Raw genomic sequence first — 144179 nt, forward strand, 5'->3', positions numbered from 1 at the left:
CCTCCCCTCCCAGTCTCTAATTTGTTAATTCAGCTGCTACAGCCAGTCTTCACGCTGTGGTGCATTCTGCATCTCGGTTTCCAGACCTGTTCGCATCTCCAGCTCTTAATCTTCAGGAGTAGGGCTGGAAAATTGCCTCTTTGCTTCACTCAGGTAAACCTCTAGAAAAACGTTGCCTCTGCAATCAGGCTCATTCTCTTATGCATCTCATTTTCTGGGTCTCCGTCTCCAAATCTCTCTCTCACATACACATTTATGATGTATGCATTCCATGTTTTCTCTGTCTTTGCTCTCTCCTTATTCTTACAGGCTTCCTCCTATCTTTCACATATGAGGTTCCTATTAACCGTAATTATTTCCCTTGTATTAATAATAACTTTTATTATAAGTCCAGTTCCCATGATTTTCTTTTTTCCTTGCCTCATTCCTTTTTCAATATAAATTTTCAAATTATAATTAATTTCATTATACATAATATATATATGAAATTATGTACATATTCATATAATATATATAATGAAATTAAAAGAGAAAGCACCTTCTCTTCTGAATCAGATGTCTGTGGGAAACTTTACCTTTTTCAGCTCTTTGGTATAGAGTGATATCCCACAGTCCTGTGCAAACAGCAGTTGACATAGTATCTGTAGGCTGAAAATTGGATTTAGCTGATTGGTATACTTTGTGCTTATCCCGCTAGCTCTTGAATGTTATATAAACTTTATTTAAAAAAATTGAAGTCTTGTAAGGAATATTTACAGAGATTCATTTCCTGTTGGAGCATTTTCTTTTGACAATCAACTCGAAAATCTCCTTGAGAGACGATGAGGTAGGCTGGCTCCAGAGGAGGGAGTGGCCATGGGCATCATGGTTTCTGCCTCCCACAACTCTGGTCATCAGGTTGGCTTTCCAGGCACAGAGATAGGCACGTGAGTTTCCCACAGAGCCTGAATAAATCAAATAAGGAAATGGATGAAGGTATCGGTTTCCAGCACTTAATTTCTCCTGTGAGCTAATAGGCAAAGCCAGGGAGTATTTCAAACTTGAGCTCCTGCAGCACAGCAGGGTTGCATGAATAAAAGTAACAGTTAAAAGTTGGCAACTTCAGGCAGGGGCAATCAATCTCACATCTCAAGGGAATGGTTTGGTGAAGCGGATCCAAAAGTAGGAATGAAGTTTTTGGGCTATGATTTTGGTCTTCTTCCAGGCTTGCTGTTAGTATGCTATGTGATTGGGCCTGTGCCTCAGTCCCACTCTCTTAACAGTATGAAAGACACCATCCCATCAGCTAGCTGGTATAAGAATTTGCTAACATAGGTGAGGCGATTTATAACCCTCAAATTGATAAGTAGTAGCATGTGATCATCTCACATTGTTGTACACTAGCCATGCTTGATATAATGTATTCTACTCTATCAGCTCTTAATAGTTAACAAAATATGATTGTATTTATTCTGTGTTTGACTCTAGTTGACAATATCTGCATTGCCTTGTGCTATTTTAACCTATATATTTTCTTTGAAGTACTTCTCCAAGTTAATTATTTGCATGTGGTACTCCTCTTAGATTATTTCTGTTTTTTTTCCCTCTACTCCTTTCCAAGTCTTCTCTTAAATGTCCTTTCTCTGTCTTTATCATCCTAGAATTTTGCTTTAGTCCTGGGATTTATTGGACCTCTTCTCCAATGTTTCATTAGCCTTTCATCTATGGCTTCTCCCATTTTTATACTTCTTAAAACTTTTAAGCCTTTAATTAAATAAATACATGTACAAAAACACATAAAAATTCTTTGGGTTAAAAAAATGTCTCAGAAATGAATACAATTCTTATAAACATGTTTATGTACCATAGTAAGTTCAAAATAGTGTGTTTAACATTGCACTTGGTACAAATTCTAAGTTTAATTTCTAAAAGATTCAGTAAATATACATTCAGAAATGCCTACACTTCTTGTAAACAGTTCCTACCTACCTGTCAATTGTCAATGTTAACATTTAAAGTTAACAGATGACATGCTTTGACACAGTCACTAAAACCTTGTGTGTTTGTTTCTGGAGGGACCAAATGAAAGCCACATCCATTGGAAAAATATACAAATTCTACGTAGAAAGAACACATAGAAAATAGAGGTTTTTCAACAGCATATCTGTCTAGTAGTCTTAGAGACTTTATCCAAATGGTTCAACTAGACCAATTTCACCTCTTATGGCCACTCCTATGCTTTAGAGACAGTGGTATCTGATAAAGGATTTGGTTGCCAAAATATTTTTCTAAACACTGGCCATTATCAACTGAGACCTTGTTTACACACACACACACACACGCAATACATAAATAAAAGATATAAAAGAGAAAGCAAATATCACTCCAAATCTCACCACATGGAGATAGCCATCTAAGTTAACATTTTGCCGAATATGTTTAAAGTTATTTCTCTGCATGCATGTGTGTGTATATATATATATATATATATATATACACACACATATACATTATATATATATAACCACATACACAACATTTCTACATAAATTGAATCATATATATTTCTCTGCAATATTCCTTTTCAATCAATAATGTGTCATAGACATTTATTCATATCATGGACACTAATTATTCAATATTAGTCTGTTTCATCAATTTTAATGATTGTGTAGTATTCCATTATGCAGACCTATTGAAATTTATTTAGGCATTCATTTATTGATATAGCCTTAAGTTTTTTTAAAAATTTGCAAATAATGCTGCCATGAACATCCTTTGTGTTTAGATCTTTCCAATTATTTCCTTAGGATAAATTCTTAGAAATAGTTTGGGTGGGTAAATATATTTACATCTTTTATGTATAATGCTAAATTGGCTCCAGAGAGGCTATGTTTCTTACATGAGTTATAGTATAACTTTGAAAACACTAGTCCTGAAGGAGACAGGACTTTTGTTGTAGACAGCAAGTTGAAGAGAGAAAAAGCTGTGGTCTTGGGGAAAAGAAAAATAGTGGAGGCATTGTGAATACAGCTACCATGCATGTTGATTTTCTTAGAGTAACCTGAGTGAGGGTAGGATTGGGAAGAATGTAGGATTGGAGTCATTGCTATGGAGGATGAAATGTGAGTCGGGAAGATGTGGTAACAACAGTAACAACAAGAATAGCAACAAAAAGCCCAACCTGAACAATTAACAACTACTAGGCATTTTCCTCTGTAGATGTACAGTCCTATAAGCTTATAGCATAGCTTGGATTCTGAAAGTTTTGAAGCCTTTATTTTTTGGGGGTGGGCAATGAGTAGAGGACAGCTTTATTTGGGAGGATGTGTTGAAGATATTTTTATTTGGGAAGATGATGAGTAGAAAGTACCTTTATTTAAGAGGCGTGATGATAGACGGGCACCCAGTTCTACGGATTGTGGGGGGGGTGGGGGTGGGGAAAGTGAGCTAAAGATGACGGCTCTTAGGTGGCAGGGAAGTCTCTTTTGAAGAACTGACCATGTGTTCCAGGTCCTGAAGGAAGCCAGAGAAGGCTGCCTGAAATTAGGAGATTGCCTAAATGAAACGTGGCTGGTGGAGTCAATCTTACAAAGGACCAAGGACATATGGGGTCAGAAATTGTGGCCAGACAGGAAATACGTGCCTTGCGTGGTTATTTGTTCTCCTCTATTCTTGATGTTCCTTCTATACTCTGTTAAAGAAATAGTTTAATCCACTATTCTGTCATTATATATCTTCTTCCCATCAGACTGCAAAGTAAAAAGAAGAAAATGAGAGGACACTCTTTCATAGATACAAAAATTAAAAGCAAAATATTATCAAAGTGAACTCCACAATGAGAATTTAGGGCAAACTATTTCCTTGTCTTTTCTAGTTTCTAGAAGTTGCCTGCATTCCTTGCTTGTGAGCTCTTCCTCACATCACATCATCTTTCTTATCTTTCTTCCCCTGCTTCCATCATTACATTGCTTTTTTCCCCTTTAATTTCTGTAGTCAAATCTCCCTCTACCACCTTGTACCTTAATTACTTCTATAAAGTCCCTTTTTGCCATAAAGATAACATTCACAGGTTCTAGGGATTAGAATCAAGATAACTTTCGGGGCCCTTATTCAGGTATAGAAGGTTACGATTAAGAGTGTAAATTGGTTGGCTAGTTTGTAGAGGCCAGTTTTTTAGTATCTTATAACATCAAAAGTGTATGTATTCTGTCAGCTGGGTTTTTGCTTCTGGCACATGTGCAAAGGAGACACAGCTGAAGATGCTCATTGTAGCATTGTTTACATTAAAATAAAAACCCCATAAAGTTATTATAATAGAGGGGCAGTAAAGTGCAGTGCTGTAGTTAGAATACAGACTTTGTAGCCAGCCAGATGTAGATTGGAGTCCTGCTGCTATCACTTACTAGCTAAATGATTTCAGGCAGATTAGTTAACCTCTTGGGTTTACTTTCCTCCTCTGTAAAATGGGGATGGTAACAATAGCCACACTATTGGGTTATTGTGGGAATTAAATAAGTAAATCCATGTAAACTACTTAATTACGCAGTGCTTAATACATGATACACTCTAAAAATGTGTATAGCAATAATACGACTAAACGATAACGTTACAGTTGAAGGATTGACTTAGTTGATTGTGGAACAATTAAACGCTTGGAGGACCAAAATAAAAATCCTCTTTATACTATGTTGCTCCAGAAGACAGACCCAGGATCTGAGTGGATATCAGAGGCTGACATATTTTAAATAAATGTAAGAAAGAGCCTTCCAACAATTACAGGGCTCCAATGATAAAGTAGCCAGCAGAGCAGAAATAAGAGAACTCCCTGTCTCTGGATGTTTTCTAACAGTATAAAAGACTATCTGGCAGAGATACTGCCAAGGAGGTTCCTGTTTGGGTAGGAACTGGAAGAGGTACATTGTCAGGTCTCTTCCAGGTCTAATAATGTAATTACATTTTATTTATTTAAAATCTTTAATTGGGTTTTTCTTTGAAAATAGCATTCCTGTAACAAGCCAAACCACAAAGCAACACAACAACGGGGTTGAGAAAGCCAGTCTCTACACCTAATGCCATCCTTCTGGGGTAACTGATCTCGACAGCTTGGTTTGTGCTCCACTTCTGGACTGTTCTTTATGTTTATACAAACTTCAGCAAACACACACATGTACGCCACTCCTCCACCCTCTTTTCCCTGCCCCCGAGGTTTTCTATTTTTTAAGCCATAAGATCATACTATATATGGTGTTCAGCAGCTTGACCTTTTACACTTTAGAATGGATGTAACTGATTTTAAAGTTCACATAGAAGAATGTGTGCTTGAAACACTAAGACAGTTTTGACAATTGTCTTACCAGATATTAAAATTTGTGATAAAGCTACTTAAAATTGTGTGGTATTAGCACCAAACTAGATAGGTAAATCATGATAGGGAGTCCAGGAATAATTCTAAATTCATATGGAAACTCGGCCTTTTAAATTAGTAAGAAAGTGATTCCCACTCCTCCTATCTATGTAGTTGCTTGCTGTGCACCATATATAAAGACAATTATATAAAAATAAAAGTGAATTTAAGGAATTAAATGTAAAATATTAAAAATATTAGAAGGCAACTTAGGACATGCTTTGTATAACCTTGGGGGGCTGTGTGTGTATACTGAGGCAGACATCTAAACAACATAAGAAATCTAGAAGCCAAGGAGATTGAAAAATTTAACTGTATAAAAAATAAAGATGTTTTCTTGGAAAAAGAAAATAGACAAAGTTGAAAACAAATCATGTAGGGAGAAAATATTCGTAATACATGTAACAGTCAAGGGGTTAATGTCCTAATGTCCTTAATATATTTTAAAAACCCCTACAAATTGATAAGGAAAAATTAAGTTTTCAGCTGGACAGACTATCAACAGGTAATAGATGGAAGAGAAAATCAGATGTGCAATACACAAATTAAAAGATGCAAACTTCACATGTTGTGAGGGAAATGGAAATCAAAGTAGCAGCAAGCTGTCATTTTCATGCATTATATTAGCCAAAATGTAACAGACTCATAACACATAGAAGTAAAAAGAATGTGGAGAAATAGCTTTCATAAATTGCTCTTGGGAATGTGAAATATTCTCTTGGAAAGTGATGTGGCAGATTAAAGTAAAAACCAATCATCTTCTTTGACCTATCAGTTCTGCCTTTAAGAATCTCTCCTACAGAAGTGAAGTCATCAGAGTGTAAGACTGTATATTCAAATTCTTACTATAGCATTGTTTGAAGTCGCAGAAAGCTGGAAAAATCATCAATGTGTATAATTAGGGCGTTGGATGAATAAATAATTGTACATTTATGCATATCATTTTAAAGAAGAGATATTGACTTGGTGGGACGATCATAGTTTAATTAATTAACAAGAAAATTTTAAATTATAAAACTAGCACATAGTCAATATAGAAAATTCAAAAAAGTACTAAAAATATAAACTTTCAAGTTATGTTTTTTGGAGTTATGTTTTGGCTAGTTTTCCAGTTTCTGCATGCATGCACATGTTTGCGTGTGTGTGTGTATGTGCACATGTACACATATATATACAACATGCATTTATATAGTTATATTTATTCCTACTTATATTTGAATTTTTAAACGGTATTTTCTTCCCATAAAGATGTAGTAAACACTATTTTAAATGCCCTAACATTACTTCATCCTGAAGCTATAACATTACTTGTTTTTGCCACTAAAAATTGAGGTGTTTTACTGCTTTCAATGTTTAAAATAATACAATGGATTACTCATGCATTGGTGGTAGGAATGTAAAATAGTACAGACACTTTGAAAACATTTTGGCAGCTCCTTAAAAAAATAAATATGCAACTACCATACAACCCAGCAATTGAACTCTTAGGTATTCCTCCCAGAGAAATAAAGTTATGTTCACAAAACGCCTGTACACAAATGTTCACACAGCTTTATTCCTCAGAGTCTCAAACTGGAAACAAGCCATGTAGCCTTCAGTGGGTGCATGGTACATCTACACCAGGGACTACTACTCAGCAATGGAAAGGAATGCACACATGCAACTTGGATGAATCTCCAGGGAATTATATTGAGTATAAAAGCCAGCCTCACAGATTTCATACTGTATGATTCCACTGATGCACCATTCTTGAAATGACAACATTATAGAAATGGAGAACATATTACTCATTGCCAGGGGTTAAGGAGGAGGTGGGAGAGAATTGGAAGGAGGTGGGTGCCCTGTGGGAGAGCCTTGTGGAAATGTTCAGTATCTTGACTTTTTCAATGTCATTAGCCTAGTTTTGATATTGTATCATAGTTAAAATTAGGAATAGGGTACACAGGATCTCTCTCTATTGTTTCATAGAACTGCATGTGAGTCTACAATTTTGAAAATTAAAAGTTCAGATTTAAAAACATCAATGCAATGAGCATTCCTATGCATGTGGAGTCTCCATTTTGTTTCTGCAGGCTGTATTCCTGGAGGTGAAATTTCGCATGCAAATTGTACTAACACTTTTAAGGCTTTTGAAGCACATTGTCAAATTGCTTTTCTGGAAGCTTTGTACAGTTTGCATGAGCTTGTATTTTCAGATAAGGTAGACTGTGGCTACAGTTTTTCTATAAAAATAGCCAGCCTTATAGAAATCTTGCCATTTGTGGGGCACCATATGAAGCACTGTGTCTTTTATTTGACTCCCCAAAAGGCCTGAGGGGCAGGCGTGATGTTGCCCTTACTAAGTGGATGAGGAAACAAACTCAGAGAGTTGAGGAGCCCGTCCAAGGTTCCCTCCTGGCAAGTGGCACAGTGGAGACTCATACTAGGTTCACTTAATGCCAAAGCCACTGTGCTGATCACTGTACTACCGTATGCTCTTAATTATTACACTCCCTGCTAGTTTCCAGGCATGCAATCTAGGGATGAAGAGAATATTGTGCTGAGATAGGGAAAATAATTTCTGTCTGAATAATGCTGGGACTTTAGAAGACCTAGCATTGTGGGACACAGATGACACTTCTAGAATCAGTATTCACTGAAGTCAGGCTTTTCTGTGGCCTCTGGCTCTTTGGAGTTCTGCAGAACTATGTTGTGAGCCTAAGGCTTCATAATGTTTTTTTTCCCCAGAAAGTATTCTGCTTGCTTTTAAAGCATAGAGGTAAGGATGGTTGCCTGTTGCTGGAGCATTTCTATTAAAGAAGTCCTAGGTTTTTAATCATCGCGTCTATAACGTGTAGTTTTGTTCTCAACTCGTTTATAGGCCACGTGGAATGTTAAAATAGGGAAAGGTACATTATACACGGTGCCATGTGTACTCCATATACGTGAGGCCGCTCATCCTAACGCTCATAAATGTGCCAAAGCTTTCATCCTTCAGTTGTTCTAAGTAGGGAGGTAATCGTCTTTATTAAGTGTTTCCCAGAAAGTGTAAAGCTTCTTTTTTGTTGTATGATTTTCAAGTTTCATTTTATGTGCTGGGTTGAGTCCTCCAGGAAAATGACATTTTCATGGCAGTCCTTTGTTTGTGTAGGCCTGTATTTCACTTGAAACTACTTAATTTGATCTATTTGTATAATTTATTAAAGTATAGCTGATAATATTTAAATTAGAGGTTGATAGTTTTTCTAGTACAGAAAAAGTCAGAAGCAAATTTGTTTTGCTAGTCTTTTAAGAGCTGGAGTTTTATATGATTTTATATAAAGAAATCATTGCCTTTAACTCAATTGAAATAAATGCTCTAAATCAGTTAATAAAAATTGGGTTACAGTGTTTGAATTGTTGTTATAATCGTGTCTGTAGGTGTTGATGAAAGTGAATTGGTTAATTTGCATAGCACGCCATTCGTTCGTCCATTCATTCATTCGTTTCACCCATTTTGTTCCCCCTTATCATTATTTCACATTTCTCTAATAACTCTGAATTATTGTCCTCTTTTTCCGAAAACAAAGTTCCAGTCTTTTCAACTCCTTTGTATGAGAAAATCCTCACCCTGCCTTACTTCTTTTTTTTATTGCTCTTTTGTGGAATTTTTGTCCCTTTTGGGAGAAGATGGCCCTAAATGATAAAGATGAGTTACGGATGATTTATGAAATAGAATAATAATATATCCCATATTTTTTATAAATCCTTTTACTTCTACTGCCTTTTTTTTTTTTTTTTTTTTTTTGGATTACCACTGTGTATTGAGCATACATCTTCATTGAGCTGTCCAGAAAGACGACTAAGTCTTTTTACAGGTCTGGAAGCTCTCCATGTCTTCCTCAGGGCCAGTGTTAAGAAGGATTGTAAATTGCCAAGAAAGCAAAAATAAAAATTCAGATGTAATGAACATCTTATGACAGAGGTGATTGAGTTCTTGGAAGTGAAAAGTAATTGGATCTAATTGTGAAGCCCGATTGTTTATAGCAGGAACATGTGTAGAATTTACGAGTTTGGATGGTCTGCTCCACACTGAATGTAAGTAGTGTTAGCCCCAAGTAACTATATAAATAAAGTGTGTTACTTCAAGTCATGCTCCTTATTGGGCAAACCAGATGACAGCAGTGCTGTTCCAGCGACGTTTCAGGCTCTTCCACTAAAAGGAGGTCTGGAGCAAGAGTGCCCCATGGTGGTTCTCAGCACTTTTTTTTATGACTTCATGCCATTTGTGTGTGTAATCTGCACCTCTCACTAGTTGATCTCGCTAGTTGTTCACTTCAGTGGTTCTCAACAATGGCAGGGCAAAGAGTGGGTGGGAGTATGGTGCACTGGACACACTGGGCACAATGTTTGGGCATGTGCTCTAAAGATGACCCCAGGAGATTACAATCCACTACTCTTCCTCTTGCTACCTGCCCTATTCCTGTTGAGAGTAACAGCAAGGAATATAAGGAAATACTACTTTAAGCACTATGCCAATAAAGTGGAAATTTCCAATATACTGCTTTCTTAGGAAATTATAAATTATCAAGATTGACTCTACAAAGGAAAAAATATTATAAAGACATATATGAAAAAATTTTAATGTCAAAGATTTATATCCAAAAAGGTTTTAGAACCATAGGGTTCTGTGGGTAAGTTCTTTCAAACTTTCAAGGAACAAATAATTCTGATGATATAAATAAGCTGTTCCTATATAGCCATATATGATTCCAATATTTTTTTAAATAAAATACATATTATGCTATTATTTGTAGGCAACAAAATTGGAAACAAAGACTTCTAAACATTAAAGGCATTTATATCTGTTTGGTGGAATTTGGGGTTTTATATTATTCTTCACACTTTATTTTCCAAATTCTCCCATTGAACATGGAATATTATAATTTTGTCTTTATAATTTTATAATTCAAAAATCAGTGCATTAACTTTTCTTGAAGAAAGAAAGTAGATATGACTACAGTGAGTGACAGGTCACCTGAACAAGGTGTGCAAAGCCTGTGACAGATATGCACCTTGCATTGAAGAGGTCTCCATGGAGCAACTTTTGTCACTGCTGTTAATAGGTCTTTAATGATTCCCCTAGCATGGTGGCTCTTCACCCTGGCTATAGGTTAGAATCATCTGGGAAGCTTTGAAAATTATCTCCCAGGCACTGGTATATATTTTTAATGCTCCCCAGATGATTCTACCACACAGCCAGGTTGAGACCATTGTCAGAGGTTCACTGTGTATGTGTTAGAGAGTTCTGACATTTTGGTTCATTTTAGCAACCAAGGAAGTGGAAGCCAGGCAACCCTCTGGCAGGACAAGCTGTGACAAGTGAAAGCCCATCCCTACCCCCAGTCTGTTTTTTGACCCTTTGAATGTAGGGGCAGAGTCTGCACTTCACCACTGTGTTTGCCAGGTATTCAGTCTGAATATCTGTCCTTCACTGAGACACAATTTGGGATAATAGCTCTCTAGTGAAAATTACTCACTATGAGGCTATTGTTTATATGAACTCTTCAGTTCAACCCTTCTTAGGGAATCAGAGGTTTAGTTTAGTTCCTAGTGATGTGCAGTTCCAAGAATTTCCATTACACCTGGCATAGATGTCAATTCTATTTCTTATCACTCAATAAAACAATTTATTAGGAAAATAAGGTTTAAAAGTGCCAGACTACATACAATTCAGCCCTTGGAAATCGTAAATGTCCTAAATCTTGTTGGACATCAGGAGAGGCAACTTAAGATAAGTCTTTCCTTACGGCTCCTGGCTGGGAGCTGGGTCCTGAGGTCTGTGCTAGGCTGGAGAATGAGACTGTGCAGATGGTTGGAGGCCAAGTGAGAAGGGCCTGGAGAAAGCCTGTTGGCTCTGGTCTGAAGTCTGGCTATGTGCTTTGGTCTTGTCTGCTCTAGGTACACTTGGTTATTATCACAAATAGGAAGCCCAGTTTCTTGGCAGTAGCCAAAGATGAGGAGCCAGGTGGGCTTAAGGAATGTGACACGAAACAGGGCTCTATTATACAGCTCTTGATTTTTCCATTGAATTTTAAAGGAGGGGGCAGTAAGGATAACTGATCAAGGAAAGAATGGAGAGCAGAAATTTTTCTGTCTTTCCCAAATATCCTCTAAGTCCTGTTACGTCCCTGTCCATTTTAGGTGATTTATCTTTAAAATGTACAGCCTCTGGAGCAATAGGAAAATCATTACTGTACCTATCTAGCTGCAGGAACATTTAGGCTTTCATAAAACCCAATCTCTCTTCCTTCTTGCCTTCATCATCCAGTGAATCACGAAGATTTTGTAGATGCAAGTATTTTCCATCAAGCTTATGAATAACACCACTTGGCAGAAGACCCTGAACAAAGAACCAGACTGCAATGTTTTGTAGTGACTTTACATACAATGTGCCTTAATTACTGGCAAGCCTGTCAAGAGCTTATTCCCACATGTGTCAACACTTTCTTAATACACTGTAATTCATCATGTTAGCATGGCAGAAACAAGGTACTCTACGTCCTTGAACTCATCTTTCTCCAAGTGCTAGTCTTGAACTCTGTATCCCACTGCAGTGTCTTCGTCTGGTGAACAAAGAACAGACTATAGCATTGAAACAGTAAGATCCCTGGAGTCCATCAAAGTTGTATATCACCAAGCACTTTTGCCTGCACTCTGCAGCACACTACATCCAAGAAGCACTGCTTTATCATCAAAAGAACGTTTGCTTAATAACGGCATTAAATCCTGAAAGGCAGTCCAATTTTAGACAGACAGCTTGGCTAAGGAGGAATACTATCATTTACCCCTTTTGACAATTTTATTCATTGAGTTAATTTTCATGCTAGTTGTGTGATTAAATTAAGATAAAATTTATTTCTCTTTATTAAAAAAAAAGAATGCCTTTTGAATTGGGGGAAGGAGGGCAGAATGGGGGAAAAAGAATTCTAAAAAATAAGCGCTGCATTTCAGTTGGAGAGTAATTTGAAAAGCTACATTATACTTTCTAAATTATCTCTTAACACTTTGGCTTTTTCAGGTGAATTTAGAAGTGGGTTCTGAGCCTAATTTTAGATGGTTTGGGGAAGAAGTGATGAATCTGAGTCTTGTCTCAGGGGAAAATTGGCATTGAATTCCAAAGCAACTTTGCTTCTAATAGTTATTCAGGTTGCTTATTTAACTTTTGCATTTCACTTTTATAACTTAGGAGAGAGAAGATAAATTTATATACCCAAAGTTTTAGATTGCTTGATGTATACTTCATGTGATCTCCTGGGAAAGACAAAGCATTTTAAAGAGTTCAGGAGGAAGGGCCCAAGGATCTGAGTATGGGAAGCAGAAACTTTCTTTCTGGTACTGCTGAGGCTTCAAGGAGAGCTCTCTCACTGTGACCATCTTGTCATTTCTTAAACCTATTCTTTGATGACCATTATTTATCTTCAACTGTTGAAATACATGAGTGGGGTCAATGGTGGCATCTTGGTGAACAACAGAGAGACCACCTGTTTTGCATCAATCTTTTATATTAGTTAATATGGCATTTTTCAATAATTGGAGCAAATTATATGTGGTAGAGCTTTATTAACCGTCCTTAAATTTTAATATTTGTTAAATAGGGTGCATAAGAATGCCATAGTATAAAACTTAAGAATAATAGGCAACTCTTCCGCCCATCAGAGCCACAATTTCATCTCTCTCTCTCGGCACATAATCATGACACAGTTTTGATGAAGTTAAGGCATAAAAAGAAGCATACATTTTTCTGTCTTCTAGGGACTTGGATTCCAGGTGTGTGGTTTGTGTATGGTGAAGTGCCAGTAGGAGGAATCCTGATGTTATATGTAAAGGCTATGGAGGGAAGGAATATGAGGCAGTTAGCTTGGGTTCTAGGGAGGAGTTGTTGCTGGAGTTAGACCCTGACTGATAAGAGGGTTTATCAGTGCTGAAGAGAGAGTGAATTCCAGGAAAAGAGAAAAACAGCATACAGTAACTTTTCTGAGGATGCAATGCAGACACCTCGGAAGGAAGTTTTCTAACTTTCTAGTGAGATGTAGCGTGTTAAAATATACATTGAATGACTTGATAGGATGATAAAGCTTAATATATAGGTTTTTCCTTCTAACATTGTTTCTTTTCTTGTGTTCCTTTGTATATTTATGGGACCAACATCCCATCTGTTTTCTAGGTTCTAAATCTCAAAAGGATCTTTGCTCCTTCTCTTTCACTTTTTCCTGCATCTGAATGTGTCGCAAAATCCTGCTGATTTTCTGTAATATCTCTGCAAGCCCTTCCTCTGCTCACTGCTCCCTTATTCCTGATCTCAGACTAGCAATAACTTCTCCGCTGGGCTGTCAGTCTCCAGTCTCCCTGCCTAATTTATTATGTTTTAGCTGTCAGGTTAGGTTTTTTGGAAGCACAGTCTCACACTCTCCTATTCAGAAACTTTCAGTAGTGTTCACTGCTTATAGAAAAGTTTCCAAATTCCCCTTCTTACGTGCAATAATTGCTCTCTTTTGGCTCTATAGAACTTTTTCTCCTCTATGATGAAATCAAGCAAATGCTCCTCCACACTTTTCTCCTTTCTTGATGTTCTTTCTACTTTGAAACTCAGTGCCTGTGGTCAGTACTTAAAACTTGTTTTGTTGAATAAGGATATTGGAGTTTTGAACATTAAAAGTTAATTTTATGAATTGGTAAATGAAATAGCATTAATAGGGATTAGGTATTTATAGAAGTATTTCTATCCATTCATAAGACTAACATTTTAAATGTTTTCTTCCATTTGCATTAAATCAATGGTCCCATTGGTTACTGATAGAATGAGAAATTCTTTGAATCTCTTCCCTCCCAATAAAATTTGATTCTGATAATCAAAAGTCCAGATATAAGATTATAGCCAGCAGAGAAAGAGAAAGAAGAGGAAGATTAATGTACTGGAGTAATATTATGTTACTATGTTATATTGTATTAATTAGATAAATTCTACATCCCCCTGATTTAATAGAAGAAAGGCTCGTTTCTCACCGCATAATGTCCGGTGCAGTTCAGGTAACCCTTGAGAGCATTTCTCCTCCAGGCAGAGGCTCTGGGGTCCCTCCACCTCAGCCCATAGATGCATAAAAACAATGGTGCTTGTATTCACACATTGTTTTCTCTCATATTCCATCGATTATAACTAGGCAACTAGACCTGCCTAATTTGCAAGGCACCTGGGAAGTATAGAGGAGTATATTTAACGTTTGATGAGTACTACCATCTCTGCCACAGAAGAGAAAGAGTTAGTGAGAAGTATGCTGGAGGAGCCCTAAGTATTAGTATAGAAGATAGTCATTTGTCTATTACTAGCTGTGTAACTTTTGGCAGTTTGTTGTACGCTCTGTGCCTCACTTTTCATATATATCTAAAATGTATATGATAATAATATTTAATAATAATGCCTATCATATACGGTTGTAGAGTTTATAATACCTGTAAAGCAGTTGGAAGAGTGCCTGGAACATTTTAAGTTTGAGTTGATGTTAGCTATTATTATTATTAATATGGAAAACTTGGGATAGGAAATAAAAAGAACCATGAAGTGGAATAAAGTTCTTAAAAATAAAATAAAATTACTTTTAGGCCTTGATGAGCTTTGGGGAAATAATTACAGTAGTAAGTTGTTCTATGAGGATTTGGGATAGAGGAGAAATATGTTATTTTGCTGTTATCATTCTTTTAAGGGAGTCTTTCTGAAAATTATGATCAGAAGACCAGATTTTAAACTTATGCATAGATAAAGATGCTTTGGTTGATAATACCAGCCTTTTAATCATCAGGCAGTAGAATAAACTAGAGGATGATCTTTTTTTTGTTTTGTTTTGTTTTATTGAAGTATAGTTGATTTACAATGTTGTGTTAATTTGTTTTTACAGTGAAGTGACATATATATGTCATTATCTATGCACTTCACTTACTATGATTAACTCTAGGTTCATCTATGTTGCTGCAAAAGGCATTATTTCATTCTTTTTGATGGCTGAGTAGTATTCCATTGTATATGTATACCACATCTTCTTTTTCCATTCATCTGTCAATGGACATTTAGGTTGTTTCCATGTTTTGCCTATTGTAAATAGTGCTGCTCTGAGCATAGGGTTGCATGGATCTTTTTGAATTATAGTTTTGTCTGGGTATATGCCCAGGAGTGGGATTGCCGGATCATATGGAAAATCTATTTTTAGTTTTTTGAGGAACCTCCACTCTGTTTTCCATGTGGCTGCACTAATTTACATTCCCACCAACAGTGTAAGAGGGTTGTTATTTGTAGACTTTTTTTTTTTAAACTCTTTATTGGAATATATTTGCTTTACAATCTTGTACCCATCTCTGAGGTACACCAAAGTGAATCAGCTGCATCTACACACATATCCCCACATCCCCTCCCTCCTGCGACTCCCCCCCACCCTCCCCATCCTGGCCCTCCAAGGCATCTCCCATGAAGTTGATCTCCTTTTGTTATAACAGCAACTTCCCACTAGCTTTTAATGATGGCCATTCTGACTGGTGGTGAGGTGGTACCTCATTGTAGTTTTGATTTGCATTTCTCTAATAATTATAGATGTTGAACATCTTTTCATGTGCCTATTGGCCATTTGTATGTCTTCTTTGGAGAAATGTCTGTTTAGGTATTCTACCCATTTTTAGATTGGGTTGTTTGTTTTTTTGTTGTTGAGTTGTATGAACTGCTTGTATAGTTTGGAAATTAAGCTCTTGTCAGTTGCATCGTTTGCAAATATTTTCTCCCATTTTGTAGGCTGTCTTTTTGTTTCATTTATGGTTTCCTTTGCTGTACAGAAGCTTTTAAGTTTGATTAGGTCCCATTTGTTTATTTTTGTTTTTATTTCTATCACCTTGGGAGACTGACCTAAGAAAACATTGGTACAATTTATGTTGGAGAATGTTTAGCCTATGCTCTTCTCTAGGAGTTTCATGGTGTCATATCTTATGTTTAAGTCTTTAAGCCATTTTGAGTTTATTTCTGTGCATGGTGTATTCTAATTTCATTGATTTAGATGCAGCTGTCCAACCTTCTGAGCACTACTTGCTAAAGAGATTGTCTTTTTCCCTTCTTATATTCTTGCTCCTTTGTTGAAGATTAATTAATTGTATATGTGTGGGTTTCTTTCTGGGCTATTTTGTTCCATTGATCCATATGTCTGTTTTTGTGCCAGTACCACAATGTTTTGATTACTGTAGCTTTGTAGTATTGTCTGAAGTCTCAGAGGGTTATGCCTCCTACTGTGTGTTTTTTTCCCCCCTCAGGATTGCTTTGGCAATTCTGGGTCCTTTAGGGTTCCATATAAATTTTAGGATTATTTATTCTGGTTCTGTGAAAAATGTCATGGGTAATTTGATAGGGATCACATTAAATCTGTAGGTTGCTTTGGGAAGTTTTGCCATTTTAATAATATTAATTCTTCCGATCCAAGAGCATGAGACAGCTTTCCATTTCTTTGAATCATCTTTAGTTTCTTTGATTATTATTTTGTAGTTCTCAGCGTATAAGTCTTTCACTTGATGAGGTTTATTCCTAAGTAATTTTTTTTGATGCAATTTTAGGGTTTTTTTTTTTTCTGAGGTTTTGTGATATTATATTTAGTCATCTTGTCTGGTCTTGGCTCTGTATGACTGTCTCTAGATCCATCCATGTCTCTACAAATGACCCAATTTCTTTCCTTTTTATGGCTGAGTGAAAGGAAAGAAAAGGAAAAGGAAAAGGAAAGTATTTAGTTATCTTGGCTGGTTTAATCACGTTGTTATTGTTTTTATTTTTGCCTGTGCCATGCAGCATGTGGGATCTTAATTACTCAAACAGAGATCAGACCCTCACCCCTGCCTTGGAAGTGTGGAGTCTTAACCACTGGACCACCAGGGAAGTCCCTGATGCAATGTTAAGAGGGATTGTTTTTCCTTTTCTGATATTTCATTGTTAGTGTAGAGAAATGCAACTGATTTCTGTATGTTAATCTTGTATCCTGCTACTTTGCTGAATTCGCTTATCAGTTCTAATAGTTTTGTGCATAGTCTTTAAGGTTTTCTATACAAAGTGTCATGTCATCTGCATATAGTGACAGTTTTACCACTTCTCTACCAATTTGAGTACCTTTTATTTCTTTTTTCTTATCTGATTACTGTGGTTAGGACTTCCAATACTATGTTGAAGAGAAGTGGTGAGAGTGAACATCCTTTTCTTGTTCCAGATTTTAGCAGGAAGGATTTCAGCTTTTCACCGTTGATTATTATATTGGCTGTGGGTTTGTCATAAATAGCTTTTATTATGTTGAGGTATGCTCCCTCTATATCCAGTTTGGTAAGAGTTTTTATCATGAATGGATGTTGAATTTTATTGAATGCTTTTTCTGCATCTTTTGAGATGAGCACGTGGTGTTTGTCTTTTCTTTTGTTGATATGGTATATTTATTTGTGTATGTTGAACCATCCTTACGACCCTGAGATGAATCCAACTTCATTGTGGTATATGACCTGAAGGATGGTTTTTATACTCCCAGCAACAGAAGATGGTAAAGGCATTCATTCATGAGGAAAAGCTACACCTGTGATTTTCAGATGAGCCTGTTGATGTAATTCAGGGACATGGTTGGTTACAACATGCTCTCTGGAGCTGGACGGTAGGGCTCCAAGTCCTGATTCTACCTCTTACTAACTGTGCTGCCTTAATCCTTGTATGCCTCAACTTTACTGTCTGCAAAATGGGATTAGTAATTGCACCCAACCAACCAATATTGTCACTGTGAGAATTCAAGACATTAGTATATTTAAAGTACTTTGCAAATGCTAGCTCCATAGTAAATGTTCATTAATTATTAGCTGTGGTTATTATCTACCTGAGGACAGTGAGGAAATATAAATCATAGTAAAGATGCCTCGGAGAGTAGGACTAAAAATCATGATGAAAAATGGAGAAAAATGTCAACAGTGCTCAGCAAATACCGACAGTAAATTATATGAAGTTGTAGAACAGAGTCCCAAAGGATGAGGAGGAATTTCTGTAGTTTAAGTCATGAAAGGTCAGGCAAAACATGGGGAAAGTATGCCACAGGAAGTGTTCTTCTGCTTGCAAAGTTATGGACAAGATGACCTAATAAAGTACTTTTACCTTGAATTTCTTTGATAACTTGATTAGGAAGCTGGAGAGACTGACTATTCTTTTCAGGGACGGAACTACTTTATGCATTTGTGCCAGGTAAGTCTCTGCTGATTTAGTCAGAAATGCTAATTTCTGAGCTTGGTGTTGACATGCATCATCACATTAAAAGGTAAGGGCTCTTCAGCTTCCAAAGTCCAAGGCAGAATGGAGTCATCCACTTGGCTAATTTGGGCCAAAATGCCACTGCAAAATGAGGGGAAGGAAGCTTTTGAATTTAAATTAGCTGGAAAATTACTTTAATTCCCACTGCCATTTTGCATGTTACAAACATTCCTGACTTCTAGACGTTTTGGAAAACAAGTTTGTGGATTAACGGGTTTTTGACGTGCCTTCGTAAAGAATGTTTGATGTATTTTGATATTTCTTGACATTAGTTTTAAAGTGTCAGACTAAGCACAGATGCCATGTACATCTTCAGATAAGGAGTCTCTACTTTCAATTTTATTTTTTCTTAGTCAGGAGGAGGACACTTAGGTTCATTGGTAGAAGTAATGGAGAGGAAGTTTAGCATTCCCCACAAAGTCATAACAGTATGTGGGGGTTGGGGGCATAGTGTGTCTTTAAAAAAGCCTTTTTAAAATAATTAAATATAATAAAATATTTTCAATATTATTTACATTTGAAAGTAAATAAAAACTTTCATTTTCTTAATATAAGCTACTCAAAGCTTATAAAAATTTGGGCGGTAGAGAAGATGCAATGATTTTTAGTGGTTTTCAGGACAGGATATTATAATACAATAAAGGGAGGCCTGTGTGTGTGTATGTATACATATACACACACGTATACACGCACACACTCTCACTCATTTTTTAAGGAACCAGGTTCAGCATCTCAACAGAAGGAAGACCAACCTTTTTGACTAGGACAAGCTCAGTTTACACACACACTAGGAAAAGTAAGATGGCGCAGTAGAAAAGTTCTGGGTTAGAAGTTCAAGAGCTGGGTTCCTTTTGAGTTAGGGTTGAGTGAGTCCCTTAATCTCGTCAAGCCTGTCTCCTCATCTGTAAAATGGGAGTAATAATAATATTCTTTTATGATCTGTAGAGTTGAAATGTACACATAATAAATGTCAAAATACTTTTCCAATTGTAAAGTGCTAACAAATGAAAATATTGTTATTATTGTGGTACCATCATTGCTGTACCTGAACTTAACTTAAAATAGACAACAAAGACCTACTTACTGTCAATACATGCAAACACACACAAGTATTGTTGAATATGCCATAATTTTTCCATTTCTGGTTAAAATATTCAATTAAAAAATATTCTTTCTATTCTCAGTTTAGAAGAAAGGAGGACAAGACGTACTTTAAAAATAGATGAAGGAAAGGACAGTAACCATCTCCTTTATCCTAAGTTTATCCAGCCACCCATGCTTGATAGTGAGTGATCTGTACATGAATATACTTTTGAGTCCATAAAGAATTATTTTTTTAGCCTCTTCGCTAGGGGGATGGGAATATTTAATATTCAGGTCTAAAATAATTTTATTTCTTTGAAAACAACATTCTTCTCATTATTTAAACTTCATTCTCTTACTTCTGATGTCCTTTCGGCATGAAACAGACAGCTGGAAACTCCAAACCTTCTGGGATTTTGTCTTCTCCCTTGAGAACTCATGATTGGACTCTTGACCTTTGACCTTCTCCATCCTGCTCTCCTGGAGAGCCCTCATCTGACAGTCCTGGTACATGAAGGCAGAGATAATTATAGAACATCAAGTTATTGTACAGGCTTGTGTCTCTGTGGTTAAATACTGGGTTTCTGCCTCCAAATTAGTACTTTACTATGTTTTCTTAAGTGCTGGAAATTTATGGAGTTATCGTAGTCGAATTCTTGTTCCTAAAACAAAAACAAGAGAAAATACCACTTGCTGATTTCTATTTTTGTGTCTTTGGATGGCTTATATTGCCTTGCCGTAGCAATCAAGAGTGTTACAGAGTTGTTTTTCTCAGAACCGAATCATTTTTTGGGGGTATTTCATATATTTTTTTTATGAATGATGCTGTCCTCAGACCCAGGAAATTACCGATAGAGAGAGTAATGTTTACATTATGTTAAACTATCAGCTATTTCTTTGACACTCTCATATTTTGTCTGACCATAGAGATAATTGGTGAAATGTGAAATCTGTATGTATACTGACAAGTACCTAGAAGACTTAGAAAATATTTCAGATCATTTAAAACTAGGAACAGAATCTGTGGAGAGGATGGGATTCCTAAAGCTAATTTACAGTACCATAAAAACTCAAGTTAAAAGGCGCTTTGACCCCAAGTAACGTAGGTAAATATTCCTTCTGCCTTAGGGAAGGGGAGCATAGCTCCCATTTCTTCTGTATGATCTGCACATAGTGACTCCCTTCCAAAGTGTACGGTACAGAAATGGGGTGGGGGAGGGACTGGAAGGCGAGGAAGAGAAACGTCACTGTAAAGAAGTGTGCCATATACTACCACAGCTGGGTGATCAAGGCCAACATTGAGAGTCACACATCATATTGACAATATGTGTCTTTGATGTGATGTGATGCAGATGGTGCCTTACTTCTGTGGTCTTCCTCCCCAGAACCCAGAACCCCAGTCTTATCTTGAGAAAAACAACACACAAATTCCGATACTGGGGCATCCTACAAAATACCTAACCAGTACTCCTCAAAACTGTCAAGGTCATCAAAAGCAAGGAATTCTGAGAAACTGCCATAGCAAAAGGAGCCTAAAGAGGCAAGACAGCTGAATGTACTATCCTATCCTGGATGGGATCCTGGGACAGAAAAAGGGCAGTAGGTTAAAACTAAGGAAATCTAAAGAGACTACCAACTTTATTAATAATGTATCAATATTGGTTCCTTACTTGTAACAAATGTATCACACTAATGTAAGATGTTGATAATGGGGGAACCAGATGTGAGGTATATGGGAACTCTCTATATTATCTTCCAGTTATTCTATAAATCTGAAATTACTCTAAAAAATGAAGTCTATTTTTTTTAAAGGCATTTTGTCAACTGTTCAGCTGATATCCTTCTAGTGATCAAAATTCTGCCAAGACTCAGTGTTTTCTTGCATTCTTTGAATAACAAGCAACTCACCATTTCGAAGGTGGTACTTTGATTAATGCACAACTCTTTGTAGTTTGTCTTGTTTATTTACTTGTTTTTCTGTAAGTAAGAGTAGCTGCCAAAGAAATTTGAGGTGGCTAAGACGGCTACTCCCCCATGAACTTCCTACATGGCTGTGATAAAAATATCTCAGAAGAGATTCTTCCCCTGTACACTTATTGCACTATCATTCATAAGCAAGCAAGCACAAAGCACTTGCAAGGGATCTGTTATGTAAGTCTGATGACGTCTAAGCTCTCTCTTTCCTTTTCGGCGCTTACCACATCTTGTTTAAAAGATTTACTCCAAGCAGGCATGATAGTCCAGAGTCGGGATTTTGTGCCTTACCTTCAGTAGATAACATGAAATCAGAAGTCCTTTTAAACCAGTGACCGGAATCAGGCATCATTCCTAATTATTCAGGTTGTAGGATTCATTGAATTTTCGAACTCTGTTGATGCAAGAGTATTTCTAAACTGTTTTGGCTAATTCATACATACCTTGGTATTTCCTATTTCACCAACGAGAGCCCATTTCTAATATTCATCATGCTCAATCGCCAGTCACTAGTTTAACCAATAAAACCCATTTTTAATGTTCAGGATGCTAATTAGTAATGTAGTTTGTTCTTTGAGATGCTGGGAGCTGAAGGACTTGTACCGCATACTCTGGAGCATGGCCTTTTCTGATGTAATGAAGGTGACTATGGATACCCATAAACTATGCATTCTGGGTCTCATAGTAGCCAGTCATCCTTAGAATTAAAGCTTTAGCTGGTCAAACATTATATTACATTGATTGTATGGAATGTTTTGAAGTTAATTACAGACAGAGGTACACGTAAATTCCATTTTTTTTTTCAATTCAACCCAGAAATCTGCTTCTATCCCATCTATCCATTCTTTCATTTGAGGCAGAGAAGTATGCTTAAGTTTGCCTTTGAGGTGAATACGATGCTTGGGTACAGTATTCCTGAGAGTAAACTCCAGGTGTTAATAAATACTTCTTGGGCATGGTAGGAAGGAGGAGAATGGAAGAGAGTGGGGTGAACACGACACAGAAGTGCTTTGGATTCACTGTCAGAGAAGTACAGTGAGCGAGGCAGTCTTATTTTCCCTTAATCTAGAATGTTCTATGTTTTTGATAATGGAACTAGTTTTGAACACAATGTTTCTTAATATTCCAGAGAAATAATATTCCTTTTTTTTTTTTTGGTTTTTATTTATTTATTTATTTATTTTTGGGGGGGTACACCAAGTTTAATCATCTGTTTTTATACACATATCCCCGTATTCCCTCCCTTCCTTGACTCCCCCCCTCTCGAGTCCCCCCCACCCTCCCCGCCCCAGTCCTCTAAGGCATCTTCCATCCTCGAGTTGGACTCCCTTTGTTATACAACAACTTCCCACTGACTATCTATTTTACAGTTGGTAGTATATATATGTCTAGAAGAAATAATATTCTATGTGATACATAGTTCACTCCCTTATCAACACTATAATAGAAGATCAAGTGGGGAAGTGCTGGAACATGTATTCCCTTGATAAAAACAATACAAATAAGAAACATGATCATAATAATAGTGGCTAACATTTATGTAGTATTTACCATGTGCCAGGTATAACTTCTGTTAATGGCTCTAAGTACATTATATATATTAACTCATTTAATCCTTCAACAAATCTAGGAAATCTGTTTATGGGAAACTGTTAACCAATAACTGAATAGACTATCTCACATTGTATACTGGAAAAAGTATATTCTATGACAAAATGGCAAGGTGGAAGAGTCAGAGAAAATCTAAGGCCATTAAAAAGAATGATCACATAGAGAACAAAAAATTTAATACCATTAGCATTCATTGAATCCCCACAGATTGCATGTCTCTATACCTAGAATATTGAAAAATACCTAGAAAATTAACTCACAGTCCTTATAGGTACTGGTGCAAAGCATATTTTATTTAAATTTTTATTATCTTTTAAGCTTTTATTATCCCTTAGATGTCCCATAGATGTAGAAATGAGATATGATCTGTGTAGAAGAAAGAACAGTGACTTTATTTTCAAGCTCTGTTCTGTAAGAAATCATGGAAACAAGAATTCTGGGAAGATGGCAGCAGTAACACTAAGTGTAGGATTCTTCCTGAATCTCCTAATCAACACAAACCCTAATAAATGTGCATTTGGGGACAAAACCCTGACAGCAAAAAGACTCGTATGGTATCACCAAAACTGTGCAAGAAACTGAGGGAAGGAATTGAGACTTATAATGGTCCTGAGTGCAGGACACCCACATCACCAGCGCTACTCACTGAAAGCTCAGTGGTCTACTCTGAGAAGAACTGCTGATTCCTGGAGGGGCCTTCACAGGATCTGTTTCATGGATGAGTGCAAGTAGGCCATGGTAAGGTCTGATGATGCTGTGGCTCTCTGACTGTGAACTCTTGAAACTAAACAACTAAGCTCACTTTCAGAACAAAGCCCTGCATTGAAAAGAGACTACTGGGAGTAGAACTTAAATTGAGCAGGATGGGGACATTAGGAGCAAGGAAAGAGAAGGTTCCAACAAGAATGAGGTAGAGGAGCAGAAGAGGAAAATCTCGGAGGGTATGAGGCCATATTTTGAAATCCTTCATGGAAAAAAAAAAAATAGAAGAGGTTGCTCTAGAGTGTAATTTAAGGCCCTCATTACTGCTCTAAAAGTATAAGAATACTCATTTCACTTCAGCATGAGGAACAGAAGAAGATTACAGAGAATCCCATCTGCAGTTATTATAAGGAAAAAGAGAGATGGGGTACAATAATGTCTCTAGAGACAATGAAGGCATTCCAGAAAGGCCTAAAAAGCAGATAAACACTGTCACCTAATATTTCAAAATGAGCCAAAAGAAGTTGAGAAAACACTAATAGATATGAAAGAAGAGCACAAATCTGAATTAGAAAAACTCAGAGATGGGGTGACTGGAAAAAAAATAAGACTTGGAAAGAGGGATGACAGAACTCAGGAAAGAATTGATAGTAAAATTAAAAATCAAATTCAGTAGAAGAAACCCAAGAACAAATAAACACCTTAAGAAAACTAGATAAAGGTAAGAGGAAAGACTTAAAAATATAAAAATGAAAAGATTAAAAGGACTGAAGAGAAGATAACAGCTATAACAATAGGCAAAGGAAACCCAAAACATATATGAGTCCCCAAGGAAAGAATCAGAGCAAGGGAAAAGAACAAGTACTCAAAATTATGATTCAAGAAAAATTTCCTGACCCGAAAATACTTTTTGAAAGGTATTACTGCAAACCTGGGAAAACTGACTATATTCCACTAAAACTATGAACTTTAAAGAAAAATAAATAATCCTTAGGTCATCCAAGTAAAATGATGAAGTCTCTGATAACAGAAAGGAAGTCAGATTGTGTAAGACTTTCCAATAGCAAAACTCTATTACAAGACATTTAAGAAAATCAAGAATTGAAATATGAACCAAAGATATTATAACTTGTCAAACTGACATTTAATTATAAAGGTCTTAGACAAACTTATTACTATGCAAAAAACTCTTGAATTATTGTTTCATTGAGACTTCATGAAGACTTCTATGAGACTTCATATAAGTAAAATAAGTTCACTTGTTGCCTTATAGGTAAAATTGAGATTAAACAGACATTATTTCAAGTTAGATACTAGAGAAGTGGAAAGAATGGGAGAAGTATTTACTGGCTAATTTCAGTCATGCATTTAATAGGGAATCAACAGACCATAGCAAATAAAACAAAACAAAACCCAAACAAACACATAGTTGAGGGAAAACTAAAGAGGGAAAATTTTCAAATTTATTTTTAAAATGAGATAATATAGACCACCAAACCTGGTCAAAAGCTGCACCAAAAAGAGAAGATTACAGAATAATCTCAATATGAACAGTGATAAAAATTTTAAATAAAATATTAGCAGCACATTAAAAATAATACATTATTACCATGTGGGATTAACTTCAGAAATAGAAAGTTCATTCACTATTGGAAATCCAAAGAAGTAAGGAAAAGATTATAATGATCTTTGTAGGTGCAGAAAAAGCATTTGACAAAATGCAATGTTCTTTCATGTTATGAAATAGCCAGTAAAAGAGGACTCATGGATATTTTTAAAACATGATAATATACCTCAGTGTTAAAGCCTCTTACTTAGTGGAGAAATATTAGTGTGTTTCCTTCTGAAGTCAGATTCAGGAACAAGACAAAGATCCCCACTATCTCCACCTCCATTTAACATTGTGTTGGAGGTATCAGCCAATGCAATTAGAGGAGAGAAGGCAATTAGCTATAAGGAATTGAAAAGGAAAAAGTAAATTATCTTTATTTATAGATTATATTGGATTGAATGGCTAGAAATCTCAAAGGTATCAATTGAAAAGCTACTATAAATAATAAAAGAATTTCGTAGAGTGTCAGATTATGAGATTAGCATGCAAAATAAGCAGGTTTTATACATAAAAACAAAAACTGTTCAATATATATAATGGGAGAGAAGGCTCCACTTAGCCAATAAAATAAAATAAAATAAAGTGGAATGAAATGAAAAGAAATGAAGTGAAGTAAAAGAAAATACCTAAGTGTATATTTAAAAAGATATATTTAAAAACTATGTGAAGAAAACTATAAATGTTTACCTCAAAATACAAAAGTAAACATTAACAAATAGAAAGGTGTACTATGCTCTTGGATAGAATGATTCAGCATTATAAGGCTGTCAATCCTCCTTCTATTAGGTTACACAGTTAATGCTGGTTTTTAATTTTTTATAATCAATTATACAAGTTGATTAAAAAGTTTATTTGAAATAACAAACAAGGAAGAATAGTCAGGAAAAGAACAAAAATAGAGAATAGAGCAAGTGCAAGCTGGTAGTAAAACACATAAAGCCTTTATAGTGAAGAGACTGGTTTATGTACATGAATAGTCAGACCAATGAATCAGAATAGAAAATCCAGAAATAGATCAATTACCTATGCAAATCAGTAAGGAAAGAGATGGACTTTTAAAAATGTTGTTGGGAAAGTTGGATGGCCTTATGCAAAAAGATAAAATTGCATTCATTCTGCACCCTGCACATCAAGATAAGCTTCAAATGTATCAGGGATTTAAAGGTAAAAAATGGTACTCTACAAGTATCAGGAGAAATATAGTGGAAAGAACTTTTCTATAACTCAGAAATCAGAAGCAATAATAGAATAGATGGATACACTTGATAATAAAAATACAAACAAATTTTTCATGGCAGAAAATGATCTACCCTAGGAAAAGCAAAAAGACAAATGACAAACATGGAAAAAATATTTGAAATTTATATAATGGACAAAGTGTTGTATCCCTTACATAAAAGGAACATCTAAAAACAGTAGGGTAAAAGATAACTACTGAAAAATCAGTTAGAGATAGAGACAGTTCACAGAAAAAGAAATGCAAATACCCTTGGCCATATGAAGAGACAGTCTCATGTAAAGTAGGAGAATCACAAATTAAAATTACATTGCAATAGCACTCAACTGGCAGACTGATTCTTATTAGGAGCCAGAATTTGTGACTGGGAAAAGGAAATACAAATGTAAGGTAAAGGAGGTTAAGTAAAAGTGCAGTAGTCTTAAATTGAAATTTATTTTAGCTCAAAAAATACCCAACACGCTCAAAAAAATACCACCATCTTTTCAATGCAAATAAATAAAAATCATTACCAATCCAGTGGTAAAGAGGATTCAGATTGTGTTCTCTAAATCTCAATTCCCAATAAAAAGAATGAGGACTATAAAAAGAAATGACTGATTCTAGGTCTGAGTCAGGAAGTGTACCAGTTAGCCTGGAACATCTTGTCATACCAGAAAGCAAGGAAACTTTAAAATTATTGGGATCTGTGCAAAGGGAACCATTTTGAAGTTGCCCCTACTGGCTAAATTTTGAGCATTAATAAGGACAGAAATGTCAATAAATTGTGATACATAGATATATTTAAACCCATGAGTTCTAATGGTTCTAAAATCATCACTTTGTATTGTATAACTATAGAGTATGTATAACTTTAAAAAGTTCTGAATCAATATATTGTACACCCATAACTTCTATAATATTGTACATCAACTATACATCAATAAAAGAGAAATGAACAAACAAACAAACAAAAAACCCCATCACTTTGGTCATCTTTGGAAGACTTAGGGAATCAATTCAATATTTTGAGGAACAGAAAAGAAATATCAGCATTTATCCTGCCTTTCCTATATTAAAAGTACTTCGGGGTAAACCAGCAACAGATGAAGAGAAATTTCTCTTGGCGATGAATTCTAGGCAATACATAAGAGAAATAAGAGAATTGAAGTATCATCATTTTGCAACCCATAATGAATGAATGAATCTTGGCAATAATCATCAATAGCTGCTCACATCACCACAAGAGAGACTATTAGACATTACATGTCCTTCCTGATCAAATTTCACATTACCACTATGAAATATTCTGACTAAAATTTTAACCTGAATCCAATTGTCTCTAAATCGAATTACAGTCTTACAGGATCAGAAGGAACGGCAGAACATATTCAATGAGGCCATGGGGCTGCAGTCAGCAAAACCGGGACTGAGGAAAACTCTGTAGGATAAGCAATCCGATATGCTCAACAACAGAAAAAAAAATGGTAAGGGAAAAAAGGAGAGAAGAAACCTGCATTAAAGAAGCATGTCAACCAATAATAATATATGGACCTTATCTGAATCTCAATTAAAAAAACAAAACTCCACTTAACATTAACAAGATATTTGATACTACTAAGAAATCACCATTAAACATTTTTAAGGTATGATAATGGTACTGCAGTTTTGTGTTAAAAATGAAACTTTATTAAACTTTTATCTAAAAATCCTTAGAAATATTTATGGGTGAAATGATGTTTTCTTAGGTGTGCTTCAACTAATCAAGGAAGAGGGGAGTGGCTTGGGGTACAGGTGAAACAAAACTGTCAGTGAATTGATAGTAGTTGAAACTATTAGATACTTGCGAATTTTTTATGCTATTCTACATTTGAGTATGTTCGAAATTCTCTGTGATAAATGGTTTTAGAAAAATTAGGGAATATCCCTATTTAAAAAACACAAGTTACAGAGTTTAGGTGTAGCAAGCGTTAACCAAGCTTCTTGGTTAGAACTTCTTGAAAACACTTTGGGATCACTGGAGTCCCAAACACTATGCCAAATACTTTCCCCCTTATTTGACAAATCGTTTGCATTTTTAAAGTAATTTAATTTAGATGTTTCTACTTAGCTCATTCAAGTATTATTCCATGAGAACTATTTGATGTTCAGTTTCTACTCATCCAGAGAAACAAAAACAAAAACCCCAAACCAAAAAACAAACAACAAAGGCTTATCTTTCAAGTTGTGAACAGACCATAAAAACAGAAAAAAATAGACAAAAGAAAAAAAAAAAAGCTGAAGCTGCCAGAACTTCTTAATGTTGGGACTCAGAAGTCCCAGAACATTCTTCTGCATTCTATTAGTCAAAGCAGTCACAGGCCAGCCAAGATTCAAGGCAAGGTGGAAATATACTTGTCTCTTGATGAGAGGAACCACATGTACACACAAGGGAGAGTGGGACGGTTTGGGGTTGTCTTTGGAGACCAGATACCACAATCAGTTTATGTGCAAAGTCAGAACATGCCTGCTTACCACAGCCTACCTCCCATAAGATGGGATGATATATATATCTCATATTTCTCTACATATATAATACAATATGTAAAAAATAACCTATAAAATATAGTATATATTGTATATGTATATATATATATGAAATAAAGTATGCTGTGGTGCCAGCTCAGCCAGGTAGGCCCATGTGAATGACACATAGCTCCATTTTTGCTTGAAAGGAAAAATTACATGGTATAGGAAGAGTGTAACAACAGCCAGGGTGTTTAAGAAAGCATACAAGTTATATTTTAGAGCTGTTCAATCCACTGCACATCTCACAGATATGGGTACAATTTCTAAGTCGGCTACTACCTTTTTTTTTTTAAGCTCTTTATTGGAATATAATTGCTTTATACTGTTGTGCCAATTTTTACTCTACAACAAAATGAATCAGCTGTATTTATACATATATCCCCATATCCCCTCTATCCCGCGACTCCCTCCCACTCTCCCTATCCCAGCCCTCTAAGTCATCACCCATCATTGAGTTGATCTCCCTGTGTTATGCAGCAGCTTCCCACTAGCTACCTATTTTACATTTGGTAGTGTATATATGTCAGTGCTACTCTCTCACTTCATCCCAGCTTCCCCTTTGCTCCCCCTCACCCCCACTGTGTCCTCAAGTCCGTTCTCTACATCTGCATCTTTATTCTTGCCTTGTACTGGGTTCATCAGTACCATTTTTAAAGATTCCATACATATGAGTTAGCATACAGTATTTGTTTTTCTCTTTCTGGCTTACTTCACTCTGTATGACAGACTCTAAGTCCATCCACCTCCTTACAAATAACTCAAGTTCATTCCTTTTTTTGGCTGTGTAATATTCCATTGCATATATGTGCCACATCTTCTTTATCCATTCATCTGTTGATGGGCATTTAGGCTGCTTCCATGTCCTGGCTATTGTAAATAGTGCTGCAGTGAACATTGTGGTACATGTTTCTTTTTGGATTATGGTTTTCTCTGGGTATATGCCCAGGAGTGGGATTTCTGGGTCATATGGTGGTTCTATTTTTAGTTTTTTAAGGAACCTCCATACTGTTTTCCATAGTGGCTGTACCAACTTACATTCCCACCAACAGTGCAGGAGGGTTCCCTTTTCTCCACACCCTCTCCAGCATTTACTGTTTCTAGTTTTTTTGATGATGGCCATTCTGACCCGTATGAGGTGATATCTTGTTGCTTTGACTTGCATTTCTCTAATGATTAGTGATGTTGAGCATCTTTTCATGTGTTTGTTAACCATCTGTATGTCTTCTTTGGAGAAATGTCTGTTTAGGTCTTCCACCCATTTGTGGATTGGGTTATTTGCTTTTTTGGTACTAAGCTGCATGAGCTGCTTGTATATTTTGGAGATTAATCCTTTGTCTGTTGCTTCATTGGCAAGTATTTTCTCCCATTCTGAGGGTTGTCTTCTTGTCTTGTTTATGCTTTCTTTCTCTGTGCAAAAGCTTTTAAGTTTCATTAGGCCCATTTGTTTATTTTTGATTTTATTTCCATTCTTCTAGGAGGTGGGTCAAAAAGGATCTTGCTTTGATGTATGTCATAGAGTGTTCTGCTTATGTTTTCCCCTAGGAGTTTTATTGTGTCTGGCCTTACCTTTAGGTCTTTAATCCATTTGGAGTTTATTTTTGTGTATGGTGTTAGGAAGTGTTCTAATTTCATTCTTTTACGTGTAGCTGTCCACTTTTCCCAGCGCCACTTATTGAAGAGGCTGTCTTTTTTCCATTGTATATTCTTGCCTCCTTTGTCAAAGATAAGTTTCCCATATGTGCATGGGTCTATCTCTGGGTTCTCTATTCTGTTCCATTGATCTTCACTTCTGTTTTTGTGCCAGTACCATACTTTCTTGATCACTGTAGCCTTGTAGTATAGCCTGAAGTCAGGAAGCCTGATTCCACCAGCTCCGTCTTTCCTTCTCAAGATTGCTTTGGCTATTTGGGGTCTTTTGCATTTCCATACAAATCGTAAAATTTCTTGCTATAGCTCTGTGAAAAATGCCATGGGTAATTTGATGGGGATTGCATTGAATCTGTAAATTGCTTTGGATAGGATAGTCATTTTCACAATGTTGATTCTTCCAATCCAAGAACATGGTATGTCCCTCCATCTGTTTGTATCATCTTTGATTTCTTTCATCGGTGTCTTATAGTTTTCTGCATACAGATCTTTTGCCTCCTTAGGCAGGTTTATTCCTAGGTATTTTATTCTTTTCGTTGCAGTGGTAAATGAGAGTGTTTCCTTAATTTCTCTTTCTGCTTTTTCGTTGTTAGTGTATAGGAATGCAAGAGATTTCTGTGCATTAATTTTGTAGCCTGCCTCTTTACTAAATTCATCAATTAGTGCTAGCAGTTTTCTGGTATAAGTCAGCTACTATCTTGTGACTGATTATGATACATGGCTTTTCTTGGGGGAAAATGCTGTATCTTTGCTTTAGGCATTCCTTCTCTGGTTTGCCTTTTCGGTTGTGGTGACTATGTTTTTAAACCCACTAGATGCAAGGAAACAATGGATGTCTTTCTTAGCTACTTGTAAAAGGTCATATGGAAAATGAGCCTGGGCAGAGTGGTTCCAACTAGACATGCAAGCCACATGCATAAATGAACACACTTAGAACATTGTTTGTCAGTGTTAACCCTTTGCTTACACAGAAGAAAGGAGACTGTTTTCCTATCTTCAGACAGTTTTAAGCTAAATTTGTGTGAAGTAGAAAACAGAAGTGAATCACTGAAACTTTTACTCGATCTTTTAATGCTAGAGCTCTGAGAAGACCCACTATGGAGGTGGTACCTGAGTCATGGAAGAGGTAGGGCATTCAGGACCTTTCCTCTCTGGTCTAAGTTAGGACAATAAGCAGACCAGAACTTCAAGAAAACTTTTAAAGGCCTCTAGCACTATAAAGATGCCCCTCCAACACAAGTCAAAAGAAAATTAGCAATACACTGTAATTAAGTAGATGTAAATAAAGTATCCTGACTTTTATTCTGATTTTTTTCTATGTGCTTTATAATTTTAAAAAAATCATGTTCTTTCAAAGTTTTTGTTTTTGTTTTTGTTTTCTCATGATGTAGTGTTCTTGCTCTATTGGGCCCTCAATACTTGCATTGCTTTGGGGCAGTATAGCACTGGCTGAGATCCATCTTCTCAAGAAGCTGAAGTAATTACTTGTCAAGAAAACTGGTAGGATGGTCTGCTCACCAATGTAGTTTATTGACTGATACTTTTGTATTGATCTAAGAGTATGTTTACTTTTGGTTGGAATATGGTTCCTTTGGGGTTAAACTGATGAGGTTAGGTCATCCTCAGGTTTCTGGAAAATATTTTATTATAATAGACCTAGCCATGCAAAGAAGGATTATAATACCTCATGGATCATCTGGGTGGGGGGGACCCTGGTCTTCAATAAGATTATTTCAGCAGCAAACGTAAAAATGTTTTAATCCGTTTCCCACAATGTAGGTTTCTAAATTTATAAAATTCTGCTTTATGATTGCCACATATAAAGAAGAGACTTGAACATATGCCATGCTGAAAGAAACTCTCTTGTAAAGCAATGCAACTAATGGGTTTAGACAGATGCTTTTGGTAGTGACATTGAACACATATGCAAAAAGAGGGTTTGCTTCTTTAATAAGGGATATAGGAGAATCATGTGTGAGATGCATACATGAGAATAAACAATAGTAATAAAAAGTTTTCTAAAATCCAGAATGTCTTTCTATCAGAATGGAGCAAAAGAGTAAATATCCATTGAACGTCAATAATGTCTGAAAGTTTGAGAACTTGTATGATCTGAATTAAATTTTATGAAAAAAGTGCATGGAAATGATGATTTCATTTTGAGTGCACAAGTCATTTTTCTGCTTATATTTTTTTTCTCCTCTCTTCTTTCCTTCCCTCCCTCCCTGTCCCAGCACCCCTCCTCCTCTCTACTTCTAAAAGAAGAGAGCACTGTTCCCAGAACTCTCTCAGGCTTTCTTAATTGAAAGCAATGGTTCTGAGTCACTCCTTTATATTAAGTGAAACACTTTTGCATGAATCTCCAGGGATGAAGTGATTAGCACAGCAAGAAGCCGGTGGACTCTGGTTGTCCCTGCAAGTGGTGGAAAGAATTAAATAAAATTTTGCAAAGATAACACTGAAAGAATGGTATTTTCTTTCAAAACATGTCCCTCTCTGAAACATCAGTGCAGACATATGTCGAGATAGAAACCGGATCGTATTTCTAACAGTTGAAGACTCAGATTTCGTCAAACAGGACTGTTTGTTCTCGTGCCCAAACTGTATCCTACACTGTCCCCTTGTCTGGACTATAATGGAATATAACATTAACTTTGGACAGTGGGGGTTGAGTTGGTGCCAACCTTGCTAATGAACATGTGGTTTCAATAATAATGTGGCTACTTGCACGTTAGGTGGCAAGGTGCCAAGGTACTTAATGTGGTGGGGGCAATTGATGTAAAAAGTACCATCTCCTGATAAGATTGTATTTCCAAAAATGCTCTGGGCCCAGATTGAGACTCAGCGAATCAAGGGGTGTCACTCAGTATCAGGGAGCTTAAAGCATTGACAGATGAGGAGGAGGCCTGCAGATCTCTCTGTGAACCTGAAGCATCCCACAGTCTTGGTGATAATGAAATGGATAACACTGCAGTGTGGAAAAACTTAGCCTGCCCCAGGAGGGGGGTGGGAGGGGAAAGGCTTAGGATCACTCCCTGCTTCAAGTTCCTGGTGTTCTGGACTCTGGGACTTGAGGGTCTGAAAGCTAGAAGACAGTGAAATGAATTACAGTTTAATGATATTCCCACTACACTGACAAAATGGATTCAATTACATAATGGTAGCATTAAATGTTATTAAGAAGGGATCCAGAGTCTTGAGGCCAGACTCTCAGAAAATTATGATAAGCTGCTTAAAACAGCTGAAATAGCACATTTATAGGCTTTCCAGCCCTTGGTTTGTTGAAGAGGAAAAGAGTTACATTTGCTCAAACATTCTGCAGTGCTGGTCTGTTATCAGGGCCCTAGTACATGGTGAGGGAGTGTTAGGATATACAGTATCTGATTTGATTATTCTATTTTAAAATGCACTTTTTTTCCGCAAAATGCTTTGTGAAGTGCAGAGATAAATGGCTTGCCCAAGGCCCTGGTGGCCTTGGATGACTTGGTAGGGCAATGGTTCTTCTTGGAGGCAGGATTCCTTCTATAGGTCACCAGGTTTATAGAGGATGGACAGTTTTTCTTCAGTTCTATCTTCTCCTATGAATGACTTTTTATTTTTGTTTTACTTTAAAATTTGTATGCTATGAAATTCACTCTTTGCAGTGTACAGTTTTGACAAAAGCATAGGGTTCTGTATCTACAACCATAATCAGCAGAGTATTCCACTGCTTCAAAAAATGTCTTCTGTAGTCAGTTTTCCTCCACACTTCCAACCCCTGGCAACAACTGATCTTTCTCCATCTTAAAGTTTTGCCTTTTCCTGAACATCACATAAAAGGAATCTATAGTATATAGTCTTTTGGGTCTGACTTCTGTCACTTAACAAAATTCATTTGAGATTTATCCAGGTTGTTCACTTATCACTGGATTATTCTTTTTTATTTCTGAGTGGTATCCCATTGTATGAATGTACCATAGTTTATTCACCTGTGGGATATTTGTGCCATTTCCAGTTTTTTGTGATTATGAATTAAGCAACTATAAACATTTGCATATGGGCTTTCTGTGTAGACATAGGTTTTTAGTTCTCTTGGGAGTGAGATTTCTGGGTCTTATATGGTAAATATAGGTTTAACTTTACAAGAAATGGCAAAATTGTTTTCCAAAGAGGCTGTAACAATTTGTTCTCACTAGCAAATTATGAGAGTTCCAGATCCTCTGCATCCTCACCAACTCTTGGCACTGTCAGTTTGTTTCTTTAATTTAAGTCATTATAATAGGTAAGTAGTAGTAGCTCATTGTGATTATAATTTGCATTTCCCTAATGATTAATGATGTTGAGCACCTTTTCATGTGCTTATTTGCCATCGGTTTATGTTTTATTGGCAAAGTGTCTGTTCAAATCTTTTATCTATTTTTAAAGTGCGTTTTCTTATTGTTAAGCATTGAGGGTTCTTTTTAAAAAAAACATTTATTTATTTATTTATTGGCTGCATTGGGTCTTCGTTGCTGTACACGGGCTTTCTCTAGTTGTGGTGAGCGGGGGTTACCCTTCATTGTGATGCGTGGGCTCCTCATTGCAGTGGCTTCTCTTGTTGTGGAGCATGGGCTCTAGACTCACGGGCTTCAGTAGTTATGGCACATGGACTCAATAGTTGTGGCACACAGGCTTAGTTGCTCCGTGGCATGTGAGATCTTCCTGGAGCAGGGATCGAACCTGTGTCCCCTGCATTGACAGGCAGATTCTTAACCACTGCACCACCTAGGAAGTCCCTGAAGGTTCTTTATATATTCTAGATACAATCATTTGTCAGATATGCTAATTGTAAATATTTTCTCTCAATATTTGATGTGTCTTTTGATTTCCTTATGGTATCTTTTACAAAATAAAAAGTTCTTAATTTTGATAAAGCACAATACAGTATTTACTTTTATAGATTGTCTTTTGATGTTATATCTAAGAAGTCATTGATTAACACAAAGCACATTGATTTATCCTGTTTTCTTCTAGAAATTTTCTAGTTTTATGTTTTACATTAGGTCTGTGATCAATTTTGAGTTATTTTTTGCATAGAGGGCAAAGTATGGATTGAGGTTCTTTCTTGTGTATACATATTCTACTGCAATTTGTTAGAAAGGCTATTCTTTATCCTTGGAATCACCTTTGCAACTTTGTCAAAAATCAGTTGACTGTATTTGCATATGTTTTTTTGGACTCTGTTCTGTTTCATTGATCTATGTGCCTATCCACACAGAGAACAAGTGTTCTTTTTACTGCAGCTTTATAATAAATCTTGAGAACAGGTAGTGTGAGTCCTCCAACTTTGTTCTTTTTTTTAATCCCAGAATTGTTTTGGCTATTCTATTTGATTTTTTTTAAGTAAATTTATTTATTTATTGGCTGCTTTGGGTCTTCATTGCTGCATATGGACTTTCTCTAGTTGTGGCAGGCAGGGGCTGCTCTTCATTGCAGTGTTCAGGCTTCTCATTGCGATGGCTTCTCTTATTGGGGAGAATGGGCTCTCGGCGCTCAGGCTTCAGTAGTTGTGGCATGTGGGCTCAATAGTTGTGGCTCGAGGGCCCAGAGCACAGGCTCAGTAGTTGTGGTGCACAGACTTAGTTGCTCTGCAGCATGTGGGATCTTCCCGGACCAGGGATCAAACCCATGTCCCCTGCATTGGCAGGTGGATTCTTAACCACTGTGCCACCAGGGAAGTCCCTCTATTTGATATTTATAAAAAAAATTTCTGCGATACTGATCGAGTTTTGCATGGAATCTGTAGATCAATTTGGGGAGAATTGACATCTTAAGAGTATATTCCCAATTCTTCCATCCCATACCTCGTGCTATACATTTTAACTTTTCTATGATATAAGCACACAATAAACTGCTACCATTTTTGCTTTGCATAGTCAGTTATCTCTTATAACACTTATTAATAAGAAAGTACACTTTACAGAAAAAACCTTTATTCATTCTCTTTCTGGCAGTCTTCATTTGTTTGTGTAGATCTAACTTTCTGTCTGATATTATAGTCTTTCTGCCTGGAGAACTTCTTGAGTATTAATTATAGTGTAGGTTTACTGGGAATGAATTCTCTGGATTTTTTGAAAATCTTTATTTTTCCTTAATAAAAAAATATATTTTGCTGCGTATTGAATTCTGGGTTGACTTTTTAAAAAAATCTTTGATTTAAAGATGTCACCCCATTTTTTTTTCTGGCTTTCATGATTTCCAATGAGAAATTTGTTCTTATCTTTGTTCCTGTGTATGTAATGTGTCTTTAGTTTTGTCTTGTTTTTAATAAATTTTATTTTTAGAGCAGTTTTAGATTTACAGAAAAATTGTGAGGATAGTTATAACATACACCATACCCCGTTTCCTCTATTATTAATTTATATTAGTATGGTACATGTTACAATTAATTAAAGTCCATATTTGATTTAGATTTTCTTAATTTTTACCTAATGTCCCTTTTTGTGTTCTAGGATCTCATTCAGAAACCACATTCCTTACATACCTCTTGGCTGTGACAGTTTTTCAGACTTTCTTTGCGTTTGATGACCTTGATAGTTTTGAGGAGTACTGGTGAGGTGTTTTTAGTATTTCCTCAGTTTGGATCTGTCTTGATCACATGACTAAGGTAGTGTTGGTCAGATTTCTCTCTGTAAAGTTGCTCCTCTCTTTCTGTCCTCTTTAGAAGCAAGTGAGTGTGCACAGCTGAGGAGTGGGGTTAAGGAGTGGGGAGTTACGCTCCACCTCCTCAAGGGTCGAGTATCTGCATATTTTATTTGGAATTCTTTTGCAAGGAGGTTTGTCTCTTTTCTCTGAGTGACTTATTTATTCTTTCATTTATTTTTGTCAGTATTAATGCATGTTTTATTTTTGTCTGCCTTCAAAATTTTCTTCTCCTTTCTTTGTTTTTTAGCAGTTTGAGTGGGATATGTCTAGAGTTTGTCTATTTTGAATTGTGTGTATCCTCCTTGATATTCTTTGTGTTTCTTAGATCTGTAGTTCGATATATTATCATTCATTTTGGGAAATTTTGGGCCATTGTATCTTCAAATGTTTCTTCTGCCATACTCCTTCTCTCTTCTTGCAGGATTCCAATTAAACGTTTCATACATATTTGTCATTGTCCTACATCCCTTGGATATTCCATTCTGCTTTTTGTCACTCTTCTTTTGTTTTGTGTTTCTATTTGGTTAATCTGTATTGAACTATATTCAGGTTTGGTGATTCTTTCCTTGACTGTGTCAAATCTACTGATGAACCACTCAGTGGCATCCTTCATCTCTCTTACCATTTCTAGCATTTCTACTTGAATCTCCTTTGTAGTTTTCACCTATCTGCTGAAATTACTTGTCTGATTCTGCATGCTGTCTCTCTTTCCCTTAGAGCATTTAACATATTAATTATAGTTATTTTAAAATTCCTATCTTACAGTTTCAACGTTTGTGTCCTGTCTGAGTCTGGTTGTGTTGATTTACTCTTGACAGTGTGTCGCTTTCTTCTTGCTTTCTTTTTGTATGCTTTGTAATATTCTGTTGAAAGCTGGACACCTTCTGTAGGACAGTAGACACTAAAGTATGTATTTTATGAGAAGAACACACTTCTTTCTGCTAGGATTTAATGTGGATTACTGAGTCAATCTAGTTAGGAATTGAGCTGAGATTAGGGAATCTTATTGTCGCTATGGTTACCCATAATGAACTACAGACTTAAGATTCTTCTAGTGATATTTTGTGTTTAGTGTGGAGACTGGTTTGCCAGAAGGTTTTTGCTCAATGTCCACTCTCAGCTTTTGGTCTTTCCCTTTGTGCTATGCTTCAGACAGAGTCTCTTTCCACACTCATATAATTCTTCCAGCACTCCTGCATTATTGCTTGCTACTTGATGCCTGTTATCCTGGTGATGCAGCGTCAGGAGAACATTCTCTGTTGTTCTCATTAAGCCTGTCAGACAGGAACTGCGTCCCTGCAGACCTTTTTCTGCATATTTTTCAATTTTTAATTTTTTACTTTAAAATGTATGGTGTTTGTTCTTAAAGATCTGGGGAGAAGTAAGGAAGTATCCTCATGCAGTTTAGTCCAAAAAACATATCTCAGCACAAACTCTATGCCAGACACAGTGCTGAAGGCTTGAGATGCAAATGTGACTACAACTTGACCCATTTGTGGCAGAGAACCACAAGCTGGTAAGCGTTACAACCTAGTGTGTGTCATGATAGGAGCAGACTCTAGGTGCTATGAAACCCAACAGAGGGCCTTTTAGCTCAGTGTGGATAAGGGTGAAGTTCAGGGAATTCTTCCTGGAGGAAACTGAAGCAGATCATCATTTATCTAGGATATCTTACCTTGTGCTTCTTAAGCCAAGAGACAATGGATTTGGGATGAAAGAGGGAAAGACCTGAGGATCTGAAGTAAGAATGTGAGAAGTAGATGAGGAAACTATGGGGAAATACAGCACTTTCTGGAACTCATAGTCTCTGCATTACTTCAGATATCTTCACAGTGTCATCTCTAGAAAAATGGAAAGTTTCTGATTCAGACAAATCTGGGTTTGAAATCTGGCTTTCTTACATACAAGCTGAGGAACTTTGGGCAAATTACCTTCCCAAGTTTCAATTTCCTCATATATAAAATGGTAAAGGTGTTTCCTGTCCCATAGGATTGCTGTGAAGATCATGTGAAGTACCAGCATCTAGAAGAACATTCATAATTCGTAGCTATTGTTACTATTGTTGTTGTAGCTGTTTGCGGCTATTAAATTTAACATTTTAAAATTCTTTAGGTACCTAATGATTAGCTCAACCCAAGGTATTCTAGGGAGTCTACTTGGAAATGAGAAAGACCTGTCCTTCCTGTAGAAGTTCTTCCCTGACTGGTTGATTCTATGCCAATGGTGAAGAAGCAGCTTGCAAATAAAAGCCCATAAAAGTATATCTAAAAATTCAACTCCTACGGGCATCTCGTCCAAATCCTTAAATCTCAGAGTTTTCTTCACAAGCCTATAGGCCCCATGGAGTTCATAACCCTGCAATGTTTTGGCTGTGTGTACCCATCTGGTATATTCAACCACCGAACTGGAATATGATATTGTGTTTTCTGGGCAGGATTAAGAGTAAGTTCTCTTAGGCTCAAATGACCCCTGCAATCAGGGGCAAGAGGGCTGTAATTGAAATGTCATTCAATGAACATGCCAAAAATAATAGAAATGGAGATGACTACCTTGCCTTGTGGTGTGTTGCCTCCCTTGGGGGATTAGCAACATGGTCAGAGGATGAGCAGAAGGCAGCGCTACATCTCTAGCCCTGCTTCTTCCCTTAGCATATAATCTAGTTTGTTTTAGAAACGGAACACCAGTGATGTGGCTATGATAACTTCTTCTTTGAAAACCAACATTTGTCTTCTTCACAAATAGAGACTCTAGTTAAGATGATGGGAGCTGGGTGGATGAGGAGTTCTTGTGTGCCAGTCTTAATTCCTTCATTTGTTAATTCATCAGAAAGATATTCAGTACTTTGCCTGAAATTGGCTGAGCTTCAGGGAATAATACTGGATTTTCTCTTTTCTAATGGAGTTTATTGTCTGGTGGAGGACATAGCCACTAATCAAATAATTGCAAAGATAAACATGTGGGACTTCCCTGGTAGTGCAGTGGTTAAGAATCCGCCTGCTAATGCAGGGGACACACGTTTGATTCCTGGTCCGGGAAGATCCCACATGCTGTGGAGCAACTAAGCCTGTGCACCACAACTACTGAGCCCATGTGCCACAACTACTGAAGCCAGTGCGCCTAGAGCCCATGTTCCACAACAAGAGAAGTCACTGCACTAAGCCCGCGCACCACAACAAAGAGTAGCCCCCATTCGCTGCAACTAGAGAAAGCCCGCATACAGCAACGAAGACTCAATGCAGCCAAAAAATAAATAAATAAATAAATAAATAAATTTAAAGAAAAAAGAAGGTAAGCATGTTTCAGAGATAATTACTCTGAAGGAGGGTTATCTGATTTGGGGGTTCTGGCAAGTCTTACTGAGTGAGATAGTTTCTGAACTAGGTGAGCTGGTGAGGAATGGGGAGAGGCAAATAGAAAGACACACTTAGCTGGTACCTGGAGCAACATGCACAGGGGTCCTGGGGACAGACGGAATGCACATTTCATGAACCGAAAGAAGAGCGGTGAAAATGTGGTATGAGAGTGAGGGAGGAGAGAGGTGCGAAATAAAACTAGAAGAGTGGGCAGAGGTCAGGCCAGCACGGCTTTGTAAGGCATACATAGGGTTTGGGTCTGAAGAGTTTTAGGTGGGACAGGGTTGGTAAGGGTGACCATGGTCTAGTTTGAAAAGATCACAAAGGCTGCAGGGTGGAGACTAGATTGGGAGGACAGCAAGAGTAAATATGGGAAGTCTGTTGAGGAAATATGAGGAAGGTGTCTTTTTTCCTTTGTAGATGGGAGAAACTGAACTATATATACATAAAAAACAATGGGAATGGTTCAAGTGGGGGAAGTGCTGAATATAAAGGAGAAAGAAGAGAGAGTGAAAGTTTAAGTTTCCTGAAAGGCCAACGTAATAATTGGAGCAATTGGTCTTAGAAAGGAGAAGGGCGAATTCTACTGTAACGGAAAGAGGAGAAGAGAGGATGAACGTAGATGAACATCATTCATCATGGGAGCGCCTGTCTTGTGGCTTTTATTTTCTTTGTGATGTAAGATGTGAGGGAAGAATGAGAGAGAAGGTGGAGGATAAAAGGGCAAATTAGAGATCTGAGGAGGGCAGAGAAAGTTTGAAATATTCACTAGAACGGTGGGAGAGAGAAATGATCTAAATGCACGTAGGAGTCTTGCTGAGATGTGTTAAGGACACATTGGTTTTGGTGTCATGATTTCACAACGACGTCAATCTGTTCTATGTGTTCTCCAGCGATATTTATTTATTTGGGCTCAGAAATAAAGAAAAAAAAGATAGTTGGGTTCAGGTAACACTGGCACTTTGTTAGCAGCTACTGATATAAATATAAAAAAAGGAGAGAGTTGAGGGCACTGGCAAATATGTTACTGAAATGATATACCATGGAATTCAAGTTTGGAAAGGAGGGATTTAAAAAAGAAAGCTGATGGATTGGGAGGAAGTAGAAGGGTCAATAGAATGGTGGTACTAAAAAGGTTGAAGAACATTTGTAATCTGAGGAGTCAAGCATTTAGCTGGATGGAAAGGAGTTAGTAAGAACGTGATTTAATGATTTTGGTTGTAGAAAGGTTTTGGGCGATGACAAGTTCCAGGGTAGCATTGGGAGAAAATTCTCCATGAATATTTTTATATTTCTGCACATTCTGGGCTTTCTGAACAAAGAACACTGGCAAACTTGTTTAAAGGATGATTGAATAGCAAATATGCCTTAGAAACTAGAGATAGTATATGGGTCCAGAGAGATTTAGAGACTTATTTCTCATGGAGTCATGTGCTTGCATTTCCGGATAGTAAAAACCTCGGGACCTTGCCCTCAAATTCCCACAGAGGATTTGTTCACATTCCAGAGTATCCTGCTGTGGGGTACTGGTGAATACTACATGATGCGCCTCGCCAACGTTCTGCCTCTGGGTAGGGGAGTGCCACACGCATACAAGGAGGAAAGGGATTGATAAAAGTGACCATTTGAAGACAAGTAGTCTCCTCTCTGGCTACAACAGTTCACCTCTCTCCATGTGGAAAATACACTCATCTTCTCCTAAGACTGCCGCAAAGCCTCATCCCACCATAGTAAAAGGCTCAAGTCAAGGTCCAGGATCTCACTGTCTAAATCAGTCCAGCTGCTGGTGTGACGCCTCAGGTGCTGTTTCTCAGGTGCAACACGTTGTAAGTGGTTCCTCTCAGTCTGAAGATCTGTTAACTAAAGAGACAACTTATGTGGCCCCCACACTTCAGGTACAATAACAAAAGACATAGGATAACACAAAAAAGATGAGAACTGGAGGCATATAGCAGTTCCTATTCCATAGCAATTCTGGATCTCAGCTGGACACACAAGGCCAGTTGCTATATTAGGGCCCAGTCTTGCTACCTGGAAATATTTCTCTATGGGTCTTATCTCTGTTTTCTGAGTAATTTTTCCCTAGTCATAAGAAATGGTCCTTCTTTGCAACTGAGTGGCTGTCTCATTCTGCTTTCCAAGTGTAGAATGTTGGGGCCCTGGGAACTCTTTTTATTTTGAACTTTATTCCTTTCAGTCCAAGCCAGTGATGTTTATCTAAACACTGTTCTCTTAATTTTGTGCATTGCCTATGAATCTTATTGGGGCTTATTTTATGGGATAAAAGCAGCATTCATAGATCTCTAAGAGATTAAATAAAATTAAAACCTGTCGTGTGTATATAACATGTATGTATATTATACTTTCATGTATGTGTGTTACATTTCACAAAATGTCTTACAGCTATGCCTTTTGTTTTATCTTTATCTTGAGGCTATTTCTTACGTTGAGACCCTTTTGCTGAATGGGCATGTTATCTTAGGCCCTCTCTAATTTCCTTAAATTCTATTAAAAAAAGGAGAACTCATCTCTTTTTATCCGTATGTTATCATATGTTGCTAAAAGAAACTATTTGGCACTTTCAGTGTTCTGCCAGGAATTCTCTAGCCAAATTCACCAATTCATTAGGAATATTATCTATTTTCCACATTATCATGGGTGACATATTGCCAAACTTTTCACCACTATGTAACACTAGTCCTCTTTCTTTCAGCCTGCAATAGCATTCTCCTCACTGTCTTTTCAACTTTCATTAAGAGTTGTCTCAAGGACTTCTGGCCTCTGCCCGTTGCCTGACTCAAAGCCAGTGTCACACGTTTTGGATTTTGTTATGGTAGTACTGTAATTCCAAATACCAGTTTCTTTTCTGACTATCTGTGGCTGCAAAACCATCCACTCCAAAACTTAGTAACTTGAAACAATGATTTCGTCCCTCACAGTTCTGTGGGTTGACTGAACTTGGCTATGTGGTTCTCACTTATCTGAAGTTACTCACGGGGTTGCAGTCAGATGGTGGCTGGAACTGGAATCCAAGGCTAGACTGAGTTGAATATCTAAGATGATTTCTTTATTTACACAGCTTTGGTGCCTCGGATAGAGCAACTGGAACAACTTGATACGAGCTGAGCATTTCTTTGCCTCTCCATGGCCTCTCCGTGTAGGTACCTTGGGATGTCTCATAGCAGGAAGGTCTCAGGGTATCTGGACTTCTTACATGGCAGCTGGTTTCCCCCAGAGCATGTGTTCCCAGTGACCAAAGTGGAAACTTCAAAGTTTCTTAAGGCTAACTTTGGATACTGTACAGCATCAGTTTTGCTACATTCTGTTGGACACACATGTCAGCCTTAATGCAGTGTGGGAAGGGTCTAGATAAAAGCGTGAATCCCAGGAGGTATGGTTCATTGGCAGGGGTAGGTAGGGGAGAGATTTGCAGACTAGTTACCATATGTGGATATACCATAACTTATTTAAACATTCCTTTATTGGTTAAAATAATATTAGGTTACTTAAATTTGCTACTGTTATAAACTTTGCTGCAGAGAACATCCTTTTCATGTGTTTTCGTCAAGCCTTCTCAAATGTATATATGAATGTAATGTTATTCAGTTAACATGAATGAAGGTTTTTAGGGGACTCTATAGATTTATTATAAAACTTCACAGAAGAAAAAGTATGTAAGACTTGCCAACAAATTTTTGAAAAAGAATAGCGAGTAAACAAATTTGCCCAGACACTTCAGCATACTCTTAAAGCTACTATAATAAAAATGATATGGTACTTGCAGAGGAAAGGACAAGTAAATCAGTGGAGCAGAGTCTAGAAACAGACTCAAGTATATATGGAAGTTGATGATCTGATGATGGCATTTCAAATCAGTGAGATAGTGTATCATTTTTTACTTTATAATTTGTGATTTTACCAGATATATAATTTGATATCCCGCTCTTTTCACACAAGATTAGCATTTTTTAATATCAATATAAATTCTTGCAAAACAATTTTAATGACTCTCTAATACCAAGTGTATACATAGTTTATTCTATCATTATTGGAAAAACAACATGTTAGCTATTAAACGTTTTGAGTACGTTTTATTTTTCATATTTCAAATTGTTTCCTCAGGGAATACATTTTGCTAACCACTTGTATTGGCTCTCAATGCCTGTTTGTACTATATGCATATTTATTTCTCTTTTGTATCCTCCTGCTTTAAATAATAATCATTTGACTTAGTTTCTATGACTTTTTTTCACAGTTTGTTGAGTAATTTTTAATATTGATTAGTTTCTTAGTGCAGAAGACTTTCATCTCAATATATAAAATCTACAAATCTCCTGCTTTGTAATTTAGATCCAGTGACATAGAAAAAATTATTTGAGCACAAAACTGATTTATAAATATTTAAATAGGAGCCTGCAAAGGTTTTTCCTTTCTTGTACCGTGTTGAGGAAGAAGGTAAGTTGACACATGGACTGGTCTTTATAAGCAGAGCAACCCAGGCAAGAGAGAGTGATGGTGATTCTTAAAATGCTTGGGAGTAAATGATTAACATGCGTAGGTTAGTGCTCTTGGGCAGAAAAGGAATAGTAAGTTGGAGTGGCCGAGCTGTGTCATTCCACCTGGTTATGCTGCAGGTGATCACAAGTCAGCCATTCTAGTTTGTCTCTCCTTTCTTACCCGGGTATATCTCCACCTCTTTCATGTTCCCACCTCCTAGTCTGTAACATCATTGTAGTGTCTGTAACACCAGCTACAGTTGGGCATAAACCCTTAAAACACCAGCCTGTTTCTAATTCTCACAGGTTCAAGAAGTGGTCACTCAGTTACTACTGACCACCTCATATGCACTAGGCACCTACTGTGAGGAGCAAAACAGACAAAGTGAAAAGAAATAGTCAGATTCAGGGGGTATTTTTTTTAAGTCAACTGTAGGTGATTTATGATATTGTGCTAGTTTCAGGTATACAGCAAAGTGATTCAGATATATCTGTTTATAGACATATCTGAATATATATAAATATATATATTCTTTTTCAGATTCTTTTCCATTATAGGTTATTACAAAATATTGAATATAGTTCTCTGTGCTATACAGTAAATCCTTTTTGTTTATCTATTTTATATATTGTGGTATGCATCTGTTAATCACATAATCCTAATTTATTCTCCACCCTCCTTTCCCCTTTGGTAACCATAAGTTTGTTTTCTATGTCTGTGAGTGTGTTTCTGTGTCGTAAACAAGTTCATTTGTATCATTTTTTAGATTTCACATATAAATGATATCATATAATAGTTATCTTTCTCTGTCTGACTTATTTCACCTAGTATGATATTCTCTAGGTTTATCCATGTTGCTGCAAATGTCAATATTTCATTTTTTATAGCTCAGTAATATTCCATTGTACATGTGTACCACATTTTCTCTATCCATGCATCTGTCATTGGACACTTAGATTGCTTCCTTATCTTGGCTGTTGTAAATAGTGCTGCTATGAACATTGGGGTGCGTGTATCTTTTTGAATTAGAGTTTTTTTCTTTTCTGACAGGATGTATTTTAATGGTGTAGCTGAGAGGCTTTGTTGAAGGACAGGGTGTAGGATGTGAGCAAAAGATGAGCGAGGATAAGCCTAAGACTTTTGCCATGAGCCACTGGAGCAAGGATATTTCATATGCTGAGATGGGATAGACAGCAGGAGATGAAGGTCTGGGAGGTACAGGTCAAGAGATCAGTTTTTGGGCATGTTACATCTGATACATCATGAGACATCCAAATGGAAATGTATGGGTCCAAGTGGAGATTATGGTGCTAGGACTCAGGAGAGAGATCCAGGCTGGGGATTTGTCAATCAGTAGATGTATGAGATCACCAAGGAATCAGGGTACCTAGAAAAGTGAAGAGGATAAAAAACTAAGCCATGGGACCTGTCACTGGGACATTATTTAGAGGGCAGAGAGATGAGAATAAACCAACAACAGAAGCAGCAACCAGTGAGGTAGGAGGAAATCCAGGTGGTGTTCAGGAAGCCAAGTGAAGAAAGTTTATCAAGCAGGAGAGAGTGATCAACGGGGCTAAAAGTTGCTGGCAGGTCAGGCAAGATATAGGCTGAGAATTGACCTCTAAATAGAGCAGAACAGAGATTATTGGAGACTTTGACAAAAGCAATTTCAGTAGACTGGTGAAGGCAGAAGCCTGAAAGGAGTGGGTTCAAGAAAGAGTGGGAGGAGAAATCAGGACCGTACAAAATTGCACTGTCCGTTATGGACACTAGGCATAGGTGGCCATTGAGTACCTGAAATATGGTTACTCTGAATTGAAATGTGCTATAAGGGTAACATGCACATCAGATTAGAAGCTAAAAAAAGAAAGTGTAGTATCTTAATAATTTTTGATAATAATTATATGTTGAAATGATACTATTTGGGACATGGATTAAGTAAAATATATTAATTTCACTCGTTTCTCTTTTTTCATGTGGCTACTAGAAAAATCAAAATTACAAATGTGCCTAGTTGTATTTCTACTGAACGGCACTGGTATAAACAATTATTTCAAATAGTTTTATTGAAATGGGATACAGATAAACAGGGTGGCAGCTGGTGGTGAAGTGGGGTTAAGAGGAATCCCTTCCATGGGTATGTGGACTGTTCATACAGGGTAAAGGAGGGAAGTAATGGTCTGGAAGCAGAGAGGTGGGTATTTATGGAAGTTTATCTTCTGTCTTAGTGACACAGGAAACCAATCTTCAGCTAAAAAAGAGGATGGGGGAGGAGGTCTTTTCTGATACACAGGATAGACCACAGGGTTTGACAAAAGCTACTTGACTGTAGGTTGCTTATAAGAGCAGGAAGGGACATTACAAGGTACTTTCTGGGTCCACAGGTAGTTCATTACTGAAGACATACAATGAAATAACCCACTGGAGAACTCGTCCCACTTGCTCATCTTTTCTCCTTTATTTCTGGGGCTCAATTTCTTTTTATCAAATCAGAAAATAAAAAATCCACCTTCAACCCCCTTGGTTTGCTCAGTATTCAACATAGTTCCTCCTGCTGTGGGCAGTTTGTTTTTTGTTTTGTTTGTTTTTACAATTTAGTTGCCACAAAAATGTTTGAATCCAGAGCCTTAAAATTTCCAACTCATCCTTTTGTGTTTCTTGTTTTCCTACTTCTTTTTTGCATTCAAGAAATAAGCAAGGGGACAACCCTGCCGATCTCGGCCACTCTAGAGGAGGCTGCATAGGCTAGGGAGGCAGCTTCCCCCCCCCCACCCCCCGCCCCGAACTTGGTCACTCCTGGCCTTGTAGCAGCCAGGCTTCAAAGAGAAACCACCACTTCCTCCCCCAGCCCCAACACCAGCTTCACAGGCAGCTGGGCTGGTTAAACATTTAAGTTTCACTTTGGACTACTGTAAACATTTGCTTTAATCTAAAAAGCTGAGCTGGGGGTTATTTTCAGGTATTCCACATAGGCCATTTTTATGTCCTAGTACATTGCATGGTTTTGAACCCGTTTTTTTTTTTTTTTTTTCCTCCCATATTTGCAATGCCCAAAGGTCAAAAATAAGGTTAAGTAAAATCCTGACACTGATCCCTGGGTTGCCTGGATCAGAGGCTGGTCAGTGTCAAGACTGCTGGACAACCAGCCAAGCTGTGTCGATTTGTGACTCTTCTAGCTGTTGATTATGCTCTGGTGGGAATGAAAGAGAAAGGGGGCTGAGGCAGCCTAAGACACAGATTCAGTTTAAGTTTTGGCTGGGATCAAAACTTAAAAATCGTAGTGTACTGAATTCTTTTGGCTTCACTTGCTGTCTTGGAGCAAGGATCACATAAAAATACTCTGAGTTTATTTTCTGTGAAATTGTTGCAGTTCACCTTTGAGTTGATGAGCATCTGCACCTAAAAGACCATAAAAAATGAAAGAGTTTACAAGACACTGTGAGTTGGCGCAGTCTAGCAGGAGCGGGGAAAGCACTTAGGATGAGTAAATATTTTACAGCATCTACATTTTCAGCCTGCATCAGCTTTAAAGGACAGCCTCCTTTCTTTCTCCTGGCTCTCATCTCCTCTCCCTTCCCTTTTCTTTTGCTTGCTTTCTGTCATTTAAAAAATTTTTTTTCTCTCTCAAAATTAACTTTTCCATGTAATTCTACCTACTTCCTCTGATAGTTAACTTGTTAGTTAGCTATTTAAACATTTTATAAATTGCTCTGAGCTTGTCATACTTGTTTTCTTGGCTGACCATCTGGAGTCATCCCATGTAAGGAGACAGTCTGAACTAGAAAGACTTGAATTTTAGAGTGTGTTGAGTTGGGTTACACCTGCTGCTACAAAGCCAATCTTTATAGAGAAAAAAAGAAGAAAAAAACATGCAAAACAAAACAAAACAAAACAAAAGACTGCAAACAGCCAGCCTTAGTAAGCTATATGTCTCTTTCTCTACCTGTTGTGATTGTTTTTGTGCATGAGATTAGTTTGGGTTTGGGAAGGGATACCTCAATTTACAACCTCCATAATCCTCACTGAATTAGTTTGCGATGAAATAAATCATACCAAGAAGGGGCTCGTATGTCAGAGAGAATGATTTCTTTTGGCTCTAAGGAGCGTTTGAATTTCAACAGCAGTTTGTTCCAAGTAAATGCTCATTTTAACAAAGAAAGGTATAATGGGACAGAACATGTTTCTAGACATGGTTAGTTTTTGTTTTTAACGTAGGTTTCAGTGTTAGGCTCAATTAAATATTTTTGAAAATGAATGAACTTTCTCAGTTTTTATAATGCTGAAAAATTAATGACCAGATGGTAAAATACTCTGAATGTGGGCATTATGTAAGGCATTGAAGGACACTGCCTAATGGAGACAGACGTAGTTTTCCTCTGACTCCATAAAGAATGTGGATTTTAAAATGCAATTGGGCTTAATATTTCATCTTAATCAGCATTTCATGGCATCATGTCAATTCACCATAAAAATTATAGAAAGTTTCTACTGGTTAGGAAAAAGAAAGAAAGAAAGTAGAGATGTGATTGCTCTGTTGAGAAGATTAATGAAGTTTATGAGGGAATAAAAATATTTTGCACGTATGTGGCAAAGCTTCTTATGGGAGAGCTCTCACATTCTGCCGAAGGGTGTAGACCAGTTATGATGAAGCCATGTCAGGCGAGAGTGAGAGCTTTGCCTTTGGACAATAGTAAGGGTTTTCTTTGCACTTTTTGCAAGAGGCCTAGTTTTTCTAGAGTCTAACGCAAAAGTCTGAGGGCAGTTGAGAAAAGGATGCAAATATGATCATCGGAAAGCTAGTTCCCAATGTTTAGTGAATATTAGGTTAACTTTTGCTCATTTAACTCTTAAATAAAGGTAAGGAAAATTAAAAGTGGTGGTGGTTGGGGGGAGTTCTCTGAGTATTTAGTCAAAAGTTTCAATTACACAGGATGAGTAAGTTCTGGAAATCTAATGTACAGAATGATGACAGTAGTTAACAGTACTATATTGTTACTTGAAATTTGCTAAGAGGGTAGAACTTAAGTATTCTGGCCACACACAAAAAAAGAAAGAAAAAACAAGATGGTAATGAGGTGAAGTGATGGATATGTTAATTAGCTGGTTATGGGGATCATTTCACAATGCATACACACATACATCAGCATATCAAGTTATACACCTTAAATATACACAATTTTATTTGTCTATTACATCTCAATAAACCTGAAAAAAAAAAAGAGATATGAGAATTTAAAAATGCAAAAAAAAAAAAAAAACCAACAAAAAAATCCAGTGCCAAACCCAAGATCACCTAGATTTTCTCTTATGTTATCTTGCAGAAGTTTCATAGTTTTGCATTTTAAATTAAGGTCTATGACCCATGTTGAATACATTTTTTATGACAGATAAAAAAAAAAGAGGTGAAATTTTAAACAAAGAACAAATCTTTTTTTTAAAAAAAGAACAGAGAATCCTTTGCAGCTTTGGGGCTTTATATTGGACTATGGCCATTTTACCTCATCCGGAGCTCCAGCACGACAGGATGCTGGGCTGCTCAGGCAGCCAACTCTGCTACATTGCTTGATTGTTTCCATGATGTGGGCTGAGGTCCACAATAGCTAGGTTGTCATCTTTGCAATTATTTCATTTATGTCATATTGCAGGTTGTCACGATCTAGCATTTCAATGGTCCCCTACACTCTACATTTTAGTCTCACTCTGGTGGGAGTCATTCCCTTGCTTATAACATGAATCTGAATTGGTGATACCAACTCTGGAATTTTTAAAAATTATTTTTCATTGTGGTAAAAAGCACAGAACATGAAATTTACCATCTTAACTCTTTCTAAGTGTACGGTGCAGTAGTGTTATGTACATTCGCATTGTTGTGTAACCAATTTCCAGAACTTTTCCATCTTGCAAAACTGAAACTCTATGTCTAATAAACAACAACTCCCCATTCTCCCTTATCCTCAGCCGCTGGAAACCATTCTACTTTTTGTTTCTATGAATTTGACTATTCTAGATAACTCGTGTAAGTGGAATCATATAGTATTTGTCTTTTTGTGACTGCCTTATTTCACAGAGCGTAATGTTCTCAAGGTTCATCCATATTGTAGCCTGTGTCAGAATTTCCTTCCTTTTGAGGCTGCATAATATTCCACTGTGTGTATATACGAAATTTTGTTTATCCGTTCATACCTCAATGGACACTTGGGTTGCTTCTACCTCCAATTCTGTATTTCTTAGGATTCAACATAGTTTGAGTGGCAATGCTGTTTTATTAATATTTGTACAACAATCTGTCGCAAAGCCTCAATTGTCTTTTTATATGAAGCATCTTTCCCCCAAAAGCACTTCCCTGATGTTAAGAGAAAGTTTCAGCTTGAAATATGGCAAATGGATGGCTGCACGTGCTTTCATTCTGTTACTAGAGCATTGTCTAACAGGTCCATCTGAGGATTATCTGATTCTCTAAGGAAATGCACCTTATTTGACATACTGTTTGCTGTTGATTAATGCTCAGACCCTATGAGATGTTAATTCATAGATTTTGTCCAGTAGTGATGCAAGCGATTTATATACAGTAGAAAAGATGATCCTATAGGTTGTACTTTTATTGCTATGTGTGGCATTAACCAGTGTTCTATCTTATCTAGCAATCTTATGCAAACACTCATTCTCCTCAATCAATTCTCCTTATTCATTCATTCATTCTCATTCATAATATCTCAGTGATATTAAATGAATCTTTGCAGCATGCTCATGTTATGTTTATATGGGAGCTGTTTTTGTAACTCAAAAAATTACAATCTGAATTTTTTTCCTGCCAGAGAAGCCAGTGTAATTGACCACATTTCTTCATTTTAGTGAAGTTTTTGTTGCCAAGCTATAGAGGAGTCCGATTATGTCAGAAGAGTAAGCATGAGACCTATGCTAGGATAAAGCAGAAAATGGCTTTCCACTGAATGCAATTATAGACTGAATTTTCTTTCTTTTTTTTTTTTTTTTTTTGCTTCTTTAAGAAGGCTGACCAACAATACAACAACAGATTTAGCCTGTTTGTCCAAGTATTTTAATCTAATATAAGGACAAAGTCAGCCTACATGTTGCTCTTATGCAGAGATCTACCAGGCTCCTGTCCATCACAACTCAACTACGCAACGTGAGTCAGGAAGCTAAAGAGGCCTCAAGGTGTGTTTTCCAAGTCTGAGTAGGAAGGCTGGCTAAGCTCACAGGTTTCAACAAAAATATTAATAATAGATAAATACAAGGTGAAGTTTCCGTAAACTCGGCATTCGCATACCTGCCTGCAGCCAAACCTCTGTAGTTTGGAGATGTGCCTCCCCCCATCCCCCCACCCCCCTGCCTTTTTGCAGAGGGTTTACTGTGGTTGTGCTCTGCATAGGCAAAGAGCAAATAACTGTGGAAAACAGGTCAGAGATACAGTAAGCCTGTGCTGGTTCCTGTTCCTACACGCGCACACGCACGTGTGTGTATGTGTTTTACTGCACCATACAGCCACAGCCACAAAGCATGGAATTGTAAGTGTTCCAGAGATCCATTTATCTGACATTTAGTGAAAGAGCAAGTGGCCCATTTTAAATGTGTAGCCCTAAAGATCAGGGACTTATTCTTAAGGAGGGAGGTAATATATTGGTTGCCTTTCTTTTTAATATCCAGTACCTAGAAGAGAGACCAGCATGAATTAATCAATGTTTTATTGAATTCTAAAATCTTGTTTCTTCTTTTGCCCCATGTCAGAAAGAATGTGAGGATAAATGGTAATTTCTAGACTCAAATTAAAGGAAGATTGGAAAAGCAAATGATATATTTCAATTAGTTAGTACAAGGGCATAGTGAACTCTGTTAAAAGCCTCCCCTACAGCTTAATCATTGTCACATTGCAAACTCTACCTTGATAAAAAGAAAAACTTTAAACTATGGCCTTCCTCAATTTTCTCCATTAATGTGTGGGAGCTCTCCTCTGTGAGATTATCTGTTTGAATTTGACTCTAAATTATTTAATCAGTCAATGTTCCATTCTAGTTTGGTAGCCCTTTGGCTAAAACAGAAGAGCTGGTGGTCTCACCCTGGGAATGCACAAATACCTCCCTGGCATAGTGACTTTACCCTGTGGATTCAACGGGTGACCGATGAAGAAATTTCTCTGCTGAAGCTGATGAGGCTCTGTCCATTTCTAGGAAATCTTTCTTAATTCTGGTTTTATAATTTTATGAACCTCTGCTTTACAAGCAATACTTGAGTTTTGGGTTATTCCCGTCTTTTAAGCAGAACCTGGTACCCAGCTTTTTTTGTGTGTGGTGGTGTTTTGAATTCTCATTTTGATGTCATAATATTTCAGGAAAAACCACAAGCAATTCTGTAATTCTTCCAGACATTTTATTTTTAACCTGAAGAAACCATGGTCAGTGTCAACAAATGTTTATTGAGTGTCAGCTGGGTATGAGCCCTTTTCTGGCACTTAAACAAGTCTGCTTCAAGTAGTCTGGGTTTCCAAGATGTTGCATTATCTGACTTAGGAGTCAGATATTTCCCCAAAGGGGTCTTATTGTTTCCTAAGTTTTAAAATTAAGTTTCCAGTTTTCAAAGGCATTCTCTGTAAGACAAGAGTGTCCAGTAGTTTTCATTTATTAAATGCTTACTCTGAGCCAGAAACAGTTTTACAATGTATTTCCTAATCTTAATCACCCCCCCAAATTCACTAAGTTGAGGGATGACTCTTATGAATCCCGTTTTAGAGGTGACAACACTGAGGTTTAGTGAGAACATGTCATTTGTTCTGGGTTGCACTGCAAGCATGGAATTCAATTTGAGTCCGAGTCTGTCTGATTCCACAGCCTCTCTGCTACACCATATCCAGTTTGATATTTGTAGCCTTTTGTAAATTCACACTTAGTGCCGTAATATTTCAGAAATTATGAGTCATTTGGTTTTACATGTTAAATCTTAGGAAACCAGGTCTTCATCTGTGCGTGTTTGCCAAGTGCTGAATGACTCTGTACTTAACATGGCGCGTGACTCTTTTGTGTGCTCTGGGTTTCCAAGTTATTTCATTAACTGATTATTTTGGTCAGACGTGTTTTGGAAGGGGACTTTAAGAGTGAAACTTACTTTAAATTTGCAATGATCCAGGATATTTTGTTTGAAGATGAGAACAGCTGGCAGTTTTAATTCCCTAAGTGTTGAAATATTGTGGAAAAGAGAAACCCCAAACCAGCTTGCTAACAAATGACTTAGCAGGATGGAGCTCTGTCTGGTTCTTTTTGGATGTCTTCTTTGTGTCCCCACAATCTGGGTGTAGTGTGATGAACTGTTCTGCTGAGAAACCAGAGTTGAAAGAATAAACAGGGTTGACAGAATAAACAGAGTAAACCCTGATTGTGGGAGAAGGTTTACAAGTCAGCTTCCTTCTGCAGCTTTAACCCACATGCCTGGCCTTCAGCGAATGCGCCAAAGCTTCCCCTTTATGAACCGGTGGAAATGGCTTAGTGCCTCCAATTTGTTTGGTTTCTCATTGACCAGTGCAGGGCCCCATGGATGGAGGCTGCCATTGGAGGAGCTCAGAAAGCTGGACATCATTCAGCGAACGAACACATGCAAGGATGTGCTGGAGAAAGGGGGGGAGAGAGTGGGACACAGCATAGCTCCTGTGCGCGCGTGCACACACACACACACACAATTACCTAACAGAAAATAAATAAATGTATTGATACGGATCACTTTGGCTGATACCTCAAATTAAATGTCATATTTGTCTAAAAAAATTTTCCATTTTGTATTTGTCAAGTGCTCTCCTCTAAGGAGCTTTAAAGGCATGCACCGCTCCACAAGAGCTGATCAACTGGCACTGTTAAATGAGCGAGTTGGGTGGAGGATGGGCAGGTAAGGGACATTGAAGGGGAAGTTGAAAAGAAAAGGCAAGAACAAACCTCAGGTGCCAACGGTTGTCACTCAGCATCGGGAGTAAGAGTGGGAGGAGCGCAGTGAGTCTACAGTAGAGCTCTCTTTATCAACAGGGCTGTTTGGGCACCTGAGGGACCTGGGCACATTCCCTTGCTGAGAAGAGCTGTTATCTGGGAGTGAGTTCTTAAGCCTTAAGTCCTTGTCAGTGCAATCCTGTGCTTTGAGCACATTCCAGATGGTTCAGGAAAGTTGTAGAACTTGTTTATAATTTGTGTAGCAGGAGAGCTGCACTTTGGAGCCTAGGTGGTGGGACATCCCAGAAGGGGGCACGAGGGACAAGGGGGAGCTGGTAGTTAGTGATAGGGATGCATGTGTTTCCTGGGCTGCTTTGCACATCTCAGGACTGACTCCCAGTGACACCAGCCCCCAACCATGGGCCGCCAGTGTGCACTTGTAACATGAGCTCAAGCAGATCTGTTACCCCTCCCAGGACAGCTGCAGCTTGAGTTAATAGCGCATGATTCAGTCCCCTCACTGAGGCTTTCCTAGATATCCAGCCATGAACTCTGTATGGATTTAGTCCAGGAACTCCCTTCCTATCTGAGAGAGCAAAAATGCATCTTTTGGCATTTGTTCATTTACAACAGTTGGATGAAGTCTCAGTCACCAGTGTCTCTACTTCTCTTCTTCTTCCGCTCCTGTGTGTCTCCACTGCTCTTTTTAGAGCGCTGTTTTGTGAGACAGTAGGAACATCCTGCCACATACAGGATTCTTAGCTGTAGGATTTTCCCTTGTGGTGTAGAGAAGTGAATCCTGATTTCTAGTCTCCAAGAAACAGAGGCACAGCTGAGACACACTGAAATTTGAAGGAAATGGTTTGGGGGAAAAGGATAGAACTGCAAGTTAAGACCTTGCCGACTTAGAATTCTTTCTCCTTTTTAGGTGCACACATTCTTTTGATCACGTCTCCCGAAAGAGCATGAGACTTTCAAGGTGGCATTTGTCTCCTTGGCACTGAAATCCAGTGTATTGAGTTGTGACGCTATTAACCAAAGCCCCTGAACTGAGGAGGGTGTCTTCTTGTACAGAGTGAATGGAAATGCAGAGAAGCAAGGTAGGAGGAGGTGCTTTTTGCATCTTTTAAAAGTAGTTTCATAATTTTCCCCTACATTCTTATTCCCTTAATAATGTGCCTTGCTCTTTGAAGCTGAACCTCCCCGTTCCATCTGAAGTCAGTATTTCCTTCTGTCTTTATGATAGCCTTAGAGAAGTTCTCCTGAAGGACATAGATGGATTTCACATTTTGAAAGGAGAAAGGAAAGCCACTCCAGAACACGGTAGAATGGCCAGGGCACTATTTATTTATTTTAGAGGTGGTGGCAGCTGGGGAGGAAGGTTCAAAAAGACACAAAGTTGTGTATGAATTATGATGTGATATGTTCGCTTTTAGCTCACCACTGGGCAGACCTTCAAAGTTAGTTTTCAATGGGTTTTTCTCGGGGGCCACACCATCATCTTCCAAATGTGAGTCTGAAGATGCTTCCCATCTTACATCACTCACAAATAACTGCCAGTGCAACAAGAAACAAAAACTATACAATTTACAGTTCACCCTCTTTGATGTGAGGTGGGATGGGAGACACAGAGCGAGGGCCTCTGAGTGGATTGCCACAGAGAGCGAACTCTTATTCCCTTAAGAGAGCAAGCTGCATGTGCACATTAAAATTATTAGAAAGCCTTTCCTCAGATTAAATGGAGCTTGATTAGGGTCAAGGTGGGGGAGGGGAAGAGGAAAGAAACCAAACAGCATGCGCCAAGGATTTGCTGAACATGTTTTTTTTTTTTAAAACAAAAACAAAAACTGCTGATGGGCATTAAATTAAGTAACAACCAAAGATTACACAAGAGTAAACACTGCTGCTAATGTCTGATTAAAAGCTAACAGAGGGCTCCAAGGGACTCCAGTTAATTTACAGATCATGCCAATAACAGCCCTAGGGGACTAGGGCTGCTAAGGGTAGGGGAGAAGTTTTATAGGCAGAAGCCACATTTTTTAAATGTAGAAAAAGAAAACTAGAGCTGAAGGAACTGCTTTATAAAATTCAGGGAAGGAGAGAAAGAGAGAGAGAGCGAGCGAGCAAGAAACAGAGAGAAGAAGGAGGCTATAGAAACGGGAATTTTGTCTGTGTTTGCTGGGCTTGGGGTAATAAAAAAAGAAAAGGGACGTGTAACGTTTAAATAACTCTTCTAGGAGGAGAGAGTATGCTAGGATCAAAGAGTTAACTGTTCCTGTGGGACAGGAGTCTTAATAAATTCTAGACTGTACCAAGGGTTCCATCTACCCCAAATGAAAGAGTGTAAATTCCCCTGTGTGATCAAATAAAATTGATTCAACTTTGCAACATTTAGCTTCAGGTTAAAATTTAAGTGTACAGTCAAGGAGCAAATGATTTTAAAATTATAGTCCTTCAGCACAACCTCTTTTGATACAGTTTTAAATGCTTTTATAATGGGATGTGTCATTCATTTAGTAACGTCGCAGTCACATAGCAGTCAATAGTCTTAGATTGGGGTTTCATCATGTACTTTAATTTTCTAGGGCACGGGGGATGACCATAATTGCTGCACAATTCAATGGAATGGAATGGGCTAATTCAGCACTTTTTTTTCCTGCATTTTTCCACAGAATATCTAAGATCTTCTTTCTCCTTCATTGCCGTATGTTTATGAAAGCAAGGCATTTAACCCGCATATTTCCTGGGCTTGAATAGTTTTCTTAATGAGACATAAAACATTTGCAAATTTGCCCTCTTTAAATGAACATGTCATTGTGAAGGAGATAGCACTGTTCAGTGTGTCAGAGTTGGATCCTGTCTGCCTGGTGTTTGGCTACCCTCAGAAGAGACTCCAGGAAATCCATTCTCTCCAAAGATCCGTCGTTTTTTTTTTTTTTCCAAGTTCTGTCTTCTTTCAGACAAAGGCAAAAATATCTGCTGTGCTAGGCCAGTCTTTAGTTTAATCTTGGAATCTGAAAAACAAACAGTGGTAAGGTCTGGATAACAAGGATACACATTTCTGTGTTTGCCCAGATGAAACTTTAAAAATACTAAAAGCCACCAAAATCTCTGCTCTTTCCCTTAATTGCCCTGGACTATCAGGCTGGAGAAACAGAATGAGGGGGCATGTTCCAGTGCTATTAAATCTTGTGCTAACTTTACTGATACCGGCAGCCTCGCCTGCTTTCCAACATTCTCCAGGGACCTTCCCAGCATGTCAGAAACTAAACAACACCTTGTCTGCAGGGACAGAGCCAAGGCCAGAACCTGTGCTCTGCGAGAGGCTAGAAGAGAAAAATGATGCTGTCTCATCCCTTCAGTTGACTCCCTTTATGATTTTTACTACCAAATCCAAAACTTGATGGCTAACCTGATGAAAAGGTCACTGGCCCCATGAAGATATTTTTAAAGATTGAAAATCACTTGGCATTTTCAGTTCTCACCACTTATGAGTTTGCTCAGATATTCTGATGAGCAGTTCCAAACACGAAGGTGTATGTGCCGAACCACAGCAAAATTGAAAGTGACGCTTCAGAGTGGCTGGAATTAGTAGACATTGGTTTGGAGCCCCTTGTTCTCCATACTTGATGTTAAAAACAAAGACCAGCATTACCCATGTCTACTGGGTCAGTCATTAAAGAAAACTGAGGAAGGTCTAAAGGGAATTGGGCTTTTAGGTACAGAAATGTTTTGAAACTCAAGCAACTCACTGTAATTCATAAAAAGTATAACATGAATGGACAATTATAGATATTGTCACACTGTATGAACAAGCTGGCGTTTGCTTTTCTTGTCTTTAACAGAAAATATGACGTTGGGTTGAATTTATCTGGCACTTTTGCTTTACTGTTTTTACTTGTACTTTAACCTGAAAAATGAAATATGTATAATTTCTCAAAACTTCAAATCACGAAGTTGGGGAATGGCAAATGGTATTGTAATAACAATCATAGCTGACATTTATCGTATCTACTCTGTATTGGTCTAAGCAGTAACCCTGTGGGGCAGGAACTGTCGTTCTTCCATTGCAACGTTTAGGACGTGAAGCACGAAGAGAGACGCCAGGTGTCCAAGGTCACCCAGCAGTCGAGAGAGGAGCCTGGGTTCGGCCACACCCGTCGTAATCCAGTCTCGGGCTCCACCAGAGAGAGGAGGCATCATCACTCCACATTCCCAGGCACCCACATGCGTGTGCTCACCATGTTGGTCCCTCTGGACCCTGTCACCTAACCTATCTTGGCATGTCAGACCTTTCACGCTGGAGTGGGGAGGGATTGGAATTCTTCAAGCTCCATTCTCCAAGAAGCCTAAAAACATCCATCTCTTCCCACCATTCAGAACCCACATTTAATTTTTTTTAAATGTGGCCTATTTTATTGGAAAACAATCACTACAAGTGGCTTACTGTACATCAGATGTCATTCAAATTACTTTATATGACTTGTTCATGTTATTCTTACAACAGTATGAGGTAGGTAGTATTTTTTATTGCCATTCTAAAGATGAGTAGACTGCAGCACAGTTAGGTCACGTCACTTGCTTAAAGCCACCTAGTTAGTGGGACACAGAGATGGACTCACACCCAGCAGATTGGTCAGGTGATCCATGGTCTTAATATGACTCTCCCTCTCCAGTGAACTGGGGACTAGCCAGGCAACTGAAGCGCTAGCAATGAAATGACTTCCGTCAAATTATTTGGGCTGGGTTTGATCACAACTGATTGTGGCATTGGCCATTTCATCACTAAAGAGAGCAGCACTGCTTGATAACAGCAGCACATTCCAAAAAGAAGGCACTGGGAGGATGTACAGAGGCCTGGGTTATTCTTCCAGCAGCTCAGACTGGGCTATTTCCACCTCTTACTTTTACTCTCTCTGCTTTGGTTATCCTGTTTCGAATACAACAAACAATAGCCTCTTTTCTTGGTGTGGTTTTCCAGTTTACAAAAGAATTTCTCACACATTTCCTCATGTGATGTGAGCCTCACCACGGTTCTATAAGGTGTAATTGTGTTCCGTTAGGACCTCCAGGAAGCTATAACTCAGAGATACCCAAGGCCACAAAACTCATCAAAAAGGGCTACATATAAAACCCGGCTTTCTGATTCTAAGCCAAAAGGTGTTTCAACCATATCCCCAGCCCTTTCTGCAGTAGAAATAACCTCTTAGAGCCAGTTTCCTGTCACATGGCAGTTTCAGTGGGAGATCTCATAAGACCTTCTCCTAGCTGCTTATAGCAAGGCTCCATGAAGTAGTCCAGCCAGCCCCCCGAACTGGGTGAAGACCATCCACCTGCTGCTCACGTTATGTACTGTGCTCGAGTCCACTTGCTGTAGTGGACATCTTAACAGTAGTCGATGAGGATGTTAGAACTGGTTATGTTTATCAACACAGGCTGGGGCGGAGCTCACAGACAGGGCAACAAGTTCACCAACCACGCAGAGGTGGGAAGTGTGCTTAAACATGCTGGGCTTTGGGTTCCACCCTCATGACTGTAGCAGAGTGCTGCCTTATCTTAAAGAAAGAAACAAGACCCATTGTCAGTGAGTGGGGGTAAGTCCCTGTGCTCCCCTCCCTCCTCCACCCTCTTGGGCCTGGGATGCTGACACAGAGAGGATTTGGTGGCTGGCCTGCTTATTCATGGAGTAGCTTAACTAGAGGCTGGATACTGGAACGTCAGCTCAGAATTTCGGGATAGTCTGGGCAGTTTCCACAGATCTGAATCTGGAAACTGGAAGCAGGCTCTTACAACATATTCTCGGATGGTATGACTAGCTAGCTCATAAACTGTTCCTAAGAAAGCTGAAATCCTCTGCTCCAACCAGTGGAGGGAAGGAGTGAGGGGAGGAAAAGAGAAGAAGCTGGAGAGAGAGAGAGAGAGAGAGAGAGAAAAAAAAAAAAAAGACTCGTAGAAGGAAAACTCACAAAGCCCCTTTCCTAAGAAGTCTTTAAGCTGGAGCCGACCAGCAAGGCACTAACAGACACATATGGGCAGGTTAATGTCCCTAAAATCAAGCAGGAGCCAGTAATAACAGCGTCAGGCAAATAGAAAGCTCCAGCTGGTAAGGAAGTCTGTGCAGCACCACACCATTATCCACAGCAATTACTCTAGATGTAGGACTGGCTCCCCAGCTCTGGGCCATACACACTGGGGCTGGAGAAACAGGCTCTGCTTCTCATAAAGCATTCTCCTCGCTGGGACAGATCCCTGGAGAATTAGGAAGGCTTTATAGTAAAATCAAGCATTATCTCTACTGGGTTCTGGAGGCCAGGTTAGAACTGCTTGTCTGATTATTGCCAGCAGCTAGGATGGTTTGTGGGCAGGAACCTGGGTGGAGGAGGGAGAGCTCTGGGTGTGTGTGTGTGTGTGTGTGTGTGTGTGTGCATGCTGTGACTTTGCAAGTTGCCTGGCAGTTGTGATATACAGCGGTGTTTGCTGCTGTGACTGAGGCCCCAAACTGCAGATCTGTTTGTTACCACTTACCAACCTTGGGTGGTTTGGGTATGCACGTCTTTAGGAGAACAAACTAAATATGACAAGTTTCTGAGGCTGGCTGTAGCTGCCAGTTGCTTGCCTGTCTGTTGCCCAGCTCTTTCTTTTAAAGCAGTAGAGTGCCGGTTTCTGTTTCACTGGTTTCTATTTCTGTGAAAAACATTTCAGAACCACTTTCTTCATCGTTCCCACTAAAAATCAACCTTCTTTTCCTTTTTGTGCTGGAAGGGCTGACCCCATTCACCCGACCCGTTCCCTGCTCAGCTGCTGCCAGCATCAGACGGGTGGCTGCCCTCAGATGATGCTCTGCCCTGGCCAGGGGAACCCATACCATCTCCCTAAATAAGTTCTAGATGAATTAAATACATGAATGTTAAATAAATTTTTAAAAAACCCGAAGAATAAAGGAAATTATGGTAAATATTCATCAATTTCTGCAGTGTGGAAGCACTTTTAAAGCAAAAAGTTAGAGGAAGAATTTATGAAAAGATCAATTTTTTTGGTATAAACTTAAAAGCTTGTATACATCAAAACTCATGATAAAAAAAGAATAAAGTAAAGAAAAACCTGGAAAAATGGCAAAATATAAGACAAAGGTATAAACATGATTAATACATGAAGAGCTTCTAGAAATCAATAATTAGAAGATAAATATTCTAAACAAAAAAATTGTCAGTGTTCACAAAAAGGCAATTTGTACAAGCAGAAAAAAATTAGACAAAATTACAGCAAAATTTTCAAGCTTACTATTTTAAAATAATTAAAGGAAGAATAATTTTTGTCTATCAAATTGGCAAATTCTTTAAAGAAACAAAACGGATAATTACATATTTGGGGACAAGTTCAGGAAAAAGTATCATACAGTGCTAGGGGAGGTGTAAAGATTTTTCAAGTTTTCTGATGTAAATGTGGCAATATGTATCCAAAGACTTAAAACTGTGAATAATATTTGACCTAATAATTCCTCTTCTAGGAATTTATCCTTAGAAAATACTTTTTGAGAAATATAAAGATTTAGGTTCAAGGATGATTAGATTATCACAATGTTATTTATAACAGGGAAACATACTAAAAATAGGTTTAATTAATTATAGTACATCTGTAGGCACTGAAAATCACATTCTTGAAAATATTTAAGGCTTTTGAAAAAATGTAAAAACTAATATGAATTGGAAAAAATAGGATGCAAAGCTACACATACAAAATGCTTTTATTTTTGTAAAAAATGTGGGTTTGGTTATATACGTGTATATATACATAGGTACACAGAAAAAAGACTGGAAGATTTGTACAAATGAAATATTAATAGTGGTTCTCAGGATAGTGGAATCATCAGTGGTTTTAAAATTATTTTTATTTTGTATTTCTCCAGATTTTCTGCAAAAAGAATGTATTAACTTTATGATCAGAAGCATAAATATTATTTTTGTAATTTTCTTTGTTATCAAGGGCTCCCCCTGCTGCTCACCTAAAAAATCATGGAGGCTTGGCCTACTTATTTCTCATTTTCTTCATCTTCTAAAAAGCTCTGTTCTTGATCTTGATGACCACTCTCTACTTCTTATGTACCTTAGGAGCAAACTCTACTAATTTGAATATTTGGAATGATATGTCAAGGTCTAGACTTATTTTTTAATTGAGATATGATTCACATACACTAGTCATTCACTTAAAGTGTACGATTCATTGGCTTTTTAATGTATTTATAACATTGTGCAGCTGTCACCAATATCTTATTCCAGAACATTTTTATCACTCAAAAAGAAACCTCATTCCCATTAGCAGCCACTTCCCTTTCCCTGTCTCTGCTAACCACTACACTACTTTCAGTGTCTATGGATTTGCCTATTTTGGGTATATCATATAAATGGAATCATACCATATGTGGTCTCTTGTGTCTGGCTTCTTTCACTTAGCATAATGCTTGCAAAGTTCATCTATGTTGTAGCATGTATCAGAACTTCATTCCTTTTATGACTGAATAATATTCCATTCTTTAAATATTCTGTATTTCATTTGTCTATTCATCAGTTAATATATATTCGTGTTATTTCCACATTTTAGCTATCATCATTAATACTTCTGTGCATATTCACATATAAGATTTTTGTGAAGATGTTTTTGATTCTCTTGGGTATATACTCAGAAGTGGAATTGCTAAGATATTATAACTCTATATTTAACTTTTTGAGGAACTGCCCAACTCATTTTCAAGGTGACTGTATCATTTTATATTCCTACTATCGTTGTGTGCGAGTTACAATCTCACCTTATTTTGACCAATAATACTGTCTTTCTAATTAAAGCCATTCTAGTGGATGTGAAGCATTATCTCACTATGGGTTTGATTTGTATTTCTCTGACAACTAATGCTGTTGAGCATATTTTCATGTACTTGCTGGCTATTTGTATATCTTCTTTGGGTAAGTGTCTATTCAAATTCTCTGCCTGTTTTTTAATTGGGTAATTTGTCCTTTTATTGTTGGGTTATGATACTTTTTATATGTTTTGGGCACTAGACCCTTTTCGGATACATGGTTTGCAAATATTTTCTCCCATTCTGTGGGTTAACCTTTCACTTTCTTGATGGTGCCCTTTGAAACACAAAAGTTGTTTGTTTTGAAGAAATCCAGTTTATCTACTTTTTCTTTTGTTGCTTGTGTTTTTGGTGTTGTGTTCAAGAAACATTAATCCAAAGTCATTAATTTTATAGCTATTTTTTCTTCTAAGAGCTTTGTAGTTCTAGATTTTGCATTTAGATCTTTGATAGTTTTGGGGGGGGGTTGTTTGTGTTGTTTTGTTTGTTTTCTGGTATATGGTGTGAGGCAGGGTCTGACTTTATTTTTTTGTGTGCTTATCCAGTTGTTTTGCACCATTTGTTTAAAAGACTATTGTTTCCCCTATTGAATTGTCTTGATATCTTTGTCTAAAGTCAGTTGATCATAAGTTTATTGGTTTATTTTTATACTCTCAACCCTATTCTATTAATCTATATGACTATCCTTATGCCACTACCACACAGTCTTGATTGCTGTAATTGTGTTGCAGCTTTCAAAATTGAGAAGTGTGAGTCTTCCAAGTTTGTTCTTCTTCTTATTCTGGTTGATTTGGTTATTTTAAGCCCTTTGAATTTCCATATGAACTTTAGGATTAGCTTCTCAACTTTTGCCATGAAAAGGCATTTGTAATCTTGATGGAGATAGTGTGGAATCTATAGATTAATCCAGGGAGTGAAAATCATAGTTTTTTTTTTTTTCCAGTCCATGAACACTGGATATATTTCCAATTATTAAGATCTTTTATAATTTCTTTCAGTGATGTTTGTATTTTTCACTGTACAAGTCTTAACACATTTTTGTTAAATTTATTCCCAAGTATTTTACTCTTTTTAATACTGTTGTAAATGAAAATTTCCTAATTTCATTTTCTGATTGGCAGTGCATAGAAATACGACTGATTTTTCTAAATTGAGCGTATATCCTGCAAGTTTGCTGAACTGGTTTATTAGCACTTGTAGGTATTTCTGTATTCCTTAGAATTTTCTGTTAACAGGATAATGTCCTCAGCAAATATAGATAGATTTACTTCTTCCCTTCCAACTGGATACCTTTAATTTCTTTTTCTTCAGTAACTGTCCTGGTTAGAACATCCAGTAAAATGTTGAGTGGAAGTAGCTAGACACAGTATTCTTTTCCTGCTGTTAGTGGGAAATCTTTCAGGCTTTCAGCATTAAGTATGATGTTAGCTGTAGGTTTTTCTTAGATGCTGTTTATCAGTTTGAGGAAGCTCCTTTCCATCCATTTATTATGTGTTCTAACATGACAGCATTTTTATCATGGATTTAGTTAAATGCTTTATCTGTGTCTATTGAGATGATTCTGTGATATTTGTTCTTTATTAATATGATGTATGACTGATTAATTTCGATGTGTTGAATCAACCTGGCATTTCAGGGATAAATTCCAGTTCATTATTTTGTATAATTTCCCCTCCTTCTTTTATGTTGCTGAATTAACTATGCTAGTACTTTGTTGAGAATTTTTGCAAACACATTCATAAGACATATAGGTTTGTAATTTTCTTGTGATGACTTTTTCTCCTTTTGGTATCAGGGCAACACTGATCTCATAGAATGAGTTGAGAAATATTATCTTCTATTCTGTTTTTTGGAAGAGGTTGTGAAGGACTGGCATTAAGTGTTCTTTAAGCACTTGGTAGCATTTATCACTGAAGGCTTCCGGTCCTGGGCTTTTCTTTTCTGGAGAGTTTTTTTGATTATTAGTTCAATCTCTTTTCTTGTAAAGGTTTATTTATGTTTTCTATTTCTTCCTGAGTCAATTTTTGTAATTTGTGTCTTCCTAGGAATTTGTCTGTTCATCTAGGTTATATGATTTTTTGGCATACAATTATTAAAATAGTTCCTTTTAGAACCCTCCTACACTGTTGGTGGGAATAGTGCAGCCGCTATGGAGAACAGTATGGAGATTCCTTAAAAAACAAAAATAGAGTTACCATATGATGCAGCAAGCCCACTCCTGGGCATATATCTGGAGAAAACTCTAATTTTAAAAGGTATATGTTGCATATTCTTGCCTCCTTTGTCAAAGAGAAGGTGCCCATATGTGCTTGGGCTTACCTCTGAGTTCTCTATTCTGTTCCATTGATCTTCCTTTCTGCTTTCGTGCCAGTACCATACTGTCTTGATCACTGTGGCCTTGTAGTATAGTTTGAAGTCAGGAAGCCTAATTCCACCAACTCCATCTTTCCTTCTCAAGATTGCTTTGGCTATTTGGGGTCTTTTGCATTTCCATACAAATCATAAGATTTTTTTGTTCTAGTTCTGTGAAAATTGTCATTGGTAATTTAATACCGCCTCTTCAATAAGTGGTGCTGGGAAAATTGGACAGCAACATGTAAAAGAATGAAAGTAGAACACTTCCTAACACCATACACAAAAATAAACTCCAAATGGATTAAAGACCTACATGTAAGGCTAGACACTATAAAACTCCTAGAGGAAAACATAGGCAGAACACTCTATGACATCCATCAAAGCAAGATCCTTTTTGACCCACCTCCTAGAAGAATGGAAATAAAATCAAGAATAAACAAATGGGACCTAATAAAACTTAAAAGCTTTTGCACAGCGAAAGAAACTATAAACAAGACAAGAAGACAACCCTCAGAATGGGAGAAAATACTTGCCAATGAAGCAACGGACAAAGGACTAACCTCCAAAATATACAAGCAGCTCATGCAGCTTAATACCAAAAAAGCAAATAACCCAGTCCACAAATGGGTGGAAGACCTAAATAGACATTTCTCCAAAGAAGACATACAGATGGCCAACAAACACATGAAAAGTTGCTCAGCATCACTAATCATTAGAGAAATGCAAGTCAAAGCCACAGTGAGGTATCACCTCACACTGGTCAGAATGGCCATCATCAAAAAATCTAGAAACAACAAATGTTGGAGAGGGTGTGGAAAAAAGGGAACTCTCCTGCACCGTTGGTGGGAATGTAAGCTGGTACAGCCACTATGGAAAACAGTTTGGAGGTTCCTTAAAAAACTAAAAATAGAACTATCATATGATCTGGTAATCCCATTCCTGGGCATATACCCAGAGAAAACCATAATCCAAAAAGAAACATGTACCATAATGTTCATTGCAGCACTGTTTACAATAGCCAGGATATGGAAGCAACCTGAATGCCCATCAACAGATGAATGGATAAAGAAGATGTGGCATATGTATACAATGGAATATTACTCAGCCATAAAAAGGAATGAAATGGAGCTATATATAATGAGGTGGATAGACCTAGAGACTGTCATACAGAGCGAAGTAAGCCAGAAAGAGAAAAACAAATATTGTATGCTAACTCATATATATGGAATCTAAAAAAAAAAAAAAATAGTATTGTTGAACCCAGTGACAAGACAAGAATAAGAATGCAGATGCAGAGAATGGACTGGAGGACACGAAGTTGGGGGGGCAGCGGGCGAAGGGGAAGCTGGGATGAAATGAGAGAGTAGCATAGACATATATATACTACCAACTGTAAAATAGCCAGTGGGAAATTGCTGTATGACAAAGGGAGATCAACTCAATGATGGATGATGCCTTAGAGGGCCGGGATGGAGAGGGTGGGGGTGGGAGTCGTGGGAGGGAGGGAATATGGGGATATGTGTATAAATACAGCTGATTGACTTTGGTATACCTCAAAAACTGGTACAAGAGTGTAAAGCAATTATATTCCAATAAAGAGCTTAAAAATAAACAAATAAATAAATAAATAATATACATAACCCAATATTCATAGAAGCACTATTTACAATAGGTAAGGTATGGAAGCAACCTAAATGTCCATTGACAGATGAATGGATAAAGAAGACTTGGTGTATATATATACAATGGAATATTACTTAGCCATAAAAAGTAATAAAATATTGCCATTTGCAGCAACATGGATGGGCCTAGAGATTATCATACTAAGTGAAGTAAGATAGACAAAGACAAATATAAGATATCACTTATATGTGAAATCTGAAATATCCTACAAATGAACTTGTATACAAAACAGAAGCAGACTCACAGACATAGAAAACAACTTATGGTTACTAAAGGGGAAAGGGGGGAGGGATAAATCAGGAATTTGGGGTTAACAGATACATACTACTATATATAAAGTAGATAAACAACAAGGATTTACTGCATAGCATAGGGAAATATATTCAATATCTTGTAATAACCTGTAATGGAAAAGAATCTGGAAAAAAAAAATGTGTTATTGAATCACTTTGCTGGACACCTGAAATACTGTAAATCAACTGTACTTCAATAAACAAACAAACAAAAACTTAACCTGAGGGTTTCAAATTTTGTATTTTGCATTAAAATGTTCTCATCTCTCACTTTGTTACCTAAACAACTAATACTGCACGCATGAAACAACCCTTCATGAATTATTTACTCTCTGAGGAAAGAGAATATTCCTAGTCCATCAAAAAGTCTACAAGTAATAAATGCTGGAGTGTAAAGGGTGATGAGAAAAGAGGACCCTCCTTAACTGTTTTCTGAGAATGTAAATTGGTGCTGCCACTATGGAAAACAGTATCGAGATTCCTTAAAAAACTAAAAATAAAGTTACTATATGATCCAGCAATCCCACTCCTGGGCATATATCAGGAAAAGAGGAAAGCTCTAATTTTAAAAGATACATGCACCTCAGTGTTCATCGCTGCATCACGTACGTTTTGATATGTCATTTTTTCATTTTCATTCATGCCAAAGTATTTTCTAATTTCACCTGTGATTTCTTCTTTGGCTCTTTTATTACTTAAGAACGTGTTGAATTTCTATGTTTTTGTGAATTCCCCAAATTTCTTTCTGTAATTGGTTTCTTTTTTTTTTTTTTGACGTACAATAAACTGCATATATTTAAAGTGTACAGTTTGATTTTTTTTTCTTATTAGTAATGTATATACAGCAATACCAATCTCCCAATTCATCCCACCCCAACCCCACCCTGCTTTCCCCACTTGTTGTAATTGGTTTCTGATTTTATTCCACTGTGGCTGGAGAACATACTCATTGTGATTTTAATCCTTGCAAATTTATGGAGACTTGTTTTATGGCCTAACGTGGTTTATCCTGGGAAACCTTATGTGTGCACTTGAGAAAAATGTGTATTCTACTGCTGTTGTGTGGAGTGTTCAGTAGATGTCTGCTAGGTTTAATCGTCTGTTAGGTCTATAGTGTTTTTCAAGTTTTTTTTAAGTTTTTTTTTATTGAGTTATAGGTGATGTAAAGATTAATACAAACTTCATTTTAATAGTGTATAAAAACTTTGCCCCTATATAGCTCCATTCCTCCTTGCCTCCTTTGTGTTGATATTGTCAACCAATTACATATTTGTACCTTGTGTGATTATCAACACAGGTAATTATTACTTTATAGTAAACATGGATAATTATTACTTTAAAAACTTTTAAGAATAATTTGAGAGAAAAAAAAGAGTTATAAACAAAAAATATATTTATACCGTGTTGTAATTACCATTACCAATGCTCTATTTTCCTCATGTGATTTTGCATTATTGTCTACTATACTTTTATTTTAACCTACAGGACTCACTTTAATATTTCATATAGGGTGGTCTGCTAGTGACAAATTATCCCAGTTGCTTATTAGGAATGCCCTAATTTCTGTTTCATTTTTTGAAGGATAGTTTTGCTGTATAAAGAATTCTTGGTTTACAAACTTCCCCACCCCCCACCAGCCCCCTTTGAATATGCGATTCAACTGCTTCTGGCCTCCACAGTTTCAGATGGGAAATCAGCTATTAATCTCATAAGATCAGAACACCCTCCAACAGAGGATCCACTGCACCTGATGAGTTATTTCTCTCTTGTTGCATTCCAGATTCTCTATTTGCAGTTTAACAGTTTTATTATGATGTGACTAGGTGTGGTTCTCTTTGACTTTATCCTACTTGGAGTTAGTTGAGCTAATTGGATGTACAGACTAATGTTTTTCATCAAATTTGGGAAGTTTTTAGTCATTATCTCTCAAATATTCTTTTTGCTCCTTTCTTTCTCTCCTCTGCTTCTGGGTCTTCATTTATGCATATATTGGTGTGCTTGAGCTCTCTACATCTCTGTTTATTTTTCTTCTTTTTTATTTCTGTTATGGAGACTGGATAATCTCAGTTGATCTATCTTGAAGTTCTGCTGATTCTTTCTTCTGCCTGCTCAATTCTGCTATTGAGCCCCCTACCCCCAGTGAATTTTTCATTTTTATCATATTTCTCAATTCCAGAATTTCTATTCAGTTCCTTTTTATAATTTTTTCTCTTTATTGATATTCTTTATTTGTTGTGATGTCATTCTCATACTTACCTTTAATTCTTTTGATATGATTTCTTAGTTATTTGCCCATATTTAAAAGAGCTGATTTAAAGTCTGTGTCTAATATGTCCAATGTCTCATCTTTCTCAGGGACAATTTCTCATGGCTACATTTCCCCCCGTGTATGGGCTATACTTTCTTTTATCTTTGCATGTGTCAAACTTTTTGTTAAAAATTGGATATTTAAAATAATATAATGTGGCCACTCTGAAAATCAGCTTCTCCCCCCTCCTAGGGTGGGGTGGTGGTAGTGGTATAGTGACATTTCTAAACGAATTCTGCAACGTCTGTATTTTTTACTGTGTGTAGCCACTGAAGTCTCTGCTCTGGTCAGCTAATGATTAGAAAGAGATTATTTTAAGTAAGCCTTCCAGTCTTTGCTGAGGGACTCTGTGTACGTGTTGGAGTACACCTTCAACACTCAGGCAAGAACTTGACAATACTGCCTTAGCCTTTCTTTCCTGCTTGTACAGAGCCTCACGTTTAGTTAGAGGTGAGAACTTAGGGCCTTCCCTGATCTTCCCTGAGCATGTGCAAAGTCATGGGCTTGCACACAATCCCATACATGTGGGCCTTCTAGATTCCCAGGAATATGGACATCTCATCTCATCTTAAAGTCTTTTGGTTACTCTATTGTTTGCCCCAACTATTTTCTACTACTTCAGGCAGCTGCAATGTTCATCACTTGCCTCTGAAGGTTTTTGACAAATGCCCCTGAAGAAGAGGCTGTTTGCATTAGGTGATCCGTGAATCAAGTCAAGTAAAGACAGTCTTGCAAGTGGGGTTTCCCAGGGTACCTCCATACAGGTCAAATAATTACAGTTCTCTGGAAATGGATATATGAAGAAACTCTAACCTCTTTCAGAAGACGTAGCCTACAGAGAAGGAGAAGGTGGACTGGGGCACGGCAGAATGTGGTTTAATGTCAGTGATTAGTCTGAGTCTGTGTGTGTGGATTTCCTCACTCATGTGGCTTCTCTCGTTGATACCCAGCCCTTGTTTGCCAACTGTCTTTGGCCTTAAAGGAGCCGCCTTACTAGCTACATGATGAATTATTTGGCTCTGATGCTTGTTGAATGAATCCTTAACTTTTCTTCCTCACTTGAACTGGTGTAGACACTCCCTCTTGGGGTCTTTTCAAAGTCACTTTAATCATTATAGATTTATGGTCCCCAAATCTGAGAAATTATACATTAATACCGTAAAATGGCAACCAAATCCCTGTATTGTCTCTCTATGACTACAAATAATATAAATAATATCTGTTATGTACTGTCTACTTTGTTTCATGTCCTCTGCTAAGCACTTCACATACATTAACTATTGATAAAATAGGTACTGTTATTTCCCTGGAGGAATAAACTGAGGCTTAGAGATGTTAAGTAACTTGCCTAAGGTTCCACAGTGAATTAGGGGTCCAGGAACAAATGTGCAAAAAAGGATTGCAATAAAAATTTATTTTTTCAGGCTAATGGAGGTGAGGCAACCTGAATTTGTGAGACACATGCTTTAATAAACTATACTTAAAGCTAAAGAGTTATTGCTTTCTCAGATACTGAGTAACTTAAACTGTGTATGAAAAGAGAGCAGTTGCCTCCTAGGGGGTCTTGGAAGACCTACAGATAAGCATTATTTATGATTAGCATGTCACTCTTAAAGCATTATTTATAATTAATGTGTCAGTTATTTATAGTGGAAGAAATACCTCTAGATTATTTTAAAAGGATTTTAAGACAGTTTATCTTAAGCTATTTAAGTTATAATTCCGTACATCCTTGATTTGCTTAGGATTTGCTTAGCAAACCTCAGGCCAGTCCTGTAACTGACTCTGAATTGATGGGAGTGTGGACTAATGCAGTTTAATGTAGAGGATTGTGGTCATCCTTGCTTGGCTTTCTTATTTAAAATACATGTCTTGTTGACTAGGACTGGCTGTTTGGATATCTGTGAGAGTCACACTTTGTAATGAAAATACAATCAAAGCCTCCAAGGAATTGGATTTAGTTCTAAGTCTTCCTTTGAAGTGACCCTTTAAAAATATTAGCAAGTATCAGCCTTAATATCCAACTTGTATGCCTCACGGAGTTTTCATGAGATTAGCAGCCATTACTAGTTCTTTGTCTGGAAGTTGAAATGAAAAGCAAAGAGTTGCAGTGGGCTGAGAGAACACTTCTGTTTCATGTCCCCATGCTGTTTTGGTCCAAATGACTCAGATACAGTACTACAGCTGTTTCAGCATTCTTGGGTTTTGTTTGCCAGCTCTATTGGAGACTAAAGCTTATATAAGTAATATAAAACCTCAGCATTTACAACATAAAGGCACCACAAGAACTCTCAGACATTAAGCTTTGGTAGGATTTTATTTGGAGGAATTTTATTTTAAAATGTAATATCCTTTTCCTTTCTTTGGCAAAATAGAATCAGGAGAACTTGGATGGAACTCTACTGCTTATGAAAAGTCTCACCCTGTTCATATAAGCAAGTCTGTCACCCTTGATTGGAAAGTAATAATTCATAAGCTTAATGTTATTATCATCCCTCTGCCTGGAGTGATAGATATTCTTGAGGCCTTTTAAATAAAAAGTTTAAAATTGAATTTGCAACTCAAAAGATTGGTGGGTTCAGATGTTAGTTTCCTGCTGAGTAACTGGGAAAACAATTCTAAAGTAGCCAGTAGTGTGCTAGGAATGGCAGTTTTATTAAATGTCTTGATGGAGTGCAATGAAAACACACTTTCGGTGTCTTTATGCAGGCTTTCCCTCTACAAAAATAATAGTTTTCTCACAGACATTAGTGTTTGCCTTCACTCTGCTTATTTGGTTATTCTCCCAGTTCGGGCTTTCTGCAAAATTTTTCAAAAGAAGATGAGATTTGGTTTTAGCAGTAGCAGACTGATAAGATTCTCATGTGTGAACCAGTTGTCTGTCACTGCTCAGAGATTATGATTTGCATTGCATCCTGTAATTTTGTAGAATAGCAAGTCTTAAATGATCTGTTTGGTCTAAAACACTGCCATTGAGTATTTTGCTCTCATGGTGATGAGCCTTCCAATATCAAAGATCTTCAATGAAGTCCTTGAAGTAGCTGGGTCTGTCTGGAAGGAAGAGAACCATGTAGATGTGGGAAGGCTTTTCTTGCCCAATAGAAAGCCAGCAAGTTCATTTAAAAAGGTATCTTTCAATTATGAAACCTGGCAGGCATCAAAGGACACTTGGCAGTTGAACTTTGCAAAAACATTTGCACTGGCGGCTAAAGAGGACCTTCTCTTTTGCCGGTTTCATGAAAAAAAAGAAAGAAAGGAAGAAAGGAACATTTTGCAGTTTCACCTCAATTTCCTCTCTCCTTTTTTCCGCAGAAACGAAAGCTGATTTTTCAAGGTCCCCGTATCCGTATTATTTGACATCCTCATAGGGGTTTGACCAAGTCACCTACCAAATCCCTCAAGATGAAGACGGAACATTTGTTATGATTTCCACCCCTCACTCCCAGTCCTGTCTGCCAGTCAATGGCAAATGGTCTCTTTTCCCAGTTTCTTTATTTTTCCCCCTACGGGCAAAACACTGCTGTTATAAAAATAAAAACAGTGACATTCCAGTCTTGACTAAATTTGGGAATTCTCACACACATGAAAAAAATCTTTGTTTCTCCTTGGGAAGCTGGCAAAGTGAACGTTGACAGCTTAGCTTTTCTCACATTGGCACTTATATTAACTGCAGGAATTGGATTCTTAAATGATTTTAAACATATTTTTAGGGGAGAAATGCTACTTATATGTAAGCGTGGCTTCTGTTTATCTCTACACTGTGTATCTTGTATGGAGATCTTTATAACCAGACCTGAAGCCTCCCTTTCTTCCTTGGCAAGGGTGTAGCTTTGTAAGAATGGGGGCCTCGTCCTCACAGCTTCCTCACAATCAAGACATTGTCTATTCTTGCTTAGATTACTGGGGACAGTGGAGGGTAAGGCAGCCTCAGACTGCCAAGTGACTGGTGGGGAAAGGACATCTTTGATTTTCTGGCAAGACATCGACAGAGTCCTCACATCAGCAGACTTTGGGTACCCTGTGCTTTAAAATATTTGTCTATGACATAAAATAACTCTGGATAATCTTATTTGTATCATTCAACACACTAGTGGTTCAAGTCCTACTCTATAATTTGTGTGTACGCGTGTGTGTATTTTCTTCTTCAGTGTTTATCCTTAACCGAATGAAATAGTTGCTCTAAAATTCTATGCATAAACAGAGGTATAACAACTGGTGAAAAGACAAAAAGCAACCTACTCAGATTTTTAAACCGCCAAATTTAACTCTCTTCTTTCCTGCACATATCTATTTTGCAATTTTGTTTCTAATATCCAAATTGTAAGGAAAATTTCACTGTATGCTGCTGTTTGGATGAAGCTTTAGGCCCCGCCTGTAAGGCATACAGGGATTGTCTTACATTCTGCATTTAAATGTGCCTGTGGGGAGCATTAACCCATTGTGCTAGAAAGAGAGAATGGCTAGCTGGTGGAAATGGCAGGGAGAAATCTTTGCTGTTGCTCATGAAGAGATCAAGCCATCTTTTTTTGTTTGTTTTTAATTTATTCATTTATTTATTTATGCCTGCGTTGGGTCTTTGTTGCTGCGTGTGGGCTTTCTCTAGTTGCTGTCAGTGGGGGCTACTCTTTGTGGTGGTGCACCGGCTTCTCATTGAGGTGGGTTCTCTTGTTGTGGAACACAGGCTCTAGGCGCGTGGGCTTCAGTAGTTGTGGCACAGGGGCTCAGTAGCTGTGGCGCACAGGCTTAGCTGCTCCATGGCATGTGGGATCTCTCCGGCCCAGGGCTCGAAACTGTGTCCCCTGCATTGGCAGGCGGATTCTTAACCACTGCGCCACCAGGGACGTCCTGAGATCAAGCCCTCTTGATTCACCACGATTTACCAATTCATTCCCCACCTCCCTTCCCACCTCCAGCCTTTACCCTCCTATGGCAGTCTGAAAAATGCCCTCCCAAGGATGTCCAGTTTCTCATCCTCAGAATGTGTGAATGTGTTACCTTACATGGCAGAAAGAACTTTGCGTGTATGAGTAAGTTAAGAATTCTGAAATGGAATGTTGTCCTAGATTATCCAGGTGTGAAGCATAAGTACAAGGGTTTTGTATAAGAGGAAGTTAGGGAAGCAAGATAAGGGAGAAGGCAGTGTGATTACAGAAGCAAAAATTGGAGTGATGGGGCCATAAGCCAAGGTGGTTCTTAGAAGCTGGAAAGATAAGGAACAGATTCTCCCGTAGAAGCTCCAGAGGGAACCAGCCCTGCTGACGCTTTGATTTCAGCCTCTTAAAACTCCTTTTGGACTTCTGACCTCCAGAACTGTCAAAGAATACATTTGTGCTGTTTTAAGCCACTAAGTTTGTGATAATTTCTATACAAGCAGCTTGTATAGAAAATTGATATACCTTTCCATCTTCCCCTCACCTTCCATTCAGAATCTCTGACTTTGCTACTGTCTTCATTTTTACTTTTGGTCAAGTTTTTCATCTGTTCCAGTCCTCTTGACCAAGGATTTGCCTATTCTCCCTTTAATTAACCATCCTCCATACCTAGATTCTCACACAGCCAAGACACTTGCTAGTTTTACCCTTCAATAAGGACCCGTGGTTACAGAGCCAGAGTAACGTTTCCCAAAATATGTCCCATGACATACAGATCCTTGAATATGTGAACACAGGGTATATGGTGGGGAAATGTTGCCTATCATGTCCCCCTCTTAGAGACTCATATTCCATATGAGCATGTTAATGATCCTGAGAAATTCTACAATTTTGTTTAATGCAAAATTTTCCAAATTTATTGGGCTGCAGAACACTTCTTTTTTTCATACAACAAATATAAACATGTCCCAGAAATGGAGTTCTGAGGAGCTGGCATGGGAAAAAGCTGCACTGGAGTATACCCAGGGTTTGGGGGATGTCAATATCCTTTTCCTGTGCCCTGAAGCAGATGTTCATTTGGTCTCTGGATGTGAAAGGAAAGCCAGCTTCCATCAACCAGGGACTGGGCCCTGGGGACTTCGCCTGCATTAGATGAGGGATGTAAGAAAATCAATTGATGGAATAAGCTCTACGTACCTATGGCAGTTTCCTACTTGGCTTCTTGGGAAATGTATTTGAAACTCATATCGATAGATCTGACTCACGCTTCATAGATCTGCAGTGGCAGGGGGCCTTTAGTATATAGATCCAGTGCATTTGCTAAGCAATGACCTGATCACAGACTATGAAAACTCTTTTAAGATGTGTACTTAAGATCTGAAGAAGATGAGTATCCATGAGAACCTCCCAAACGGCACAACCTTCCCTGGTTCCCAAATCCAGGAAGGGTACTTACTGGCCTAACAAGGGTCAGGTGCCCCCTCTACACCAGTCAGCACTGACTAAGGCACAGGTCAGGTATTCAGTAATAAAATTAGCTAACATTTATGCAGTATTTGCTCTGTGTTAGGAATTGCTCTAAGCACTTCACACATGTCACTACTTTATACAAAATTCTGAGTCACGGGAAGGTTAAAAATAACCCACCTGAGGTCACATGGCTCGTAAGTGGCAGCACTGAGCTTTGAACCCAGGCGGGCTGGTCCCAGAGCCCCTGTTCTCAAAATCCCTGTATTACATGCTAGTGAAGAGAGTGAGCTTGGAATCAGGTAGAACTGGGTTTGAACCGATACTCCTTGCTGTGACCTTGGGCAAGTCTCTCAATCTCTCCCAACTTCTGTTTCCTCTTTGGAAAATCATGATACGAATACTTGGTGTCAGAATCATATCATATGCTTGCCAATCTGTTAATATACTTACCTCTCCCACCCAACTGACCCTCTCACCAATCTGTTTTGGGAGAATCATGACTGTGAGTCATGACTGTCTGATCCCTTTAAAGATCTCTTTACATTCTGCTGCTTGAAAAACTATGCTGAGTTTAGTTATTGGTTTTTCTTGAATTATTTTCTTATTAAAAAGTTTTTTTCTCATTACAAAAGTAATACATATTTGTTTTACAAAAGAAAGCTAAGCAAAAGTAAGAGAAAAATTTTAAATCCACAATAATTCTAGAAGCTAATTGCTGTTAACCTTTTGGTGTTAATATTCTTTCTAATGTCTTTTTACTCTATATTCTCTAAATACCGCTTTCATACTGTATATGTTTTACTGTATGTGTTCTTTTTCCAAATGATGATATTCTAAAATGCAGTTTTGTAAAAACCGCTTCTTTTCATTTGGTATATCTTGGACAATTCTCATGTGCTAGATAGTCTATAACATTTTTTTTAATGACTCCATGATAGTGACTTAACCAGTTCCATATTGTTGAAAGTTTAGCTTGTTTACATTTTTGTTTCTGATTGTTGTTAAACACTGTTACAATGAACATCTTTGAGACTCATTTTTTAAAAAGATTTATTTATCATTTATTTATTTATTTATTTATTTTATTTTTGGCTGCGTCGGGTCTTAGTTGTGGCATGTAGGATCTTTGTTGTGGTGCGTGGGATTCTCTCTAGTTGTGGTGTGTGGGTTTTTTCTCTTCTCTAGTTGTGCGGTGCTGGTTTTTTCTCTTCTCTAGTTGTGGCGCACAGGCTCCAGGGCATGTGGACTCTGCGGTTTGCGGCACATAGGCTCTATTTGAGGCATGTGAGCTCAGTAGTTGTGGCACATGGGCTTAGTTGCCTCGTGGAATGTGGGGTCTTAGTTCCGTGACCAGGGATCGAACTGGCGTCCCCTGCATTGGAAGGTGGATTCTTTACCACTGGACCACCAAGGAAGTCCCGAGACTCATGTTTTTGACTCATGATTAAGAGTTGATATTTTTTTTTAAGTCTTTAAATTTTTATACAGTTTAAAGGTTACTTTCCATTTACAGTTACTGCAAAATATTGGCTATATCCATCGTGTTGTACAATACTCCTTGAGCCTATCTTACAGCTGTAATTTGTACTTCCCACTCCCTCACCTTTATATTGCCACCCCCACCCCCACTACTGGTAACCCCTAGTTAATAGAGTCAGTCTGGATGAGAACATTTTAGATCCCTAGGAAGCCAGTTGCATTGAATTGCAAACAGAAAGACCTGATTAATTCAGTTTACCTTTACTGTGCCAGTGCCCAGAAATACGTTAAGGTATAGCTAAATAGATACCTATTAACAACGATGAATAGAATCTAAAGCAATTGCTTCCTTTCCAGGGAGATTCATGCCAGCAGCTTAGCAAGTAGAATCCACGAGAGCACCCACGTCTCACTTGGCAGGTGAATGGCTCAGAGGCTCATGTGGCCTCACTCTCACTCATATCTTGTGAGGTATGAATCATGACCAATAAGCCTTCTCAATATTCTAGAACCAACAGGACACTTTTAGAGGGTCGTCAAACTTAGCTTTTCAGATACTGCTCCCAGCCCTTACCAGAGCTTTGTTTTTCTTTTGCAAATGAATGATATTATTGATCATCAACTCATGGGACTTTTAACTCATAATTCTGAGAATTTTCATTCTTATTAAAATCTGTATGTTAAAATCACTTTTTTTTTTCAATGGAATATCATGCAGCCATCTATAAAGATATGTTAGATCTATGTTTTGACATGGAAAGGTATACATAATGGTATATTCCATTCATATTAAAAAATACATATATTTATATACATATATTCATATGTGCACAGAAAAATCAATGAGCAAATGAGAGTTGTTAATAGTTGTTACCACTAATGGGTGGGAAGTACTTTTATTTTCTACTTTTTTCTTAAAGCGTTATCTGAGTTTTCACAATGAGCAGGAGTTTTCTTTTATAGGAATCAAAACAATAAAGGTAGTCATGATGTTTTAGAAAGACAAATAATTTTTAAGATGCAGCCTGTATTATTGTTTATAATGATGGGGAGATAAATTTATATCTTGAATTCAGCTTTTATGATTTGGGGGACTATAATATATGCTCCCAGCATTTATAATATATCCTTTTAAAAATGTGTTTTGATTAAGTAGACGCTATATTGCATATGATGCCATGTTTTTCTCATGAATTCTCATAAATGCATGTTCCTTAAGTATATAATAAGTATTTTCCTGGCGCATTAATTTATTCACTCATTCATTCATTCATTCCTTCAACAGACATTTATTGAATGTGTTGTTTCTTGCACCGGGCCACACAGGGGATATGGCTGTAAGCCCACAGACAAGGTCCTGCACAAAACATAGTGCATTCGTTCCAAGTGAAAATTGATTTTTCACAAGATAATGGATGCTGGATTAGGTAGCATTTCACTGGTGTCCCTAGTTTAGAACACAACTAACTTTGGAAATGTAAAAGTCATGATAAAAAGAGATCAGAAAGAATCAAGTGCTTAAGAATTTATTGCTCAAGTCATACCAAGTGCAAGATTCTCAAAATCTTTCAGGATGGACTGTTAATTAGGACCCCATCCCCCATATTATACTCATACTTTAACTTCCACTGTCTTGAAGAAGATATGCTTCCCTCCTTGGCAAATTCCGAATGATGCCTGTAGGAGTAGAGGATGGCCCGATAGTCCCCTTTTTCCCATTCTGTTTTGTGTTCATTACTAGTATAAGGACATTATTTATTTATATGTGGGCCTTTGAGGGACTTCCAGTTCTAAAACCAGTAAAGTCCCAGGCAAATTCAGACAAGCTCATCACCCTGAGTAAAGAAGAATTGACTGAAATGGAATTCCAGATCTGCCTATGTTTACTATAATTTCAGAAGAAAGATGATATTTCTAAGATAGTAACTTAGGGTGTGCTTTCTTTTTAATATTTACCCAATTTTTTATACACTTACGATCTAGGCATTTTGTGTAAATTATAACTCAAAAGTTTCAGGTCACAAACTGGAAAAAAATATTTACAATATATATAAGAGATGAAAGAAGTAATATCTTTAAGATGTAAAGAACTTTTATGAATCAATAAAAAATGTACAGACTGGTAGAAAAATAAAGTCATGAACAGACAAACTTACAAAAGAAAAATAAACATGGTAAATTAAAAAAAAATAGTTACCCAGTTTTCCATGTTTTCCTTTCTTAGCTTCATGTCCACCCTAGAGAAGCATCAGATATAAACAACAATGAGCGAGAACTCCAGGTCAGAAAACCAGTGAGACCCTGACTAATGGAAGCCATGTGTCCCTGGCAGGAGAGTCACTTCCAGGGGCTCCAGTAGGTGCCCACTGCCTGCCCACAGGGGCCAGCAACCCCTTGACAGCACACCCTCAAGAGTTTTTTTAACAAGAGCGTTCCAAAAACAACACCACAAAGTGCATCCCTCATCGTCTCTTTGTGATGGGTCTATGGAGTGGACAAGGGTAGACTTGGGTAGCAAGAGTATAATCACTTTTTATTTTTGGAAGCAGAAAGCATGTCTACTTATTGGCAGCTAAAATGCTGGCATGGGCCAGGGGGAAAAGTTTAGATTACAAGGCTTCCCAGTGCCCTTGTTTATCTAAACTAACCCCTGGGGCAATGGCTTTGGCAAATCTCTCAGTGGTTGCCTTTGAGGAAATCTACCAGAAGTCTTATTCTTTTGTTTTGAAATGTGGATATCACTTGTAAAAAATGAAACAAAACGCAATAAAACAAAACAATCCTTTCAGTGACCCTGAGTTTCATCCCTGCTCCCTCACTACTCCATCCTGCACTCTTGCTGCTGTGGTTCTGAGGAGCAGGGCTTGGGGTGCCCTCAATGCCCTGAAACTGAATGCCAGCCTCTCCCAGCCAGGCCTGATTCCGCAGGAGCCACAACTTGTTATGCAAGCTTTTTGTCTAGATTTGGGTTTCTGTAAGGAGTAGTTGCTATTGCCATGGTGATGTGGAGAAATCAACCTGCCTTCAGCTGTGGACATAAAGGGATCGACACGGTTAAGCTCCATTTTGTCTGAGAGAACCGTCAAACTTTGAAATAGAGATTACTTAGCAGAAATGAATTTGAATTCAAATAATAAAAAGTGAAAGCTCCTGGAATGAGTGGAAAGATCACTGACAGTCAAAAGACTTGAGTTCCAGTCCTAGCTCTCTGCTGTTAGGCCCTGGGAGTGGGGCTGACCCCATCAGTCAGCTTTCTAGACTTCAGTTTTCCTACCAACGAAAGGAGGAGGGTAGGTGGTGTCATCTTCTTCCCAAATTAGTTAATTTGGAATATTGTACTCATTGACTCATTCAGTGATTCAACCTTGATTGTCATCTACCAAGTATAAATTGTTTAAACACTCTATTAATTACTCCATTAATTAATTCAACATTAATCAGTGTTTATTATGCTCCAGTCACTGAGATGAGACAAAAATACTGCCTGAACCCTTAACAAGGAAACTGGAGTAAGAAACAGACAAATTTGTCACTAATAGTATTATCCTTCACAGTTACCTTTAAATCTTATCATTTCTATATACATTTAAAATGTCATCTCCTCCACATGCCTCCATTTTCTTTTATGCTACCTTGGACCGTTTTATGTCTCTCATCATCTTTTACATATATTTCCTTGCATTCTTAATTATTTGTATTTTTATCTAATCTGCTCTTTCCTCAAGCCCTATAAACTTGAAGACAGGTATTGAATTGGGTCTCATTGTTTTCTATCTCCAATGGCACTGAGCACAGTGAGCACATAGTAGGTACTCAATACGTGTTTGTTCAATTGCCTTAACTGATGGAATCCTAATTAATGGCTTTTTCTTGTCTGTGTCCAGTTGCCCTCTGTCAATGGTGCTCTCTTAGTGTTCTAACGACACAACCCCCAGACTCCTTTGAGTCTGGGATGTTTGTCTAGAAGCCAGAAAGAAACCTTTCAGGAATGGTGGATTGTTTTTTCCTGGAAGACAGAATACTCACAGTATCAACCCCAGGATTTTAAGAAGAGCTTTTGCTAACATGAACTATTCTGGGTTATGGCACAGGTGTTATGACACCCTTTTCACATCAACAGCAGGAAGATTCATTGCCAGCAGCTACAGGTTTGGATTTCCCCTAAACCAGCTGTGAGCCTGGATGGAGGTGAGAATTCGCTAAGGTTCGCAGGATACCTTCTGAATTCCATAGTCAAAAGGTCAAAGGGAGGCATTCTTACTACCTGCTAATGCAGCTCAGGAAACAGATATGATCTGGGCTTACTCTGTTGCACTTAGATGCAATAACTTGATTCAGACTATTTTTAATGGGTTCACTTTAAGAAGTGGCAGCAACTATACTCTGTTGAGTGTTCACGTGTTGTATGAAAGTTTGCAAAGTAATATTACCTACTATTTATGGAATGCTTGCAGTGTGCCAAGTTCTCATCACGTGTGCTGTTCCAATGAATCTTCACAATGAGTGTCAGATGAAAAGGTGCTATGCAGAGCAGGTGGCAGACCGTGTCTTACTCATGAGTAAGGGGTGATTGAAATAGAACTAATTCATACAATTGGACAGTGATCGCAAACAAAACTGTGTATGTACAAAGGTTATTTGCTCCAAGACTTTTATCCAGATAATCCAGAACATCCTTATATTGATTTCCAGAAGACTTTGATAGAAGTAACCCCCTACTCCCACCCACCCCCTGCCTCCCCCTGCCCCCCACCCCCGCAAAAAAAATAAATAAATAAATCTTGGTACAGAACTGTAGAATCCTGGGAATATGCACATTCACTTTCATGGTTCAGTAGATCTAAATGTGAAAAACTATCTTACTGATGTTTGGAAATTACATAGAGCAAGATTGCTTTAAAAAGAAACATTACAAGCCTTAGAGCTCCTAGTTGTGTTCTTGACAAAGCCCTCTGGGTCTTTGCTTCTCTGCTGTCAGCATCTCGATGTGGGAATTTACCTGGGCTCCGAAGTTGGTTTTTAGTAAAGCCTCTGGAGATGGAAAGGACAGAGGAGATACCTCATCATGACTCACCTTTCTCCAAATGGTGGCTTTGGATTTACACTGAAATCAGACTGTCAACCCAATGTGCCACTGCAGTTGGTTTACTTTTGGCAAAGCAAGATTTCCTGTTTTTCAGAAAATAGACTTAAAGAAGTTTAGACAAGAGGCTCAGGAGCTTTCTTGCACACCAATCAGTTCTTGCAAAATAGCATTTTAATTATTTAAGTGCAAGTGAATCAGTAACATCTGAATTAGATTTTCTTGAGAAAAAAATACAATTGGCTTTTGAAACTAAAGAGAGAAAGTGCTTGGTTGGCTAAAAACAATTTAGGTTTTGTGGTAACCCCAAAGTGTTTGAAAAACAATTTACATATTTGATGAGCTCAAAATGTCTCTGGATTAGGCCTTGTTCCCAGGATAAAATACGCAATAAATGTGGACATTTTAAATAGGGGTCATATTGACTTCCATTTCACAGGGTCTCAAATTTAGTAATCAAAAGTTGAGAGGGCCTGTCCTTATTTTTTACATGGTACATTTTCAAAACCATTAACACTCGTTTAAAAAATTATTCAAATAATGAAGACATCTTATGAACTAGGCTTTTCATGGTATCTAAGTAAAACAATTTGTCAAACCATTTAATACCATTTTTGTAGCTACTTTTAACTGTAACTACTTTTATCTTGTACAAAGGGGAAATTCTTTCAGGAATAGTCTATTTGGGTTTTGGGACTACAACATATTTTCCTGTAAAATGAGTCATCAAGATAGTTTGTAGATTTGGTTATATTCATGGGATATTCACACCAAATTGGGTTGATTGTGCTTATTAATCAATTTATGCTGCTCTTGCATTTGCTTAGAAACCTCCTATTTAACCAGTATAGGTATTTTCTGGTTGACAGTTATAAATCCAGGCACCAGAGTGAGTTGAGTTTTTGACTCACCAGTGGTGAAATTTAGGTGAAAACCAAAAATCAGGAGATGTCCGCTGAAACACATTCGCTGATCAATGAGAACCTACTGATTGAAACTTGCGTGAACTGACAATGTGGTTGGCAATCTAAGGGACTTAAAGCTAGAAGATTTTGGTTTTCTCCTCAAATATGTCAGTGGCAGACAAGTCATTTAGCTTATTTCCCCTGGTCTGTTTCAGGTCAATGGGGAGAGAAGAGGCAACTTGACATAGGGTTATCAGATACTGACAAGGTAAAATTCTTCCTGGATTTTCATGCTAGTTTGGATTCTCTAACAGTGACTTCTTTTGATTAAGTTTCTGCTATTTCTGTGAAGTATTGATAAAGTATGTATGGAGCCGTTTGTTTGAAGCCTGATCTTATTTCCTTTCAGAGTATTGCAAATAGAAGGTATTTAATAAATATTTGTCAAATTGAATTGATTGTATATAATTAGGCCATACTTTTACATTGAAATGATGTACTTCATTCATTCCTGTATCATTTCTTTTTGAGTATCTATTGTAAAGGACATGATGAATGGAACAGACAAGTTCTTGTCCTTATGCCAAGCGTTATATAAGTCACTGTAGACTTAAAGATGATAAAATCAATCTCAGATCTCAAGAAGCTATGATAAAGAGGGAGGTTAAACGTCAAATGAAGTAATTATAGTTCACAATATGGGCCATGTGTGAGAAGCTACAGTTACCTACCTCAACATCTGCTTTCCCATTTCTCCTTAGAAATCAATCTCAGTTTGTACCTGGGTACATGATCTCCAAGAATAACCAGTTTTATTCCCCAGCTTGCTTTGCTGCTAGGTATGGTCTGGGAAGATGTAAAGGAAGCATATTATGTGCACTTTCCAAGAGGAATACTGAAAGGAAGCTAACTTAGCAGGGGAGGCTGCTTTTTCAGTTACCATTCCTTCTTCTTTTGGCTTAAAACTCCAGCAGCTGTCTTGAACCATGAAGTGAACTTAATATGGAAATAAAATGCTAGAGGGGTGAAGAGATTGGAGCTTAGATCTCTGATGATACCAAGGAGAAGCTTTACAAACCATGGACTGCTTATTCCTAATTTGTTTTGGTTTTAGCATGAGAAATAAATTTCTATCTTGTTTAAGCCACTGTTAATCTGAAGTTTTCTATTTTTGCAGCCAAGATAAAATGTAACAAATGCAGGGTTATTTGGGGGATTTCCATAAAGTAATACGGGAGTCCAGAGCAGAGAGACCTCATTATAGGTTGGGAGACAGAAAAGTTCCTCTAGAGAAGGAAATCCTTGAATGAATCCTGAAGAAGGAATGTCAGATTGTCAGGAAGATAAGGTTGGGGAGGGCAGAAATAATATTCTAGGTAAAGGAGAGTATGCTATATGCTATAGTAGTGGTCAGAATGGGGGCCTAGTGCAGCCTTGGGAGAGAAAGTACTGTATTTCCGGGACAAGGTAATTACAAAAGATCAAGAAAGAATCCTAGAATTGCCAGGTGCTATCTCCCTTTCTACCCCCAAATCCTCCAAGTCAGTTGTCTGTAATAGCAAAATATTGAAGAAACTTTAAGACGGCCAAGAACACTCTCTTGTGGCCCGAAATCCACATGCACTCTTTAAAGCAAACAAACGAAGTAAATAAAATGTATACAGAACACTTGCTCTGAATAAGATCTTGTGACAGATACTGGTGAAAAGTGGGTAGGAAAGATGAAAAATAAATTAAATCCTTCTTGCCCTTATAGGGCTTCCATTCTAAGGATAAGGGCAGCAACAAACATCTGTGTACATAATAAAAAAGTAAACAAAGGAAGATTGGGAAGGGGAATGGGAAAGTGCAGAGTGTAGATTGAAGGGAGGTGGCTATTACCCACAAAGTTCCAACCGGAAACTGTGGTGTTGCCCTGTGCCTGCTTTAAAATCCTATCCTACCCATAAGACTGAGTGGGATTTCCCAGGGTCTGGGAACCTAGATTGGAGAAGTGAGGTGGAGTTGTGAGAACTTTCAAGTCCATCCAGTAGCATAGTGGATGGTGGCCTCGCCCCTGGGGAATCAACAGGTAAGCATTGAAGGCCTTTTTTGTGAAAGCAACCTATGTTGGAAAGACTTAGTCATAGCCAGAGGATGCTTCTATTGGGAAGAAGAAGGTGCTTTATGCAACAGAAGTCCAGAAAGACAATGAGAGAGGTCAAGGTTGGACTATGGAATAAATGCAATGAGGACTCACAAGCTGTGGCTTTAGGGTAGCTTGGAGTGGTCTGAGTAATCATGAAGTCATCTGGCCATATTTCCCCAAAATACTCCTGGTATTTGCTTTTTGTGGTCTGGGAGGCTGCAGACTCAACAAGGTCAGAAGAAGAAAACTGTGACATTTATAGCCTGTTATGGGATGATTTGGGGTAACTGGTATGTGGTATGAGAAGCCCAAGTGTAAGAAAAACAGAGCATCAGTGCAGGGGCTGGGATACTAATTTCAGGAGGTGACGTAGCTGAAAGTTGGTAGGAAGTGAAACAAAATTTCGAATTTTCTTTAAGTCCTGGGGAAAGAGTAGGGGAAAAGACAATAAAAATTGGACATGTGCTTTGCTTCATATGCTAGGATGTAGCACTTCATGCTTGGGGCAAAAGGGACTCTCCAGATCGTCACTGTGGTTGGAGAAGAAGGGTGGGGAAGGAACAGGGAACAAAATGAAGCTAAATATGCCTACGTAATAGTTCGAGAACAATTTCATCTCCCAAAAGAAATGTGACATTCTGAGTCCCTCCTCCTCTGCAGAAATCATAGATTAAGAAATTGGTTGCTTAGTGGAATGGGTCTTGTGAATGGATTGCTCTAGGAAAGACAGAGACTCAGGGCATAATTTCAAAAAGACATAAGGGTACAAAGCCATCCATTAGGGCTCCAAAGGGCCTTTGTGGTGTCTGCAGGGTCCCTGGGTTTTGAGCTAGTGTCCAATCTAGGGCTATGTTGATCTAGGCCCGGGATCCATAGTTTAGAACGTGGCCCTGGATTCCCCGTGGGACGCCCTTGTCTGAGAGAACATAGATGACAGTATGGGACCTGTTGTGGTCAGGGACTCACCTCCAACTGTCCAAGGAAGTTAATAAAAACTACCCACAGGTCTATAAGTCAGAGAAAAACACTGTTGGCATTTTGCTGTTGCCCTGCCTATCTTTTGTCTATTAATATGGAACTAGTCTGCCTGGGATCTGCCACTTATTAACTGTGTGACCTGGTCAAATTACCTCACTTTTCCGGGTCTCAGTCTCCTCCTCTCCAAAACTGCCTATGTGAAAGGCTGTGTGTGTGTGTGTGTGTGTGTGTGTGTGTGTGTGTGTGTGTGTGTAAGTCATACAAGTATTCCAGATTACTTTACCTTTTAAAAGTCTTCTCACCTGTTTTTTTCTTGTTTATATATCCCAATTAACTTCAAGTCATTTTCTTTCTAAGAAACTTTCTATAGGAAAAAAGAAATAATTTAAAAATACTCAGTCCCCCAAATAAAGACATGATCTTTTCTCCTCTTCTAACATATATTGCAGTTTTCTTCATATGGGTCATGCATATTTTGAGATTAGTCAGTCCACAAGAATTTCACAATTGTCTGCAAGTCTGTTTTACTTCTGTGTATGTGCAAGCGCACACACACACACACGCACACCAATGAAACTTAGCATCTGATATAAACTGCTGCTCTTTTTATTACTTGGCCTTTGTAAGCAGGTCAGTGGCTCTCCTCATTCAAAGAAAGCATCCCTCTTAATATCTCTTTGTAACCTCAACATCCTTGAGCACTTGCAGTGTTGTCAAGATGGCAATGGCAGCAATGAATCCCAAACTTTCCCAATAGATGACTTTTCTACCCTCTCAACTATGGGGTAAATGGTCAAGTGTCATTTTATTAATGTCAGCCTAATTCTGAAGAAACAGTACAATAGACTGAGAAAATTAATAAATAATCATTTCTGGGATCTTTGAGCCCAATAAACACCACCCTGTTCCCTGCCAGATTTACAAAGCAACTGATAAACAAAACATGAGTCAGCAGATGGAGCACTTTTTTACTGATAATAGATAACTTGAAGATAGACTTCAGTATGAGAGGCAAAACGCGCCCCCCAGCATAGCCTCCTACTGGTTTAGCTGCAGAAGGAAGGAGAAAGAAAGGACAGGTCTTTTTCCTGGATCCTTTCATAGGTTATTTTAACCCAGAAAAGTGAGAGAATAGCTATTACCTTCAACCCAAGTAATATTCTTCCCCTTTGGTGGAAGGAGCAAGGGGTTATTTGTTAAAAAAAAAAAACAAAAAAAAAACTTTTTCTTTTATTGGTGAAAACCAAGCAGGAAAAGAGATAGTTCCTCTAAAAAATCAAGGTCAGGGGCAGAAACTATAGCTTTGTGTATAACCTCAGCCCAAGAAATAGGCTTGACTTCCTTTTATTGGTCCAATTACTTGTTTTCTCAGTACACATTTCTGTGCCCGCCCTGTACCAGACATAGTTCTAGGTACTGGAGTCAACCCTAAAGACTGAAGACAGGACTGGAATTCTCTGCTTTCTTGGAGCCTGCAGGCTGGAGGAAGAAATACAGACCACAAACAAAGCAAAGAGAAATATTAGATGGTGATAAACCATGAAAAATAATGTAGGACAGGGGGCCTGGATGAGAGATGGAGGTGGAACTGGAATCTTCATGAGTCTCCTAGGAGATGACATTGAGCTGAGGCTCAAAGGATAAGGAGAAAAAAATCAGTTTCATGAAGATCTGGAAGAAGAGGGCTCCTGAAAGTGGCAGCAGCTGAGTCCCCAAGGCAAGAACAACCTCAAATTTTCCCTGAGCCTACATCTTGTGTTCTTGTGAACCTGCAGCAACGGCATAGAGGGGGAGCTTGGAGGGTCTATGACAGATTGCTGTGGCCCTCGGAGGCTGCAATGCACCATGATTGGGCATGGTATTTCAACTATAACAAGTATTTTTCTCTTAAATCTTTACTTGTTTAAAGAACATGTAATTGAAATTATTACTGTTGTGCTTGGTAAATTCTTTTGAGGGAAAGCAGACCCACTTGATCTGGAAGGGTGGGAATGAGTAAAAATTGAGACTGCAATCCAAGCTCTTAACACTTTTTTTTAATTATGAATAAATAAATTTATTTATTTATTTTTGGCTGTGTTAGGTCTTTGTTGCTCATGCAGTCTTTCTCTAGTTGTGGCGAGTGGGGGCTACTCTGATTTGTGGTGCCTGGGCTTCTCATTGTGGTGGCTTCTCTTGTTGCAGAGCACAGGCTCCAGGCATGTGGGCTTCAGTAGTTGTGGCACGTGGGCTCAGTAATTGTGGCTGGCAGGCTCTAGAGTGCAGGCTCATTAGTTGTGGTGCATGGGTTTAGTTGCTCCATGGCATGTGGGATCTTCCTGGAGCAGGGATCTAACCCGTGTCCCCTGCAATGGCAGGTAGATTCTTAACCACCAGGGGAGTCCCAAACACTTAACACTCTTAACACCTATGACTGGTGGTGTTGGACAAAGACTTCTCTAGTGGCCATGAGCAGATGATCCTACTACCATAGTGCCTGGCACTGGGGATAAAAATGTGGGTAAGACAAACTTGGTTCCTGCCCTAGGCAAGAATCTTATGGGGAAGAGAGATGCTAAGAATAATTAAATAAAGCATTGATTTTTCCTGATTAGGGTTATTCCTAGATATTTTGTTGTTTTGTGCCTAGGTAAATGAAATTATTTTCCCCATTTTATATTTTAGCTGATTATTGTTATTGTAGTGGTTTGCAAGGACTGCTGCAAAATACCACAATCTGGGTATTTATTTTCTCCCAATTCTGGAGGCTGAAAGTCTAAGATCAAGGTGTTGGCAGGTTTAGTTTCTTCAGAAGCCTCTCTCCTTGGATTGTAATATCCAAGGAGATGGTCTTCTTGCTGTGCCCTCACATGGTCTTTCCTCTGTGCACAAATATGTCTTCTGTCTCTTCTTGTGTCCAAATTTCCTCTCCTAACAAGGACACCAGTAGGACTGGATGAAGACCCCACCCTAATGGCCTCATTTTAACTTAAGGACTGAGGAGAGGTGAAGAACCAGCAGCTGAGAAGAAACAACTACTGTGATAGGAGGGAAATCATGGAATGTGATATACTGGAAGACAGAGTGCCTCAAGAAGATGCAATGATTGATGACGTAGGATACAGCTGATGGGTCATATAAGAAAGAATTGGTTTTGCAAAAGGACTTAGCCAAGGGGAAGTTATAAGTGACTTTGACCAGAGTAATTTTATTAGGGTGGTATAGGTGAAAGCTTGATTAGGCTTAAGAGGAAATAGTGGGAGGGAAATTAGAGAAAACTAGTATGAATAATTCTCTCACAGAGTTTAGCTAAAAAAAAAAAAATATATCAGTAGCTGAAATGGGAGATAGGGTATCTTAAAATGTTTTACAAAAATCAACGTTACTGAGGTCTAATTTGATTATCATAAAATGTTCCCATTTTGAATGTTCATTTTGATGAGTTTTGACAAACTTATATGCCTGTGAAACCACACATAACTGAAGTAGAGAACATTTATATCAGGCCCCAAAGTTCCCCTGTGCCACTTCCCAGTCATTCCCTCCACTGCTGACCCAGCCAACCACTAATCTGCGTTCTGTCACTATAGATTATATTTGCCTTTTATAGAATTTCAATTTAAATGGAAACATACAGTATGTACTCTCTTGTGTCTGGATCATTGTCACCCAATACTATTTTTTAAAAAAATTTGTCTATGTTGTTGAGTGTATAGTAGTTTATTCCTTTTATTTATGGGTTCTTTTGTCTGTGTATACTACAATTTGTTCATTCATTCACTTGACGATGGATGTTTTTATTCTTTCCACTTTTGGATGATTATGAACTGAGGTGCTGTGATTGTGTGCACTTGTGTTTTTATTTCTATTATATAAATACTTTAGAAATGGAGCTGCTGGGTGAAGTGGTAAGCATCTGAATAGCTTTATAAGAAACTGGCAACTTGTTTTCTAAAGCAACTGTATGATGTTCATACCAGAGGTAAACAAGCGTTCTAGTCACTCCAATTTCTTCCCACATTTGATATTGTCAGTCTTTTTAATTTTAGTTAGTCTAGTGGGTATGTAGTGGGTGTCTCATTGTGGTTTTCTATCTCTTCTGGCAGTTTTGGCAATTTGGAATTTGCAAGGAATTTGTTTTCCTCATTGAAGTTGTCCAATTTATTGTTCTAATGTTATTCATAATATGCATTTGCCTTGTTTTTAATGCCTGTATGATCTGTAGTAATGCCTTTGCTCTCATTCCCGATATTGGCATTTTGCGACTTCAATCATTTCGTTGTAGTCCGTAATGATTAGTTTAGCTAGAGTCTCATCAAATTTGATGTTTTCAAGGAACTAACTTTTTAAAATTAAGATACAATTGATTTATAACATTATATTAGTTTCAGGTATACAACATTATTCAATATTATTTAATATTTATATATAAGGGTAATGATCACCATAACTCTGGTTAACATCTGTCACCACATATAATTACAAATTATTTTTTCTTGTGATGAGAAATGTTAAGATTTACTCTCTTAGCAACTTTCAAATATACAATATAGTATTATTAATTATAGTTACCACAATACTGTATATATTATATGCCTGTAACTTATTTTATAAGTGGAAGTTTGTATCTTTTGGCCATCTTCACCCATTTCACCCACCTCCCATCCCTTGCCTGTGCGTCTCCTCATTATGTTCATGTTTTCTGATAAATATTTGTACTTAGTTGTAAAAGATGCTTTAGCATCCTTGTCTATAGTTCCACCATCTCTGTTATTTCTGGGTTGGTGTCAATTCAGAGATTTCCCCCAGATTATCTCTCATATTTCCTGGCCCTTAGCATATAGTAATTTTTTACTGAATGATGCACATTGTGATGCTATCTTATTGATTGTCTGGATTTTGTTGTTTTCCTCTAAAGAGTGATGGCTTGGTTTTTTTTGTTTGTTTTGTTTGCTTTTGTTTTTTATAGCAGGCAGTTAAGGTTCTTGCCAGTCAATGTGCTTCTACTGAAACCTGCTTTTAAATTTCACTTAGGCATGTGTAGAGTAGACTTCACTCTGGAAATAGTTCATTTTTATCACTAAGGCATAGTCCCTCTGGTACCTCTGTTAAATGCCCTTGGACTTTGCTTATTATCTAAATATGGTTTCATATTATACTATGGGCCCTATAACAATAGAGATGTGCTTTACTTTAGCTCTGTGAATTGTTTTCTATTATTAAGTTAATTTTGATTTTCCACCCCTCTTCCCATTTTCTCTGTTGCCTTTCTTCAACTCTTATTAGACAAATGTTGAAACTTTGGATTGTCCCTCCATGCTCTAAACTCTTATTTTATAATTTCCATCACATTTTTGTTTACAGTGTGTTCTGGGAGAATTCCTTAGCTTAATCTTCGAAATTACTAATATGCTCTTCATCAGTATTTATTCTGCTATTCAACCAATCTCTTGAGTTTGCTTCAAAGATTATATTTTTTTCATTTTTAAGATCTCTAACTAGTTCTTTTACATAATGGCTTTTTCTTATTTCATAGATATGATACCTTCTCTTGTTCCTTTAGAATATTAATTACTTTTTATAAAAGTTTCTTATTTGTTTATCCTATTAACTGTATCCTCAGGTGTTAACCCTCCTATTTGTTGAGTTTGGTATTTTATCAGGGTGTTTGTTGAGTCTGTGTTTATGCTTCTTTCAGATTCCCCCTTACTTTTATATAAATGCTATTTTGTACTGCAGTTACTTTCAGTTATTAAGGGGGGAGGTAAATTATTCAGCACCTGGGCAGTATGTGCCAGTGGCTCATCTTCTGGGTGAGTGGAATTGCCTCTTCCCCCAGGATATAACTAGACTCCCATGGGACTTCCCTGTCTTTTGGACCTAAACACTTGTATTTTTTACTGCACCTTCAAGCAAAAGTCTACAGCTTATATCTTGTCCCAAGTTAGGGATGAATGGATAGATTGAATAAACTACTGTCATGGATGCTCTCTGAGTGTAATGATCAGAAAACTCATCTTCTAGACACTGTTCCTTATATACATTGCTCTGTATTTGAAGTCTTCTAACCCACTTCCAACTAATGCAAAAGTCAGAGGGGTGTTTACTTCCATTAATTCATTCCTTTTTGCTTTCTATATTTAAATGGCTTCTGAACAAATTTGTTCTACTGATAAAATTTTCTTGTTTTCTGGAGTGATTGTTAGGATTTTCTTAATTTTTCTGTCACTTAATAATCATATTTGAATTTCTTCTGTATTTTTATTATTTCGTCTTCAGATTTATGTTTACTTCTGTTTAATTAGTAAAATTTGCCAGAATTTTGTGATCCATATTGTTGATTTCAAATAACCAACTTCTATGATTATTAATTTATTGATTTTCTGTTTTCCAATTATACTGATTTCCTTAAGTTTTTTCTTAATACCTTATTCATTTATTTTCGTTGTATTTATTTAATGATAAAAATATTGCAGTTAATAATTTCTTTCATATTTCAGTTTTTACTATATTTCAAGTTTTGATTTCTAAGATTATTTCTTAAATTATTTTCTAAATTATTTGTTTTGCTAATTTGACTATTAAGTCAAAAACAAAGTGGAAGGGCTTTGCAATTTCTAATTACTAAGGTTTCAAAATAGTTTTTGTTTTTCTTTCTGTAAGACTCAGCAAATATCTCAGCATATATCATTAATTCTGATTGAGTTTGTGCTCATCTTTATATCAAATTATGAAGTCATCTCTCTGATGATTATTGTGGTCAGAGTGATGAGAAATAAGACACTCTGACATAAAGCATATGACTGATACTGAGGGACAAGTGGTACCCCAAAGACTATTTACATGAATGGGGGAAGAGAAGAATGGATTCTGGATGGCAACCAAAAATATCCAGTAGAGTGGATATTGATTTTCCTTTCTTATTTTATTAATGTCATAATGGCTGTGACATTATCTTAGCAAACACTGCTAATGATACAGAAGTTAACAAAAATAACAATTATGTTTGCCTATTAACTCAATTTTAAAGCTCATTTTCTCCTCATACCACCCATATGAAATAATTAGTATTTATATTATTGTTCTTATGTTGCAAACATGGAAACTGAGTCTTAAGGAAATGAAATAACTTCTCCAACATTCTACACTTATTTGGGGGGTGAGGGGGAACTATTTCTAGGGCTAGCCAAGACAGCATATGCTCCAATTGCAAATTTGAGTAAACACTGTTTGTCTTCTTTACCTATACTCCAACAAGTTTTTCTCATTTTAAAATTGCCATGTAATTTTTGGTACCAATTACTCTATTTTGAAATGGTACCAAAAAAACCTATCATTTTCACTGTATGATTACTTTTTCTTAGGGGTAAATTATATATAGCTTTAACCTCATAATTCTGCTTAAGCTGATGTGGGTAAATAATATGATGTTCTTTCCAATAGCATATTTGAAAATGCCATCATATTGTTTATAGCTTTTCTTTTGTGTTATTCTCCATTTTCTAGGTTTAGTGGTTTAAAATCTTATTTTTAAACCAATTTATAAAGGTTGCATTTATATTTACTAAAATAGTGCTTTCTATAATCTCACAATTTGATAACAGTATTCAGTCTTTTACATTATGACTCCCTAGTTTTCTACTGTTTAGTAGGGTCAAGAATTTTTTTCACTTGAAACTTTCAAGCAAGATACATGCTTGATTTTTAATACTTTGATGTCACAGTGATAGGGTAATTTTCATTAAGGAAGAGATGCTTTAACTCCATTCTTTAGGCCTTAATTTTATCTCCTGCACTTATATATATTGTCATATATAGTAGTTAGAATTTACAATGGCTTGACAAACTGTGTTTTGCATTTGGCATAAAATTGCAAAGATTCATGATTTGATGCTCATGTTTTAGCTTAACACCATGACCAGAATCATTTAGTTTTCTATTTCTATTTCTACCCAAACTCAAAATAGCAAAGACTAAATCAATGCCTTGGATATAGTTCCTACTTTATCTTACCATATAAATTGTATGAATTCCTGATCATATGAGACTCTCTCTTTCCTCTGAGAAATATCAGAATGTATTTCATTTTATCTGACTCAGAATATTAATATTAGGAGTATCACAAACTTATAAAATGCCTAATAATATGGAAGAAGTTGGGAATATGGGGCTGAGCTTTAATCTTGAAAAATGACTCTTCAATTTTTAAATTTTATTACAAGTGATGTCTATTTCTTAACCTTTATATATGCAAAAAGGGCAATACTATATAGTAGAAAGATCTCTGGCTTTGGGTTTGGAAGTTTCTAGCTCTGTCTAGTATGAACTCTAGCACAAGGTAGCATGCCATTGAGCTGGACACTTGGTTTCTCTAGGCTTGTTTTCTCATGTATTTATTGGAATAATAATATTTGTTTGATCTTAAATGGTAGTCAAGAGACTCAAATGAGATCACATATAAGGAAGGAAACTGCCAAATGCAATGCAATGTGGTGGCTGTAATAGCTTTGTGTACGCATCTGTGCTTCAGGCCTGAATGTAAACAATGCTCTACCAGCCCATATAGTAAGGGAGAAGGGGGAGAACACCTAAAGGAAGGGCCCCTTTATTTTAAAATATTCTTAATTTGGATTGGTCAATACCCACCCTATTCTATACTGAGGAGGACAGCATCATCATGGCTATATCATGATCATATCTGGCATTGTCCCTCTAGCTTCCATGGAATGATGTTTCAGGAATTCTCAAGTGCTTGTTCGTGACTCTGACACTCTATCAAATGGTAGTGCATCATCTTACTGATATTTTAATTATGATTGTTACAAATCAAATGTAATTCTTACACTGAGTTTCGAAGCATTTAAAATATTTACCTTTACCAAAGGTAGGGTGCATAGACCTGACATTTAAATACATCAAGTAGTTCTATTTATCTAGAGCAGAGTCCACAAACTGTTGTCTATAGGCTAGTTGTCTGTCATATGTTTGTTTGTGTTTTGGCTCACAGACTATTTTAAAAAGTTGAACTAACACAAATACATTAAGAGATCTCATACAAAAGGCCAAATTTCCCAGTTTCTCTTGAAATTTTTTAAAGATTTGCCATTAGTCCTTAACTAATGTCCATAATATTAGTCCTGCTTTTGTACATGGTGAAAGCTACCTGGAGATGAACAGAACATGCATACCTTAAATTGGCCAGGTGCTCTCAATTTCATCACTAGCTGTGCCACTTCACACACCCCTCTGCTTGTCATTTCTAAAACACCCACGTTGGCTTCCATCTCATGGCCTGTGCATTTGCTTATCTCTAGTCTGGAAACCTCTCCCTCCCCCACACCCCGTGTACCTGTTAGCTCAATTCCTCAACGCATTCAAGCTTCTGGTTAAAGGTCACCTCATTAGAGAAGCTTTCCCTGACCTTGCTCTCTGAAAGGACACTCTTATCTTATCATTATCCCTTTATCCTACTTAACTGTTCTTTGAGGCACTTACTGCCATATGGTATATTATATATTTTTTATGTGTTTACTTGTTTATTAAATATATCCCTCTGATGGAATATGTGCTTTGTGAGAGCTGGGCCTTTGTTGTTTACCATGGTTTTCTCGCCACTTATTACAATGTGTGACACAAAACAGCCAATAAATATGTGTTGAGTGAATGCTGTTGAATGAATGTGTTGAATGTATACACAACACATGTAAAATGTATAGTACATCTAACATATGCAAAAATGTTAAACTTTGCAATATATATTATAATGACCTGAGAAGCTGTTCACAGGGTCTGATTACCTGAATAGTAAATAAAGAACCTTGTTTGATTACGAGTGCTATAAATTCAAGAGGTTGTGGAATGCACATGACTTGGGATATACAATTCAATTTGGATCCAGCTGAAATTGTGAGCATTTTATGGTTTCTCCCTAACACCTGACATATAACTCTCCTACCAGTGTATTGTGCAGTTTTATTTTGGGTCATATGAAAACCACAAAGTTAAAGAGGCATGGGAGTGGGGAAGGGTGGTGGAAAATAACACATCTTATGGCTTTTTGTTTCTGAATTCTCATACTTCTTGTAGAGCTCTGTTTTAGAAGTAAAAATTTGTCCGGACTACCAGGGGAAAGAACTGAAGAAACATTTGACAGGATAGATGAGAAGGAAATGGGGGAGGGAACAGTTGAGTCCAGATAAGTTTTACCACAATGTAAAAATAAGCTCCCATAATCCCCTTGTCCTCCTTGTGCCCTCAGCAAATGACACAAACATGGAAAGATTTATGTAATTCAGTGGGTCTCACACTGTTAGGAAGAAATATTGGAATGAGGGAAACCCTGACTGTGAACTTGGCTTTTCACCAGCCTGACTGTGTGGTATGTGTGTGTTCCCCAAACAATTAAGAAGGATTTCACTTTGTTCGCTGGCAGATCTGCCTCATTCCATGTATTACCACCTTCTCTTCTTTATTCTTTTCTTACAGCTCAAAGGAAAAGTATACACTCCCTGTTCATGATTTCTTCCCCATCGATGACTTCAAGGCTCCCCAACTGTACTTTTTCTCTCTGTTTTATAATATAATTGTAAGGCATTCTCGTTTATCCAGAAAATGTTTATTGACTGCCCACTAGTTCTATGCACTAGGGGTACAGTGGAACAACAGATAAAGCTTTTTGAATACTTTCTATGATCTGAGTAAGCTCCATGGAGAATTTTTACAGATACTGGTTGAAAAATCCATCAAAGAAGGATGTTGAGAAAAAGTAAACAAGTGATGTTCCTTTCCTGCAAGAGATAGACACTTAATCCTGGTGTTCTGTGGAAGACGTTACTGTAAGATGTGTAGGGAGGTATGTATGCCAATGGTTCTCTGTCAAAATAATTACAAATTCTAACACCTGAGAAGGATGTTTCGGAAGAAGTCAGGACCAGATGTTTCGAGACACGTGCATATGAACGTGCTTATGTATTTTATTAGCCTTTCTTCTTCAGGCTGAGATGTCTAACCCAGAGATATTATAGGAGAGTACACCAACATTGTATAGAAAGTTCTCAGCCTCTCTTGAGGCCTAAAGATAGAAACATAAATATTAATTTGGAGGCCGACTGAGGAGGTGGCCCTCTGGGTATGACGGGTGTATTTTTTTAGGGACATTTTAATCAGAAAATTATTGAGATAACATCGTGTATTGTTTTTAGCTGAATTCTGTGGCAGAAAGTGTGTAGGAGAAGCCACAGTCCTGTAGGAAAGTTAATGTCATTCAGCGTTTCCCTTACTCTTAAGCCAAGATGGGAGCAGCAGTTTCAGTAGCAGAAATACTTGGTTTTGGGAAGAGTTTTCTTTGCTCCTCCATTGGCTCCATAAGTGGACCCTGTTGGGGTTTTTCATGAGGGTTGTGAACATGGAGGTTTGAAATGCACTGCTGGGCTGTGCTACCCATTTGGAGTGGGGACAGGTAGAAAAGTTCCTGGGAGCACAGGAGTGAGGCAGCCCTTTCTGCTTGCCCAGTTGAGGCTCTGAACAACTGGGATGGTTAGAGAAAGGGAAGTTCTGATATTTGATTTTCTAATTAACTCTGTTACTAAGAAAACTCTTACTTGTTTTCATGCTTGGGAGTTGAAAATATTTCTAAAGCAGTCCGCGTACCTTCATTAGTAAATACTGTTTACAAACTGTAATGGAGTCTTTGCTCAAGGTTGAGGATCTCACACCCTTGCGTGCCCACAGTGGAGATCATAACTGTGGTCTAAATGTAGAGGAGAGGACATTCCATAGATGCTGGATTTTGGACTAAATCTCGAATGAAGATTTGTGTGCTGCCTTTCTGAGAGCTAATAATTAAGATTCTGGGTTGCTGTCTGTGCCTGTGTTGAGCCCCTCAGCCACAAGCATTTTGAGAAGAAAGAGACTCTCAGGAAGTTATTTCTAAAAGTTACATAGCTTGTAAGTGATAAGGACATGATTCAAACCCAAAGCCTTAATGATTAAAAACTTAAAACAATCCCATTTTATAAGTAACTGAGACCCAGAGAAGTAGGATGAATCATTTAAGGTCACAGAATAGGTTAAAAACAGAAACAGCCCAGGCCTTCCTACCACACCATATATCTAGCTATATGCACAGCCTGCCAAGGTCTCAAGAGCAGACTTGGGACAAAGGGAATCCCTACCACACCAGCTATAGCACAAACAGAACCTGGTCACCCTTTGGGGGAAATCTTTTTGCTTCTCACTATCATTTATTTGACTTCCTGTTATATGGCCAGACTCTACCAGGTTCTTTACTTCCTTGATCCTCACAACAACCCTATGAAATAGCATTATCATTATGGTCACTTTACAGATGGGTAAACTGAGTCCCATTTCCATTAAGGAACTTGCTCAAGGTTGCACAGGTAGAAAGAGACTGAGCTGGGGTCCAGCGTTTGGTCAATGGAACTTGAACTTATCCTCTTTCCACAACACACAGTGTCCTTCACTGTTACTCTGGGGATAAGGGGGGGAAGGTGCCCTGTGCAAACATCTCCTTCTGCCCAGCCCCAGAGATTACTGCCATGCTTGGCCAGGTGCCTGGCACCTGTGAGCTTGGAGCCAGCTGCAGCTAGACTTTGCAGGCATCAGAGGCTGGGCTGGGTGGGCATGTCACTCCCAACTGTGTGAATGAATGTTTGATTTGCCTTAGCTCACCATTGGGTGGAGTCCACTTTGGGCAGAACACTTAGTGGCTGAATAAACACTCAGAGCATCTTGGAAAGGCTGCATGGGCTGGTGGTTTGACACTGATTTGGGCTGTTTGGAGAGCCGCCACTTAAAGCCAGCTTTGACCACTGGTACGCTATTGAGAGACCTTGCCTTCTTAGCCTCTCACTGTCCTCGTTTCCTTGGAGGTCAACTGAGGACAAACAAATCCTGTTATTTCTGTTGAGTTTCTCTTCTCCAGACTGAGGATGGAGGCAGGAGACACCTCTGAAATGCTGCACAAAGCAAACTAAAATCTGCCAAATGGAAGAGGCTGCTTTAGAACCTCACACCTGGGAGGGTGATAAAGACACACAACCCTGGGCACAGATGGAAGAAAATCTTTGTTTTTTTATATTCTACGAGGCCCTTGGAGCTGCCCCGTTAGGAGAGCTGTTTCCTTTTATCACCTCAAGGACTGGGTTAGAGGCTTTGCAGAGCCTATGCTGTTGATTCCTTCCCAAGCTCTGACTTGGTTCTTAGAAGGGCATGATTGCTATGACCATGAGCCTGAGAAAAGCGCAAAAGAGTGAGAGTTCGTATGTGACTGTGAATGCTGCTGCATTCATGCTGGAGACACACGGACAGGGAGGGTGTTCTCAATGGGCCAAAACAGCCCATTACATGGAGAAAGTGGGGAAGCTCCGCTGTGAATTACTCAGACGTAAAGCTAGAGTGTGAACATCAGGGACTAATTCATAGTGTTTTTCCTATAGTCCATATAAAGATCTAATCTTACTCACATATGAAAACTCACAGGAGATCCCAAAACTGATCTAGAAGAACGTCTTTGATACAGCAAATGTTCTTTGAGTATGTAAAATTGGCTTGTCCTTGGCTAATTGAAATGAGGCACTTGGAGATTCAAGATGGTTGGTGGCATAATAAAGTGCCACTGTGTCTTCAAAGAAGTAATAAGCAAGAGTCAAGGAGATAAAACCATCTAGGATGGGTATTATGGAAATTTCTGCTAAAAATACCCCAAATGAGAGCCACCTCTAGAGCTTGAGACCCGCACTGTTGACTTTTAAAAGTCGCTTTTTCTAGTCCCTGTCAATCTCTCCCCAAATAAACTAATCACACTTGAGTAAATTATTTCTCACACTGTGTCTCACAGAGAACACTGAAATTACTGTGGGAGCTGAAAAATTACTGACAGACATAAGGGACCTGTTACTCTAAGTAGCCTGGAAAGGTGTCTAAACAGTATAGCGGCTTTGAGTGATTAATGAGCATGTGCGAGTCAACTGTAGAGGCGGGAGCTCTGAGTTCAGCTTCTTTTTCTTAATGCTGTTGAACAAGGAATGGACTAGCTTAGATTTAGAAAGTTGAATTAGGGTCTGGATAATTTAGAGTCATGATAATGTAGCCCCAAATAAGAGTTTTGCCACCTTCGACCAAGTGCAAACTTGAGCCTTTGTTGAGTGACTGTTTGGTGAGGATAAGGGAAAATAGCATTAAAATAAATGCTGAAGACGTCTCAGAAAATAAAAATCAGATATCTAAGGGGAAGACAGCTACCTCTTTCTTATCTTTCAAGGGTTCAACTTAAATAACAATAAATAACCATTCTCCCCACCAGGAGGCCTCCCTTGTCTAAAATGTTAGTTCCTGATCTTATAATTTCATACATAACTCCTCGGACTCTTCACAATTGTAAATCTGTAGTCACTTGTGTAATTATTTGTTTAATATCTCTCAAGATAAGGGACTGTGTCCCTTGTCTTCACTTCCATATCTCCAGCTCCCATTCCTATATCTGGCACATAGTAGAAATTTAATAATATATGCAGAACGAGTGAGTGAATGAATAGCTCCTTCACAACTATTACTAAATTTTGTTGTTATAATCTCATCCTTTACACATTAAGATTGTTTGAAGCATTTACAGAGATACTGGTCTGATCAATTCAATATCTTTCAAAGGCTAGAAATTCTCTAGATGAGCTGCTGAAACTAAGGATGTGTTTTTCCAAAATAAATTCTGGGTTTCCAGCTGATAGCATCTATTTGCAGCTGTTTTACAGCATTGAGCAACTCAGTTGCATTAGGTTCACATTTTTGGAGATTCCTTTTCTCTCACTTGTCAACAAGCCTTCATATTTCCTCATAATCAAGATTTATGAAAATACTATTGGGGAGGATTATCAGAGTCATGGAAACCAAAGAATGATGGTCACTGGGTCTGTCTTACCGGCCATGACTAATGAGTCTTCACTGCAGTTCAAGTTGTAAGCCATTTCCATGCCCCTGATTTCCAGTAGGCAAGGGTCTTGATTTTTGATGTAGGTACCAAACCTACAGAGTGAAAAGTTTTCTTCGACTCTCTCAAACTGCTTTTTTCCCCCCTGAGTGATTTAAGAGGAAATTTCCAGAATAAAGTTCAAAGAGCCATAAGTCAACAAAGAAGACAGTCATAAAATTAATAAACTGAGGAAAAATACACTTTCCCTCCTTGCTCTCTTTCAGGACATTGATAACAAGGTTTTGAGAGCAAGTTGTTAAATCAGGTGAGGGTGCAAACTTTGACTTTCCATATCTCCTCCGAGTCTAACTTTGTGTTTTCTCAAAAAGCGTTTCTTTTTATTTATTTATTTATTATTTTTTTTTAGCTTTTTATTGGAATATAATTGCTTTACACTCTTGTACCAGCTTGTGAGGTACACCAAAGTGAATCAGCTGTATTTATACACATATCCCCATATCCTCTCCCTCCCGCGACTCCCCCCACCACCCTTCCTGTCCTGGCCCTCTAAAGCATCACCCATCATCCAGTTGATCTCCCTTTGTTATACAGCAACTTCCCACTAGCTATCTGTTTTACAGTTGGTAGCGTATATATGTCTATGCTACTCTCTCACTTTGTCCCAGCTTCCCCTTCTCCCCCCGCTCTCCCAACCCCATGTCCTCTAGTCCATTCTCTGCATCTGCATCCTTATTCTTGCCCTGTCACTGGGTTCATCAGTACTATTTTTTTTTTTTTTTTTAGATTCTGTATATATGAGTTAGCATACAATATTTGTTTTTCTCTTTCTGGCTTACTTCGCTCTGTATGACAGTCTCTAGGTCTATCCACGTCATTACATATAGCTTCATTTCATTCCTTTTTATAGCTGAGTAATATTCCATTGTATATATATGCCACATCTTCTTTATTCATTCATCTGTTGATGGGCATTTAGGTTGCTTCCATGTCCTGGCTATTGTAAATAGTGCTGCAATGAACATTATGGTACATATTTCTTTTTGGATTATGGTTTTCTCTGGGTATATGCCCAGGAGTGGCATTACCGGACCATATGGTAGTTCTATTTGTAGTTTTTAAAGGAACCTCCAAACTGTTTTCCATAGTGGCTGTACCAACTTACATTCCCACCTACAGTGCAGGAGAGTTCCCTTTTTTCCACACCCTCTCCAACATTTGTTGTTTCTAGATTTTTTGATGATGGCCATTCTGACCAGTGTGAGGTGATACCTCATTGTGGCTTCAAAAAGCATATCTAACTGCACAGAGCCAATACGAACGAGAGGAATATGCTTAGGGCTGCACAAGATGCCCATTGGAAGCATACGTCTTTCACAGCCTCACGCTGTGCCACTCAAGGGGCAATATTCATCCCATGCGGACTCTACTTAAGCGTTTTCCCACACCTGAGATGATAGCAGAATGTTGCTGTGAAAAGTCGATGTTTTTACTTCTGTTTCTATCTGGTTGACTTTGAAACGTCAGTTTTCCACTCAGAAAGCTGTTATTCCACAGTTGTGGACGTGTGCACATCCCTTCCACACAGCAATGAAATGCTTCGTGGTGGATATAATGTTAAGTGAGGAACGATACAGCAGACTAGCACGGTGACTAGTCCCGGGTCCTAGTTCTGGTTTTGACACTATTTCATCTTAGGCTTCCTATTCTCTGAGTTTTGGGCACAAATCTTGTTAGGCCTTAGTTTACTTATCTGGGAAAATGGGTATACTGAAGAGATCATCTAGTTTGATCCTTAGAAGCCTGTGTCATGTGAGTCCGCGATGGTCAGGTTCTTACTGAATATGATCTAGTAAAAATCCTAGATCACCCAGGCCAAGGCCTGGCAATTTTAGCTGTGTCATCAGGGCTTTTCATACACTCTCTCTCACTCTGTTCACAAGCTTACTCTACATCAGTAAGAAATACAGAAAAGGAAAATATTGGGGGCACAAGAATAATAGAGTTTGCTTACATTTGCCTTTTATAGTCTGTACTAGTATGTCTTAAATAGGACTGCTTTATACTTAGACAATTTAAACACTTTCAGCAATTTTGATAATTCTCGGCATGTCACCATTTAAGCACATTTTCCAGTATCCAACCAAAGTTTTTTTTTCTTAGTTTGACTCTTCTGTTGGACTTTAAAAAAATTATTCATTTGCACACAACAGTTTCTAAATTACAATATCAACTTTACTACTAAAAATATGATAATAATAGTTATAGAATGTGTTGTAATTCATTTTGTCTGTAGAACACATCCCACTAGAGGTGTCCAAAAAAAACTACTGTTTCTTTCCGAGTTTGAAAGACATTAGGCAAGCATGAATATTGTATTGATGAAGACAGGACAGATCTTTAATCACCAATATCTCTCACTTTGGAAATATCCACTTTGTTTTTTGCAGCAATTTGCATTCATTTGAAAACCAAAATTCAAATTCAGTTGAGCCCAAGATTGTGCTTATAAAAACTCAGAATTTGATCTTGCTTGGTAGATTTACAGTTTAAAGACAGAGAAAGAAAGCTATTAAGCTTCAGAGATGGATGTGTGCAGATCCTTCCTTTCATGTAGAAAATAGAGAAGGCTGCTTTGCAGAGAGCAGAGAGGGCCATGCTTGCCCCCAAAGCAGTCGCACTCTTAGACCTAAGCAAGCACCTGAGCCTTTCTCCTCCAAGGGCTTCCAAGACTATCATTTTTCATTGACAAGTGGCCCTACCAATAAGTGTCCTCTCTTGCAGTGTACACTTGATAGTGTCAGCATACTCTCCCAGGTCAGCCTTAAGCTGCCCAGGGTGAGGGAACAATGTTTCTTGTGTGAATGGGACCACTCTTAACACTCTGCCCACAGGCTCTTCTTGGTGTAGTGTGTGAAAGGCAGGGTATAGCCAATTGCAGGAATGCAGAGATTCCAGGCTAAAGAATACAGGAGAAGACATAGTTGGAAGATGTGTTGTTCTATGTTTATTCTACCAAATTCTGAACAGTAAATTTAATATGACCAGAAAACAAAGTATTGTCCACATTAGCCTACATACTCTGGGTAAGACCTGCATCTGTAGTCATCGTCCATGAACCAGTAACGACCGTGGAGAAATTCATTGGAAACCAGGATTCACATGGCTATGATGTAACCAGAATCAAATAAATGCAGGGGCAGGAAATATACTGTTTCAATACGTACAGACTCTGAAGAGCCATGGTCTTGTAAGTAATAGTAACATGGCTAATTTTTGTCTCATGGTGGAAGACTTTAAAATAGCAGTGTGGGCACAGTTGGCAATGAAGAACCTAAAAAGACAGTTCCTGGACTTGAACAGGAAGAGGTGGCACCTGCATACTGTGTGAGCTGATTGGACAATTAGCAAGTACCTAAGTAACTCTTCTCTACCCATTAATCCAAATCTTTATTGATAAATCACTATATCTTACATGGACCTATGATTCAGTAATTTTTGAATTGAGGTTAAATTCACATATCATAAATTTACTACTTTAAAGTATACAATTCAGTGGCATTTAGTACTTTCACATGTTATGCAACCATCACCTCTATCTAATTCCAAAACATTTTTATGACACCAAAAGGAAACCTTGTGACCACTGAACAGTCACTCCTCTTTCCTCCCTTCCCTCAACACCCTGAACTGTTGATCTGCTTTCTACCTCTACAGATTTCCCTATTGTTGATATTTCATGTAAGTGAAATTATAAGCTACGTGGCCTTCATGTCTAATCTAGAAAGAATTGATAGAGATGGTGATTCTCAAAGCAGTGATTTGAACGTGGAAAGGAGCAGGACTTTTCCATGAAGGCAGAGAAAGTAGAGGAGTGACCAGTGTTGCTAGAATAGGACAGAGAGTACAAGCCAGGGCTTGAAGTGGGAAGAATTCATTTGTGGAAGGCCTTGATGGCTGTAATTAGGGTTTTAATATGTGCAGAAGGCAATTGGGAAATCTTGTAGGATCATTAGGAGGGAGATACATGATTTTCATTGCCATTTGCAGGAGTGAATGCTGTAGTCAGGGAAGTTGTAATACAGGGTATGACCTAGTGCTATGCCAAAAAGGTTGAAAACAAACAGACCGAAGACAGGAATAAGTACGGTTCCCTCAAGTTTTAGGTATATGGTTATTACTCTTTAGTAATTCTCTACCTAACTTAAAGTTTCTGCTAATTCAAGAAAGAACTGAGTGTTCTAAGAATCCATAAAAAAACATACTAACTTACTTCACTTAGTATGGTAATCTCCTGGTCCATCCATGTTGTTGCAGATGGCATTATTTCATTCTTTTTAATGGCTGAGTAATATTCCATTATATATGCATACCACATCTAAGTAAGTCAGACAGAAAAAGACAAATATCATATGAAATTGCCTAAATGTGGAATCTAAAAGAAATGATACAAATAAACTTATTTATAAAACAGAAACAGACTCACTGACTTAGAGAATGAATTTATGGTTACCGGGGGAAGGGTTGGGAGGGAGGGATAGACTGGGAGTTTGCGATTGACATGTACACGCTATATTTAAAATAGGTAACCAACAATGACCTACTCTATAGCACAGTGAACTCTGCTCAATACTCTGTAATAAGCTAAATGAGAAAAGAATTTGAAAAAGAATAGAAACATGTATATGTATAACTGAATCACTTTGCTGTATGCTTAAAACTAACACAAGTTGATTAACACGAGTTGATTAACATTGTTAATCAACTCCGTGCCAATATAAAATACAATTTTTTTTAATTTTAAAAAAGCATTCTGGGGCTTCCTAGGTGGCACAGTGGTTAAGAATCTGCCTGCCAATGCAGAGGTCATGGGTTCGATCCCAGCTCCAGGAAGATCCCACATGCCGCGGAGCAACTAAGCCTGTGTGCCAAAAAAATAAAAAATAAAATAAAATAAAATAAACACACACACACAAACACACAAAGCATTCTAAGTGCATTGATGCCTCAAGAAACTTGCTATACTTATAAAAGGTATCTATTTATTCATAACTAACTGCTCTTCAGAGTGTTTAAATTCAACATTTCCACTCTTTCCTTCATTCATATTTTCATTTATTCAACAAATATATATTGAGCCTGTGCTTAGAATCACACAGAGGAGATTCAAGAACCAGAGATGTGTTTGGACTAGATTAGTGGTTCTCAACAGGGGCAGTACCCTCTATGGTGAGTTTTGGAACTTTGGTTATGTGTTTGGTTATTGCAGTGATTGGGGTGGACTAGTGGCTCATGGTGGAAGTCAGAGATGTTAAGTGGCCTGGCTGTTCCCAGAACCCAGTCCTGCATAATGAAGAATGATCTTATACCCACACAGCTTTCTAAAAGCTTAGACATTCAAGTAGGTGGAAACCCTGTTTATAATTGTCCAACCAAAATCTAACTCAAATATATATAATTATCTAAACTTAAAACCTAAACTAAAACATAGGTACAAACACACAAATACTTCTGTATACTTTCGATAAATATGAGACTTTTTCCAAAAGTGGTCCTACTGTGTGTATTGAGGAAAGATAGTGCTTTGTTTCATTCAGTACTTGACCAAGTATTGTTCACCACTTTGGAAAATGGCATCACCAATGGTAATACTGAACCTTGTGTTTAAGTCTTCATTAATCAGCCTGATTTTCTAATTGCCATATTTGTAATAAATCTACATATAGGTATGTTGAAGGATAATTTTTGAAAGTGCTTGTAATTATGACTTTCATTCAGCTATAAAATGAGCCTGTGTGATAGTTAGACTTCACAGGGTAAGGGATGTCCATATATCTGGTAAAACATTATTTCTGGCTGTGTCTGTTGAGGGTGTTTTGGGAGGAGATTAGCATTTGAATTGGTGAACTGAGTAAAGATGATCACTCTCACCAAAGCAAGAGGGCATCATTCGGTCTGTCCAGGGCCTAAATAGAAAAAGAGGAAGGGCAAATATGCTCCCTCTGATTGAGCCGAGACAGCCAACTTCTCCTGCCCTGGGACATGGGTGCTCCTGGTTCTCAGGCATTCAGACATGGATATAGGCTGAGACTTACAACACTGGTCCCCCGATCCTCAGGCCTTTGGACTTGAACGGAGGATCCACCAGGTCTTATACCACCAGCTTTCCTGATTCACCAGCTTTGCAGGTTCTTCAGCTTGCAGATAGCAGATCTTGGGACTTCTTGGCCTCCATAACCACCTAAGCCAATTCCTATAATCAATCTCGCATATATATTTATATATATCCGGTTGATTCTGTTTCTCTGGAAAACCCTGATTAATACAGCTTGTATCAAAGATTCTTATTTAACCCATCAATTAATAGACTGCTGAGATAAATTTATAAATAGACAAATAGATGAAAACTAATCAGTATCTGGGAAATAGTCCGTTGTACTCTACTAGACATATTTTCCCTTTCTTTGGACAAGAATCATTTGCAGTCCTCTTTTTTTTTTTAATAGTATACAGAGTTGTTAGCTCAAAGGCAATGAATGAAAGATAAAGATATCCCAGAAAAGTGTGCTAAACAAGGCACTCAGTAATCGACACATTTTTTGCCCATTTCAAAACCTCATTTTTATTTTCCTGATACAGTCATCTGACTTTTTGTCTTCCAGAGTAGTCATACCTAGGCATTTACATAGTAAAATGCATGTCTTTTTAAAGTATAAATTATTTTCTTTTAATTTTACTTTACATTACAATTAAGGAAAGGTATTAATTATTTAAAAATTATGTGTGCAGGTAAATTATATTATCTATGGAGTTCATTTTCGAATACTAAATGAGATGTTAGAAAATATTTGTTATAAAAAAAGGGCCATTGGTTCTGTTAGAGTTGAGGACCACTGGATTAAATAGTCTTTAATGCCCCTTCTAACCTTGCAATCCTTGAGGACATCTTGATTTCAGGATGTCTAATTTTAAGTTGTTTTCTGTACAGTTTTTGTGTTGCAGTTGCTCATCACCTGACCTCATAAACCCCAACCTCAGTAAAAGTCTGCTGCTTTGGGAAGAGATGAAATGGGGAGGATGCCCAGTATAGGGGCATGTAGTGCAGAAAAGGGCCAGCCCACTTCAGGGCTAAGAAACAGACAAGAGAGAGGGAATTTAGGAGCAGAAAATCAGAGCCAGAAGTTGCAGCAAGACCCAAGGTCCCTACCCCTGAAACTCCAGAGATATCACAGAGGATGCTGGATTCCCCACCAGCCAGTTTATTTACTAAAGAACAGAGTGTCCCTACCCTATTGGGAGACTTCAAAACTCCAGGAGGGGGTGGCAAGCATATGTACCTGCCTACTTGGAAGGGACAGAGCAGAACTTTCTTTCTGACAGAGGGCACACATGTGGTCTAATTACTGGGTTTGGGGAAGAAATAGAGTGAGAAGAGACTTGGGAAAGAAGTAGTGAGTAAGGAACGTGGGTGAGGAACAGTGGGAAGGCCAGCTGAGCCCATTGTGTACTCCAGAGAACAAATCTGATGTCAAGTTGTCTCTTTTTTATGTTAATGTTTTATGATTTACCAAAAAATCTAATTCATTCTTTGGGTTTTATTATTTATATTAGGTGCTTCCTCAACATAGGAAAATAAGCAAGGCTCATTAGTTCACATCAGCAGAGCCTGATGTGGTTTGTTTCCACAGAGGGTGCCTCTTCCTTAGCTGAAGGATTTGCTTCTACTTCTGTAAAGCCACAGAGTACTTCATCTCGGCAGCTGTCTTGAGTGTACATCAGCTGTGTCAGCAGATATCCCTAAGACAGTATTGCTCCCCTGGGACTCTAAGCAGGGATTTTCTTCTTTAAACCCCTCTTTTACTTAAGTGCTGGCAACAGGGTTATAACAATGAAGATATTTCAGAACCATTTTCTCCGTCCCTATCTATTTCGGCAATCTCTGTTTCAGTAAATAAAACCCAGGGTCCAAGTCCTGTTTTCCCAGGACAATTTTGCCTCTCACACAATAGTGTGTTTCTAAAATACTAACTCAAGGGCTGTTGGGGCATCCTCAGAGCACAGAGCGGCACGAGTTGAAGCAAACATTCTCTTCACGGGGACTTTCATCTGTGTCCTTCCACAGATATAACAGAGGAGAGGTCCAGAACGCTGCATTTTTCTTCACGCAGACCTCAGGTTTTCTGACATCTGGAAAAAGTGGTTTGCTATTGGGACCTTCCAGCAAAATTCTCTTTCAATTGGATTCACATAAGACTATACTGCTCGCTTATAGCTTGGACGTTAGTGACACCTCTCCTTTCACTTGGCAGTGCTAGAAGCTATTTGGATAGAAATGAAAGCCCTTGAAAAAGCATTAAGGAAATTGCCATCCTCCTGCTGTAAAGGGGTGAGAGACTTGCTTAGTCTCCTTACCAGAGCTGGAAAATCTCTCAGCTCACCTGGATCATCACAGCCCTTTGAACTGGGGTCTGAACTCCTAATTTTAAGGGTTGGCATCTTTAAGGCTTAGTCCTGGGGTACCAGGCAGCGGAGATACAGGGAAGCCAGGTCTGCAGAGGATAACCTTAGATGACAACCCCTTTGGTTGGCATAATAAGGGCCTGGGTGATATAGAACAATTTTTGACCCCACTCATAATCCTAAGCCATCAGTCAGCACCTCCCTCCCCTTATCCTAGAAAGAGTCTTCCATAGGAGAGGATTTTGTGGATCTGAGGAGGGCTTGACAAAAGAATGGAAAAGAGAATGGGAGGAAACTGGAGAGAAAAATCAAGATGAAAAATGAACAAGATTTATGAAGGCAACCCATCCCTCTCCTGCTGCACAGCACTGCTCTCTGAGATATATTTTCCAGCTCCCCATACAGACTGGTTTCAAATGAGGCAAATTAGCAGGCTGCCATCACTTTCTCTGAGAAACTGTCAACAGAATAATAGATCTTCCCAATATAGTAATTGCCATCAGAGTGAGCCTATATTTTCCATCACATCACTGAATTTATATTTTCCTTGGAGTAGTCTAAGCCTTTGTTTATGCCCTTTGAATGCTTGTTTCATATCCACCACTATCATATTTCCTTTTAGCAGTGTGATCTCCTGGCCAGGTTATATAGAGTTAAGCCTTTGGAGTAAATCCTTCCAACCCATGATTATTTTCATGCCGCTCTTCATATTTCCTCTGTGAACAGTTGTGTTCCTGTACTTTGGGGTTGTCCCTTATGCAGGGATAATGGTAACAGAGCTGTGCTTGAACCCTGGTGCCTGGAGCGGGTTTGGTACTTGGGGGTCTGCAGCTCCTTCTGGCTTCCACACTTGCTTTATGCCAAGTTATTAAACCTCTGGAAGTCTAAAATTTCTTACTGGTGACAAAAATAACTTTTCCCTTTTCCCTCAATTCTTGGCCACTAAGTTCCTTTTCATACTCTGTTAACCTCTACACCCAAGTCTGAAGGCATCTCATCCTCAGAGTAATCTGTCCCCACCATGTCTTATGACCCTTTTGAATATGGGGACAAGATTAAGAGCACAGATAAAAGAGAAAGGACAGGTCTTTTGTGATTCTCCCACACAGGGAAAGGGTGTGAAGAAATACAAGTGCTGTGTAGAATACAGCCAGAATTTGATGTTGGTAGAGTGAGAGTTTGAATTTCTTGGAACAAAAGTGTTAACTAAATACCGTGTTTGCATCATAATGTACAGTGTCAAGAGGCTGCACGCAAGATCACCTTGTTCGCATCAGGTTGTTGGTGCTTCATTTGCTCTTATCGGCTTGATTTTCTGATGCTCTGTTCCTAATTTTTTTCTTTCACCAAATGTCAGGCTTTTTGTACTGTTTTTCTCCCATATGTGCTTAAGTTTTTAAAAATTCATCTGTATCCTTTGGTTTTATGGAAAGCTCCTGAGAAAACCTGAAAACCATTAGGACTTCGAAAGGCTTCTTGATTAAGATGCCACCCCACCCCCACTCCTTCATTTAAAAAGAAAAGCTCTTCAAAGTCCTGCAGCTATGAAGAACATATTTTTAGGATCCTTGTGGTTACTTTAATGTCTGACCTTTCTTTGACATCGTGTTTGTGAAACAGGGGATATCTCCAGAGATAAAAATTTCAGCCAGTGCCAAGTCCCAAACAGTTGACCCTGATTCATCTTGTTAGAGTGAAATGCTCCCCTTCTTTCACTCACATCCCTTGAGTGGAGCATCACTTAGACCTTTTGGTACCCCCCTTCCCCACCTCTCCCCTCCTCCTCCCAGTTCATGGAAACAAATGTTGCTCCTGCATCAAGGAACTGAGCAGTCCTGACCAAGTACTGCATTTTCCTGCCCTTTACCCTGATTTGCCCTCTATCTGCTCTTCAGTGCTGATGCCCTGAGAATGAGGCCTGGCCTGGGCCCTGCTCTTAAGAGGGCTCTTCTGGGCTCCCCTCTACCTGCAGCTGCCTTCTAGGTACAGCGTCCATGAGTCTACTCAGAGCCTGCACATCCTTTACTAGATGTCACCTAGAGAACTGGAACCCAGGACCCTTGATGGCTGCACACCAGCCCAAGCCCCCTTCCAGGGCCTGTGTGCAATCTGGCCTTGAGGGTGAGCCAGTGGGGGTGCTGTGTGGGCAACGAGGACAGAGTGTGGACGTGACGGCTGGGCTATCTGCCCTCTGTGATGCTGGACAGGAACAGGGGAAGAAAGGGCAGTGAGATGGGTCCAGGCTGGGAGCTGGGTGACAGGGTCCAGCTTTCCCTAAGCCCCCATGTTCTAGGGTCTGTGAATTCAAAACGTGCGCTAGGTCTTCCAGGTATATTTATTAAGATGGAGGAGCAGACACATTGAACAGTTTTTTAGCTTGATGTGTCACTTTTAAATATCTAGACCTATGCTAAGCGTGCCTCCCTTTACATTGCTTGTCCTAGGCCTCCTAGAACGTGTGTCGGGAGCAGACCTGCTCAGGACTGCCGCTTGGAGCAGTCTGGTTTTGTTGCTCGGGGTGAAAACTATCACAGAGGGCTGCTTTCTGCTGAATACGAGGGGAGGCTAGAGGCTGAACTCCCCAGCCTGGCCTTCCAGGGGGTCCTGGAGCTTTTCCATCCAGGCATTTGCCCCCTCAAGGGAATGTGGCTTTCTGGGGAAAGAGGCCGTGATAGTTCCGGAATCGGCCAGCCATGGGGAGATGTCACTGGCACATCCTCTCCTGGTGGCACATCCGTGACCTTGCAGAGCTGACTGGGTGGGGTGATGAGGGGGCTGCTATATTTTATGGCAGTCATCACTCACACTGAACCAAGCGTGTCACTTAACACCAGTACAGGTCTGTAGAGAACCAGTTTTCCTTTCTGTATTTGGCGCAGACGTTGGTGCTGTTTGATTCCCAAAGCACTGTTCCTCTAAAGCCCAAGTCACTTGCATCCTTTGAGGAAAGGGTTAAATATCACTGTGCTGTTTTCCCCAAATGAATCAAAAAGTAACATCTTCAAAATGATTTCTTTATTTGTAAAATCCCCAAATAATATTATTAAACATTTTCATGCTGATGAAATAAACTTTTCAAAGTAATATGGAAAAAATGATTTCATTTAAACACCTTTTAGCCAAAAAAACATATGCTGCTGGTTACGCAGTGCAGAAGTGGAGACTTTTGCAGGGCTTGCCTGTATGTCTTGAGGTCTGCGGTTCGGCCATGGGCCCCGCTATTAACTCGGGACTTGGCTGGAGTAGAATCCATCAGGCAGGTGGGCCCATGTGTCCTAGTAGGTCCCCAGAATGCAGGCAGATTTGCACAGGCGAGCAGGGAAGTGACTGAGTATATGTGTGCATGGCTGTGTGAATTTCTCTGCAGAAGCAGCCTTCCAAGCCCTGCTGCAGGCTCTCAAGTCTTCAGGTGTCCAGAGCACTGACCGATTTATGATTAACGCATGCGTTTTTGTGTTCAGGCTACCCACAGATTCAGGACTATAAATAACTGCCAAAGAAGAAGACCCTTCTCTCTTCTCAGTAATTGTTTCATTTTATAGTGTCAGGAAGTCTCCTCATAGGTAAGCAGTATGCTAGGAACCTTAGCATTAGCTACACTCCTTTGCAAGTAAATAAGAGAGAGTGAAAATACAAGCTCCTTCCAGCAACTCCTGGAGAGGCCTGTCTGAGAAAAAATTATGCATTCATATAATAAACATTTATTACGAGCCTCCTATATGCAATCAGTGAGGGCAAAAGGTGTGAACCAGTGGATCAGAAGGGTAGGTTGAGCTGGGACACACGGAGTGCTGGCCTCTTATCCTGGCTTTGGAACATATGGACTCACCTAGTAACTGTCTTGGTGAAAGTTACTTATATCCCCTTGGTTCTGTTTCCACCAACACAGTCATGTGGTTTAAGTGTGCTCAGTGCCTACTGCACACACTGGCTGTGAACAATGACAAGGCTCAGCAAAGTTTAACACACTTTCTTTTGTTTAACAAACACTTATACAGCTCTTACCAAGCACAGTTTTAAGCACTTTACAAAATATTCATTTAATCTTCATGACAGCCCTGTGGGGCAGATACTGTTATTCTCTGCATCTTAAGCATGGGAAAACTGAAATACAGAGTAGCAAAGTATCTTGCTTAAGGTCACATAGCTAAGAACTGGTGGAGCTGGCATTGAAACCTAGGCAGGGTGACCAGTCATCCTGGTTTATCCAGTACTGATGCCCTCCCAGGATGTGGAATTTTCAGTGCTAAAACTGGCACAGTCCCAGAACAAACAGAGATAATAGGGGTCACCCACGAAGTTTAGCCTCAAATCCATGTCAGTTGTTAGCACTCATTACTTCCTTAATTCTTCTAAAGTCATTGGTTAATGGTCAGCTTAATTTTCAGACTCCCATGTGGTTCCTGTTTCTGGGGGGTGGGGACGTGAGACTGGGAGATGTGTGGCCTGTTGAGGTTCTGGGAAGGGAGAGACTCTGCATGTTTTGGAGCTGGCACTGATTGCATCAGTTTTTCCCACATCAATGGGTCCAGATGTACTTGATCCTGAGAAAAGTGTCTATACTGTTCTATTTTGCTTCTTTCAGTCAGAGAACAAAGGGAATAATGACTGAAAAAGATAAATGTGGTTGGTATTGGTCAGCTTTGATGAATTGTGAACTGTATTTTCAAATATACAGTCCTTGAGACCAGAAGTGATTCTTTCCAGAGACAGAGTCAACTCAGGCTGCCATAACAGGCAGAAATAGATAATAATTATTTCTCACAGTTCTGGAGGTTGGGAAGTCCAAGGTCAATGTGCCGGCAGATTCAGTCTGTTGAGGACCCATTTCCGGGTTTGCAGATGGCCATCTTCTTCTTTTTTTGTTGTTGTTTTTGTTTTTTAAGAACTTTTATTTAGATACAATTGACATGCAATAAACTGCATATATTTAAAGTGTACAATTTGATATATTTTTTCTTATTAGTAATCTATATATGGCAATTCCAATCTCCCAATTCATCCCTCCCCAACCCCCCCTCCCCCCCACTTTCCCCATTTGGTGTCCATATGTTTTTTCTCTACATCTTTGTCTCTATTTCTGCCTTGCAAACTGGTTGATTTGTACCATTTTTCTATATTCCACATATATGTGTTAATATATGATATTTGTTTTTCTCTTTCTGACTCACTCCACTCTGTATGACAGTCTCTAGGTCCATCCATGTTCCTACAAATGTCTCAATTTCATTCCTTTTTATGGCTGAGTAATATTCCATTGTGTATATGTACCACATCTTCTTTATCCATTCCTCTGTTGATGGATGTTTAGGTTGCTTCCTTGTCCTGGCTATTGTAAATAGTGCTGCAGTGAACTCTGGGGTGCGTGTGTCTTTTTGAATTATGGTTTCCTCTGGGTATATGCCCAGTAGTGGGATTGCTGAGTCTTACAGTAACTCTATTTTTAGTTTTTCAAGGAACCTCCATACTGTTCTCCATAGTGGCTGCATCAATTTACATTCCCACCAATAGTGCAAGAGCTTTCCCTTTTCTCCACACCCTCTCCAGCATTTACTGTTTGTAGATTTTCTGATGATGCCCATTCTAACCGGTGTGAGGTGATACCTCACTCTAGTTTTAATTTGCATGTCTCTAATAATTAGTGATGTTGAGCAGCTTTTCATGTGCCTCTTGGCCATCCGTATGTCTTCTTTGGAGAAATGCCTATTTAGGTCTTCTGCCCATTTTTTGATGGGGTTGTTTTTTTTCTATTGAGCTGGATGAACTGTTTATATATTTTGGAGATTAATCTTTTGTCTGTTGATTCATTTGCAAATATTTCCTCCCATTTTGAGGGTTGTCTTTTTGTCTTGCTTATAGTTTCCTTGGCTGTGCAGAAGCTTTTAAGTTTCATTAGGTCCCACTTATTTATTTTTGTTTTTATTTCCATTACTCTAAGAGGTGGGTCAGAAGAAAGATCTTGCTGTGATTTATGTCAAAGAGTGTTCGTCCTATGTTTTCCTCTAGGAGTTTTATAATGTCTGGCCTTACATTTAGGTCTTTAATCCATGTTGAGTTTTTTTTTTGTGTATGGTGTTAAGGAGTGTTCTGATTTCATTCTTTCTTATGTAACTGTCCAGTTTTCCCAGCACCACTTATTGAAGAGGCTGCCTTTTCTCCATTGTAAATCTTTGCCTCCTTTTTCATAGATGAGTTGACCATAGTTTATCTCTGGGCTTTCTATCCTGTTCCATTGATCTATATTTCTGTTTTTGTGCCAGGACCATACTGTCTTGATTACTGTAGCTTTGTAGTATAGTCTGAAGTCAGGGAGTCTGATTCCTCCAGCTCCATTTTTTTTCCCTCAAGATTGCTTTGGCTATTCGGGGTCTTTTGTGTTTCCATGCAAATTTTAGGATTTTTTGTTCTAATTCTGTAAAAAAAAAAAATGCCATTGGTAATTTGATAGGGATTGCACTGAATCTGTAGATTGCTTTGGGTAGTGTAGCGATTTTCACAGTGGTGATTCTTCCAGTCCAAGAACATGGTATATCTCTCCACCTCTTTGTGTCATCTTTGATTTCTTTCATTAGTGTCTTATACTTTTCTGAGTACAGGTCTTTTACCTCCTTAGTTAGGTTTATTCCTAGGTATTTCATTCTTTTTGTTGCAATGGTAAATGGGATTGTTCCCTTAATTTCTCTTTCTGATCTTTCATTGTTAGTGTATAGAAATGCAAGAGATTTCTGTGTGTTAATTTTGTATCCTGCAACTTTACCAAATTCATTGATTAGTTCAAATAGTTTTCTGGTGGGAGCTTTAGAATTTTCTATGTATAGCACCATGTCATCTGCAAACAGTGACAGTTTTACTTCTTTTTCAATTTGGATTCCTTTTATTTCTTTTTCTTCTCTGATTGCTGTGGCAAGGACTTCCAAAACTATGTTGAATAGCAGTGGTGAGAGTGGACATCCTTGTCTTGTTCTGGATCTTAGAGGGAATGCTTTCAGTTTTTCACCATTGAGAATGTTGTTTGCTGTGGGTTTGTCATATACGGCCTTTATTAGGTTGAGGTAGTTTCCCTCTAGGCCCACCTTCTGGAGATTTTTTATCATAAATGGGTGTTGAATTTTGTCAAAAGCTTTTTGTGCATCTATTGAGATGATCATATGGTTTTTATCCTTCAATTTGTTACTATGGTGTATCACATTGATTGATTTGAGTATATTGAAGAATCCTTGCATTCCAGGGATAAACCCCACTTGATCATGGTGGATGATCCTTTGAATGTGTTGTTGGATTCTGTTGGCTAGTATTTTGTTGAGGATTTTTGCATCTAAATTCATCAGTGATATTGGTCTGTAATTTTCTTTTTTTGTAGTATCTTTGTCTGGTTTTGGTGTCAGGATGATGGTGCCCTCATAGAATGAGTTTGGGAGTGTTCCTTCCTCTGAAACTTTTTGGAAGAGTTTGAGAAGGTTGGGTATTAGCTCTTCTCTAAATGTTTGATAGAATTCACCTGTGAAGCCATCTTGTCCTGCACTTTTGTTTGTTGGAAGATTTTTAATCACAGTTTCAATTTCATTACTTGTGATTGGTCTGTTCATATTTTCCATTTCTTCCTGATTCAGTCTTGGAAGGTTATACCTTTCTAAGAATCTGTCCATTTTTTCCATGTTGTCCATTTTATTGGCATATAGTTGCTTGTAGTAGTCTCTTATGGTGCTTTTTATTTCTGCAGTGTCCATTGTAATTTCTCCTGTTTCATTTCTAATTTTATTGATTTGAGTCCTCTCCCTCTTTTTCTCAACGAGTCTTGCTAAAGGGTTATCAATTTTTTTATCTTCTCAAAGAACCAGCCTTTAGTTGTATTGATTTTTGCTATTGTTTTCTTTGTTTCTATTTCATTTATTTCTGCTCTGATATTTATGATTTCTCTCCTTCTACTACATTGGGTTTTGTTTCCTCTTCTTTCTCTAGTTTCTTTAGGTGTAAGGTTAGATTGTTTATTTGGGATTTTTCTTGTTTCTTCAGGTAGTATTGTATTGCTATAAACTTCCCTCTTAGAACTGCTTTTGCTGCGTCCCATAGGTTTTGGATCGTTGTGTTTTCATTGTCATTTGTCTCTAGGTATTTTTTGATTTCCTCTTTGATTTCTTCAGTGATCTCTTGGGAATTTAATAGCATATTGTTTAGCTTTCATGTGTTTGTGTTTTTTACAGTTTTTTTTCCTGTAATTGATTTCTAATCTCATAACATTGTGGTTGGAAGAGATGCTTGATATGATTTCATTTTTCTTAAATTTATCAAGGCTTGATTTGTGACCCAAAATGTGATCTATCCTGGAGAATGTTCCATGTGCACTTGAGAAGAATGTGTAATCTGCTGTTTTTGGATGTAATATCCTATAGATATCTATTAAATCAAGCTGGTTTATTGTGTCATTTAAAGCTTGTGTTTCCTTATTAATTTTCTGTGTGGATGATCTTTCCATTGGTGTAAGTGGGGTGTTAAAGTCCCCCACTATGATTGTGTTACTGTCGACTTCCTCTTTCATAGTTGTTAGCATTTGCCTTATGTACTGAGGTGCTCCTATATTGGGTGCATGTATATTTATAATTATCTCCTCTTCTTGGATTGATCCCTTGATCATTATGTAGTGTCCTTTCTTGTCTCTTGTAACATTTTTTATTTTAAAGTCTATTTTATCTGAAATGAGTATTGCTACTCCAGCTTTCTTTTGATTTCCATTTGCATGGAATATCTTTTTCCATCCCCTTACTTTCAGTCTGTATGTGTCCCTAGGTCTGGAGTGGGTCTCTTGGAGACAGCATATATATGGGTCTTGTTTTTGTATGCATTCAGCCAGTCTGTGTCTTTTGGTTGGTGCATTTAGTCAATTTACATTCAAGGTAATTATCGATATGTATGTTCCTATTACCATTTTCTTAATTGTTTTGTTTTTGTTTTTGTAGGTCCTTTTCTTCTCTTGTGTTTCCCACTTAGAGAAGTTCCTTTAGCATTTGTAGGGCTGGTTTGCTGGTGCTGAATTGTCATAACTGTTGCTTGTCTGTAAAGGTTTAAATTTCTCTGTCAAATCTGAATGAGATCCTTCCTGGGTAGAGTATTCTTGGTTGTAGGTTTTTCCCTTTCATCACTTTAAATATATCATGCCACTCCCTTCTGGCTTGCAGAGTTTCTGCTGAGAAATCAGCTGTTATCCTTATGGGAGTCCCCTTGTATGTTATTTGTCATTTTCCCCTTGTTGCTTTTAATTATTTTTCTTTGTCTTTAATTTTTGTCAACTTGACTACTATGTGTCTTGGCATGTTTCTCATTGGGTTTATCCTGCCTGGGACTCTCTGGGCTTCCTGGACTTGGGTAGCTATTTCCTTTCCCATGTTAGGGAATTTTTTGACTATAATCTCTCCCAATATTTTCTCTGGTCCTTTCTCTCTCTCTTCTCCTTCTTCAACCCCTATAATGCAAATGTTGGTGCATTTAACATTGTCTCAGAGGTCTCTTAGGCTGTCTCCATTTCTTTTCATTCTTTTTTCTTTATTCTTTTCTGCATCAGTGATTTTCACCATTCTGTCTTCCAGGTCACTTATTTGTTCTTCTGCCTCACTTAATCTGCTATTGGTTCTTTCTAGTATATTTTTCATTTCAGTTATTGTATTGCTTATCTCTGTTTATTTGTTCTTTAATTCTTCTAGGTCTTTGCTAAACTTTTCTTGCATCTTTTCGATCTTTGCATCCAGTCTTTTTTCAAAGTCCTGGATCATCTTCACTATCATTATTCTGAATTCTTTTTCTGATAGATTGCCTATCTCCACTTCATTTTGTTGTTTTTCTCGGGTTTTATCTTGTCCCTTCATCTGGTACAAAATCTTCTGCCTTTTCATTTTCTCTATTTCTATGGCTGTGGTTTTCAGTTCCACAGAACAAAATACAGCTGATACTGCTTAATACTGCTGTCTGCCCTCTTGTCTGCAGATGGCCATCTTTTTGTTGTACTCTCACATGGTGGAGAGCAGGGAGAGGAAGCAAGTTCTCTCATGTCTTGTCTTATAAGGACACTAATCTCATCATGAGGGGTCCATCCTCATAACCTCATCTAAACCTGATTACCTCCCAAAGACCCCATCTCCATATACCGTCACACTGGGGATTATGATCTCAACATCTGAATTCTGAGGAGACAAGAACACTCAGTCCATAGCACCTTCTTGCCCCTTCCTCCAAGTCAGTGCTAATGAGCAATCTAGAGAAGAGGACAGTACATTCTCTGACCAGACTACTTGTCCATTGTGGGCAGACATGTCCACCCTGGACCCCCAGGGCTTCAGCTCTTTGTGATGGAGAAGTTGCCCTCCCCAACCCATACCCAGGGTACAGACCCCTTGCTCTGCAGGCTTCATTGATACCATATCATTAACAATGCCCAGAGGAGTCAGAGCAGAGCAAGATTTCAAACGTCCCAAATATTGTGCTCAAGAAAAGAATCATTGGTCATAAATCCCATGTATGTTCTCAATAGATAACTATTTACTTCTCATTTTCCAATGTCCTTTTGTGCCATAGAACTCAGGCTTAGGCAGCCTTGGGTATGAATCCCAGTTCTCTCACTTACTGCTGTGTGGTTCTAGCTGAAACTTAGTTTCCTTCTCTCTAAAATGGGGATATTCATGCCTACCTCACTTGACCAACTATAACATGGGCAATGCACCTAGCTTAGTGCCTGGCCCATACCTGGTACTTAATACTTAGTACTGTGAGGAACTTCCATATAAGGATAAAGCCTGAGCATCCATTGGTAATCCATACGCACATTACGTTTAGCAATTAAAATGTAAATGTTTTCTATTTGCTCTGATTTGGTTATATATTTGCATAGGAGAGATATGCAGACATATACAGTGAAGTCTGTCTCCCATCCATAGTTCCTAAATTCCCCTTAGTTTCTTTCTCCAGAAATAAATGTTGTCTTTTCAGGGCCATCTTTGGCTTACATAGCAAATACATACAGTTGTCCCCCTTATCTGCGGTTGTGGTTTCAATTACTTGGGGTCAACAGAGGTCTGAAAATATTAAAGGGAAAATTCCAGAAATGAAAATTCTTAAATTTTAAATTGTGTGCCATTCTGAGTAGTGTGGTAAAATCTCACTCCTACCCTCTCTGTCCACCTGGAATATGATTCATTTCTTTGTCCAGATTATCTTGCTTGTCAGTCACTTGGTAGCCATCTAGGTTATTAAGTCAACTGTCTTGGTATTACAGTGCTTGTGTTCAAGTAACCTTCATTTTACTTAATAGTGGCCCCCAAATAGTGTGATACTGGCAATGTGGAAATGCTAAAGAGAAGCCATAAGTGCTTCCTTTAAGTGAAAAGGTGAAAGTTCTTAACTTATTAAGGAAAAAAAAATCTTATGCTGAGGTTGTTTAGATCTATAGTAAGATCAAATCTTCTAACCCTGAAATTGTGAAGAAGGAAAAAGAAATTCATGCAAGTTTTACTGTCACACCTCAAACTGCAAAAGTAATTGCCACAGTGTGTGACAAGTGCTTAGTGAAGATGGAAAAGGCATTAAATTGGTGCAATACGATGTTTTGAGACAGAAATAGACCACATTCACATAACTTACATTACATTATATTGTTATAATTGTTCCATTTTATTATTAGTTACTGTTAATCTCTTAATTTATAAATTAAATTTTATCATAGTTGTATAGGTATAGAGAAAAACAGAGTATATATACAGTTTGTCACTCTCTGCAGTTTCAGGCATCCACTGGGGGTCTTGGAAGGTATCCCCTACAGATAAAGGGAGCTACTGTACATGCTTTACTCTCTCCTCCCCTTTTCTACACACAAAGTTTTTTTTTTTTCACTTAGAGTACCTTGGAGATCATTGAGTGCAGAAACTGTGTTTTCATTTATTTACAGCTCTGTGGTATTCCATTGTATGGGTGGCATACCTACAATCTCTTATCTGTAATTTCTAACTTAAAACAAACAAACAAAAAACCTGAGCCAAAGTTTTCCTAAGTTTGTGGCAAACTTATTTGGTAGAAAAACATAACTTGAATTGATATGAGTTATATTTCTCCTACTTTGTATGAATATTCATAGTTTTTCCACAGAAATATTAATGGATTTGATTACTGACTGTTGCCCCAGAACCCTCTGGGGTGTTACATAATATATAGTACCTGCACTGTATTAACTTTCTGAATTTCAAAACATTCTGACATTGCAAACCACATCAAACCCTAGGGTTTTAGATAAAGAATTATGGAACTGTACCGTAATTCTTTTAACTAGTCCCCTGTTGCCTGCCACTTGGATTTTTAAAATACTTTTTTGCTATTGCAGTGTTATAGTAAATAACTTTGTACATATGTCGTTTCACATGTGTAAAATAATATACATAAGAGAAATTCTTAGAATTGTTATTGCTGGGTCAAAGAATAAATTCATTTGCAATTATGACAGATTTGGTTAAATTGTCCCCCATAGAAGCTGTATACCTTTTTACCCCCATCCGTCTATTTCCCCATCTTCCCCCAACATAGAATTATTCTTTTTCATTTTTAAAATTTGAATAAAAGTAAATATGTTCTCATACTAAATATGCGGGGCCATATTTAGTTCCTTTTCTGTAAATTGTCCACCTGTTTTGCTCATTTTTTTACTTTGGGGTTTTGGAATTTTTCTTAGTGACTTGTTGGTGCTCTTTGTATATAAAGGAAATGAACCCCTTCTGATATAATTCACAATTTTAAAAATTTTTATTGAAATATAGTTGATTTACAATGTTGTGTTAGTTCCTGGTGTACAGCAAAGTGATTAAGTTAGATATAAATGTAAATAAATATATATGTATATATATTCATTTTTTACATTCTCTTCCATTATAGGTTATTACAAGATGTTAAGTATACTTCCCTGTGCTATACAGTAGGTTCTTGAGTTGGTTATCTATTTTATATATAGTAATGTGTATATTTTAATCCCAGACTGCTAATTTTTCCCTCCCATTTGGTAACCATATCTATCTCTGTGAGTCTATTTCTGTTTTGTAAATAAGTTCATTTGTATCATTTTTTAGATTCCGCATATAAGTGATAACATACGATATTTGTCATTCTATGTCTGGCTTACTTCACTTAATATGATAATGTCTAGGTCCACCCATGTTGCTGCAAATGGCATTATTTCATTCTTTTTTATGGCTGAGTAATATTCCAGCCACATTTTCTTTATCCATTCATCTATCTATAGAGACTTAGGTTGCTTCCATGTCTTGGGTATTGTAAATAATGCTGCTATGAACATTGGGGGTGCATGTATCTTTTCAAATTTTTTTTTTTTCTCCAGATACATGCCCAGGAGTAGGATTGCAGGAGCATATGGTAGCTCTAGTTTTAGATTTTTAAGGAAACTTCATACCGTTCTCTATTGATAATTCACGATTTTTTTCTGGATTGTTTTTGACTCTTGACTTTCTTTGTGGTGGCTTTTACTATTGGGTTTATTTATTTGTATATTCATTCATGTATTGATTCTCTCTCTCCACAGACAACTTTCCTTCAAGCTATGTGTTTTTATTCTGTATTTTGCATAATATATTCCAAATTTTTATGAGAAGGGAAAAGAGAAAAGGACATAGGGTGAACAGCTACCCATTTGACTTGGATCTTAGGAGAATCGGGAAATTGATAGAAAACACTAAACATTTTCAATTCAACACTTAAACTGAGTGTTTTTTTAAAATTTTTGTATCTATTATAACAATAGCAAGTTTCATCAGTGCATAATAAGATACATTTTATTTTTGAAAACAAATATTTATTTGTCTCATTCAGAAGCACAACTATCTGAACATCCTAGAACTGTGTCTGTCATCTGGTCCTTGCTTTTCTTTATCAAAGCACATTCTGCTTATGTTTGTGCATGTGTGCATTTTGTTTTGTTTTCAAAAATGTCCCTCCTGTCCTCATTTGCCTTTTGCAAAAGTCATTAAAGAACAAATTTGATTGTTCTATGTATTTTATAAATATCCATGTATTTTATATATATATATATCAGGTATTGAAGACTGTTTATCATATTTCCAAAGAAGAGACAGATATTTGATGCAAATACTTCAAGACAAATTAGACTTCTATTGAAATCACTGAATTAACTCTCAACTATTCAAATCCAAACCCAAACATTAAAATCAAAATGTGGTTAACCACCTGACATTTCAGCAATATTATTATACATGCTGTAATAAGGACATAAAACTGAAATTTAAGAGGGAATAGATCCTAGTATTAGTCTACAGAGGTGCCTATTTTATTAGGGGTCTGTTTTCTGCTTATCATGTAGTTCAGCTTGCGTACACTTTGGGCTCATGTAGCCATCATTTTCTCTTTCACTATAAGCCTGTGGTTAATTTTCAAGTAAGAGGGCCCGAGGGGTGAGGCCCGAGAAGGGCTGGAGGCGGTCAGGAAGGGGCCCCTGCAGAAGGCAGGCCTCTGTTTATTCAGGGCGCAGGTGCAGGGAGAGTGGCGGGCAGGCCGTGCCCCTGGGGCTTCCCCCAATCAATCACCCCACCTGGGCCACTGGGCAGCCCCTCCGGGCTGCCTTGCACAAAATGTAGCCTTTCTCAGTAACATCCCAACAGGCAGAGGGGTTAGAGTTCATGGAGAGCAGAGCTTTTACTACTTGGCTGTTTTTAAGATTTAGTCCAAAAGTTAAATTGGGGATAGGGTCCCAAGTGGTAAAAATCTAAATAGTCTCTCTTTCCTCTCCACTTTCCCCTCTGCTGGAGCTGTTCCGACGATACCTTCGACTTCCTGCCTTGAGCCTCCCCACTCCATTTGAGGAGATGACTGTTGTTTTTTCCCTCCTGTGAAACTCCCACTTAGCTTCCAGTCTTTGGAAGAAGTGCCTAATATTTTCAACAGTGAAAACCTGTCTTTGCAAGCTTCAAAAATAGAATGTTCCTTTAGGAAGAAAGAGGTGAGACCATAGCTTATTTTGAAGCTGGCAGCCTCTATCCAGATAGATGTTAGAGGAAGAAGAGGTGAGGAATTATGCAGTGTACTGCGGGGAACAAAGAAAGCTCTGAAAAATTATTAATTATACTCTTCCTCAGGGTAAAACACTGTATTAAGGATGGAGCAGGGAGAGAAACAATAGAGATGCACTTTGGCTTACAATCAAGCTGCAGAGATAAAATAATGGCACATTAAAGCAGGAAACAATGAATCAGGTAGCTCATGGTTTAAATCTTAGCACTGCTAGTGAATAGCTGTGTGACCTTGGCAGATTGCTAAACCTCTCTGAGCTTCTATTTGTTCATCAGTAAACTGGGGATACTGGGGATAATCATAGCATCTACTTCACAGGATTGCCCTGAGGATTAAATGGGATAATGTATTTAAAGCACGTCACTTGGCCTTTAGCAAGCAGTGGATGTGAATGTTCATTGGTTCAAACTAAGTATATGCCAAAAGAGTAGGGCAGACAATAGGACCTCCAGGAGTCCAGAAACAAGCAACACCCACCACGGATGGGATGATCAGAGAGAAGTCTTCATGAGGGAAGGAAGATTTGGCCTGGGCCTTGAAAGAAGTTAAAAACTTATATATGTGGAGGGAAGTGGAAAAAAAATTTTAGCTTGGTAGGGGCAAGTAGTTGGTGGCAGGGTTCCGGGGCGGGGGGATCTCCAGTTTATGTGAACAAGAAGAGCTCCACCATTACCATTATATATCCTGGGGAGGTGGGTTTTCCAAATAAGACTTTCTTTGAAGTAAGGATTCTGTTCATTAAAAACAAATTGACAGTAACTAATGAGAACCTTCTGTATAGCACAGGGAACTCTACTCAGTGCTCTGTGGTGACCTAAATAAGAAGGAAATCTAAAAAAGAGGGAATATGTGTATACATATAACTGAGTCACTCTGCTCTACAGTAGAAACTAACACAACATTGTAAAGCAACATACTCCAATAAAAATTTTAAAAAATTGAAAACCAGTGACTCATTGAAAGGCAATTGGTTAATGAGACAAAAGTAGTGACTAAAAAGATCATTTATATTCTCTAATATTTGTTCGTTTGAGGAGTCGTTCAGTAAACACCTGCATGTGCTGGGTAAGGAGAAGACAGAGATAACTGATACACTACTTGGTCCTGCTCCCAGTTTCTGTCCACAAGGCAGATAGAGTTGCACAGACAGCCTGCATGAATTAATGATAACACAATACGCAAAAGGCCACCTAGGCCATCAAATTTGCCTGGAATACAATGAAAGGGTCCAGACCGAAGGGTCTGGGAAGGCTTCATAGCTGGGGGAAGTGACAAGTGAGCTCTATGTCGACCATGCATGCTGCCTCTGTATGTTTCAGGGTAGAGAGGGGTGCCTTGCCCCCTCCAGAGATACATTTGGGGATGTCCTCCTCTGTAGAAGGGTTAAAGTAGGCAAGGTGTGGGAGAAAGAAGGGAAAAGCTGAACTCAGGCAATGGGACCCCAAGTGTGAGCAGGGGAGCTGTAATTATGCCTTTGGCAGAGCCTTGCTCAGAACCTGCACCTGCAAAGGTGAAAGTGCACTTGGACCCTGACTGAACCTGGGGTAGGAAGGTAGGACAGGGCTCTTTGGGAAGACTTGAGTTAGTGACTGTTTTCTAGAACTGCTCTGACTTAGCCCTTCTGCTTCTGCCTTCTACCTTCTGCTTTCAAAACCATTTTAAAAAATACTTGTGCTAGAAGGAATAGTCCTCTGTGGGTAGAAATCTGAGTGTAGGATCAGAGGGGTCTACTGATTAGATGAGGGGACTCAACAGTGTGAATGAAATTAGGTCCACTCAATTCCTTTTAGGGACTTCATTTTCATATAGCTGCAGAAGGGCATGTCTAGTATATCTTTGGATGCCTCGTGAAGAATGGATGCATAATAAACATCTGTACCACGGGATGAAACGAAGCCAAATGGGGCATAGCTTCATAGTTAAATTTACGGATGAAACCTGATAGAGATAGGATCTGGGAACACCAGTGACAATTGAGAAACTGCCCCAAAGGGATGGAAGGGAAAGGGACTAGCTGCATGGGCAGGAAATAACAACTGGAGGTTTGACCTTGAACAATGGAAGGGTAATTCACCTAGGGTGACATAATTGAAAACACAGATATTCAGCCCAGAAAAGGCACATTGAAATCTAAAACGTTGATAAGGGCTTGAGGAGGCTAAGTAGCGAATTGGATTGCAGATTAAATCAGGACAAGGCTGCAAAAGCTGAACTCCAGTGAGGAGTCTGCCAGACTTGCAGTCCTGCTTGGCTCTACTGTGGACAGTGTGGGCTGGTGCAGGCAATAGAAAGGCTGGGAAATCATAAAATAGGAACACGGGGCTCCCAAGATCAGTGTCATATATACGCATAGAAAGGTGGGTGAGAGGCACTATCTGGAGGCCTTTGGGTGGTGAAGGTCTGAGTGTGACAGAGATTATGTCTCTTTGGCTTGAGTAAAGTGGGGAGCCGCACTTTGTCCTATTTGAAAGATGTGTTGGGAAGAGGTAGGATCAGGAGGCTTCAGAGAGGAGACCAGGGGGCTGAAATAGGTGAAGAGGAAATTGGTCAGAAAAGGCTCTCCTTAGCATTTGAGTATAGAATGTGGCACATGGTGGCCCGCAATCAGAGTTATGAGATGCATTCAAGTCAAACGTAACCAAACCTCCTCCCAGGGTAAATAATACTGAGGGCTCTCCAGTGGGGGTGCAGGCCCACTAGTCATCCTGGGGTTCTCCAGGGAGTCTCAAGCTGGCACATTGTTTTTGTTTGTTTGTTTGTTTGTTTGTTTTGTGAGTTTCACAGTGTCCAAGTCTTTTGCTTTGTGCATGAGTTAATTTCTTAGAGTTTTATGTCTTCTCATTGTCTCATAAAAGTAGCCTCATTTTAAGAATCTTTTTCTTTTTGTAGTGAGCAAGAATATGGAGATTAAATAATGTCTTTGGGCCCGTTTAAATTGCCCACATGTCAAAACAATCTGAGAGCCAACAGTTTAGAAAGTGTCAGGGATCCAATTTAGAGGCTAATTTATTATTTCTTACCCTCCCAGTTTTGAAGGCACAAAAGGACTGCTGGATTTTTGTCCCCTCCTTTTTCCACTCACGTCGGTGATTCATTCCAGGGGATTCCTTCTCCTTAAATGCCTCTGCAGCTGTCCCCTTCTCTCTGTACCACAGCTCTGACCTGCCTCACCTGAGGAGGTACCATGGCTTCATCCCTGCTCTCCCCATCACCTCTTGCATCATCCCCCACCATGTGAAACCGGGCTTTGATTGGGTCACTCCCCTTCTCAAAAATCTTCAGTGACTTCTTGTTGCTTTTTTTAGGTATTCTCAAATCCTGGTCTGCTATTCAAGGTTCCCGTCACTTGCCCCTCCTACCTCTGCAACTTCCTCATCACTCCACCTCTGGTACCTGAGATAACGCCTCCCTTCCCAGCTCCAAGGCTTTCCCCAGGGATGTCTTTTCTCCAGGCTTCCTTCTCCCTGGCAGATCTTCTCTGCCCTACCTTTTCCCTCCCTCTCCCATATCTTCAGGTCTAAAACCTACTGATCCTTCAAGGTAGAGTTTAGACACACAAATCTTCCTAGTTCCTCTAGCTTGAGGTTCTCTCTCCTTCCTTTGGGCCTCCGTAACACTTGCACCTTATCTGACCATCTCATGGGAGATAGATGGACTGGAGTTACTGTGTTGTTGTGTTAAGAGCGCATACTTTAGAGTTTAAAACCTGGCTCTGCTCTGGTATGTAACATAGCTTTAATAACAAATAAAATAAAATAAATAAATAAATAAAACCTGGCTCTGTCTCTTACTAACCAGGTAATGCCTTTGAGTTTGAGCTTCTCTATCTATGAAATGTGTGTGACATGCTTGCAGGGTGGCTGCGGTGATCAGCAAGAATGCATGGCACAAGGTGAGGGAAAAATAAACGACAGCTATTATTACTACCCCCTAACTAACCTAAAAGTGAAATATGTTAGGTTGTTACATTTATACATGTCCAGGTCTCTATTAAGCTTTATTCTGGGAGTTCCACGGAGGCAGAGCGCTTGACTGACTCATCTTTGTACCATCTGCAGCACCTAGCATGTCACTTCCCATCAACCGGGTCCTCAAAGGGTGATTGTTGATAGCTTCAGTGACCGAATAAACAGAAATATAATCGATGGTACCATATGGAATGCTCTCTTGAGGCACTCATCTTGTCGTTTGACTCAGTCTGACCTTTACAGTTAAACTAAAGTGACTGCAAATTGCACGCATTTACAGGCGTGCTGGTGTAAGCACAGGCATGCTGATGAGCAGGTTGTAACCTGGGGGATTGCCCACTTGGGTTATGCAGTGAACTAATTGACTTCCATGCCGTATTTCCTCTCTTTATTTGACTAATCCGAATCCACCCAGCAGCCAATACATGGAGCAGAGCCCTGGAAATGCAGGCAGGTTTCCATCTTTGGGTCCCCTGGGAGCTTCACTACCACAACCATTATTAACTGGCTGGAAACAATTTAGCATCTGGCTCCCAAGAGGTAGAAATGTATAGAATAGGGAAAGGGAGTGAAAGTACATCCCATTCTGTCGTTTAAACAATATTCTGGCTTTGAAAAGAATAAATCTAAACTATTTTTCCAGGCAAATGTGACTGTAGTCATTTTTCTTGAAAGAGCCCAACATTTCTGGTCTTTTGATAACAGAGAACAGGCCTAAACGGGAGAGGTCATTTCACAGAACAAGGTCTGTCTGGAAGAATTTTGAGGGAGGCTTTCATTCTGAACTGTTTTTTTCCCCACCTCCTCCCCTTAGCATCTACCTTCATGCCCTTCTAGTACCACCCTTGGAACTTAATTCTTGTTTTCTCCCCTGGGCCATGCATACACTGGGGTGATGCCCTGGGCTCTTCTCCTGGAACTGGGCCCTGTAGTCTGACCCTTTCTACTTCTCTTTCTTGCTTTTACCCTCATTTGCTCCAAAAGTAGTCCCAAGTGCTCACCTGTTACCTGTTTCATGAAATATATGTGCTTTTAAATTATTTTGTGCATATGCAGGCTTTCTGTGTGAAATAAGCTTTCAAGTCCACTGGGTAAATACTTAGGAGCACAATTGGTGGGTTATATGGTAAGACTATGTTCAGCTTTGTAAGAAACTGCTAAACTCTCTACTGACGTAGCTGCACCAATTTGCACTCCCACCGATAATGAATGAAAGTTTCTGTAGCTTGGCATCCTCACCAACAATTGGTATGGTCAGTTTTTTGGATTTTAGCCATTCTAATGGTATCTTGTTGTTGTTTTAATTTAGAGTTCCCTAAAGACAAATGATGTTGGACCTCTTTTCATATTGTTATATACTGTCTATACATCTTTGGTGTCTGTTTCAGATCTTTTGCTCATTTTTTTTTTTTTCAGATCTTTGTTGGAGTATAATTGCTTCACACTGTTGTACCAGTTTCTGCTGTACAACAAAGTGAATCAGCTGTATTTATACATATATCCCCATATCCCCTCCCTCTTGAGCCTTCCTCCCACCGTCCCTATCCAACCCCTATAGGTCATCACCAATCATCGAGTTGATCTCCCTGTGTTATGCAGTTACTTCCCACGAGCCATCTATTTTACATTTGGTAGTGTATATATGTTATTGCTGCTGTCTCACTTTGTCCCAGCTTCCCCTCCTCCCCACCTTGTGTCCCCAAGTCCGTTCTCTACATCTGCATCTTTATCCTTGCCCTGCCACTGGGTTCATCAGTACCATTTTTTTAGATTCTATATATATGTGTTAGCATACACTATTTGTTTTTCTCTTTCTGCCTTATTTCACTCTGTATAACAGACTCTAGGTCCAACCACCTCACTACAAATAACTCAGTTTCATTCCTTTTTATGGCTGAGTAATATTCCATTGTATGTATGTGCCACATCTTCTTTATCCATTCATCTGTTGATGGGCATTTAGCTTGCTTCCATATCCTGGCTACATTAAGTAGTGCTGCAATGAACTTTGTGGTACGTGTATCTTTTTAAATTATGGTTTTCCCAAAATTAGGCTGTTTGTTTTCTTATTGTTGAGTTTTAAGAGTTCTTTGTGTATTTTGGATACAAGTCCTTTAACAGTCTGTGGCTTGTCTTTTGATTTTGCTAATTGTGTCTTTTATGGAGCAAAAGATTTTAATTTCAATAAAGTCCAACTTATCCATGTTTCATTTCATGTATAATGTTTTTGGTGTTATATGCAAAAACTTACCACCAAATCCAAGCCATGCAGATTTGCTCCTGTTTCCTTCTAGAAATTTAAAAGTTTTGTATTATAAGCTTATCTTATTCAAAAAAAAGTTTTGCATTTTACATTTAGGTCTTTGATCCATTTTGAGGTCTTTCTTGTTTAGGGTGTGAGGTCTGTGTCTAGGTTCATTTTTTTGTTTTGGTTTGGTTTTTGTGTATGGTTCTCTATCAAAGACTGTTTCTAATGGTGGAAAGATTTGGGTCCCATCTGATCTACCTTGGTTCAGTGTCATCTTCTGGTGTTCCAGAAAGCTACAATATATGACATCTAAAATGGCAGGTGTTAGTTTCTTTGGTACCAATTGTTAACTTGTCTGGATCTACTCATTCTTTACACACTGAGAGCAAAATTGTGCCAGTCTTGGTTTCTTAGGTCACTTGGGTCTGTATTTACAATAGGCCCCAAATTCTTGTTCTTGGAATCGTTAGGTAGAACCTTGGTGCTTATGGTTGAGGTTCTCATGGCAGAATCCAGGGAGGGAAGATGTCCCTCCAAGTTCATATTTTGTTTTTAAAGAATCATGTTTGAGATCTTACAGATCAGCATTGTTTACCTTCTACTTAATTTATGAAGAACCTGAGAATCAGGGAGGTTATGCTATTTTCAAGGTCTAATTTTACACCCCTCTTGCATATATTAATAAAATTGCTGCAATAGGTTTAAATATTGGTCTAAAGCAACCAGAAACATTGTGTGAATGAATGTTCCTAAATCTATGTGTGGTATAAGAGTGTATTCCAACCAAGTTAATATGCAGAGAAAAATAGACTGAAAGAAAATACACCAAAAGATTAACAGTGGTATTCTCTGGGAGGTGGGATTATAGGAAGTTATTATTTTTCTTTATTCTCTTCTCTGTTTTCCAACTTTTCTACAGTAAATGTATATTACTTTTTTAAACAGAAGAGTAAGCATTAGCAACTTGGAAATGTATTTTATTTTATTTTACTTTTATTTTATTTTTAAATGATTTAGATGATATATTTTATATGTGTTTTTTTAAAATTTTTATGGGAGTATAGTTGATTAACAAATGTTATGTTAGTTTCAGGTGTACAGCAAAGTGAAGCAGTTATACATATACACATATCCCCTCTTTTTTATATTCTTTTCCCATATAGGTCATTACAGAGTATTGATTAGAGTTTCCTGTGCTATTTAGTAGGTCCTTATAAGTTATCTGTTTTATACATAGTAGTGTGTATATGTCAATCCCAACCTCCCAATTTATCCCTCCCCCCAACCTTACCCTGGTGGTAACTGTTTGCTACATCTGTAACTCTATTTCTGGAAAATGTATTTTATAAAGAAATAAAATTATACATGAATATTTTCCACCCAAAATGGTGGAAGACAACCAAAGGAGGCTATGGACTCATTAAAGGCCAACATCTCCCAGGGGAATAGACACAGGCTGTTTTAAGGTATCTGTCTGAAGATGTCCAGGTCTAGTAGGAGAGGGTTTCAACCAGGAGTCTGAGTCACTTGCCTATATGGCAGACAGAGACTTCAAGATACAAAGAATGAAAGACCAGGGAGGAGAGAGCGCCTGACAATGAGGATGGTACTGTAAGAGGCCTCCATGTGAAAATGGAGGTGCTAAGAACTGCAAGACCTCTATCTCTGCAGGTGCAGAGCTGGCCCCAATCATGCATCATTGGGTGTTCACATCTGATTGAGTGAACAATAAGGTGTTACTGGGTAAAATTCACATTCTGTGCTAGTTGTAATTTGCATTAGCTCTCCTTCCATATCAAAGCAAGTCTACCTTGGTTGCATGCCCAGAGTCACACAGTTCGGAGGTAGTAGAAGAGACTCCCAACAGTTAGTTCCACTCCCTTCCATCACTGCATGCATCCTCTCTTTTAAGTCATTAGACTTACTATATACAAGTTTTATGCCTAAAAGCAAATTCTAAATTCTTAGAGGCCAAGTTTAGTCTTAAATATAGGTAGGGTAGGGTTAGGTGGTATAATAAAAGTTCAGAAAGCCCATTAATCCAAAAAATCTCTTTTTCACCTGAGGACCTAAATGCCTGAGAATTTACCTTAGGAAATAACTCATTCCTTCAGGCTAAAACTTGGTTCATGGAATTCTTCATGTTAAGACCATACAGCAGAAGTACCACATACGCAATACGAGGCTTGGGGTCTCATCTGGGCCATTATGAGCCATTGAACAAGTAGTTCAAACTCTTTGGTCTTCTGTTTTATAATCAGTGAAAACTTTTGAATACCTCTTAGTTATCAGACTTGTTCACCAGATTTCTCGTCCTGCATTACCGTTACACAAGGAAGCAGCTTTGGAGGTTTTAAGGGGGGAAGATTAAAAAGAGAACTCTGGCGCATGGGCTACTTTTCACTGGGTTCAGACTCTGTGGGAGATTGAAGAGGGAAGCCCTGGGAGCTGGGGGTCCAGAAGAGATGGGAGGGCCCCACATGGAAGTGCAGATCAGACCACGTTTGTGTCACACTTCACACAAGGAAAATGGGACTTTCTTGTCCTCCCCTTACCACTTAGCACATACTCAACAAATGTCTATTCCTTTTGCCCAGAGCGATTCTTTCCACTAGAAAATGTTAAATCTGTTAGACAATCTCCCATCAATTACACCTAGGGCCTAATAACAGGATTAGAGGAGCACGTGGATCAAACCCACACTGCATACATCCCAGAAGTTAAGGGAGAGTTGGTGGGATTCCTCCCCTCTTTCTGAGGACACCCCTGATCGACTTTTCGAAAGTGCCCACTGTTCTTTAGTCCAACCCTTTCTTACCTTGTCCTTTTCTAATCTAATCCATAGTAGCGTCTACACTCACAGCTATATATAGACTGATTCAGGCCCTTAGTGCCTACTGTGTATTGCGATCACTGGGTTTCACTGGGTTCCCATCCTGTGGTGGAGCTAAATTTGCCAGTAGCTTGAAGGGGCAGAAGAAAAGTCAGCCAGACCTGAGATGATGGAGAAGCTGGATAATTACCCTCCAAGTAAATGAGTTGCCTGGCTTAGCTGGACTCTCATGTTCTAACCTTATGAAAGTTTTCCCCCAGAGATTCAGAACCTCCCAAGAAACATGTGATTATCAATTTGTGGCTTAGGCCAAGAGGTGGAGGGGGGAGGGGTGGCTATTCCCTTCCTGCTGAAGCTGGATTTTGTATTTATGGAAAGTACTCTAAAATGTGTGCCTTTCTTAAAGAGTTAATTACCTGTGTCCTAAGAAGGGGAGAAAACAAACAAAAACCTGCCATTTAAAAAAGGAACCCAAATATTGTTCGATGTTATTAGAACTGAGCCTAACGCGCTTCCGTTCGTTACAGTGTGGCAGATAGGGACGTTCATTCTATTTCTCTTTTCCCAGTGATTTTCCATTAATCTTGATTAAAGGAAAATTCCAGATTGTGTGGTCAGCTTTCTAAAACTTGAAAGTCCAGACTTGGTATACATTTTAAAATTCATCAAATCGTGAGGAAAAATTATGCCGTTAGCATTTTACATTTTCTTAGGTGTTTGCTGTAAAGCTTTTGGATAATGACACAAAATTATTATTTTTAGTATAGCTTTGTCAATATATGTATATCTTAGATTTGGATTTTAATTGTATGCAGTTTTGTATACAATTACAAAATATAATAACTTTTTTTACAAAATATAATATATAACAAGCATTTCTTCTTTTTCAATAGCTATTCTTCTAAGGCATGCATTTTATGGCTGTGCAATATTTTATGATACAGCTGTAGTGTAATGTATTTAAACATTTATTTAATGCAACTTCCATTGGGCTGTCTCCATTTCTTTTTCACTGTTATAAGTGAAGCTACAATAACTGTCTCTGCATGTATTTCTTTTTCTCTGGTTCAAAAGAATAATTTGAGGTTACCTCGAACCATAGATTTCACTAGACACATACATAGGAACAGATTTTCCAGTGGTATTTGCCAACTGCCATCTTCTTCTATATGTTCCTGAGATGTTCACTGCTTGCCAGGATGCTCCACCATTATTCTCTTTGGGTATCTCAGTAAATTAAGATTGGAGGCCAACCACTGTGGTACTGGAGGCACTGCAGCAAATGCATGAGAAAGGGGGGATATGAGCCAACGTTTGTATTTCTTATTTATTTTTTTTTTCTTTTTTATTATTTTATTTTATTTTTTTGGGGGTACACCAGGTTCAATCAACTGTTTTTATACACATATCCCCATATTCCCTCCCTTCCTTGACGCCCCCCCCCTCGAGTCCCCCCCACCCTCCCTGCCCCAGTCCTCTAAGGCATCTTCCATCCTCGAGTTGGACTCCCTTTGTTATACAACAACTTCCCACTGACTATTTTACAGTTGGTAGTATATATATGTCTGTGCTACTCTCTCGCTTCTTCTCAGTTTCCCCTTCACCCCCCGCCCCCTCCCATACCTCGAGTTCTCCAGTCCATTCTCTGTATCTGCTTCCCTGTTCTTGTCACTGAGTTCATCAGTACCATTTTTAGATTCCGTATATGTGAGTTAGCATACAATATTTGTCCTTCTCTTTCTGACTTACTTCACTCTGTATGACAGATTGTAGTTCTATCCACCTCATTACATATAGCTCCATCTCATCCCTTTTTATAGCTGAGTAATATTCCATTGTATATATATGCCACATCTTCTGTATCCATTCATTTGTTGATGGGCATTTCGGTTGCTTCCATGTCCTGGCTATTGTAAATAGTGCTGCAATAAACATGATGGTACAAGTTTCTTTTGGGATTATGGTTTTCTTTGGGTATATGCCCAGGAGTGGGATGACTGGATCATATGGTAGTTCTATTTGTAGTTTTTTAAGGAACCTCCAAATTGTTTTCCATAGTGGCTGTACCAACTTACAGTCCCACAAACAGTGCAGGAGAGTTCCCTTTTCTCCACACCCTCTCCAACATTTGTTGTTTCCAGACTTTGTGATGATGGCCATTCTGATTGGTGTGAGGTGATACCTCATTGTGGCTTTGACTTGCATTTCTCTGATGATGAGTGATGTTGAGCATCTTTTCATGTGTTTGTTGGCCATCTGTATGTCTTCTTTGGAGAAATGTCTATTTAGGTCTTCTGCCCATTTGTGGATTGGGTTATTTGCTTTTTTGGTATGAAGCTGCCTGAGCTGCTTGTATATTTTGGAGGTTAATCCTTTGTCTGTTGTTTCATAGGCAATTATTTTTTCCCATTCTGAGGGTTGCCTTTTAGTCTTGTTTATGGTTTCTTTCGCTGTGCAAAAGCTTTTAAGTTTCATGAGGTCCCATTCATTTATTCTTGATTTTATTTCCATGATTCTAGGAGGTGGGTCAAAAAGGATGGCGCTTTGATGTATGTCAAAGAGTGTTCTGCCTATGTTTTCCTCTAGGAGTTTTATAGTGTCTGGCCTTCCATGTAGGTCTTTAATCCATTTGGAGTTTATTTTTGTGTATGGTGTTAGGAAGTGTTCTAATTTCATTCTTTTACATGTTGCTGTCCAATTTTCCCAGCACCACTTATTGAAGAGGCTGTCTTTTTTCCATTGTATACTCGTGCCTCCTTTGTCAAAGATAAGGTGCCCATATGTGTTTGGGCTTACTTCTGAGTTCTCTATTCTATTCCATTGATCTTCCTTTCTATTTTTGTGCCAGTACCATACTGTCTTGATCACTATGGCCTTGTAGTATAGTTTGAAGTCAGGAAGCCTGATTCCACCTACTCCATTTTTCCTTCTCAAGATTGCTTTGGCTATTCGGGGTCTTTTGCGTTTCCATACAAATCATAAGATTTCTTGCTCTAGTTCTGTGAAAAATGCCATTGGTAATCTGATCGGGATTGCATTAAATCTGAAAATTGCTTTGGGTAGTACGGTCATTTTCACGATGTTGATTCTTCCAATCCAGGAACATGGTATGTCCCTCCATCTGTTTGTGTCGTCTTTGATTTCTTTCATCAATGTCTTAAAGTTTTCTGCATACAGATCTTTTGCCTCCTTAGGCAGGTTTATTCCTAGGTATTTTATTCTTTTGGTTGCAATGGTGAATGGGAGAGTTTCCTTAATTTCTCTTTCTGCTCTTCCGTTGTTAGTGTATAGGAATGCAAGAGATTTCTGTGCATTAATTTTGTATCCTGCTACTTTACTAAACTCATCAATGAGTGCTAGCAGTTTTCTGGTAGAGTCTTTAGGGTTTTCTATATATAGTATCATGTCATCTGCAAAGAGTGATAATTTTACTTCTTCTTTTCCAATTTGGATTCCTTTAATTTCTTTTTCTTCTCTGATTGCTGTGGCTAACACTTCCAAAACTATGTTGAATAACAGTGGTGAGAGTGGACACCCTTGTCTTGTTCCTGTTCTTAGAGGGAATTCTTCCAGTTTTTCTCCATTGAGAACCATGTTGGCTTTTGGTTTGTCATATATGGCTTTTATGATGTTGAGGTAATTTCCTTCTATGCCCATTTTCTGGAGAGCTTTTATCATAAATGGATGTTGAACTTTGTCAAAAGCTTTTTCTGCATCTATTGAAATGATCATATGGTTTTTATCCTTCAATTTGTTGATATGATGTATCACGTTGATTGATTTGCGTATATTGAAGAATCCTTGCATCCCAGGGATAAACCCCACTTGATCATGGTGTATGATTTTTTTAATGTGCTGTTGGAGTCTGTTAGCTAGTATTTTGTTGAGGATTTTTGCATCTATATTCATCAGTGATATTGGTCTGTAGTTTTCTTTTTTTGTGACATCTTTGCCTGGTTTTGGTATCAGGGTGATGGTAGCCTCGTAGAATGAGTTTGGGAGTGCTCCGCCTTCTGCAATATTTTGGAAGAGTTTGAGAAGGATAGGTGTTAACTCTTCTCGAAATGTTTGATAGAATTCGCCTGTGAATCCATCTGGTCCTGGGCTTTTGTGTATTGGGAGATTTTTAATCACTGCCTCAATTTCTGTACTTGTGATTGCTCTGTTCATGGTTTCTATTTCTTCCTGGTTCAGTCTTGGAAGATTGTATTTTTCTAAGAATGTATCCATTTCTTCCAGGTTATCCAATTGATTGGCATCTAGTTGCTTGTAGTAGTCTCTCATGATGTTTTGTATTTCTGAGGTGTCCGTTGTGACTTCTCCTTTTTCATTTCTAATTCTGTTGATTTGCATCTTCTCCCTTTTTTTCTTGATGAGTCTGGCTAATGGTTTATCAATTTTGTTAATCTTCTCAAAGAACCAGCTTTTAGTTTTATTTATTTTTCTTATGGTTTCTTTCCTTTCTTTTTCATTTATTTCTGCTCTGATCTTTACGATTTCTTTCCTTCTGCTCGCTTTGGGGTTTCTTTGTTCTTCTTTCTCTAGTTGTTTGAGGTGTAAGGTTAGGTTGTTTATTCGATCATTTTCTTGTGTCTTAAGGTAGGACTGTATTGCTATAAACTTCCCTCTTAGAACTGCTTTTGCTGCATCCCATAGGTTTTGGGTTGTTGTGTTTTCATTGTCATTTGTTTCTAGATATTTTTTGATTTCCTCTTTGATTTCTGTAGTGATTCCTTGGTTGTTTAAGAGTGAATTGTTTAGCCTCCATGTGTTTGTATTTTTTGCAGTTTTTTTCCTGTAATTGATATCTAGTCTCATGGCGTTGTGGTCTGAGAAGATGCTTGATATGATTTCAATTTTCATGAATTTGCTGAGGTTTGATTTGTGACCCAAGATGTGATCTATCCTGGAAAATGTTCCGTGTGCACTTGAGAAGAAAGTGTAGTCTGTCGTTTTTGGATGCAATGTCCTATAAATATCAATTAAGTCAAGATGGTCTAATGTGTCATTTAAAGCTTGCGTGTCTTTATTTATTTTCTGTTTGGATGATCTGTCCATTGATGTAAGTGGGGTGTTCAAGTCTCCCACTATAATTGTGTTACTGTCGATGTCCCCTTTTATAGCTGTTAGCATTTGCCTTATGTATTGAGGTGCTCCTATATTGGGGGCATAGACATTTACCATTGTGATATGTTCTTCTTGGATGGATCCCTTGATCATTATGTAGTGTCCTTCCTTGTCTCTTTTAATAGTCTTTACTTTCAAGTCTAATTTGTCTGATATGAGTATTGCTACTCCAGCTTTCTTTTGACTTCCATTTGCATGGAATATCTTTTTCCATCCCTTCACTTTCAGTCTATATGTATCCCTTGGTCTGAAGTGGGTTTCTTGTAGGCAGCATATAGAAGGGTCTTGTTTTTGGATCCATTCAGCCAGTCTGTGTCTTTTGGTTGGAGCATTTAGTCCATTTACATTTAAAGTGATTATTGACATGTGTGTTCCAATTACCATTTTCTTAATTGTTTTGGGTTTGTATTTGTAGGTGTTTTCCTTTTCTTGTGTTTCCTACTTAGAGAAGATCCTTTAGCACTTGTTGTAAGGCTGGTTTGGTGGTGCTGAATTCTCTTAACTTTTGCTTGTCTGGAAAGCTTTTGATTTCTCCCTCAAATCTGAATGAGATTCTTGCTGGGTAGAGTATTCTTGGCTGTAGGTTTCTCTCTTTCAGGACTTTCAGTATATCCTGCCATTCCCTTCTGGCCTGCAGAGTTTCTGTAGAAAGGTCAGCTGTTATCCTGATGGGTTTTCCCTTATATGTTGTTTGTTGCTTTTCTCTTGCTGCTTTTAATATTTTTTCTTTGTGTTGAATTGTCGTTAGTTTGATTAATATGTGTCTTGGTGTATTTCTCCTTGGGTTTATTCTGTATGGGACTCTCTGTGCTTCTTGGACTTGGTGAATTATTTCCTTTCCCATGTTGGGGAAGTTTTCCACTAGAACCTCTTCAAATATTTTCTCAGACCCTTTCTTGTTTTCTTCTTCTTCTGGGATGCCTATAATTCGAATGTTGGTACGTTTAAGGTTATCACTGAGGTCTCTGAGGCTGTCTTCTAGTCCTTTTATTTTTTTATCTTTTTCCTGCTCTGTGGCGTTTATTTCTCCCATTCTATCTTCCAACTCACTTATTCGTTCTTCTGCCTCAGTCATTCTACTGGTTAGAGCATCTAGAGTATTTTTAATTTCAGTTATTTTGTTATCCATTGCTGTTTGTTTTTCTGAGTTCTTATGAACTGTTTCTTGTACTTTCTCTATTTTGTTATCGAGATTTTGTATCATTTTTACTATCATTACTCTGAATTCTTTTTCAGGCATTTTTCCTATTTCCTCCTCATTTATTTGGTCTTGTGGGTTTTTTTCCTGCTCCTTTGCCTGCATGGTGTTTCTTTGTTTCCTCATGGTTGTCCAAGCTTTTGGGGTTGCTTGTCCTGGTGATAGAGGTGTTTATAGAAGACTGTCCAAGCCTCAGACTAATGTCCAAGTATTGGAGTAGACGAATATTAAGTCCTGAACCAGCTCTCCGGTTCCCACGCTCCCGCTCCTGGACCCTCCGTTCAGCCGCGGATCGATGTCTCGGTCCGGGAACGCTGAGCTGCGCTGCGGACCCTCCGTATGTTTCTCACTCCCTCCCGTCTGCCACAGCTCCGCCGCTTCACCCTCTTTGAGCCCTCGTAGATGCCTCCCTACCGGCTATGTCAGGCTCCCTGCAGCCCTTTCTGGTGTCCGAGGCCGTCTGCTGGTGTTCAGCTGGTTGTCTGTGGGAATGACTGCGTCCTTCCGTGCATTCCCAATGCATCTGTGGAGAGGGATGCACTCCACGTCTCTCTACTTCGCTGCCATCTTTTTCCCCCCAGTCCAACGTTTGTATTTCAAATGAGCAGGAGCAGCTCCTTCAAGCTCTGCCTATAACTGAGATTCTTGTCTTACCCTATAAAAAGAGTTGAGCCAACCATAACTAATGCAAGGCATTTTAATTATCAGTATTGGGATATACAAAGTGCCTATGTTCTTTACCTCTTTTACCATCTTATCAACCTCTGCTTTTGCAGCTGGTTCCAAATGGTGTCTCGAAATCTCTGGCATTTTGCGTTTCGTGGATGAAATGGAAATGAAGATGATATCAGCAGTGATGGAATGGAATGGACTTTTCATCCAGCTGAAAAATCACCCTGAGCTACTGAAATATAACAGCATACATCATGGTCAAGTTGTCAAAGGGGGATATTTCACAGCTATGACCTCACAGCCATAAAACATAAGCCGTGTAATGTGTAAGGAAACTCAAGACAACCTTTCCAGATTTTTTTAACTAATAAGATTACCATATGGAAAATAACTTTAACTAGTTATAATAATCTAATTTAAAAAATACTTGGAAATTGTATAGACTTTTCCATTTTCAAGGGCTTAAATTTCGTATTTATTACCTGTGACAGCGCAAAGCTGTATTATTTGTTATCTCCACATCACATGCTCAGCCCCAAGCGTGTCCAGGTAAGGGACGGAGTCTTTTTGCACTTTGGATGTTTGAGGTCCCTCCCTGCCTGCCTTATCCCTCCATTACTAACTGGACCACAGCAGCAGGTGGGATCCGGCAAGTTAACTCCCAGCCGACAGTAGAGCTTTGCCAGCAGCTGTCAGAATCAGTCCGGGGCAGGCTTTAACAAAAGCTATCCTTTTGACCTTTCTCCACACAGAACTCACATCCAACTCGAACAATTCATCAAGGGCTTTTGATGGCAGCTCTGCGAGTTTCTGAGGTTACTTTAGAAATCCCATTGTTTCCTTTTATTTAAATGTCTTTGTTTCTCTTCAGAGTAAATTGGATGACTTTTTTTCTTCTTTGCATCTCAGCTTTCTTATTTATGATTAAGAAGGCTTATGGCAAAATCAACAGTGCTGGAATCATTTGATGATTTATGTAAACACTCTCTCTGATCCTTATCAGCATTCCTGCTACTACTAGATGAGTGCTCTCTTTCTTCCCCATTTTGGGAAAGCATAAGCTGATTTAGGTGACTACTAGCGGGGAGGGACAAGGGTGAACGTTATCTGGAAATTGTTGTACAAGAAATGTCAAAGCTTCAGTGAAATTTTCAGTTTTCAGTGAGCAGGTCTTAGATGTTTGCTGGTGACATGCTCTCCCGAAGCGTAGGTCATCCCCATTTCAAACCTTGTGAAAAGTTCAATACCCACACAGAGATTTGTACAAGTGTCCAAGGAGTGTACATCTGTGATCACCTGTGACTCCCACTTCCAGTCTTCATTGAATCTTGTTTTCTGTTCTGCCTTATGGCTGTTGCTGAGTCTCTGCCTTTGTCTTTGGCTCCAACATAGAATGCATCCTTTTCCGTGATTTCCTCGAAAAACAAAAACCCACTTAGGAATTTAGTTATGTAAGACTTTCCTGAATGTTTGGGGAACTGGAGGGGGTTTATGTTGCAAAGTGACTAGCATTGCTGGTGGTAGGAGTCCGCGGGCTCCTTTATCTCTGCTTTTACTTCTTCTCTTTGCCCTTTTGTTCTTTCTTTCTCAGGAACGTTCTCCCCACTGCTGCCCACCAACATCGCCCATTTTCTTATGCAAGGCCATTGGCTTCCCTCCAGTTCCCTCCAGGTGACGTTGGGCCAGGTGTATCTCTTTGCCCATCCAAGGATTTCACTGAAACTTTGACATTCTTA

Source organism: Hippopotamus amphibius, chromosome 14 (genome assembly GCF_030028045.1).
Source record: "Hippopotamus amphibius kiboko isolate mHipAmp2 chromosome 14, mHipAmp2.hap2, whole genome shotgun sequence".
In the NCBI taxonomy this organism is placed as follows: domain Eukaryota; kingdom Metazoa; phylum Chordata; class Mammalia; order Artiodactyla; family Hippopotamidae; genus Hippopotamus; species Hippopotamus amphibius.